The 144,179-nt window shown below is 38.2% G+C and overlaps 4 protein-coding genes, 1 long non-coding RNA gene and 3 pseudogenes across 11 annotated transcripts; 4 read left to right on the top strand and 4 right to left on the bottom strand.

The window, feature by feature from the left end:
- The first annotated feature begins 7,672 nt into the window (after positions 1–7,672).
- On the top strand, positions 7,673–38,142 carry LOC148870768 (ATP-dependent zinc metalloprotease FTSH 9, chloroplastic-like; annotated as a pseudogene). Its single transcript, XR_016107269.1, has 20 exons — positions 7,673–8,749; positions 16,360–16,424; positions 16,511–16,645; positions 16,776–16,841; positions 18,367–18,552; positions 18,635–18,721; positions 18,823–18,936; positions 19,052–19,176; positions 19,264–19,371; positions 24,413–24,583; positions 24,672–24,890; positions 25,032–25,067; positions 26,361–26,548; positions 26,701–26,903; positions 26,994–27,251; positions 27,298–27,573; positions 30,134–30,153; positions 33,033–33,349; positions 33,437–33,560; positions 37,689–38,142. The product of XR_016107269.1 is annotated as an ATP-dependent zinc metalloprotease FTSH 9, chloroplastic-like (transcript).
- Positions 38,143–47,059: 8,917 nt separating this feature from the next.
- On the top strand, positions 47,060–58,391 carry THIC (thiaminC). Of its 3 annotated transcripts, none has more exons than XM_088973639.1 (6): positions 47,060–47,236; positions 48,679–48,992; positions 49,128–49,251; positions 53,507–54,333; positions 55,150–55,835; positions 58,178–58,391. In XM_088973639.1, exons 2-5 carry the CDS (start codon positions 48,681–48,683, stop codon positions 55,828–55,830), a joined length of 1,944 nt encoding a protein of 647 aa, XP_088829765.1. In that variant the 5' UTR covers positions 47,060–47,236; positions 48,679–48,680; the 3' UTR covers positions 55,831–55,835; positions 58,178–58,391. The 3 variants fall into 3 exon arrangements, with proteins under 3 accessions (XP_088829765.1, XP_088829767.1, XP_088829766.1); XM_088973641.1 differs by lacking the exon at positions 58,178–58,391 and adding an exon at positions 56,850–57,205; XM_088973640.1 differs by having other exon boundaries at positions 47,231–47,374.
- A 4,933-nt stretch (positions 58,392–63,324) lies between these two features.
- Positions 63,325–71,613, bottom strand: LOC148870770 (signal peptidase complex subunit 2-like). 2 transcript variants are annotated; one of them, XM_088973642.1, is made up of 5 exons: positions 71,038–71,613; positions 70,741–70,892; positions 70,531–70,612; positions 63,864–64,006; positions 63,325–63,622 (listed from the first exon to the last, which is right to left on the bottom strand). In XM_088973642.1, exons 1-5 carry the CDS (start codon positions 71,134–71,136, stop codon positions 63,526–63,528), a joined length of 573 nt encoding a protein of 190 aa, XP_088829768.1. In that variant the 5' UTR covers positions 71,137–71,613; the 3' UTR covers positions 63,325–63,525. The 2 variants fall into 2 exon arrangements, with proteins under 2 accessions (XP_088829768.1, XP_088829769.1); XM_088973643.1 differs by having other exon boundaries at positions 63,788–64,006; positions 71,038–71,343.
- A 4,775-nt stretch (positions 71,614–76,388) lies between these two features.
- On the top strand, positions 76,389–77,561 carry LOC148870771 (polyubiquitin-like; annotated as a pseudogene).
- A 1,115-nt stretch (positions 77,562–78,676) lies between these two features.
- Positions 78,677–83,552, bottom strand: LOC148870772 (large ribosomal subunit protein uL4c-like). The gene is made up of 2 exons (XM_088968911.1): positions 82,305–83,552; positions 78,677–79,106 (listed from the first exon to the last, which is right to left on the bottom strand). The coding sequence occupies exons 1-2, from the start codon at positions 83,179–83,181 to the stop codon at positions 79,066–79,068; spliced, it is 918 nt and encodes a 305-aa protein (XP_088825037.1). The 5' UTR covers positions 83,182–83,552; the 3' UTR covers positions 78,677–79,065.
- A 2,010-nt stretch (positions 83,553–85,562) lies between these two features.
- Positions 85,563–95,428, bottom strand: LOC148870773 (peroxisomal nicotinamide adenine dinucleotide carrier-like). 2 transcript variants are annotated; one of them, XM_088968910.1, is made up of 12 exons: positions 94,810–95,396; positions 94,607–94,684; positions 94,389–94,463; positions 92,583–92,713; positions 91,218–91,272; positions 90,247–90,357; positions 87,773–87,841; positions 87,598–87,705; positions 87,437–87,505; positions 87,046–87,061; positions 86,691–86,745; positions 85,563–85,995 (listed from the first exon to the last, which is right to left on the bottom strand). In XM_088968910.1, exons 1-11 carry the CDS (start codon positions 94,888–94,890, stop codon positions 86,711–86,713), a joined length of 828 nt encoding a protein of 275 aa, XP_088825036.1. In that variant the 5' UTR covers positions 94,891–95,396; the 3' UTR covers positions 85,563–85,995; positions 86,691–86,710. The 2 variants fall into 2 exon arrangements, with proteins under 2 accessions (XP_088825036.1, XP_088825035.1); XM_088968909.1 differs by lacking the exon at positions 87,046–87,061 and having other exon boundaries at positions 94,810–95,428.
- Positions 95,429–107,000: 11,572 nt separating this feature from the next.
- Positions 107,001–118,693, top strand: LOC148870774 (uncharacterized; annotated as a pseudogene). Its single transcript, XR_016108034.1, has 9 exons — positions 107,001–107,158; positions 110,862–110,952; positions 117,019–117,156; positions 117,247–117,365; positions 117,449–117,581; positions 117,693–117,821; positions 117,914–117,993; positions 118,098–118,232; positions 118,477–118,693. The product of XR_016108034.1 is annotated as an uncharacterized LOC148870774 (transcript).
- Positions 109,034–110,412, bottom strand: LOC148870775 (uncharacterized). The gene is made up of 2 exons (XR_016108035.1): positions 110,353–110,412; positions 109,034–109,269 (listed from the first exon to the last, which is right to left on the bottom strand). It is a non-coding gene; the product is annotated as an uncharacterized LOC148870775 (long non-coding RNA).
- Positions 118,694–144,179: the final 25,486 nt, after the last annotated feature.

Consider the following 144,179-nt stretch of genomic DNA (forward strand, 5'->3'; position numbering starts at 1 on the left):
CTTGAAGACAAGATTATCCGCTCTCCTCTCTCTACATCTCTAACAATTTCTCCATTTCTAATGATCCCTTCTTTTTCCCCACTTGTTAATGGAGAGGTGCAGCTTCTTGGAAGCAACTAGAAGGTCCACAACCTGCAATGGTGTGAGGATACCCATTAGCTCCTTAATTGTGTTCAACCTCCGCCTGTCAACTTCCTCCATGATACTCACCAAAGCTAGCGCATGTTGATCTAGGGTCAAGTTGACACGTGCATTTAACGCACTTATTAGGTTAGTTTCGAGGCATTTCCATCAAATGTTCTATTATCACACTTACTAGTGTTTCTGATACCAGTCCCTTGGATCACTTCACAGTACTAAGCAAGAGCTCTCTAAAGAAACACTAACAAATGGAAGGAGCTACTATGGTCCGATAATCTGAAACAAGTAGAACGAACTTCAGAGTGGAGCTCTACATCCTCTATCTACACCAAATCTCGTTCATCGCTTCATCAACTTATATTACCTTGCAAGGGAGTATTTACTTTTGTACTTTATGCTATCATGAGTATCTTTTCTTGTTACTAGCTCTCTTAGCACTATTTTCTTTTAATCCAACTGTTTGACATTTTTTAGTTGTCTTTTCTACTTTGAAGCCTTTTGCTAGTTTCTTTTGAACGATAACAATCTCTTCTAGTTGCACCAGTACTTTTTCTCGTATTAACTTTATTACTACTAACTTGTTTTATGTTATTTTCTAGTTGTAGTTCAAAAGGTCTTTCTCTCTTTCTTTCTTTTTGATATTGTCTAAGTGTCTTTTTAACTATCACTCCTTATACTTACTAGAACTCACTTTTTTCTGACTGTTATTTTGGATGCCACCTGGTTTTTCTTGTCACAACTTTGGATTTTTTAGATCTTTTAATAATTTCTTCTTCTCCAACCATCTCCTTACTCTTCTTCTTTTTACTGTTATTCAGTTTCCTCTACCCTCCATTTGACCTCTCTTCTCTCCTATGTAACTTTCTCTTTGTCCCTATCGTGTTAGTTATGGATGATTTAGATGCCCTTAATGAAGCATTTCGCAACATGCTCCAATCCAACATCCTTGGTGTTGACTTTGTTGATTTTTGCCCTCATATCCCTGAAAATATAGGTTGGCAATTTTCCTTCATTTGTCGCCTCTTCCCTCGACTTATTGACCAGTTCTCAGAAGTTGAACATGGCCTTTATATAACCTATGGCACTTAGATCCCAATCGTCTTCTCATAGCTCCCTTTGAGAGAGGTCATTTTTGTCTGCGCTTTCAATTTGAAGAAGACTTTATTCGCATTCGAGATAATGGTCCTTGGATTTTAGATGGTCAATTGATAATTCTTAAGCCCTAGGTTCCAGGTAGACCGCAATATGAATGGCATCTAAACCAAATAGAACTTTGGGTTCAACTCCATGATTTTCCTTATGAAATCTTTTTTGTTGACGTTGGATGTCCAATTTTTGAGCGCATAGGTCCCACCTAGCATATTACAGTTCTTCAAAATTACATTAGAGCAAAAGTCTTGGTTATAGTTGATTAACCTCTTAAAATAGGTTCCTTTTTTAGTGACACCCATTGGGTAGTTTATCATTTTTGAATATCTTCCCTCAACCTGTTATCTTTGTGGAAGGGTTGGCCATATGTATCGTCGATGTTCTCAACCTCTCCATTTCATTACAGGCAAAACTAGAATAATATTTTAACCAGCGATCCATGCACCTCCCTGGCCCTTGGCTTCGAGCATAAATTCCTATGAGAAGGAATTGGCACTGCCCTTCACTACGTGATTTTGTCACTCTTCCAACTCTAAGTGATACAGTGATACCCTCTCCAGTGACAAGTTCACCTACCCCTCCTCCCTCCACTCCTACTGATTCTACCCTAGCTAGGGTTACCTCTAACTCATCTTCCTCAAATCCCTCTGGTAATTCTTCTTCATCTGTAAGGATCTCCCCAAAAACCTTCCAACTAGCTCTTCATGCTCAAACCGCCCTCACTAATATTTTCCCTCCAAGTCCAATGGATGCCTCATCCTCTCAAGGGAAACAACCTTGAATCGATCTTCTACAACACCTTGAAGTTGAAGATTCTCTTTCTCTTCCCATATATGATAGACCCGAATCTTCTAACCAAAGCAATCAAACTAAACGAATCTTTGATATAGTTCATCCAAATCAAGACATTGACATTAATCTACCTACTCTAAATCATGGTTCATTGACTAAAAATGTGTCCCATGCGGATATGACAAATTAGGTTAGTACTTTTCTACCTCATTTTTCTCTGGAAAAGGCGGTGGTGGCTGACCTACAACAGCCACAAGATTGCCAATGTTGATTATCAGCTGGAACTACCATGGGGCCGAGCATCCTAAGGCAATTCGAGGACTAGGAATTTTGGTTAAAAAACACAATCTTGACTTTTTTTTCTTAGTGAAACCAAAATTCCTATAGAAAAAAATGCAATTACTAGCTAACTGACTTTGTTATTCTAACTTTATTTTATTCCCCCTAAAGGACGAGCAAGCAGATTAGCCATTTTCTGGAAAAGTAGTACTAATGTCTCTCTCTTTTTTGCTCAGTAAAGGTATGTCTTCCTTAAAATTTTCTGTTCTCCCACTTTGGATAATTGGCTTCTTGGTTTTGCTTATAGACCTTCAATTAAAGCCCGTAGGAATAATTTATCGTTTAAACTTAATCAAGAGTATATTCTTTTAATTTACCTTTCTTACTTATTAGTGATTTTAATGAGGTAGGCCATGCGATAATTCAGGATCCTTCATCATTTGACAGACCCTCCAAAGCTTACTTCTACCAAATACTACAATCTAGTCATTGATCAAAACCTCCGAGAAATTCACATCCAAGGAGGTCGGTTTAGTTGGTCAAATAAAAGAACCATAGGCCTAGTAAATTGTACACTAGATAGAGACTTAGCCACCCCTAACTAGATTTCTATTTTCCCTCATGCCTTGTTATCCTTGGTGGCTTGTTAGGGTTCAAATCACCACCCCTTAATTTTGGACATCTCTCCAAGGAAAACATAATACCCCAAACCTTTTAGATTTTATGAAATGTGACTTCCAAAGGAGTTGTGTAGATATGAAATTCTTAATGGATGGGACTGCCAAATTATTGGTTATGCTGCTTATCGGTTATCCTCCAAAATGGATCATATCAAACAATCTATACCTTGGGATCAAAATTTACTGGCTTCTCTTTACAAATAGTATGATGATTTACAATCTCAACTTGAAAGCTTCTGGAGACAAAGATCTAGACAACTCTAGCTAAACCCATGGATGACTAGGTTTTTGAGAAATAAAGTTGGTCAACTTAGTTTTTCTGAAAAAGCTTGCATGGCGTTATCTGAATGAACAACATAAATGGTGGGCTCAAATCTAGAAATCAAAGTATCTCCCTATTAATGAAAATTTCCCCCATTCCTTTCCTTGAATAAGTTCTTATTTTTGGAAATCCACTGTTCCTAAACTTCAAAATCTATTTCGTGAGGTTGGTTTTCTTGTATTAGTAAATTCAACATATTCCATTTCCTAAGTACCTTGGATCGAGCATAATCACTCTTTTCACATGATCCATCGTCCTATAACTGCTGAACTGTTGAATTATACCTTCAATCCAAAATGGAGATTGGAACTCTCCTTTAATCCATTCTCTCTTTGATACCATTCAAGAATCTTACATCTTACAAACTCCTATTCTTCCGGTTAATACTCCCACCTCTTGGATTTGGACTAAACATTTTTAAGGGAAATTCTCAACTTCAGTTGCCTATAAAATCCTGTATTCAATGGATTTGGCAAGTATCTTGTCCTCCTCGCTATCAACTCTTATTCTGGCGTATTATACATAATTACCTTCTAGTGAAAACAAAAATTTTATGCCAAGATCAAGATAACTTGTGTCTTTTGTCAAGCCCATCCAAAATCTACCAACCACTTATTTCTTTAATGTTCCTTTACTCAATCTATCATTTTTGCTTCTCCTTGGAACATTATATTAGACACCTCTACCCATCACAATTGGATTGACTACATAGTTAGTCTTGCACAAAAAATTCCACACAAACCTAATTTTTACAAAATTCTTAACTGGTATGCTATTGCATTATACTATATTTGGTTTGCGAGAAATGAAAGAATTTTCAAGGATTTTAATCTTTCCAATTTATGGATTATTCACAAAACAAACTCTATTTTCAATCAAATATCGACTAAGTCATTTGACTCGGATCCAATTCAAAATTCCCCTCCCCAACTTTGTCTACATCCTGATCTGAATACTGACTGTATCATCTTTACAGATGCAGGCAAACTTACTCCTTATTTCTCGTTTGGAATTATTATTCTAAGTTTCTAACTATTCAGTTGGAAGTGTCTACAAGTTTACTTGTAGGTGGTAGAAAGGTTATGACATCCGTAGAAGAGGCATAACTTTTTGCAATCTATCAACGAATTATATATGCACCCAATTGAGAAAATCCAACTTGATAATCTGCTCAGACTCAAAGGTGGTGATTAATGCACTTTAATACCAGACTGATTTATCTTGGACTACTTACTTCAACCACCAATTTATTTTCTTGCTTTAATTCTATTAAGTTTGTAAATATTAACCCTAAGTATAATGTTCTTGCACATGAGCTAGCAAAATGGTGTAAAAACGTCACACAGGAACTGATATTGTTACCTCACTATCCCTCCTTTCTCCCCTGTGTACAAAACTTTGCATTTTGTTCCTCAGTTTAATATATTATGCTTTTTATCTTTCAAAAAAAAAAAAAAAGATTAGGTCATACTCGTTGGCCTTGACTACCATGGCCGGTCCGCTCTATCTTCCAACAAACTCGCCATCTAGGAGGATGGCTTCTCTTCCAGCAAACAACACTCTCTAGTCAAAGATATGAGTATAGCCATATAGGCTGTTGCATGTATCATAACTATCGTTTGGAAAGATATCAGTAAGTGCTGTTTTTGTTGTTGGATTGTTTGTTGATCAAGATAATTGAGTTGTATACAGTTTTTTTTTTTTTTTTAAGTTCCAATTCTGGTAGGGAGAATTGGAACTAGGGTTACTTTCCAATTCTGCAACTCCTCTGTTCTCGTCGATAGAGAGGGGAGTTGCAGTAGCTTAATGGTGAAGCGAAAAAAAAAAACCAGGGGGTGGGGGGGAGGGAGAGAGAGAGGGAGGGAATCGGTGAGAGAGGAGAGAGAGGTCAGAGTATGAAGAGGAGGTTGTCGCTGCTAGTTAGGCGTTTAGAGCTATTCAAGAGTTAGAAAACTTAGGTGTCATCGGTTGCGGCTGAGTCAAAGAAGACAAGAGAAGGTTGAAGAGAAGGAACAGAGAAAGTAAAGAGAAGAAGGATGGAGGATAATATTGGGTTTTAAAAAAATATAGTTTATGTGGTGTTGCATGTCTATGGATTCTGAAGGAATATTAATAAACACTTATGGCAGGGGTAGAGCTAGTCAATAGTAAAAAAACTTAGGGGGTATTGTAGTTTAAGAAATTTCCCCCTTTCTAATAAATCAAGAAAAATCAAACCAAACCATAAATTTATATCTATTACAAAGTAGTCACTCATTTAAATATTGAATCTAGCAAAAAATCTATAAGGATGAGCAATCAAGAGGACTTCAATATTATATTAAAAAAAATATTGAAACATAAATTGTTTAAATAAATAAGAAAAGGGTAGTATTGGGATTTGAAAAGTTCTAAGATGGACGTATTTCTTTTCGAAAAGGGCAAATTTCTTAAACTATCCTTATTGTTTAGTTAATTGATAAATTATACTCTTATTATTTAATTATTGTCTTAAACCACCCCTACTCTTCCTAACAATTGACGTCGCCGTTAAATCATAATGGAAAAGATGAAATGCCCTTTTCTCCGTTGCGTTAAAATTGATAACAATCCAAGATTTTCCCATTCTCTCTCTCCAGTCTTCAGTTTGCGATTTTTCATTCTTTTTCAACCTTTTTCCTCGTTTTTATTCCTTTCCCTCAGTTTTTCATCCATCTTTCACTCCCCTTCTTCCCTCCTTCCTCTCTCCGTCATTTGTGCACTCTATTCATCGCCGCCACCATCACTGCTGCATTTTGTCCCTTCTCTCTTTGCTACCTCTCTTTCCCTCTCATCGCCCCATCTCTCATTCTCTCATTCTCATTCTCTCTCTCCTTCTCTCTCTCTCCACTCCTCTTTCACTTCCCCAATTCCGCCACCGCCGCTACAAGTTGCAGCGTGCACTGAGATTTGCTCAAACATTGTATTTGTTTAAGCAACGAATTTGCTCAAGCACTAACTAAAGGAATCGACAACGCTCCAACAACCCAATCTTCTCTCTCTTTCTCTTTTCTTCTTTTTTTTTTTCTTTTTTTTTCCTTCAAATTTTATTCAAAGTTTGCATCAATTTTCTAATGCTGTCGGTGATCTAAACATGTGGAGTGAAGAATTGTGTTCAAGCCTCTACTTTTGGATTGGTATGAGTGCTGATTCTGACTCGCCTTGGAACTCTAGGATGTTGCAGTGATCAATGGAGGGGCTTGCATCTGTGTTTGAAATGGATCGCAGAATTGCTTCTTGAAGCTTTGCTTCGCTTGAATCTTGAATAGCCGCTACTACAACCGTTCGAACCCCCTTTCCCAAGGTTGGTGGTCGAGAGGGAGGATGATGCCGACCAATAGTTTCCAAAACCTCTTGTTCTAGTTCAAACTCCCTTCCATCATTTTTGCTCTCATTCGAACTCCCTTTCCCAAAACCTCCCTTTGTAGAGTCGTTGTTGATGGTCAAGAGGGAGGACAACACCGATTAGCAAATTCCAAAACATCCTATTCTAGTTTGAACTCCCCTTCCGACCAGGGTTGCTCCCTTTTCCAAAACCTCCGTTGATTCTTCTGCCCTTCCTCCTAATCTCCGCATCAACCAATGGCTCAATTCCACTATGGTAGTTTACCTCCCCTCCGACCATATTTTAGGGCACTGTCTTTATTTATTCTATAATTATTATTATTTTCAAAATCAAAATCTTCGACCTGAGAAAATAATCTTTGTTTTTCTTTTGGTAGGGAAGACGATCTTTATCAATGCAAAAAGATGCTCGTAAAACTCCGCACGGACCTCAGATCTCGAACTCTCCACCAGTGCAATTCAAGTTTTCCCATGCTAATCTAGGACTGCAACAAATGGCTTCTTTGAAGTGGTTTTGAAGTTATTCTCACCGCTCACGAAGATTATGGATGAACTCATCTTCATTCTAGTGACTACCAATAGTAGAACTAGTATGTAAGAAAATGCCAATTACTTTTGATAGCTAAGGTTCATCTTCATCCCAAATAGAAAATGGCATTTTTGATCATAAAAGGATATTATAAGAATTTTTAAAAAATATATCAATCATATGGTGTTACGTGTTAACAATGTGTGATAGAGATAATAATAATTGTTAGAAACAATAGGAGTGATTTGAGATAATAATTAAACAATAAAAATATTATTTGTCAATTAACCAAACAGTAGGAATAATTTAAGAAATTTTAAAAATAAGTAATGAAAGTTTAATAGAGGGTTATTTGTCACAAAGCGAAAAGGGGGTCTTTATAAATTACCCAAAATAAAATTAGAGCAGAATGGATAACGGTAACAAAAATAGCAAACCCCGGAAAAGCTTAATCGAACGGTCGTGGTCTGGTCTCAAACATGAACTCCGTCTGTGCTCTCCATCCTGACCTCTTCTCTCTCATCATCCCTCCATGTTCTTCCCTATGCCAACAATCGATGGTTCCAAAATCCACTAAATGAGAGGGAGTAGAGTTTTTCTTTCTCGCTCTTGTTGGTCTACAAAATGCCGGCGGTCGAATCTCTCCGACCAATAACTTATCGGAAGATCTATACAAATTCAAATTATTATTTTAAAGAAGTAGCAATATTGAATTTTTTTAGTGGTCGATCGAGGGTTTTTCCTCTGAAACCGGCTGGATTTGGCGGAAAGCCGTTTTCGTTGTATTCTATTAGTTTGCGTAGGCAATCTAGGGTTCGGAGGAATTTTGATGGATGTGATGTTTGGGGAAGTTTTCTGAAGAGTCAAAGATGGATGGAGAAGGGAATTCGGGCCAATAGCTCTTGCGAGCAAGATAGAGATTCGAAGACTAGTTCAAACGAGAACAACGAAGAGAATTCGAAAGAGACTAATGGGGGTAATAAGCCATCGCCGACTTCGCCTCGTCGAGAGAAGCGCGGGAAAGGGGGGTTTTGGAAAGGAGGAAGCTGGCAATGGCATCCAATAATTCAGGCCCAGGAGATTGGGGTATTGCTTCTGCAATTGGGGATTGTTATTTTCGTGATGAAATTGCTTCGGCCGGGAATTCCTTTGCCGGGGTCGGAGCCGAGGGGCCCAATGACCTTCTTGAGTGTTCCATATAGTGATTTTTTGAGCAAAATCAACAATAACCAGGTGCAAAAAGTGGAGGTTGATGGAGTTCATATCATGTTCAGGTTGAAAACCGAATCCGGGTGCCTGGAAAATGAAGTGGGTGGGACAAGTAAATTACAGGAAACAGAACAATTGCTACGAAGCGTTGCTCCAACAAAGCGAATTGTGTACACAACTACTCGTCCAAGCGACATAAAAACTCCGTACGAGAAAATGCTAGATAATGAGGTTGAATTTGGGGCTCCAGATAAACGGTTAGGTGGATTTTTGAACTCTGCCTTGGTAAGTTGTCGTACTATTATAGCTTCACTTTATATGAAGGAACTCTCATGGCCATGATCCATGGTAAAGTTAGCTATAATAGACATAATCAATAAAGAGAAACAGTTGGGGATCTCATTATTTGATTGAAGTATATTATAAAGTAGTTATGGCATACTCCTTAATCTGTATTCTAATATCTGGTATATGCAATTAACTTAAATTATTTGCTGGTGACAAATTTGTTTTTTATTTAAATTTTCACTAAATGTGATGCATTAATAAAAGGAAAAGAAAAGATCCATTAGGGGGGAAGCAGCTAAGTGCAGCCCCTGTTTCCAGCTTGTAGCAAGATGGAGTAAGTTAAACCTGTTTTTCTAAGATCTTCAAGCAAGGCTTGCACTTACGCAATATCCCAACATCTTCTTTCCAGTAGTTGATCAGAATTATCATCTAGATAAAAATAACCAACAAAAAACACTTTATTTTTCATGTTTTTCTCTATTAAGAAAGTACAATCCCTAATTTTGTTCCCATGTGAAATCAAGAAGGATTCTTAAAACTGGAGTAAGGCTGATCCTCCTCAAGATGATCATAGGCCCAAGTCAAGTGGTCACCATCTTTCTTATAAACCTATAATGAAGAAAGCCTTGGTATTAATCCAAGAATAAAACCCATGTTAGCAGGTCTATTTGGGAAATAATGAGGTTAATATTACAGTACAGTTGGTGATCCTAGAATACGGCACACATAGAGGACTTGTATTTCTTATTTACTTTTTTTTTTTTTTTTTGTTGAAAAGAAGATTCTTCCCTATAAATAGTGTTAGCTCTTCTTTTTGATAGTTGAAAATGAGTTCATTTAATCGGTCAGAGTAAAACTTTACAAGCATCCCTTGGGGAGGCATGAGATGCAGCCTCCCCTAATCATTACTAGTGTTCAAAGAAAAAAGATTACAAAGCTGCCCAAAATAACTGATCTCTAGTAGACCCTTGTTTTGCAAGATAATTAGCCAAGGTATTTGCCTCCCTACTCATCCACTGGTATCTACACAAAATGTGCCTCGTTAAACATTTAACTTTTTTGATGTGATCCCTATAACTCCAAGCAACTGAGTCAGGATTTGACAGCCAACCCACAGTCACCTTAGAATCCTGTTGGGACCCAAATACCTTCCCCTAACCCAACATAGGGAGTGGAGCAGGCCACTACCCATCAGCAGTACTCAAGGAAGCAGAAAGGACAGGCGACAGAGCCTCAGAATTAGTTACACACAGAGAGGGTGATTCTGTCGACAGAAGATATTCCCTCCATGATATTTCCCAGAGTTTGTTATCAGTTAGTTATTCTGCCAATCAGAGGATATTCCCTCTATGATTACACCTGTAGGCCAGATATATAAGGCCCTACTCTTTTAAAGAAGGAATGAATGAGTATCCCGTATTTTTCTCTTTCACTGCATCCCTCTTTTCCTACCTTCCCTTCTCTTCTTCCTCCCCATTTTCTGTTTTAGGAGGTTAAGCCACCCTCGAAGGGGCTTCCGAGGTGAGCGGTTTCTCACCAAGTTGGTATCAGAGCAAGGTTGTAGACCAGCTATGCCGCAGACAAGATCCTCTACCATGAAAGATAGAGTTGACCAACTTGAGATTGGGTTCCACCAAGTACTAAACGAACTCAGGGATCTCAAGGTGGTCATCTCTAACCTCACCTCCCAACAACAGTCTGGCGAGACCAGTCAGCCAATAGGGGCCGACGCCTCTGTTTTCGGAAGCCAGGGAACTGGGGGTTACCCCGCCGGAAAGCTTACTAAAATCAATTTTCCCAACTATTCCAGTGGAGATCCCATTCCTTGGATCTTTAGAGCAGAGAGATTCTTCGAGTACCATGAAACCCCTGAACACCAGTGCGTCGCCATCGCCTCCATTCACCTTGAAGGAGACGTTATTCTCTGGCTTTAGTGGTATCGACAAACCCATCCTCAAGTAGCTTGGGCGGAGTTCACGGAAGCTCTGTGCATCCGTTTTGGGTCGACGACGTTCGTGGATTATGACGAACTCCTCACTCGATTAAAACAGACGGGGACAGTAGCAAACTACCAGCTCGAGTTCGAAAGAATGGCAACCAGAGTACACGGATGGCCGGAGAAGGCCTTGGTTGGGTGTTTTGTGGGAGGTCTCAGAGAAGACATCTGCCTGGAAGTGAGAGCTCTTCGACCAGCGACAGTCATGGCGGCAGTGGGCATGGCTTGCTTGCAAGAAAAGAAGATTGATAGCATGCGCAAGACTAGCAAGCCATCCTATCCGAATGTGAGGGCTCTCCAGCGGGCCGAACAGCAACCCCAAAAACAAGTTGGGGATCCTCGGAAGCCCATTTTGCCCAGGCCCACTGTGCCTTTCAAGCGCCTCTCGTGGGCTGAGATGCAGGCTCGACGTGAGAAGGGCCTCTGTTACAACTGTGGTGATAAGTTTGGGCCGGGCCATAAGTGCTGGGTCCAGCAAGTATTTCTCCTTCAAACAGAGGGAGAACCGGAGGGGACAGAACCAGAGCACCTCGAAGACTGTGAGCTGATATCAGGCGAACTAGAACCGGTTGGAGCTGAGATCTCTCTACACGCTCTCATGGGCCTCAACCCTCTTCAGTCCATGCGAGTAGAAGGAAGATTGGGTGGTGGATCTGTGATGGTTTTGATCGACAGTGGCTCTACTTTGAATTTCATCACTTGCCGTTTGGCAAAGCAACTAGGTATGACTATACACCCCACTCCTCTCTTTTCAATCCATGTGGCTAATGGGAATCAGATGTTATGTGATGGTGTATGTAAGAAGGAAAGGATCCTCGTACATGGCCATAATTTCATGGTAAATCTCCACCCATTGGAATTCTTGGGGGCTGATATCATTTTGGGAATCCATTGGTTACGTGGCCTAGGTCCTGCACTGTGTGATTGGGCCAGAATGACAATGGATTTTTGCCAAAATTGACAGACCTGCCATTTGCAAGGGGTGCGGCCCCCTAGTCTCCGAGGTGATACCTTAGCCTCTATAATACGGGCCTCCAACGATACTGGACAACCCTTGTTTATGCATTTAGGCATTCGGCCCACAGTTCCAATTTTAAGCAATCAGGACTGTGACCAACCTACTGAAGCCCAACACCAGAGCCTATGATCGATCCTCGATCAGTTTGGTGACATATTCAAGGAACCGAACCAGTTACCTCCACCCCGGGCCAATGACCATCAAATACCCCTCTTACCCGAATCCAAACCAGCCAATGTGAGGCCATATAGATACCCTTATTTCCAAAAGCTGGAAATTGAGAAGGCAGTAAAAGAGCTACTGGACAAGGGGCATATACAGACCAACACCAGCCCGTTTTCATCCCTTGTACTCCTAGTGAAGAAGAAAGATGGTAGTTGGCGGTTTTGCGTAGATTACCGGGCCCTGAATCAGATTATAGTGAAGGACAAGTTCCCAATACCTCTCATTGACGAACTGTTGGACGAGTTAGGGGAAGCACAAATGTTCTCCAAACTGGACATGCGGTCCGGGTATCATCAGATCCGGGTTCACCAGGCTGATATCCACAAGACAGCTTTTAGGACCCACGATGGCCACTATGAGTTTCTGGTTATGCCGTTTGGTCTTACCAACGCCCCCTCCACCTTTCAGGCCCTCATGAATGACATCTTCAGGCCTTTCTTAAGGCAATTTATTCTAGTATTTTTCAATGACATCTTGGTTTACAGCAAGGATTGGGGCACCCATATGAAACATCTCAAACTTACCCTCACAATTCTGAGAGAGCACCAGTTGCATGCCAAATTGGCAAAGTGCTCCTTTGGACAAAGACAGATTCGGTACTTAGGCCATGTGGTTGCTGCAAGCCAGGTCATGGCAGACCCAGAAAAGATAGGTGCCATCCAAAATTGGCCCAAGCCCACCACTGTAAAGGCTCTCAGGGGTTTTCTTGGGCTTATCGGTTATTATAGGCGCTTCATTAAGGGGTATGGGCTTATGGCCGCCCCTCTAACACGCCTGTTAAAGAAGGATTCGTTTGGGTGGGCTGATGATGCCCAACGGGCCTTTGAAGACTTGAAGACAGTAGTTTCTAGCCCTCCAGTCCTCACTCTTCCAGATTTCTCTCAACCCTTTGAGATAGAGTGTTATGCATCGGGTGTTGGAGTGGGGGCCGTTCTGATGCAGAAGGGGCAGCCCATTGCTTATTTCAGCAAAGCTCTCTCAGCAGCCCACCAAAATCAGTCCACCTATGTCAAGGAAATGATGGCCGTGGTAATGGTGGTACAGAAATGGCGTGCATACCTATTGGGACGCCAATTTATCATCAGGACAGACCAAAGAAGTTTGAAGTACATAGCAGAACAAAGGGTGCACACCCCGGAGCAGCAAAAGTGGCTTAGTAAACTAATGGGATTCGACTACCACATTGAGTATAAACCTGGGCCTACCTACAAAGTAGTTGATGCCTAATCATGGGTAGAAGAGCTGACCCAACTAACCTGCTCTCAGCCCAGTTTTCCCTTATTTGAAGCTATACGGCAAGAAGCCAGATCTGATCCACAGCTGCAAGACATCAGGGAAAGGTGGAAAAGTGACCCTTCTCAGGTTTCGGGTTACCAAATTATGGGGCTTGATCTTTTCTTCAAGGGTAGGTTTGTGGTTGCTCCAAATTCCACCCACAAAACTGAACTGCTAAGGTTGTTTCATGATTCCGCATTGGGAGGACATTCAGGGGTGCTACGGACCCTAAAAGACTCAGCAACCACTACCATTGGGTAGGAATGCGCAAGGATGTGTTGCACTATGTATCAGAATGCCCAACTTGCTAACAACAGAAATACTCCTCACAGTCACCCGCGGGCCTTCTACAACCCCTCAAGATTCCAGAGCAAGTGTAGGAAGACCTCTCCATGGATTTCATCACAGGACTCCCTCGTTCTGCAGGAAAAGAGGTCATCATGGTAGTGGTTGACCGCCTCACCAAGTATAGCCATTTCTCTGCTTTGCCTCACCCTTACACTGCAGCGATGGTGGCCGACATTTTCATACGGGACGTGGCGAAACTGCATGGAACACCAAGATCCATTGTCTCGGACCGTGACCCTCCCTTCCTAAGTTCATTTTGGAAGGAGTACTTCAGATTGCAAGGAACCCGACTACACCCATCCACCAGCTATCACCCGCAAACTGATGGACAGACTGAAGTCATTAATCGATGCTTAGAAGCCTACCTTAGATGCTTCATAGGGGAGAAGCCTAGACAATGGGTTCACTGGCTTCCATGGGCAGAATACTGGTACAACTCAACTTATCAGTCAACTGCAGGGATGACACCTTTCAAGGCTCTATATGGCAGAGAACCCCCTCCCATATTACCCTATGAATATGGGTCGTCCAAGGTGGCAGAAGTAGAGACTCACCTACTGGAAAGAGACGAGATTCTTAGACTGCTCAAGGCCAATTTGACAAAGGCCCAGCAACGAATGAAGATCAGCTATGACTCTCACCACCGCCCATTAGAGTTTCAGGTGGGTGATTTTGTTTACCTTAATCTCCAACCTTACCACCAGGTCTCAGTGGTAAGACGGGCTTGGCACAAGCTAGCTCCCAGGTATTATGGGCCCTACAAGGTGCTGGAAAGAGTGGGCCTTGTTGCTTACAGATTGGACCTCCCTACTACCTCGAAGCTTCATCCAGTGTTTCACATCTCTCTTCTCAAGAAGGCTGTGGGAAATCATACTCCTACCTCATCTAGCTTACCCCAATTCACCGAAGAAGGGGACATTTACACAGAGCCCATCAAGATTGTGGATTTTCGATGGGTCCGACGAGGTGGGCAGGTTGTACCAGAAGCCAAGGTAGAATGGGCCGGGCGGCCCCCAGAAGACGCCACTTGGGAACCTTATCTAAGGCTGAATGAGAGGTTCCCGAACCTAGACCTTGAGGGCAAGGTCAATGCTAAGGAGGGAGGAATTGTTGGGACCCAAATACCTTCCCCTAACCCAACACAGGGAGTGGAGGAGGCCACCACCCATCAGCAGTACTAAAGGAAGCAGAAAGGACAGGCGACAGGGCCTTAGGGACAGGCGACAGAGCCTCAGAATTAGTTACACACAGAGAGGGTGATTCTGTCGATAGAAGATATTCCCTCCATGATATTTCCCAGAGTTTGTTATCAGTTAGTTATTCTGCCAATCAGAGGATATTCCCTCTATGATTACACCTGTAGGCCAGATATATAAGGCCCTACTCTTTTAAAGAAGGAATGAATGAATATCCCCTGTTTTTCTCTTTCATTGCATCCCTCTTTTCCTACCTTCCCTTCTCTTCTTCCTCCCCATTTTCTGTTTCAGGAGGTTAAGCCACCCTTGAAGGGGCTTCCGAGGTGAGCGGTATCTCACCAAATCCCCTTCAATTAATAGGTTCTCCACTCCTACTGTTTATTCTTCTTTTGCCAAATTAATGAATGGAACAATGAAGTTTCTATTCTCCAGCTTTGTTGTTTCTTGAAAAGTAAGAAATTTCTACTTAAGGTTGTGAATCTCCAGCATCCCCCTCCTTTGGGTAGGCAAGAAAGAATCCATTTTGAAAGAGTTGGTTAGAGAGGTTAAACTTTGCCTGCTTATCCTCTAATCTTGTTACTTATTCCCCTTCTTTCTTCTTCATATTCCTTATCTGTTAAATATCTCTACTAGAGCTTCCTATCTTGGTGCCTAATTCAATGCTTCCAAATTCCATTTTTGATGGACCTGCATCAAATCACTATATAATCTAATCAAAATTTTATTCCTGCATAAAAAAAAAAGAAATAGAATGGCAAAAGGTGGGAGAACTTGTGGAGAAAGATTTGATATACTTTTAAAATACTCAACACAACTGAGAAAAGCTTTTTCCCAACTAATGATCTACTTGTAGAGTCTGGACTAATGGTTCAAGTAAAACTTTATTCTCCTTGTGTTGAGAAAAGGGGGAAACTAGAAAAAATGGGAATAATTGGAGTTCCCATGCTCTTCCACTAAAGATTATAATACAAACTGAAAAAAATAGACATGGCCTATGGGTGCTTAGAAACTTATGGTACCTGCATTTCCGTTTCTCAAAATTATTTTAGGATTCACTTCTCACTTCATCATATCATTGCAAGGATGTTATCCTCCAACTATCCAAAGAAGTTGCAATATCGTAAAGGTTGTACTTTTTTTCACCAGGTATAAGTGCAATTATACGATTAACATTCCATTCTTGCAATAGAGGCAATCAAGGACCTCCTTATAATGATAACATATTGAATCTTCTTAGATTCTTTTTCTTTCTGTTTTTTTTAGTTTTCTTTTCTTTTATTTTCCTTCTTGGCAAGGTCTATGGTTTTGGCTGGTGCCATCTAGTCACTTGTAGGTTGTTGATAGGAAGCTGTCACAATCTTAAACTTTTCTTAAATATATGAATGTGAAAATATGACATTGGTATTTTCATTTATAACTTTTCATTCAGATTTCAATTCTGGTGCTATTTTTTATTCTTTTAGCATTTCTCAATATTTTGAGCAGCATATATCAGTGTTTGTGGAAATTCCTAAAGTCTCATATATCTAATGTTCCTTTTCTTTCACAGATTGCTCTCTTCTATGTTGCTGTACTTGCAGGCTTCTTCATTGATTCCCTGTAAGCTTTTCTCAGGTGTGAATGGACATGCTGGCTTTTTATCATAACCTCAAATGAGCCAATCTTTGATTATTTCTGAAAGCATATATGCATGCTTACAGCATACAACTGGTCAGCTGATGAGCTGCAAGTTGGGGGGTGCTGGTGGAGCAAAGTCGTCTGGACACAATGAAACTGTCACCTTTGCTGATGTTGCAGGGGTTGATGAAGCTAAGGAGGAGCTGGAAGAAATTGTGGTATGTTGGACATTTTACATAGGTTGAAATAGTGCCTTCTGCTTCCTTATTATTGTATCATGTAAGGAAGACCAAAGGATTTTCACTCAAAATACAAGGAAACGTTTATGTGCTGATATTTGCTGGCCAGGAATTTCTAAGAAATCCAGACAGGTACACAAGACTTGGTGCTCGACCTCAGCGGGGAGTTCTCCTGGTGAGAGTTTGTTTTCCTTGTTTTCTCTTTTATATTCTATTATTTTCATTCATTTATTTTGTAAGATTGTTTAAGCCAAGTTTAAGCTTAAGTAGACTGTGATGATGGTTCACCACCAACTTGCTTGTGCTTGTGGTGTAGAGGAAGAGTTCAAACCCAACATTCCATGGGTTTCTGCCAGAGATCTATTTTGAGTTTGATTGTAATGATCTTATCTACGAACCTAATGTATCAAAGTGGTGCCATCTCACTACATGTGCACCATGTCTATCAGTAGGGGTGGCAATTTTTCACCCAATCCGCCCATTTACTTGGCGGGTTGTGTGATCAACCCATCACCCAACCCACCCATTTAAATGGATTGGGTTGTGGATAACCATTGGGTTAACCATTATAGACATAAGTATTAATTCCTTAGCCTTTTTTTAATTTTCTTCATTTAAATTAAATAATTTATAATTAATGCATTAATTTTCTATTAATTATTGACTAAATTTAGCTTTTTCTTGAATCAACACACTTCACCCAACATAAATCCAAATCAATTTGACCCAAGTTCGGACCAGTTCAACGCGGTCTGACCCGATCCAGCATATACCGATATGGGTCGACCCGAATCCGAAATAGACCTCGGGCGGGATGGTTCGGTACCGCTTGCTTTGCCCGGTTTGGGTTGTTCAGCCCAACCAATCTTCATACAGCCCGGCCTAGCACAAGGCGATCCGGGTCGACTCAAATCCGAAACGGATTCGGGCGAGATGGTTCGGTGTCCATGTGCTTTGCCTGGTTTGGACCTTCCGGCCGACCAACATCCACTCAATCTGACCCAAATCCGGACCGACCCGATTTACTTATGTTGGCCCACTTCGGGCCAGTTGTTTTGGTCCCAAACCCATGCACAAACCTGATATGGTCCGGTCCAAGTCAATCAACCATTGACTGAACCGGTCCGGTCCGACCAGACTGATCCAGATCTAAACGGTTCAACCACCCTTGATGTGATTAGCTCGAAGATAATCCAATTAGATAGTTCAAGTTGGTCTGACTGGTTTGAACTTAAGTGTTTTGGTCAAAACCCGAAATCTGAACATAGTCAAATGGCTTTGCCGCTTGTGTAAAAATAACATGCATGCAATGTGATTTGAACCTTTACCACTTGTGTAAATAGTAACTACAATTACCACCAAGCTATGACCAACTTATTTGTTAAGAGAGAATTAGTTTGTTTTTTAAGTCCATAAATATAAGATTAATGGGTTTGGGTGGGTTGGATTGGGTTAGAGCGGGTTTGGGTTGAACCCAACCCATTAAATTTTATATAACTGGGTCATTAATGGGTTGGCAGGTTAGATGGGTTGGGTTGAAGCTCAACCCAAACCAAACCAAACCCAACTCACCCAATTGCCACTGCTATCTATCAGTTCCTGTTGGTAGACTATCCTCATGGTCTACCAGGGATCTCTTAAATCTTGTCTTCATTTAAATGTGCAATATGACGTTTAATTAATTATCTATTTCCTTACAGGTTGGTCTTCCTGGGACAGGTAAGACACTTCTGGCAAAGGCTGTAGCTGGGGAAGCCGAAGTTCCCTTTATAAGTTGTTCTGCCAGTGAGTTTGTAGAACTATATGTTGGTATGGGAGCCTCCTGTGTAAGAGATCTCTTTGCAAGAGGAAAAAAGGAGGCCCCCTCAATAGTATTCATTGATGAGGTTGGAACATCACAAGTTCTTCATTTTTTTTAACCTTTGAAGCTTCTGTTTGGGTCATGGTTGACATTTTCATTTTCTGCAGATAGATGCTGTAGCAAAAAGCCGTGATGGACGATTCTGCATTGTCAGCAATGATGAGCGAGAGCAGACACTGAACCAATTGCTTACTGTAAGATGCCTGGGATGATTGGCCTTTTACTTTCAGAATATCTTTTAGTAATGTAAAAATATTATACTTTTGAGCTTAATTCACTCAAAATTGCATTGCAGGAGATGGATGGGTTTGATAGCAACAGTGCAGTAATTGTCCTTGGAGCTACTAATCGTGCAGATGTCTTGGACCCTGCACTTCGCTGTCCTGGGAGATTTGATCGTGTTGTTATGGTCTGTTTTCTTCTTCTATATGATGTTCAAAATTACTATATTCTTCCAGTTTTATGATTCTCTGTAGATAATCTTCTTCCGTTTCCCCTTCATTTCTCTTTCTTTCTTTCCTTAGGTGGAAACTTCTGATTAGCTTGGCAGAGAAGCCATTTTGAAAGTTCATGTGTCCAACAAGGAACTCCCTTTAGGAGAAGATGTGGATCTCAGTGATATTGCTTCCTTGACAACTGGTTTCACTGGGTTGGGGCCTTCTCCTATTTCTTTTATTTCATTGACTTGTATATCTTCTTGGCATTAACTGACTTGCGAGTTTTGGAAATTATGCAGGGCAGACCTTGCAAATTTGGTAAATGAAGCTGCTTTGTTGGCTGGAAGAGTAAACAAAGTTGTTGTGGAGAAAATTGATTTCACCTGATAGTAGAGCGCTCGATAGCTGTAACTCTCTATCTCTTTGTTCTTTCCATTTGTCTCTTGTGTCTCCTTTTTTCTCTAATCAAATATTACATGTAGCCTGTTTAGCTGTCATTCTCTATCATGGATCCTGTTCTCAATTGTATTTTTATACACATAATTAATTTCAATTACTGTATATTATTAATAATAATTATGTACTTATGAATAATAGAAGATTTCAAGGGTCTTAATTTTTTTTGAGGAATCAAGGGTCTTAATTAAGTCAGCACCTTGGACTAACAGCATTAGAGTGAAGGTTTAGTAGGAACATCCTTTTGACATGAGTTGTTACTATATTCCCTCAAACAGTCATTTCTCTTGCCATAGTTAAGGAGGGATAGATGATGAGATGAACAAACAGAATAGTTGCAAAAGCAGAGATTTTCTTCTGAAATGCAATGTAATTGGTACATGCCAATCGATCAAGATTTAATATCATGCAGTTAAGATTAATTCTGGCAGCATGAAGATGTTGAGATATTTGACTAGTCATTGGAGGTGATAAATGACTTGAGAGGTAGTTTGTATGTTTTGGGTCATGTGAAGCAAGACCTTTGATGGCAGCAGTGAGGAGGTGCAAGTTGAAAAGTTTTAAAAGACGGGGAATCAAATTTAATGATCTTTTACTTATAACAAAAAAAAAAAAAGATGGGCAATCAACATATTGGGAAAATGTTTGAAGAACATGCATTAGCAGTAAATAATTTCTAGTCTAGGTAAATGCAAAGGTTTTTATGTTGCTGATTGAAATATTTCTCCAAGTTATATATGGAAACAGAGAGATCAAAACAACAAATAAATATCAGTGGACACTTTTTTTTTTTTTTGAATTGTAAAGTAAAGAATTTCATTAAGATCAAAGAACCAAAATACGATATAGCCCCTGTACAATGAGGAACTGTACAGAGAGAAACAGTATCCGCAATACAGCCAATTCTCAAAACAAAAAACTATAAACTCCTTACAAGAAGGAAATCAAAATAAAAAAAGGAATGAGTATGTCTATTTTTGAATAATGGTTGGATTGCCAACCAAGAATGCACTGTCCCCAAAATCCTGTTGAGAACTTCTTCTTTTGAGTATTGTCTTCCTTTGAATAATCTACTATTTCTTTCACTCCAAACTGCCCAGAAAACTGCTAAGCTACCTATCCAGCCCTAGTTAAGCCTCCTAGAAACCATGCCCCTATAAATCCCTTCACATCAGCTGAGATGCACTTTTTTTTATCAGAAATGGTAACTTTCATTAGATAATATTTAATATAATACACCATCACCACCCAAGATAAGGGTGTTGACCCTAAGAAGAATGTTTTCAAATTACAGAACAGCCTAAAACAAGTTCTCTCTGAAAGTTCCTTACTTTGCTAGGGTGCCAGCTAATCCATTTGCTGATCTCCTTGTCCACCTGAACCATACCCCAACCTCCCTTGCTAAGCAAATTACTTCCCTCATGAGTTAATGATGTACCCAGACCCCCAAATTGTGTGACTGCATCCACCCAATTAATAATTTAGAGTCCCCAAAGTGAGGACTCCACCCTCTTGATGAACAGTGTATGATCTGACTGGGCCTGTACATAACCGAACTTCCTAAGGGCTAGTCTGAATCTATCAAACCAAGCTCTAGATGACTGCTTCAAACCATAATAGAACCCGAATGGTGGTCATTTTGGTTACCGGGGCAAATGTCTCCAAATAATCTATACCATAAGTCTGAGTGTAGCTTGCTGCAAGAGATAATAGAACCCGAATGGTGGTCATTTTGGTTACCGGGGCAAATGTCTCCAAATAATCTATACCATAAGTCTGAGTGAACCTTTTTGCAACTAGCCGAGTTTTGTACCTCTCAATGGAACAATCCGCATTGTGCTTCACAGTAAATACCCATTTGCATCCAACTGGTTTCTTTCCTTTGGGGAAGTCAACTAGCTCCCAGTTATTATTTTTCAATAGGGCATCCATTTCAACTTGCATTGCACCTCTCCACTCCGGGACTGATAGGGCTTCTTGCACTGTTCTTGGAATAGGGACATTAGCAACGAAAGTGAGATAGGACCTGTAGGAGAGAGATAGGCGATCATAGGACAAAAACTGGGAGATGCAATGGGCTGTAGATGTGGTGCAATGCCGTTTTCCTTTACGGATGGCAATGGGAAGGTCAAGGTCATCTGCAGGGGGTGAGGTAGCAACAATGGAAGGAGTCTCTGTGGGCCCTGGGACTGTAATATCTGGACTTGGAGCTGTAGAAGAGGTTGGAGCTGGTTGGGACTGCTGATGACCGGGATCAACTTGCCTGCATCGCCTGTGATAGACTCTCAACTCCCGATCCCCTTGACCACCTTCGCTACTGCAGCCCTGCCCTGATGGATTTCAGGTTCGAAAATAAGAAGAAAGGTAAAGAGAAAAGAGGAGGAAGAGGGAGGAGAAGCAGTAGAACACAAGAGTTGAAAAAGGAGGAGCAGAAGCTTAATGTTCTGCCGCCGCCACTTTAATTAATATTTATAGGTTATGCTCATTACATGGAAAGGACAGATCTGCCCTTAGTCTTTACATAACAAATAGAGCAAAAATAAGACTGAAATAAATAACAACTGAAACAACTAAATGACCAATAGCTAACCCTAGGAAGACTAGAACACCTACCCTACGAACACAGTGGGACTGTAGCTGTGGGGCCCACATCAGTGTTCTCTACAAATAAAAATAAACTTTATTAGAGAAAAAAGTAAAAGGAGATTACAATAGGTAGTGGTGTCAATGGTATTCGAAAATCTGATTTTGAATTCGATATTCGACATAATCGAATCGAATTCGGATAATTTGAATATATAATCGGTCGAATTCGGTATCCTATTCATACCGAATAGTTAATCGGATTCGAATTCGGATATGACCTGATTCCATTCGATAAATATCTGAGTTTGACCGATTACTTATTCTTATATATAATATATAAAATATTTTATATAATTTATATAATAATTAAGTTATATAAATAATTTATATACTTTATATCAATAAAATATTTGTTTTATATATTTATTAATTATTTAAAATAATTAATTAACTGAATTCGAATCGGATCGGATATTCAAATATTTAATCGGATTCGAATTCGGATATTACCTGATCCGATTCGAATTCGATTCATTTACACCCCTAACAATAGGGTGATAAGGAATCACCCAGCAATAGCAGACCCAAAAAAAAAAAAAAACAACAGACCCGCCCTAACAAAGCCCCTAAAAACAGAAAAAACCTACATACCAAAGCACCTTAAGAAACAGCCCATATATACAAATGTCACAACAAAATCATAGAGGTCCCTACCACTAACCCTTAAAACAACGAAAACATACAATAGACTGAAAATTCTAGAAACCCAATACCAAAGATATATATGAAAAACATCCTGAAACCAAATAATCCAACTGATGAAAGGCTCAAACTTCAGGGCCAAAATCTCTGCTCTCAAAGAGTCTCCAACACCTATTGGACCAGAATACAGTGCAATCAGTCTGCCCTCCCCATCTCTGAAAGCTCCTCCCACTCTAGAGTATCCCAGGTTGCCTAAAGAGCTTCCATCAAAATTCAGCTTTACCCATTGTTGTGCAGGAGGGATCCATTGTTCCTTTATCACAGACTTCAATGAAGAAGAACTTGTGACAATGTTCCATCCTCTAAGAGATAAAGGATTTTTGTGATGGTTAGAGTGATCCATTGGATCAAATCTTTGGACTTGTTTTCTCAAATTTCTCCTGGCGACTTATGGAGGAACTAGGAAGGTGTTGCAAGAAGCTCTTCTATAAAGGAAAGAATAAATGTTGCATGGCAGCCCCCACCTCAGGACCATGTAAAACTGAACTTTGATGGGAGTAGCAGGGGGAATCCAGGACCTGCTGGTATGGGGGGGATTGTGAGAGACATGGTAGGCAAATTAATAGCCTTGTTTTCTGGTCCACCGTCCATTGGGGTATGGGGATTCTCTCAAGGCAGAATTGCTTGCAGCCTTACAAGGTGCACAAATTGCAAATGAACTGAACACAACCAATTTGGTGATTGAAGGGGACTCAAAATTGGTGGTGGGTTGGTTAAAGGATCCATAATTTGTGATATGGTGCTACAGGGATGAATTAAAAAGGTTTTTATGGATCACCAAGAATAAGAAATTGAGGATACAATGGGTGAGGAGATTGGCAAACGGATTAGTTGATACTTAGCCAAGGAAGGGGTGAATAGATAATCTTTGTTTTGGGCTCACTTGTAATTTTTCTATTTTGTTTATAGAGAGGTAGCATCCTGTGCCTCTTTGAGGGATGCTTGTAATGATTATAGTTTCAGAATTAATAAAATCTAACTTCACTTATCAAAAAAGAAAGTTCCATCCTCTAAACAAGTCCTCAACTGAATAGTCTTTAAATAAAGGACAAGATTTGAGCCAATGTACGACCTTGGTAATTATGCAATCAATGACTTTCTCCTTAGATCTTTCAGATTCTTGAAAGATCCTATTGTTTCTTTCTTCCCAAATTGACCACAAAACTACTGCTCTTGTTGCTCTCTACATTGCTCTTCCTTTCTTTTTTAGAAGTCTAAAGAAGTTTGGATCAAAGAGTGTTGCTACATCCGTAGGAGGGGTCCACCTACAACCAAAAAGTGAAGAAAACCAATTCCAAACAAAGGAAACAAAAGGACAAGATATTAGTAAGTGTGTAGTTGTCTCATCACATGCCAAGCAAAGGCTACATACATGGGGTGAAAGGCAATAGTTCGGCCTTCTTTGTTGAAGCATATCTAAGGTGTTGATTTTCTGGAGCACCGCATCCTAGCAAAAGGCCCTTATCTTTGGGGGTACAAGGTTGTACCAAACCTCCTTGGTTGCGAGAGAATTACATTGTAATTGGGTGGTTAGTGAATTCGATGCAACCGCAAATTGGTTAGCATTATTTGTGGATGAATTCTGCTAAGGAAATATGGGATAGTATTGCTGAAACCTATTCACAAAAATTGAATGTGGTCAAGGCTTATAAGTTACGAAGTGATGTGAACAATCTAAGGAAAGGGGAGAAACCTTTAGCAACCTACTTCTCAATGCTGAAATCCTTGTGGCAAGAGATAGATCTCATGGAAATAGTTGTCTGGGAAAGTACAAATGATGCAGAGACAGAGAGAAAAATAGTTGAGAGGAATAGGGTTTTTGAATTCCTGATAGGGTTGAATCCAAAATTTGATATTACCAAACAAAATATCCTTAGCTAAAGACAATGTATCATTGTCTCAGGCTTATGCCGTGGTGAGTAGTGAGGAAAGCAGGAGGATGGTTCAGGTTCATGGGACTATTCTAATTGACCATTTTGCTAATATGGGGTTGAAACCTAAGATGACTATATGTAGTATAGGGAATGAGGTTATATGTGAATACTGTAAGAAACCAAGACATACAAAGGATAAATGTTGGAAGCTAAATCTAGACCTTATTCCACCCTGTTTTCAGAAGAAGGTAAAAAACGAGAAGACTAGGAGTGCCAATGCAACCATAATGTCAGATAATTAGCTAACATTTTGAGAAATATGGGAGGATGATCAGCCATCTCCTCCAACTCTTTAGGCAATCCAACTATGTCAGCATTTGCTCATTCAGATATACGTGCTATTGCCAACCGTGCAACCATCTCAGGTAATCATAAGATCCCTTGGATTATTGATTCAGGTGGTTTTGATCATATGACTAGCATTTCTATTATGTTTAGCTCTTATGACTTACTTTTTGGCTGTGATAACATTACCCTAGCCGATGGCTCCCTTTCCCTTACTTCAATCCTTCATGTCCCTAAACTGCATACTAATTTGATGTCAGTGAGTAACCTAACTAAATCCTTAAACTGCAATGTAACCTTCTTCCTTTATTGTGTTTTTCAGGACTTGAAGTCTCAGAAAGTGATTGGGAGTGGCCATGAGGCGAATGGAATATATCTACTAGATACTCCTGGACAAAGCCAAGGACAGCCTGAAAGAATTGCCTTTGGGTCTACTTCTTCAGAGTCTTTTAGTCGTGTCATGTTATGTCATTTTCGTTTCGGTCATTTATCCTATTCTACTTTGAGTCATTTATTCCCAGAGTTGTTTAAGGGACTTAACTTGTTTAGTCTTCATTGTGAGTCATGTGAGTTATCAAAACATTGTAGAAGCACTTATCATTTAAGTAACAAGATATCCACTTTTCCTTTTCATATTGTGCACTCTGATGTGTGGGGGCCTACCACTTGCCTTCTATGGGTGGTTATTGATATTTTATCTTGTTCATTGACGATTTTTCTCGGTATACTTGGTTATTTTTTATGAGATCTCATGATGAAGTTCCCAAGCTTGTAAGACAATTTCATGAATTTGTTCTTATCTAGTTTAATACAAGAATCAAGATATTTAGGTCTAATAATGCAAAAGAATATTTTGAGAAAAACCTAACCTCTTACCTTATTGACTTTGGGGTCATCCACCAAAGCTCTTGTGTTCGTACTCCGGAACAAAATGGAGTAGTTGCGAGGAAGAATAGTCACATAGTTGAAGTTGCAAGAAGCATTTTGTTTGCAAGAATACTCATTGCAACATACCTAATCAATCATATGCCATCCAGAGTTTTGGGCTTTAAGTCTCCTTTCAATCTTCTTTATCCAGATAAGGACCTTTTTTCTCTTCCCCTTCATGTATTTGGCTGCACTTGTTATGTACACATTTCTAGTATCCAGAGACATAAATTTGAACCAAAGGCCCATAAGTGCATTTTTCTTGGTTATTCCTCCACACAGAAGGGTTATTACTGTTTTGATCCTAGTAGTGGGACTTGTTGTGTCTTAATGGATGTCACTTTTGCTGAGTCCACTCCTTTCTATGGTTCATCTCAAGGGGAGTATTTGTTACAATTGTTTGCACTCCCCTTTCCTGTTCCTGTTGAGTCTTTTGTTGAGTCCAGAAGGAACAATCATCTCCAGATCCCTTCACTATTCCTGTTCCTCCTCCATTGCCTCCTCGTCCTCTTTCTACTCATAGGTGGTACCGGTGGCAAAAGACCAGGAGTGAGCAGTTTATTTCCTCTACACCACATGAGCCTCCTACATTTTTAGTTGTTGAAGAGATAACATGTACTGAGATCACACCTTTGTAGCCTCCCTTTCCAGACCTTGGTGTTCCTATTGCGGTAAGGAAAGGTAAACGGAAGTGTACTACACATTGCATTTCTAAACATCTTTCCTATGGCCTTCTTTCTCTTTCATATTATTCCTTTTTTTTCTCTGTTGCTTCTAACCATATAGCAAGTCTGTATCAGAAGCTTTCTCTATTCTAGAATGGAGGGATGCTATGAGAATCGAGATAGAGGCTTTGCACAAGAATGACACATGGGAAGTGGTTGATTTGCTTGAAGGGAAGGAGTTAGTGGGCTGTAAATTGGTGTACACCATCAAATATCATCCTGATGGCTCTATTGAGAGATACAAAGCTCGATTAGTTGCAAAAGGTTACACATAAACTTATGGGATTGACTACCTAGAGAGTTTTGCCCTTGTTGCGAAGATGACCTCTATAAAGATCCTACTATCTTTGGCAGCTCATTCAGACTGGCCCCTTTATCAGCTAGATGTGAAAAATGCATTCTTGAGTGGAGAATTACATGAGGAAGTTTATATCTCTCTCCCACCAGGGATGTATGGCACAAACATGGAGGGTAAGGTGCGCAAGCTGAAGAAGTCTCTCTATGGGCTCAAACAGTTACCTAGAGCTAGGTTCGAAAGGTTTAGGGCTGCTCTTGTTAAATTTGGTTACACACAGACTCAGTCTGACCATACCCTATTTGTGAAGAGGAGAGGTTCATTGGTGCCTATATCTTATAGTCTATGTGGATGACATTGTAGTGACTGGCACTGATGCGACGGAGATTGATGACCTTAAATCCTTCCTTCATGTAAAGTTTGAGATCAAAGACCTGGGGGAATTGGGGTATTTCATAGGTATTGAAGTGGCTTGGTCTAAAGATGAAATCTTTATTTCTCAACGCAAGTATCTGCTAGACTTGCTTACTGAAACAGGTAAAATGGATGCAAGACTAGTTGTTACACCTATTGATATGAGTCACAAGCTTTCTGCCTCTGAAGGAGAACTGTTGGAGGATAAGGGAGTGTTTTTCAAAGGTTACTAGGGAAACTGCTATATCTTTGTATGGCTCGCCTTGGCATTGTTGTTGACACAAATTTTGTGCTAAATTTAGAGCACACAAAAAATGCGGACAAATTCAAAGAAATTTATTTTTTTTTTACAGAAATGTAAGTGGGATACAAACTCTATTTTTTTTTTCTTTGAAAACCCTCTAATTCTCTTGTCTTTGACAAAATCCAAAGCCGGTGAAGAAAGCAACAACTAACTTTGTGTGAACAAAATACTCCACTCGCGATCAATCAACGATTCGAACATAAACGGCTGAAAGGAATATCCTTGATTGTAGAAATTTTCCTTTTTCTTTTTGATGTAGCAATTTGGTAGAAGTCTTTCTTGGCTGCACCAATTCTTGCAAGAAATTTTTTCCAATTGCAGTAATTTGATAAAGCCCCCTTTTTGCGGCAACACAAACACCAAATATTTTAATTGATGTGGCACGACACCATTGCAACTTCAAAGCTTCTTGTTCTTTCTTCTTGCATAAAAAAGAAACAAAAGGTTGAAGAGCTAATGAAGAGGGCCACGGAAGAGGGGAGAGATCCAAGGAAGAGAGCCGAAGGAGGGTTTCTCCTTCTACTCTTTGATTTATAGTGTTAAGTGAATCCACCCAATAAATTCAAATTAATTTGAATTTCCATGCTTGCCATTTATTTGGCCATAATTTAAGGTTGCTTGACATGGGACCCACCAATCTTGATGATCCAGTGATCAATTTGTGATCCCCATTTAGAGGTAAATTAGGAGAATGGGTTAGATTTGTCTCCCAATTATTTAAAGCCAAGTGCCACTTGGCAAAGGGGTAGGGCCCATGTAGCTTTCAATCCATTAACTAGCCACGATCTCTTCCTTTGTTAGATTAATTAAGCCTCTCAGTTGCCTTTTAAATGGGATCCAATAAATCCAATTTAAAATTTTTCCAATCTGTCATCCGAGGACAGATTTCAACTTGTGATTTCTTTTCCAATTTTATATCTTGTATAGGGTTGGTGTATTTGGAAATCAAGTGATTAAAGGCTTAAGCCTATCACTTCCTTTAATTTGCATTTTTACTGGACCCTACCAGTGTCTCCTTGAGCTTAATGGGCCAATGTATTGGTCCCACCTAAAAAAACATCTCCTCTTAGTGGGCCCAATAGCTTATTTTGATTTTATAATGGGCCCTATTTACTTTACTTCTTCGGCCAAAAAAATTAGATACCAACAATTGCATATGCTATCAGTTGCATTAGCTAGTTCATGCATTCTCCCAGAGCTGCACATATGGCAGCAACAAAGAGGTTTTGTGTTACTTGAAGAGCACTCCGGGGAAGGGTATTCTTTTTGCTAAACATGGTCATATGAAACTGGAGGCCTATATAGATGCTGATTGGGCAGACAACATTGATGATAGGAGGTTAGCTTCAGGATACCGTAGTGGTGGTAGGCGATATTGTTTCTTGGAGAAGCAAGAAACAATCTATGGTTGCTAGATCTTCAACTGAGGCAGAGTACAAAGCTATGGTTCATGGAGTTTCTGAGTTACTTTGGCTTCAATCCCTGATGGAGGAATTAGGTGTTGAGAATGACAGTCCACTGATGCTGTATTGTGACAATCAAGCTACCATTAACATTGCCCATTGTTTTGGAATGGTAGAATACTCATGTATTTCATTCTATTGCCAATCGGCATATTTATACAGTAAGCTGCTGCAATAAATAGAAAGAAAAGAAAATAGAAGGTAGAAAAATAGAAAGAAAAGAAAATAGAAGGTAGAAAAATAGAAAGAAAAGAAAATAGAAAGTACAAGAATAGAAAGAAAGAAATAGAAAGAAAAACTTTCTAAATCAATCCTTCCACAATCCTAGGAAAATATACAATTCTATTTTTACACAACTACCAAATATAGATCTGCACTAGTAACCCCACGTTTTCCAACACTCCCCCTCAAGCTGGTGAATAGAGATCCTCCATTCCCAGCTTGGCTATAATTCTTCGAAAGTCTGTACTATTGAACACTTTAGTAAGTACATCGGCCAGTTGCCCTTTTGTAGACACATAGGGAGTGCAAATCAACTTGCTGTCTAGTTTCTCTTTTATAAAGTGTCGGTCAATTTCGATATGCTTCGTTCTGTCATGTTGAACAAGATTGTGAGCAATATTGATGGCTGACTTGTTATCACAATATAGTTTCATAGGCTCTTCTCGTGGAATCTTCAGGTCTTCTAAAATTATCTTCAACCAGAGTAATTCACACACTCCTTGTGCCATAGCTCTGAATTCTGCCTCTGCACTTGACCGAGCCACTACATTTTGCTTCTTACTCCTCCAAGTGACTAAGTTTCCTCTCAAGAAGGTACAGTAACCGGAAGTGGACCGTCTATCTACTGGAGATCCTGCATAATCGGCATTTGTATATGCTTCAAGAGCCAGTCCCCCATTTCTTCTAAATAAAATTCCTTTTCTTGGATTGGCTTTCAAATAGTGCAGAATTCAATGAGCAGCCTGTAGATGAACTTCTTTAGGATTATGTATAAACTGACTTATTACACTTATAGCGTATGCAATATCTGGCTGTGTATGTGCAGGATAAATGAGTTTTCCAACCAGTCTTTGGAACATCTCCTTGTCTCTACACTTGCATTCTCGCTGGCTTCTCCAAGTTTATGATTGGGATCTATAGGCGTGGGAGTTGGTTTACATGCCATATTTCATGTTTCTCTCAAAAGATCAACAACATATTTTTGTTGAGAGATAAAGATGCCTTGTTTAGAATGTGCAACTTCAATTCCGAGAAAATACTTTAGTCTCCCCAAGTCTTTTATCTCAAATTCTTTGGAAAGGCAGTTTTTCAATGCTTCCTTCTCCTTTTTATCATTCCCAGTAACGATTATATCGTCCACATAGACTAATAATGTAGTAACTCCCCCTGAGGCTGTGTGTTTGATAAACAATGTGTGGTCACCCTGACTTTGCTTGTGACCTATACTAAGCATCACCTTTGTAAACCTTCCAAACCATGCTCTCGGAGATTGTTTGAGGCCATATGGTACTTTCTTCAACCTACAAACTTTGTTCCCCTTAATGCCTTTTCCAAAACCCGGTGGAATGTCCATATATATCTCCTCTTCTAGTTTCTTGGTAGATCCACAACTTCCCATGTGTTGTTCTTTTCTAGTGCCTCCATTTCCACTCTCATGGATTTTCTCCACTCCTTATTAGAAAGTGCCTCGACTAGAGTATTAGGAATTGGAATGGTGTTAAGGCTGGCTAGAAAACTTTTATGGGATTTAGAGAATCTTTGGAATGACACTGATTTGGCTAAAGGGTACAATGGGCGTTTGGTACATTCTCTGGTTCCTTTTCTTAGTGCAATAGGTAGGTCATACTCAGACTATGAAGGTGTAGGTTCAGGTTCTACATATCCCTCAGTTTCAGGATTAGGAGTTGAATCTTGGACTTGCACAAGTTGAGGATTTGGATTTCTTCTCCTAGAGTAAACCTGCATATATCTCACATCATCATGCACATCATTGGTGGGGTTAATAGTGTCTGAATTTGGTTCAATGGTCGGGTTGTTTGACTCTTGTTGAGACTCGGGAATGTGGGGCTCAAAGGATTGTGACTCAGAGGGATGTGATTCTTGACGGTTGGATGACTTTGAGGAGGGTAATACATCTAAGGAGAGTAGATCCGAGGCCTTATCTTCCATTAATGAGGGCTCCCCCTGAAGATAAGGTTGAGCGAAAAAGGATTGTCCCTCCTCAAATGTGACATCGATGGAGGTGTAGAATTTTCTGGTGGCTGGATGATAACATTTATAACCTTTCTGAGTTGGGGAATATCCCAAGAAGACACACCTGATTGCTCGTGGATCCAATTTTCCCTTATTATGGACATGAACAAAGGCAGTGCAACCAAAAATTCTTGGTGTGAGATTATTTGAGGTTCGAATATCAGGGTAGAATTGAGAAAGGACTTGTATTGGGCTTTGGTTGTCAAGAACTTTAGATGGTAGTTTGTTTATGGTGTATGCAACAGTAAGGACAACTTCCCCCCAATATTGTTTTGGCACCCGGTTTTGAAAGAGAAGGGCTCGGGTGGTTTGCAAAAGATGGCCATTTTTCTTCTCAGCTATCCCATTATGTTGGGGAGTGTTAACATAGGAGGATTCATGCATAACGCCTTCTTTCTGAAAAAAAGGGGACAAATTTTGAATAAAATAATCCGTAACATTATCAGATCGAAACCTTTTAATTCTCACACCAAACTGAGTTTGGACCATGTTATGAAAGTTGGGAAGAATGGTACCCACATCAGATTTAGACTTAAGAAGAAAGATCCATGTGACCCTAGTGCAATCGTCAATAAAGGTGACAAACCATCTAGAACCAGTAATGTTGGGAATTTGAGAATGGCCCCTTATATCCAAATGAATCAAATAAAAAGGAGTTGAAGATCTTTTATTGCTGGTTGGGAAAGAAACCCTTTTGTGCTTAGCAAGTTCACAAACATTACAATGAAAGGTTTCAACATTAATTCCTTTAAACAAGGAAGGAAGCATTGTTTTTAAAACATGAAATGAAGGATGACCGAAACGGAAGTGATGACGCCAAATTAAATCTTTATTGGAGGTAGATAAGAATGACTCGTGTGTGACATGCATAACAGTGTGAGATGGTTTGCTGGTTGCTTCAAGGTAGTAGAGTCCATCCCTTTCCTTTGCAAGTCCAATCTTCTTCCCTGAAACCTGGTCCTGAAATAAACAGTAAGAAGGAAAGAACACAACATTGCAGTTCACATCCTGGGTGAGTTTATGTATAGAGATAAGGCTAGTGGATAACTTAGGAACATGAAGCACATTTTTAAGCAATAGGGATGGAGTAATTTGAATATTCCCAATCCCTGCCATTGTGGTGAAAGAACCATCAGCAACATAAATTTTTCTATTACTAGGACAGGGTGTATAGGTGAGAAAATGTAGTGAAGAGGGTGTCATGTGGTCAGTAGCTCCAGAATCAAGAATCCATGGAAAAACACTTGCCGAGGCATGTAATCCTAGAGATAAAGACTCACCTGAGAGAACAAGAGAGGTAGAACCACTTCTTGGTTTCAAGGATTTCAGGAAGCTCCTTAGCCTTTCAATTTCTTCATCATTAAATGGTCCCTAAGTTGAGTGTTCTTGCTGCGGGGTTGTGGAGACATATGTAATATAAATATAGTATAAATAATACAAAAATCAATAAAAAATATAATTTAACAACAAATTTGTCTGGATTTCCAAATTTTGGAAAGTTTCATTATGCACCAAGGTTCTGAAATGACAGAAATTTCTGAAACTTAAAAGCTTAATGAGCTGGACTTCTAGATAAAATATGTACTTAATTTTGTATCCTTCGATAGGTCCTGCATGAGGTTTATCTTTATATATAACTAACTATTTGCAATTGTCATTAGAAACTAAACATATTGCCCAGATCTGGAGGGGCATTGGGCTTCACATATACTCCTCCCACCAATGAGGATAGATACTTGCTCTTCATTGATGAGTTGCGTGGCCGGTTGGTTACTCTTCTTGGAGGACGTGCTGCAGAAGAAGTTATTTATTCAGGTCGTGTATCAAGTGGTGCACTTGATGATATAAGACGAGCTACGGATATGGCATATAAAGCAGTAGCTGAATATGGTCTTAATCAGACAATAGGCCATTAGCAGCACTCTCTAGTGGTGGCCTTGATGAATCAGGAGGGTCTTTTCCTTGGGGAAGAGATCAGGTCTTTCCTTTTACTTATTTTAGAGAGTCATTTTTCTTTTTTTACCTTTATTTATTGCAAGAATTGATTTTAGAGTTTATATAGCAGGGGCATCTTGTGGATCTAGTTCATAGAGAGGTCAAAACACTACTGCAATCTGCACTTGAGGTAGCACTTTCAGTCATCCGTGCTAATCCTACCGTGTTGGATGGACTTGGTGCCCATGTAGAAGGTACATGGTCATGCAGCATCCTCTTCTGTTATATCTAGGAAGTTTTTATGTTAAATTTTATCACATTTATGTGATTGTAACAACAATTTTTAGACCAGTGTAGCATAACAAGTAGTTGGTTGATGCATTTATTTGGAAGTGAGCCGTGGGAAGCTCTGTTTTTATGACGAGACTTGTCCTAAAGTTATAGTCTTCTGTTACATACCTAGCCTCATCTAACATTGATAATTTAATATGGATGCATTGGAAACACTTTGGTGATGAGAGACATATGCAAAAAGTCACCCTAATTGATTTAGAGTAGGGGTGCAACTGGGGCAGGGAGGATTTTGTAAAAATTGGAATGGGCCTTGCCTGGACACCCAGGCCCAATGCAGTGTGATATCTTTAAATTGGGTACCCAACTTGCCCTAAAAACCGAGGGGTGGCTCAGTTGGTATGTTAGCTAGTCCACTCCAGCATAGACGCGGATTCAATTCCCGCAACCACCGACATTGGGGAAGGGGGTTATTAGTGGTGCGTATCACCAAGTACCAAAAAAAAAAAAAACTTGCCCTAAATTTTAGCATACAAGAAGAAGGGCAGAATAGTGAGTAGGTTGATTTTGCATCTATAAAGGACTATCAAGTAACAAAGTAGGTTTGGTTAGTCCTGTATAGGCCTGTTGATAGGTCGGGTTTGGTCCAAGACAGGATAGGATTGGTGCCAAACCAATAAGAAAATACATAGACCAAGAACGAACCACACTCTACAGAGACTAGGACTTGTCTGAGTTGTGATCCTCACTGGTCACTAAGATCACTTCAGGTCTAGCTAAGCAAGGAGTTCAAAGCAATCTATGTTCTGGGCTATGTTATAGCTAGTTGGATATCCTTTGGGTCCTTTGGGGCTTGTCTGAATGAATTTCTGTGTTGGGTTAAGCTTGGGTCTGTATTGTAAGTAGTGGGTTTCTGTGGACTTTTTGTCTACCCACAACTTGTTTTCTTTTTTTTTTTGGATCAATAACAGTGAATTTTATTAAAGATTGAGAAAGTACATATTTAAGGAGCTAAAAAATCTTAACTCCCTAATACATCAATGTACACCCAAATCGTAAATCAATTACAAAACAGCCATCTGCCAATGAGTTTGCACTTCTCTTTTCCCATGTACAACTAACTTCCATGTCCTTACTCAGCCACTTAAATTTTCTCTTTTCATTGCTGTGGTTCTAGAGATTGGAATTGCCTTCTTTTAACCAGTTCACTACAATTTCAGAATCACCTTCTATGATCAATTTTTTAATATGCATGTCTTTGACCCTTTGTACCCCTTCAAGAGCTCCTAGTATCTCAGCCCTCAAGGAGTCTTCGACTCCAATTGGACCAGAATACATAACTAACAGATTCCCTTTTTCATCTCTTATCACTCCCCCTATTCCGGAGGGCCTTGGATTGCCCAAACTACTTCCATCAAAGTTCAGTATGATAAAGCCGCTTGGTGGAGGGGTCCAACAAGAACTCAAAGCTTTCTTAGCTGAAGTTGATTCTGCAATTTCCTTCTAATTCCTTAGCACCTCATCAACTGAGATATCAACAAACAATTCCAAAGTTTTTAACCAATATATCACCCTAATGTGAATAATCTCCAATATTACTTCCAAACTTCTCTCTTTATCTAGAAAAATCCGTGAATTTCTCTCCTCCCAAACAGTCCAACAAACTACAGCCCTTATACATCTCCACATGAACTTTGCCCTTTTTATTGAGCAGTTGGGCATGGAAGTGAATAAGTTTTGCACATTCAAAGGGGGAGTCCACCTACACCCAAACAAAGAAGTAAACCATTCCCAAATGGCTTTAGCAAACTGACAGGAAATTAGTAAATGGTATCCAGACTCACCATCAGATTTACAGAGGACACACCAATGGGGAGACAAACAACTATTGGGTCTTTTTCTTTGAAGTAAATCTTATATATTAACTCTTTCTAGAAAGGCTTTCCAATAGAAACTCCCTACCTTCGGAGGTATAGGTTGACACCACACCTCTTTAACAGGGAAGGACAGTCCAACAGAAGAAGGTTGTATTAGGGCTTTGAAGAAAGAGGCACAGGTGTAGGAACCTGAGGGAGTGAGTGTTCAAATTCTATTGTCTTCCTTTGTTGGCTCTAGGAAAATCCCTTCAATGATGGATAATAAGGCTGAAATACAACCTAATTCTGTGTCCCTGATATCTCTTCTCAAACCCAAGTTCCAACCGAATGCAGAAGGTGAGTTAGAAGGTACAGGGAAGGAGGAAACTGATTCGTTTTTAAGGGTAGAGATAGCAAAAATAGTTGGAAATATCTTTCAAAGGGGAATCCCCAACCCAAACATGTTCCCAAAATTTAATTAGGTTGCCTGAGTGCAAGTCATACCTGATCCAATGAGAGAACACAGACAAAGTAGCTTGAATAGCTTTCTAGGTAGATGCTCCTGTAGTCCTTGCTAGAATCCTAGAGTCTCATCCATTGTCTGCCACCCCATGAATACTTCCCACTATCTTAACCCAAAGTTTTCCTTTCTCCAATGAAAATCTCCATAGCCATTTCCCTACTAATGCTAAGTTCCTATTCCTTATGTTCCCAATTCCCAAACCTCCCTCCTTACTCCTACACACCACCTCCCACCTAACCCTATGTTCCTTCTTCTCCTCCCCTGGCTCCCAGAGAAAATCTCTCATAAGTTTTTCCAACCTGCTATCCATCCTAATCGGAATCTTAAAGACTAATAAAAAATAGACAGGAAGGTTAGCTAATGTTGACCTAATTAAGGTGATTCTCCCTCCAAGAGACAAATAGTTACTCCTACCCACAACTTCTTGTTGTACACATTCTTTTAATTTAATGAATCTTTTCTGTATTGCTGATAAAAAAAAAGATCACTTCAGGAATGAAGAAACATCCGTCTTATCCATGAATACATGCCACAGACCCTATGTATCTAGTATCTATATAGACATATAGTAATTATCATCATCATCATCTAAACCTTGTCCCAACTACATGGGGTTGGCTACATGAATCCTGTTTCACCATTCCATTTTGTTGGATGTGTTATGGCCCTGCGCGTAGGATCTCGTCACGGGTCGGTCCACGGTGAGAAAGCCCTGCTTTCCCTTGCGCCTTCCCTTGCGTGCAGACCCTATTGCGGAAACTGGATGGGTGATTTGTCCAAGAGACCACCCGAACTCTCCAAAGGGGTGATTTGTCCAAGAGACCACCCGAACTCTCCTCACTCTTTTCTTGACTGGACAACTGAATACTTTATTTCAACTCATAGCTCCTTAAATAGGAGATTACAGAAGGGAATTCCTTGTTGGATTCGGCTAGGCCAGGGCAATCCAACTCAAACTCAAACTCCTAATTACCTACTCCTAATAGTAACACAACTCTTACTTAAGATAAGATAAGATAAGGGATAAGGGATAAGGAATGGTGTAGCTGGCGGCGAGTTGGTGGGCAGAGCTGATGTGGTAAGTGTGGGTCCACCCTGATGAGCTGTCATGTGGGCCCCGCCCTACTGCTGCTGCCGGGCGGTGAGGAGCGAGCTGCTGTCGTGCGGTGCGTGCTGCGCGCTGCCGGGCGGTGCGTGCTGCACGCTGCCGGGCGGTGCATGCTGCTGTGCGCGCTGCCGGGTGGTGCATGCTGCATGCTGCCAGGCGGTGCATACTGCTGGGCGGCCCGCTGTGCGTGCTGCTGCCTATGACTGCGCCGCAGTGCGCTGCTGGGCGGTGTGTCCATAACAGGGTGCCATATCCATCATTAATTTATAGGCACTTAAATCATTTTGTACTACTTCCTCCCAAGTCCTTTTTGGTCTGCCCCTAGCATTTCTAGCCCTTTAAACTTGTAATGGATCATTCTAATGGATGTCGTAGATGGTCTTCTATGCACGTGACTGAACCATATCATATTATCTAATTTATTGGCCAAAATAATCGTTTGTCTAGTCACTTCTAACAGATCACTGAACCTAAAGATGTGCCAGGGGACAAGGCTGATCTGTTAGCCAGGTGTTAACTAGGTGCTCTAACTTTTGGTACCCTTGTTCAGTTTCATTGTCTACCTTCTTGCTTGGCTGATAAAGCTATATTTCCCCATTTTCAGAGAAAGAGAAGGTGGAAGGTGAAGAGCTACAAGATTGGTTGAAGTTGGTGGTTGCACCAGCGGAGTTGACTATCTTCATTAGGGGCAAGCAAGAGACTCTTCTCCCCATTGCAGATAAGCTCTGAATAATTAATACCCTCATCGACTCCTCAGTGTCCTTTAATCCCACTAACAGCTAGCTCTCTGTAAATCTTGGTACTGTTACTACTGTATCATACAGGCCCACTTGATTGTCTAGCCTTCCTCCATCTCTCATATTTTATCCTTCATCGTTTCAACGGACTGACTGTAAGTTACATGCAAGAAGGGGGAGAGGAGGAAAGTATCAAGACCAAGTGCCATTTTGCTGAGTCTTGAACTGGTCCTTCTGTTGAATTCATGCATTTGTATATGTGATATATGTTGTAAATCTGAACATTATTTCAGTAATTTGGTATTTATCCCAATGTAAATTTCTTTTATTGTACAAAATTGTTATCTATCAATTGTATAATACACAATCACTTTCTTTTCTCCTAGCACTCCGTATACAATGCAGTGAAAATGTGCGACATGCTTGTGAATTTGTGATAACAAGATGCTAAACCTAGTCAGTTCTTCAGCAAAATGCCGATTTTTTCAAACCATAGATTGTGGATTCTGGAAAGTTGTCAAATTGTAGAAGCATGGAGTCTTGTGGGCTCTAGTCAAATATAAGAAATGAAATTGATGAAACTTGAGTTTAAAGTTGATGGTCCTGTAGCACACAATGTATGCTGATAAAGTGACCAGAGAGTTCTCCCCCTATAAATTGCATCCTGCCCGTTAATTTAGCATCAATTCATGAGCAGGATTCGGTCTATCCCTAAAAATTTTAGCTCCACATTGGCACAGGAAAAGGCATCCCAATATACGGAATAAGGTCACCGTCAAGACTCAAGAAGGTGAAGATGGGCCATAAGCGGCCAACTGGGAGTCACTGGACTGAAGCACGGTGGATCATGTCATATGGGTGATTCGAGTATGGAATTGAGGATGATGGGGCTATTTTTGTCTTTCTTGTATAATTGTAAGTTGATGGATGAACCGATAAAGCTCCCATCTACATCAAATGGATCCCACAATCGCTATCTGATCTAGACCTGATTGCCTCTCCCTCCCACATACTATCGGCTATAGTCTCGAAAAGAGTGATCATAAATTGGGAGAGATCCACTTTATTTTTTAATGCATAGTGAAGGCAAATATGGATATAGTCTTCCGATTTTGACTCGAAATATGCTGATTTTTTGGGGGAAGATGCCAAACATATGACATTGAATGTCGTAAGTTGATTGGTGACTGAATGGGTAAGATGCCAAACACATGTGAAGGGCATGGGATCAACATCTCTCTAACCCCACTCTCCTTGTGTGGGTTGCTGCAAATGAATGCATTTTTTTAGGGAGAATGATGGTTTAGCCTAATGTTAGAATTTTTAGGCCCAAAGTACAATTGAGGTAGGTGCCAGCTCAGAATTGATATCAATTCATGGGTGAATATTAATATATAGAATGGGGGTTTTTGACATTTTAAATGTTTGTAGCTCTGCATTGGAATTCAAAAATCTGCATTGGGCAGTGTTTAACAGATTGAGTTCAAACACCAAAATATGATTCGGTTATTGTTTGGGTTAAATTTGGATAAATCAGATTTTTTCCCAAAACCTTGGTGGCAATGGTCTCTGATCCCAAGTATCCACTACAATTAATAATACAATCTATATGATATCGTTCCTTATTATAAGGTGAAGGTGCTATAAGTATAAAAAACTAATTGAAGACGCCCTCGAACATGGGAACTTTTTGCCTTTTCCTACGGACAAAAATTATTCCAATCCAAGCACAAATGACAAGAAGCTGGTCTTGAGCTTAAAATTACTTAACAAACACATGCCCAAGGACCACCTCTTTTCCATCCTAAAAGAAAGGAAAGAATAAAAGAAAGAGAAAATCTATGGTGCAAAAAAGATATGGGCCACGTTTGGCAAGTCTTTTCATGCGGGTTTTGAGCTGTTTAGAAATCCAAAAGTCTGAATTCTGAGTTTTTCTCGTTTGACAATGAAAAGATCTATTAGGATTTGGGAAAAAGCTCCAATCCATAAAAGACGCCAACAACCCAAATTTGAGCTTTTCAGGAAGCTTTAAATGAAGATTTTATAATCTTTTAGCACCCTGTTTTCTTAGAACGTGTGGCACTATATACAAACTTGGGAGAAAATGGGTTATCTTTACACAAAAAACTATTTGAATGTGTAAGTGAGTCCCACCTTGAAAAATGTATATGGGCCCACATACATGTCCACGCATGGACTCACGTGCATGTCCACTAATGGCATGTGGGGTCCACCTTGTAAAATGTATATGGGCCCTACATACAATTATACAAGTCCACACATGGACCCCACATACATGTCCACACATAGACCCCACATGCATGTCCACCACTAATATGTCAGGCCCACCTTATAAAATGTACATGGGGCCTACATACATGTCCACACATGGACCCCACATGCATGTCTACCAATGGTATGTCGGGTCCACCTAGTAAAATGTACATGGCCCCACGTACATGTCCATACATGGACCCTACATACATGTCCACCGATGATATGTAGGGCCCACATTGAATAATGTACGTGGGCCCCACATACATGTCCACACATGAACCCCACATGCATGTCCACCAATGGTATGTCGGGCCCACTTTGAAAAATGTATGTGCGCCCCACATACATATCCACACATGGACCCCACATGCATGCCCACCAATGGTATGTGGAGCCCACCTTGTAAAATATATGTGGGCCCCACATACATGTCCACCAATGGTATGTGGACTCACCTTAGAAAATTTATGTGGGTCCCACATGTTAAATAAAAGGTTGGCCTATACACAAGGCATTCATATATACATAACACATTTATATCACATTATCAAACGGTCTTCTAGCTTTTATGGTCTTTCCTAAGATCTATGATAAATATTTCAACCAAATAGTCTTTGGTATTTCAAGATCAATTTGCAAAAGCTCACCATGTCTTTTAACTATCAGATCTTGTAATAGATTTTTTAGAAAAGACTTGCCAAAAAGGCACATGGTATTTGAAGAATTTTGACCAATTAAAACTTATTCATAAAATTTGATAAATAACACCTAATTGGCTATCACATTTATGATTCCACTTGATTGGTTTCCCTACCTTTTCCTTCAAACCAAACATAGCCTAAAGAAAAGTAAAAGAATTGTTTGATAATTGGACTATGATACCTTAAAGTTCGCATATCTGAAAAACTTGTAACCAATCAAATGACATCATAAATGTGTTAACCAATTAGATGGTGTTTGTCAAAATTCATGGGTGGGTTTTGAATTTTTTATTGGTCAAAGTTCTTTTGGTACTGTCTTTCCCACATTTTAGATTTTCTTTTTAATACTTTCATGTAATAACTAAGACCTACCCTATAGTTTATGTATTACAGAGAAGGTCCCTCTTCTTAGTTATTACATAGACCTACTCTTTAGTTACAAATAGGGGTGTCAATTGGATCGGATTTGGTCTGATCTGATCCAGTCCAACATGAGTCCATCACAGATGGATCGGGTCCAATGTAATCTGTTGCATACTTTGGAGATCAGTCCAATTCAATGGCTGGGCAGTCCAACCTATTCAAATTAGTTTTAATTTCGATTGATAAAATGTATTCTTTTCTTCTATCAATGGATCAGATATTGATTCAATACGACCCAATCTAATATAAATCCATTATGAATGGACCAAGTCCAATCCAATCTAATAAATATTTTGGACTATTAATCCATCTGATTTTAATTTGAATAGATCCAGACTCAAAGCCAGTCCATTCAATCCGTCTGATTTTAATTTGAATAGATCCAAACTCAAACCCGTCCGTCCATTCAATCCGTCTGATTTTAATTTGAATAGATCCAAACTCAAACCGGTCCATTGACACCCATAGAGGGATGTAAGCAGATTGGGTTCGGTACACACTTACGGAACCCAACCGGACCTGAAAAGTGCAAACCACCGAGCATGACCCAACCTGATCCAATGAACTGGATCTCGAATTATCAGCTCGACTCCAACAAACTCCAACCGACCGATGCTGTCTCAATCCAATCTTTCAAAATATCACGTTATTTGGTAGGAAACAGGACATCACAAAAATATCTTTGTTGTTTTATTGATGGATACAAAATATCTTTATTCATATCCCAACGTCTACGGTTGAATGTGGACAACCAAAGTTTTATGAACTATCCTTAAGCCTGCAAATGATGTCCATTCGACTCAGTTTGGAAGGAGTATAGATATAAAAATGTATAGTGTACTTATTTCAAAATAAGCCTTTTATCTAAATTTCAATTTAAAATTCAGTCTTGTTAAGCGAGTTCAGATTTCCTGCCCACAGTCACTTTGCCCACGTTTACCCACATAACATTACAATCATATAAGGAGAATGTCTCATTTTTCTACATAGTACTATGCAAGGAGAGATGTTCCCAATTCATGGGGGTGGTGTGTGTGGGTAGATGTGGGCAAGAGATCTGGAGTCTTGTTAAGGATCATTTCAATTGATAATTGGATCCTATCATGCATCCACCATTATTTGATCCAATAATTGAATTTAGGAAAAATTTCTTAAACTACCCTTATGATTTAATTAATTGACTAATTCTACTTTTACTATTTACATATTGTCTTAAAGTATCCTTACAATTGACATCATTATTAAAAATAATAAAATGTCACATCTGCCCTCTATTATCCTTCAAATTTTCAAAATAAAACCCATAGGATGAAAATTGACTTCTATGTGATTTCAATGCACAATCTCTACCGCCCTCTATTTTTTCTCCATAATCACTATTGAAACTGAACCAGAGTAACCACCAATCTCCACCGTTACAGTTTCACCATTTTCATGCACGTTGCTAGCCCACAGTCAAACAGATTGGTTGGGCAAGAAGAAAAATGCACTGGTGGTAGTGGTGTCGCTCATAGCAACTGTAGCCTTCCAAGGCGTAATTTCCCCACTAGGTTGCGTTTGGCAGGATGATTTGACAATCGGTTCCAACAGCAATCCTGTAGGGAAGCCTCACTTTGCAGGGGCATCTGATACCAAAGAGGCAGTGTTAGACACGGCCGTGGGGAAATCACAGGTAGGGGTGGATTGGAGCTGAGTCGAGCCGAATAGTACGAGGCTCGTGTTTGGCTCACCAAGGCAGTATAGTTCGAACTCGATTTGAACTAGAACCTTGAGCTTGAGTTCGGCTCGAGTCAAAACTCGTAAGTTCGAGCTCGATTTGAGAAAAAAATATTTTATAAAAATAAAAAAATACATATAAAAATATTTTTTATTTGATATTTCAAAAATTAAGAACTTATAATATTTTTATTAAATATATTATTTTCTATAATTATATATACATTCGAGCTCTGTTTGCGAGCCTCACGAGTTGAGCTCTACTCAAATTCGGCTCGTTTATTAATTAAGCCCGTAAATTGGACTTGAGCTTAGCTCAAAACTCGGTTGAAACCGAGCCGAGCCAAGCTCGAGTAACTACCACCGAAAGGAGAAGAGATCGCTACCTATTCCTTCAGGCAAGCCATAAAAGAACTGGCAGCTGGTTCCGTGATTCGTTGAGGAAGGCAATCCTTGTAGCTTCATAGGCGTCCATGGTGCCCAACCCCCTAAACCTTTTCCCAACAACTGTTCTGAATTCGCCACAGTAGTAGTTAGTTCTCTCCAATTCCACCGTCTAAAAAAAATCCCGCGTCTCTGTCGTCATCCCCTCCTTTTTAGCTCTCTATTTTAATTCCAATGAAATCTCAACCTAATTGTTCTGAATCACCACTTGGTTTCTAAATTAATTTACTCTGTTAGGTAATTCGCAGATGTTTAATGGCTTTGGTGTTCAATTTTTTTTCTATTTTTAATCGTAGTGAGGCATACATTTTATGATTTTCACATTTAAATTGCAATCGTACACATTCCCATTGCCTACGGTCAGTACATAATCTTTAATATGCTCGGCTTCCTTGCATCCTTGAGCATAATCTTGCTGCTGGTTAGTGGGCTCTGTATTATGAAACCAAAGTGGCTGGTAGCAAACAATGGTTTAGAGATGGAGACGAAGATAAAAACAGAGATAAAGATGAAGACGGAGATGGAGACACAGGTGGAGATGGAATTGAAATGGGAGACGAAGATTGAGATGGAGTGAAACCATAAAAGGGTATTTTAAGAATTTTAAAAATATCAGTTACATGATGTCACATATGAATGGAGTGTGACTGAAAGTTAATGGTAAGGGAGGTTTTAAACAATTGTCAAAAAATTTAAGAAAATTTAAGGGTACTTTAAGACAATATGTAAACAGTAACGGCGAGTTGATCAATTTCCTAAATCATTGGGGTACTTTAAGAAATTCGCCATTGAATTTAAATATATGGCAAAATTTGTGATGTATCTATTACGTGTTGTAGCAAAAGAGGTGATTGGTTGAACATAAAGGTAAATATAGATTCTCAAGCATAAAAAATTAGATCAATAAAAAATAAATAGACTTTAATGTGATTGGTTGATATTTAAATAAGATCCATTATTATTATTATTATTTTCCCCTTCATAAATAATCCTTGTGGCTGAAAAGTTTATATTGACTGAAAGACATGATACCTAGAAGGCTTTGTCCAATCAAATAACCACATGATTGGTTACCACTTTCATCACACCAATTGATCAGTTATGAGTTTTTCCAATTTCATATTATTGGGCGGAGATAATGTGATTGGCTGAACCATCATTTGCTCAATCCACTGTCCACATAAATGGAATCTGGATCATCTCTCAACAAAATATGTCCCAACACCCTCCTAGCATGATATGACATTGCACATCTCATATAAGGCAATATCTGATACCAACAACCTAACACTCACAACACTGTCCCAACTAGCCATGACAGTCATTCATCAGGAACATCTCTCCATAAAATGACAAGAGAAATGTTTTCAATGTGTCACTGTAGTCACCTGTTGGGACAGTGTTGGTAGCATTTTATTGATAATATATCCTCATACATGATGGCAATTTCATGTTTTTTTAGGGATTTTATTGTTAAGTCCACCTATAAACTTTACTACAATTTGTACAATTGGAATAGTGAATGGGGAAATGAATCAAAATTCAAGGGGATACTGAGTCATATGTGGAGCTCCCCGGGCATTTCCCATGTTTTTTTGTTGATGACATAATGCTTTTCCTAAGGTTATGTTTGGCTTGAAGGAAAATGTGGGGAAAAGAAGGGAAACCTTTACAAATCTTGTATTGGTTTCCCTGTCTTTTCCTTTCTTTCCCTCCCTTTCCCTTCAAACCAAACATAGCCTAAGAGCTCATAGGGATGAAATTGAGAATCTAAAAGAAACTCTAGATCAGTTTTAGTCTCTAGCGGGTCAGTGCATCAACTTTGAGAAATCTAGAGTTACTTTTAGTAGGAATATACACCTTGGGCACCAAAGAATGCTAAAAAAACAACTCTACATGAAAACGTTGAACAACCATACAGAATACTTGGGAGTTCCTATGTTTTGGTCAAGAAAGAAACAACATGATCTAGGGTTTTTCTAATGGAGTTGAGTTCATTTCTAATGGAGATTGGAATGTAACTCTCTTAGAAGGATTTTTCAATGGGAGGAAATTGCAAAGAATCATCAACACTCCAGTATACCCTGAGGAATGCAATGTCTCATGGCTATGGTTAGGACATTCCACAGGGAAATTTTCTTCCAAAAATGCTTACATCTGTGGAACTCGGTCGTTCACGACTCCCATCTCGAAAGAGAAAAGCAAATGGTTCAAAAAAAATCTGGAAGCTCCCTCTCCCAACTAGATTTCAATTGATCTTTGGAGAGTGGTAAATAACTACATTCCAGTCAAGGACAAGACAATCTATGTACTCTTTGTAACCAGGAAATTGAATCAATGCCCCACCTTTTCTGTCATTGTAACTTTGCAAAAGCAATTTTAACCTTTCCTTAATTCCTTATTTCAACACTCTTGGATTTAATGCCTGGAGGCAACCCAACAAGTAATTCATGATAAAAATGTTCTGAGACTGATAATGTGCTGGATAGCGTTAGCCCTGTATTACATGTGGATAGCCAGGATTGAGAAGTGCTTCAATCATAAACAAATTCCACCTCACTGGATTCTAATGAGGGTCAATAATATTTTTAATTCAATCCAAAACCAGGTTCCCAAGCAATTCCTACACTTTTGGAGCTATATGTGTATCTACTGACTTATTGTGCTCACGTATTGGATTTTACTTTCTTTAATGTAAATAGAAGTTTTAATACCCTGGCCCATTCTATAGCCCAAAAGGCTAAAATTTCAATCTTGGACCTATTTTCTTTGTCTACTTATCCTATTAGGACCCGGACTATGTTAATATTTTGGTGGTTGAATAGATATATTTTAGTTATAAAAAAAAACATAATAAAGGTATCTGAATCTGAGTTGGACTGAATTGTATATTTCTTTTTTTTTTTTTTTTTTGAATCTCATGGAAAACATACAGTATCAGATTAGAATCCGAATTTTCTGTCCACAATTTTACCCACACCAACCCCACAAAACATCGCAGTCACACATTGAGAATATCTTATCCTCTTACCAATGCATGAAGATAGTGTTTCATGGATAAACGTGGATAGAGTTCTTATGGGTAGGGATGATAATTTTTCCCATCCCTGATGGGGATTTAACTTCCTCAACTCGATGGAATCGGGGATGGGGATTGAGATCCCTACCCCACCTCGATCCCGATTATATATATATATATAATTATATTATTTATATTATATATATCAAAATATATTTATAATATTATTTATAATTTATAATTTTATTTATTATAATTAAATTTATTTTAAAAAATACTATTATCTAAAAAAATATTGAAAATTCGCTTTCCACAAAAAATTTATGTCAGGAATCGGGATTGAGAACAAAATTTATTCTGACGGGGTCGGGGACGGGAATGGGATTAATTTCATTATCGGGTCGGGGACGGAGAATATAATCCGCGCCCCTAATCCGCCCCCGTTGCCATTCCAAGTTGGTAGGAGATCCGATTGGAACGTATTTTTGTATCAAAGTTCTCGACATTTGCAAATTGCTCTACGTTTCTATCTAGTTGTAGTATATATGGTTCGTTCATGGAGCGTCATCCACGTCTTGTAAGAAAAATATCTGTCTGCCACGTGGACGTTAAATCGCTTTTCGTGATTTTTTTATTTATCGGTGAAGTTGCTTTTCGTGACATCCCTCACTCGAGTCACACAACAAACGGAACATGACAACATTACTCTCCTTTAAATGCTCACGTATTTGCTGCCTTTCTCCTATCACTGCGCCTCTCTCTCAGTCACAGGTTAACTGGGTGAGAGAAGTCACTCTTTTTATCGGTGAAAGTCATCGTCTCTCTCTCTGATCAGGTTCACGTTCTTTCCGACTCTTCCCCTTATCTATTTCTCTCTGTCAATTTCTTTTATCGAGGTTCTTTGTCTGCAATCTTCTATTTCTTCTGGAATCACCTTTCAACCTTCGAGAAACTTTCATGCATTTCAACTGAAGTAGGTTTTTATTGTTCGTTTCCATTTTTTTTCCTTTTACTTCTTTCCGACCTCATCGAACTTTCTCAAGCTGTTTTGTAGGAGAAAAGAGTTCTTCTGTCTCTTCTTATGTATTTGTGAATCTTTTGCTTCAATCTTACACTTTGGATCTTATGCTTCTGTTTTGATAGGAATATTCTATGTGCTGGTTTAAGAATAGGGATGAGAAATTGAGCTTTTATTTTATTTATTATGGCAGAATACTATACAACGAATTTGGAGGTGTTCGTTTTTTTGTTATACTTTTCTTTTTAAATTGAGTTCTGATCAGTTGGTCGTGAGTAAGCATGGGTTTTGATGAACTTAACATCCAAAAGATAGAACTTTTTTCTTTTAAATCAGTGCCGTCCACTCATTGTCCATATTTCGGAGAGCTCTTTCAAAAAATATAGAAGAAAAGCTTAGTTTTGATGATCTTGAACATACAAAAGATAGAAATTTGTTTCTTTTATTTTCATTACCGGATTCATCTGATTTTCGATGTAGGAAATCTTCTACATGATACCCTTTGATATACAGGTACCATACATGTATCTAGTAGACTATATAAGTGGTATACAAGCTTTCTCATGTCTTGCCCCTTTGATCTGTCTGTCTTAGGATTATTTTATGTATAACCTCTTTTGATCTGTCTGTCCTTTTGTGATTGTTTTGTTATTGTTAATGGTATTTCTTGTGCATGCCTTTTATATGTGCAAATAGAAGAAACAGCGAGAAATCAGAGCCCCTTTGCACCAAGGGATATTTTGGCTGTAATTTCTCAGCTTTATGAAAATGCTAAGGTAGCTTGGAATTGTTTTAGGTGCAGTCCAACAAAACCATAACTTTCTGAATCTAAATGGGAACTTATGCCAATCGGTTTGTGAATCCACCCATGTACTTTTGGGAACTTAAACCACCTACCCTAGCAAGGGGCCAGTACTTGGTGTAATGGTAAAATGTTGGTCTGCCAAGCATGAGAACTGGAGTTTGAATCTGAAGGAGGCCTGTTTTTGCAATAAAAAAGCCAAAGGTTAGAACCCTATCTAGTCTGTCTTGGGATCCCTCCCAAGACCCCAGATGGGACCAACATTGGGTAATGGCCGTTTTTAATCCAACTACCCTACTAAAAGATGATTCTAGCTTGATAAAGCTCTGTGTTGTTAATATACCAAGCCTGTTTTGATCCATGATAAGGTTAATATCTCTTTCGTTTTCTAGTTATAACTCCTGGTAGTATATGTGTTTTGTCGTTCTTGATTTGCTTATATTGTTTCATACTCCAGAGATGGCATCAATACACACTGCATTGACACCTGTTGTGTGCAAGAAAAGCAAAAGCTCTCCTTCAGTTAAGTTGCTGAATACTTCCTTCCTTCCCGGCTGTGATGTTGGTGGGCATGCTTCAAATGCGTGGGAAAAGGAAGTACCTACTTCCATGAGGTACAGCCCTAGAGCTACACTAACGTTTGGTCCCTCAACTTCTAATCCAGAAAAGACCAAACAGAGGAAACACACAGTTAATCCTGCTGCTCCTGATTTTCTTCCTCTTCCATCCTTTGAACAATGCTTTCCAAGGAGTACAAAGGAATACAGGCAAGTTATGAGTGCCCCTTCTTTTTCTTTTCTGGTTTTCCTTTAGCTGAAAATTTAGATTGATATATCCTCCTATCTGGTTGAAAATTTTACAGGTCTTTGAAATGATTTTCATGTTCTTTATCTGTTTTGCAGGGAGGTTGTTCATGAGGAATCTGGTCATTTACTCAAGGTTCCATTTCGGCGGGTTCACCTTTCCGGGGATGACACATACTTTGACACCTATGATACAAGTGGTCCTCAAAATATTAGTCCACATGTTGGTATGAAACTAACTTCTTTCCATTCTCATCACCCTTTTTCTATTGGTCTACTTGTTTCAATAATCTATTATGTTCTTCTATAGACATGCTTTTATAGTGAATGTTGCCTATACTCTTCAGTTTCATTTTTTTATTTGTTTTGTTGTACTCTATTTGAGTCTATTCATTGTGGGGGCTTACAATTAATGACTTGATCATTAGTTTTTTTCTTCTCAACTTTTCTTTTATATTTGGAGAAATGCTTCTGTTTGATCTCGTAACTTGTTGGAATGATAAGTATCCCGACAATAATTTAATCCTTATTCTCTGAGTGCTTAAGTTATTTAGAATACCAACTTGTTAAACAGAAGATTTCTTTTTGTATTTTTTAAATTAGTTTAATTGGTTTTTCCATCTTTACCATCTTACCTTGGACTATATTTTTCATCAAATGGGATATTTAATGCTTAAAACAATATTTGTACCGCTTCCAATAAAAAAATGCTTAAAACAATATTTATGCTGTAGTCCAATAAATGTTGTTAGACTTGGACTGGACAGAGAACCGTTTTGGTGACTGGATTATGGGTTGAACGGTTCAACTGCCTGCTTCAACCATTCAACTGAAGAAAATAAAGAAGTGAAAATATAGAAATAAAAGTAAAAATAAGAATGGTCCTAGAATACCTTTTAGAGCTATTTTGTATCACAATAAGCTTAAAAAAGTAAACATTAGTGTATAACACATATTTCTACATGTAAATGGGTTAGTTCGACCAAGTCAACACTTCCAAAAACTGGGCAACCCTTTCGCTGCAAGTTCCCAGTTCTGGAGGTCCAATTGTCTGATCCTGTTTTGAGTCTGGCAATATTGTTCCAGACAATGCAAAGAAATAAGTGTTTGCTAGATTTTACACAAAATCTAGCAAACAAAATATTCATGGAATATCAAAGAAATAGGTGTTTGCTAGACAAGTGGTCCTCTTCCATTCCACTTGAAACAAAATCTTCATGAATATCAAAGAAATAGGTATTTGCTAGATTTTGTTCCAGACAATGCAAAGAAATAGGTGTTTGCTGGACAAGTGGTCCTCTTCCATTCCACTTGAAAGAAAATCTTCATGGAATTTTTTTTCCCAGTATTATTACACATTATAGGGGGACTAAGGGGTAGGGACAGAGCAAGGTGCATTTGACATCCACTGACCTTAACACGGAAAGCCTGCAGAGGGATGTTGAGTTACCATCTCAGCTACTGGGTCATTGTCCCATCTTCATGGAATATCAAGAGAAGAGGTCTTAAAAAGGATTTCAGGAATGATACATTCATGGCTGGCAGACTATTCATTATTCAAAAGTAGACAATCTTGTTCTTTTTATGATCAGAATTTCCTTTTTGTTAGGAGTTCATAATTCTGGGTGGGGCTGATGGTTGGGTATACTGGTTTTCTTTTTTTCCCCTCTTGTGCAGATTCTCTTTGTACAGGGGTTGGCATAGTTGTATGGTTTCTATGATTATTAATGGAATACTTTACCTTACAGTTTTCAAAAAAAAGAAAACATTATAAGGTTTTGGACGGACTTTGATCTCTGAATTGTTTCATTTGAAATACAACTCTTACTACATAAAATATGCAAAATGTCAGTTAAAGATATGGAAACATTTTGATAAAGGTCTAAAATAATTAAAGAAACATAAGATTGGGAGGTTCTTTCTGTAAAAATAAATAAAAGTAGAAAAGGATAAGCTATCCATAAAACTTAAAGAAAATGGATTTATCAAAAAAAAAACTTAAAGAAAATGGCGAAGTATGATAATTTATTAAGTCCCTAAAATAGGGTGCTATTTGGAGTACATCATATTGCAAAGACAAAAGATATCCCTATTTATAGAGATAAGAGTTTATATATTGTATACAAGGGTCCTTTTTTTCTCCTTTGGAAAAAATACTATTGCAGTATTAATAGTTGTTTTCCCAGCTCATCAAGAAGGGAAGTCCCTAAAACATCCCATTTTTAAAACTGAATGGTTGTAAAACTAAAAACTAAAGTTCGGGCGTAGGGTTTGGTTCTGGCAACACTTGTAAATGGGGTACTTGCCACATTGTAAATGCAGATTCTTTTATTAATTTCAATAAAAATTTCAAGTTATCCATAAAAAATCCCATTTTAAATATATAATTAAAGTATTAAAACACGTAAAAAATCATAAATAAGTATAACCTATCTATATTACGAGGGCCGACTGTTTTAGATGTCTTTTGTGGCGTAATTTACACTAGGGTTTCCATACAGTGTTATTCTTAGAACAGTTGGGTTGCTCCATTGTGACATGGGTGACCAGGGTTCAAATCTTGGAAACAGTCTCTCTCTATGTGTAGGTGTAAGGTTGTGTACATCCGGCCTTGGCACAATGGTTGGGTTTCTCCATTGTGACTTGGGTGACCTGGGTTCAAATCCTGGAAACAGCTTCTCTGTATGTGCAGGGGTAAGACTGTGTACATCTGTCCCTCCCCAGACCCCACATTGCTGGGAGCGTCATTGACTGGGCTACCCTTAATATTATGAATAAAAATATATGATGTTTTCTTAATTTTATTTCTACAGAACAAAAGGGCCACTGGTTTACATGTGGTCATATATTTATTAATCAACCCTTTGGTTTGAATATATTTTCTTTTTCTGAAGACTGAAACATGTAAATGAATGTGTTTTAGCTATACTTCAACAAGCTAAATGATAGTCTATATTTTGGATTAGTAAGAAAGGTGGTATTACTATATCAAAAGTGGGGTGGGGTGGGATTATATACAAAAGTGGGGTGGGGTGGGATTATATACAAAAGTGAGGTGGGATTGCAAAGAAAGATATATTTCAATTGAAAAGCCTGAAAGAGAATATTCCTTTTCCACAAAAATGCTTTGAAGAAATTTTGTGTTTTTCTATTTTGTTCTTATTTTATTAGGATTGCTTGGGTAGCACATTAGGATTTCAACTTCTTTATAAATAGAGCCTTGTTTCTCCATAAATATCTATTTTCTGCAACTCTTGTTTTTCTGTGTTTGATTCCTCTCTCGCTGGAGACACCTTTGACCACTGGACTCTCTCTCTCTCTCTCTCTCTCTCTCTCTCTTTCTGTGTGTGTGTGTGTGTATGTAAAAATGCTCTTGTGCTCTTCTTCCTTATCCTCTGTTCTTTATTATTCTTTTCAGAATTAAAAGGAATGTGATTCTGAGTTAAAGAAAATAACTCCTCCCTTATGAACTATGCTGCATCACATTGTGGGACAAGTTAATTGTATTTACCAAATTGAAAAATTGTATATATCATATAGTTAGGACAGAAGACTTAATGCAGAGGATGGGTTGTCCTTGTCAGCTATTGTTTTAGCTGACTATCCACCATGCCTGGGTTTACAACAACAAAGCTAAAGAAAGCTGTTAAGTGTTGCGTATTCTTCTTGTCAGTCAGGTGCTGTTTGTGTTAACTTTTTTTTTGTACTTGTATCTATTCCTTGCTATTAGCTTTTAGCAGAACTGCAGACAGGGTTCTAGAAAATGTTTTTGCTACCTTGTGTCTATATCATCTTTTCATTAAAAATACAAGTTTTAATTTCTTTTTCTTCGTTTTCTTCTCCATGAAGGTATCAGCTTCTCCTCTTCTACTTGGGCTTTTTAGAAAGTTGAAAATGATCCTATTGAATAAACATTTAAGTTAAAAACTCTTTGTACTCGTGGGAATATTAAAAATTTGTGATTTCTTTTTTTGCACTTCTTCATTTTCATGTTCATTAAGCTTTGAGATGATGTCTCTTCATTCACCATGGATGGCATTCTTAGAAATTGGGGTAGATATCCATGAAGCAGAGTTATGGGCTATGCTGCATAAGGTTGGCCAAATTTCTCAACTTCAAAGAAGTACTGGTAGAAGGAGACTCAAAGGTATTTATTGCATGGATCAAGAACAACTAAGCAGGATCTTAGAATTGGTTGAAAAAAAAGAAACAGGATCTTAGAGGTACAGACGTTTGTTAAAGGAAATTACAAAATTTTCATTGGAAATTGGAACACAATATGAACCAACTTTGAGGTTGGCGAACTCCTTAGCTGATGGATTTGCAAGATCTGGGTTCAACAGGAATAAAATGTTTTGGGGCACCATACCAAATGGGTGGATTGTGTAATCAATTGGGGGTTAGCTGAGGCTAATGATGTGAAACACTTAATCAACCATTGCAATTACTTTTCTTACTTGTTCTTACAACTTTGTGAAACAGGTCTTCCAAAAATACGCAAAGAGTGGGTGGACAGGCGTGAAAGGTTAGGTGGGCCTAGATATACTCAAATGTTCTATGCTAAAAAGGGAATTGTCACTGAAGAGATGTTATTCTGTGCTGCTCGTGAGAAGCTTGATCCAGAATTTGTTAGGTCAGAGGTTGCACGTGGAAGGGCAATCATTCCTTCCAACAAGAAGCACTTGGAGTTGGAGCCAATGCTAGTTGGAAGGAATTTCTTGGTTAAAGTTAATGCAAATATTGGAAACTCAGCTGTAGTTAGCTCCATTGAAGAAGAGGTACACAAACTTCAATGGGCAACAATGTGGGGTGCAGACACTGTCATGGATCTCTCTACTGGTCGCCACATCCATGAGACCCGTGAGTGGATCCTACGTAACTCTGCTGTACCAGTAGGGACTGTCCCCATATATCAAGCCCTTGAGAAAGTAAATGGAATTGCAGAAAATCTCAGTTGGGATGTTTTCAGAGATACCCTGATAGAACAAGCAGAGCAGGGTGTGGATTACTTCACCATCCATGCAGGGGTTCTTCTCCGTTACATCCCATTAACTGCGAAGCGCATGACAGGAATTGTTTCCCGTGGAGGATCTATTCATGCAAAGTGGTGCTTGGCATATCACAAGGAGAACTTCGCTTATGAGCACTGGGATGATATCCTTGACATATGTAATCAATATGATGTCGCACTATCTATTGGTGATGGACTGAGGCCTGGGTCAATTTATGATGCCAATGACACTGCTCAATTTGCTGAGCTCTTGACTCAAGGGGAGCTGACACGCAGAGCATGGGAAAAGGATGTTCAGGTAATGAAATTATAGACTTTCATAAGTTTTCCTTAAAAGGTTTACATGATATAGATGGTCCTCTTGATAAAGGCAAACTAATTTGAAGAGCCCCCACTGAGGCTACACATCCTCAGAAATCCCTTCTGCATTCATGATCCCAAGTTCAAACAAAATGCTCATATGCATTTAGGATTTTTAGGGATCCATAGTATAGTGCAATTGTGAAAATGCATACTAGTACCTAAAAATGAAAATGAAAGACTGTTTTTGATATCGGGAAATGCTCCTCATGCCACATATTTCAGATTTCAGTTACATGGTATCCTTGTTTTCATCATTGTTTTCTGGTATTGTGTAAGTGGTTTTTTGACTGATGTTGTTGCTATTATTGTTGAACTTGCGTGAATTCTTGATCTAAAGAATCACTGAAATTTGAGACTATTAGAAATTCTTGACAGAAGTCATCTCCGCTAATGGCCTAAATTTCAATTGCAAGGGATATAGTTCAATAAAATGGCATGTTATATCTTCAAATAAAAAGAGAAACAAATTCTAATAGGTAATCCAATGAGATGAACTACTCACTCTATTGGGGGGGGGGCTATATACATTCTACCGGTTATGTGCTCTTTGTTCTACATTTCACCTTCCACTTCACTATTTAGTTTGAAAAATTTTCCAAATTTAATGTGCTTGTGAATTATGTAGACTTTTTCTCTCTCTTAACAATAAACAATGTATATTTTTCTCTGAATTGTTAATGGACAAAAAATTTTCAAATCTAATTTTAACATAGTAAACCTTACTATTGTTAATACTATTTGGCTATTTTAGGTTATGAATGAAGGACCAGGACATATTCCAATGCACAAAATTCCTGAAAACATGGAAAAGCAGCTGGAGTGGTGCAATGAGGCACCATTCTACACACTTGGTCCATTAACAACTGATATTGCACCTGGGTATGATCATATCACATCAGCCATTGGTGCTGCTAATATTGGGGCTCTAGGAACTGCACTCCTCTGTTATGTAACACCAAAGGAGCACCTTGGATTACCAAACCGGGATGATGTGAAAGCTGGGGTTATAGCATATAAGATAGCTGCTCATGCGGCTGATTTAGCTAAAGGTCATCCACATGCTCAAGCCTGGGATGATGCACTGAGCAAGGCAAGATTTGAGTTTAGATGGATGGACCAGTTTGCTCTCTCTCTGGATCCCATGACTGCGATGGCCTTCCATGATGAGACCCTGCCATCAGATGGTGCCAAAGTGGCACATTTCTGTTCTATGTGTGGACCCAAGTTCTGTTCTATGAAGATAACTGAGGATGTCAGAAAGTATGCTGAAGAACATGGATACGGTAGTGCTGAAGAGGCTATGCAACATGGAATGGAAGCAATGAGTGCAGAATTTTTAGCAGCTAAGAAAACTGTTAGTGGGGAGCAGCATGGTGAAGTTGGTGGAGAAATCTATTTGCCTGCAAACTATGTTACAGGTTCAGTGGAATGATGAAGGTCAGTGTTACTGGGATTCTTATTTTTGAAGCTCGTTTACTTTTGCCTGACATATCTGTTTTGCTTTCTTTCTCCAATAACTTGCTTATTATAAGGTCATAACCACAACAAAGACACTTTGAGAAGTCTGGATCTGCTATTAACATTGGCTACTAACATTACCACAGTGTGCTACCTATCCTCAAAATGTGTTACTGCACTTGTCTGAGAACTCCAAATCATGCCTTCCAAAACCACACTGGTTTCCCCCCACCTTCACGATCTGTGTGTGTGTTTGTCTCTTTCTATGTATGCATTTTCGTTCAGACCGTCAGTGAAACTCACACAATGGTAAGTTAGTAGCCAAAATTAGCAGCTAATTTTAGTTGCTGATCTGGACACCACTTGAGATGATTATTACACTTATTCTTTATCAGCAACAGTTACTAGTCATTTTTATTCAAGTCTGAAGAAAAATCCAACCTTCTAAAGCCCTTGAAAGGAGACTAGTACAAATAGCCACATGCTGACGTACTCAACATAGCTCAACTAAGCCACAGCTTGACATGCAACTAAAATGTTACATTAATGAAATACAACCAAGGTTCAAAGTATCGATACGATACGAGTTTCGGTCGTATCGTATCGGTACTTAGAAACGGCGAAACTTTATTTATTTTTTCACATTTTGGTTTTTTGGGAAGCTTTTAGCATGCTTTTTATTATTAAAAAAATTGGGGGTCCGAAACACCTGGAAACAGGCGTTTTGGACTGTATCTTTTTCAAAAGATACGATACGATACACCCTGTATCGGGCGTATCGTATTGATACTTTGAACCATGAATACAACATTGTTCCCTTGAAAGAAGGGGACTAGTACAAGTAGCCACAGGTTGACATACTCAACATTGCTTGACTAAGCTATAGCTTGACATGCAACTAAAATGTTACATTAACGATATACAGCATTCTTCCCTGGATGAAACATTATTAACCCCTTCCCTATCTAGAGTGTCTGACTTCTTTATTTGCAGGTATTGGTACTTGTCCTGGTCAAGCAGTTCATACGAGCTCAATTCAACTCAACTAAGCCTTGTCCCAACTATACGGAGTTAGCCACATGAATCCTATTCCACCATTTCGCTCTGGTGCCATATGGAAAGCAATTAACATACAGTAAATAAAATTGGCTGAATCATCTTTGCATGCTTGTGTACCGCATCACTTAGTCTATGTTCATCTGTTTCTTACTCAATATTCAGATGGTCCATAACTATGGGTTCTTCCCAAAACTTTTAAATACTCAATCACTTCAGCCTTCACAACAAGGGAAACTTGGTGGGAAAGTCTGGTTCACGAGAAATGCAAATTTCAGTTTTGATCGCCTGCATTTTTTATTTCTCCACTCTTCGTCATTAGCTCTCAGTCCATATAATGGGAGGGCTGTTTTTTCCCTCCATATCATGAGAGTTCAGTTACTGATACAGAAAAACTCATGGTATTTGCACTGTAGTTAACAAAACCGAGTTTACAATAATGGAAACTAGGATGGTGGAAAAATATTCAACTCCTTGCTCAAGCTTAAGACTTTTATTGTTTGAAAAGAAGAAAGTCTACTGAGTGCATATCAACATGCCTTCCCTCGTTGGTAAGGAAATACAAGACTACAACAACAAAATAAGTGGAGTTCAATACTCAACTCGACTAGGCTTGTCCCATCTATATGGGGTAGGCCAGATGTGTCCTGTTCCACTATTCTGCTTTATTCAGTGCCATATCTGTTGTTAAATCATGGCCCCTGAAGTCATTTCTCAATTCTTACTACTTTAACAACCCGTGTCCTTTTTGGTCTGCCATTAGCTTTCTAGACCTTTCAATAAGTGGAGTTCAATTAGAGAGAGATTTATGCTGGAGCTACACCTATTGCCTTTCTCTGACTATTTACTATGCAAGTTGAAGTGCTTGATACGGGCATGGTATCCATTTTGAAGTGTCCATGCAAAATTTGTCTTATTAGACGAGGTAAAACCTGATGTGGCAAATGGAAAGTAGAAAGGGGTGTTTTTATAGCTACTTATCAACTGACTGCATGTCATGAAGTACATTTCATGTAGAGGTTCATTGATATGTCAGTACTTCACGGACAATGAATGTACATTCTCTACCAAACCAATAAAAACGACTCATTTCCCTTGAAGGATCTCTCTAAACTCAACCCATTGTTTTCTTGTTCTAATTTTTTATCAGTGTGTAAATTCTGTCACATCGTACAACTATACAGAATTCTCTGTGATACAAGTTTCTCAAGCATCATCCAATATTTGACTTCTTTTAGACTTTAATTACCACACCATTCCTACAGGGATATTTTCAAAAGTTTCGTTTGAGCTTCTTGGAGCCCTGTCTGGTGGATGGTTGGCGTTCAATAGTGGTTTATGGTCTTCATTCCAGGCTTTAGGTGAGAAAGTAGATTTGTTTTTTTTTTTTCTTTTTTTTTTAATAGCTTCAGGCATATCATTCTTGTTCTACTTGTTTTAGAGTACTTTATTAATAAAATGGGTTATATGTATTATCTACTTTTGTTTTCTCTTTATTTTCTGGACTCTCCAATTAACTTAAAAAATGCACCGGGGGTGCCTGTGCCTGCTTCAGTCCCGGCCTTTTTTTGCTGGGAAAAGGGCAGGGCTGGCTGAGAAAGTCCCTTCGAACCTTAACAGGATAATGCCTGCGTAGGGAGTGTGCATTTCCGTTTCTCCATTTTTTTCTGTGTTTTCACAGGGATCAGGCTTTCCATCCATGGTTCTGGCTAGCTGATCCATGTAGGGCAGCTTTATCTTCATGGTCAAGCTTATTTATCCTTGATCTGCGGAGTATCTAAAATTGCTTCAATTTTCAATTCTTTCATGCTTTGATCTTAATTTTTAAACATCGCTGGATGCTTGGCCAATCAGCCACGTTAGTTGCAACTTTTGGGAAATTTAGAGGATGCATGCTGCTGGTCCTGCATGTGAATTAGTGTCATCTTTAGTTTTACATTCTTTCACCTCAAAACTTACTATCTATATTCCTGGATCGATTTCCATTTCTTCACACACTTATTCTATTTTCCACATACATGTTATCTTGGAATTCTGCATTGCTATTTAACTATGATTTTTTTAATAGGCAATAACCATAATTTATGTACATATGGATATTTGTTAATCTGAGGCAACTTTACTGTCTTTCAAACCAACTTATCATTGTTCAAAATATTTTATATTTTTTTTCAATGGGTCTGTTTTTTCAACTTTTTTTCTTGTATCATGCTTCTGAAATCTGAATATCATGGTTCCTCAAAATCTCACGAAAAGCGACTGTTTTGATATCAAACGCACTTTTTTGTTTAACATTTATGTAAGAGCTGCAGTCATACAGATTTTTAAGTACTGGGTTATTGGTAGTTCCATAATTCCAAAAGATACAATTAACATGGCTGATGTCTCTTTGTTTCGGATGATAGTTTAAACCATCATCATGGTCAAAACATCAACAAACAACGAATCAGACTGGCATTACTGTGATTATGAGTTGTAGATATTGATTAAAATAGCTGATTTCTATGTGTGCATTTCCATCCTTGAAATTCACAAGGTTTCGTCATTGTCAGATGCTGATGGGAAATTCCCACTTCCCAGACCTTCCATATGATAATAGGAAAGTAATATATGATTCTCAATGCCGTATTTCTACTGTATGAACTCTGCATGGTAGTATGTTCATAACATTTTGTTACTCTTGATAGATAAAGGTAACATGATGCATGCTTAGGGACAATGCAGTAAGGTAATATTGGTAGTTTTATTCTGGTAAGGTTAGGATCTTGGAAAGTTTGAAGTGTTAGTGTTGCCTCCATTCATGTTTTAAAATATATTAAGAATCGCCAACATGAGACCCAGAAACAAGAACGAGGTTAGTTCATATAGGCTAGGCTACAAATTGCCCTCAGACCAATGACGCCTAAGTTGGCATGATTCCCGTTGGTTAGCACACACCTTGTCATGCTCATAATTGACAGGTTCATAGTTTGGTTTGGTTGAACTGACATTTGGTGATTCATTAATTGTCTAATGAAGCCAAGTACCATGATATGAACGTTTTTTTTTTTTTTTGAATCGTTGCCTCAACAAAAAAAAAATGGAAACATCCTTGAACAATTTATTTGTTTTGAGAAATGAAAACAAGTCGGTTTTGTAAACAATCCCTGTTTTTGAATCTATCAAAATAATGGTTTCTTAAAAAAGAAAATTTTGGAGTACAGATATTATATGATCTGTGAAACATCATATCAATCTTCGCACAAATGCATGTTTTTTAAACTAGAAAATTTCAACTACACGCTTTTGAATTCAACGTAGAAATTAAAAACACATAATAGCCCAATAGGGAACATGTTTTCGTGCGTGTGTGTGTTTTTTTTTAATTTATTTTGTTTTCAAACTTGATGCTTTTGATTTGTTTTTGAAACTCAAAACAATTCACACCGGATTAGCACCGCTTAAGCAAAGTAGATGGCCCAGAAATGTCTTTCGCCAGCCTTATACTGAGAGTGATTCTCTGAGAGATTACTATTAGCTAGGGCTGTTAAATGTTAACAGTGCCCGGTTGTCTGAAAATCCTCGAGGACTGATCCTTATCTGATTCATTTGTAATTGGACCATATTAGTCTACTTATATCCAATCTAATATTGATTTATCAATGAATGTTGTGTTTTTTTTTGACACTTTATTTTGTCTGATGTCTCCAAAGAGGCAAATTGTCGTAGGTTTAAGTTTTAGCTGCATTTGGCACTCCTTATTTTAAGGGCTTATCTCCTTTTTGCAGTTAATGCTCTTATTAACACTGAGTTTTTAATTAAAAAAAAGAAGATATAAGTCCTTAAAATAAGAATTTTCAAATGCAACCTTGAACAAGTAATTTTCAATTCACTTTGTTTGTGAAATACACTATTGAAGTCTTTTTTTTTTTCATTTTATTAATAATATAATATTTTTATCATTTTTAGTTTAATTTATTATACTATTCAACTTCCCATTGCCATCCGAATTTGATTCGGCAACCCTATTATTGGCACATTTTCAGTAGAAATCCACTATTGAATAAATAAAAGGGTCATTTATTAAAATACCCATATCCTATATAGCCAATTTACTTAAATCGATTCGACCTTGCCTTAACAGGCTTTGGAAAAAAAAAAAAATTACTTGAATCGACCTGTTAAGATCTGTTTGTATTGCCGGTTTGCAAATGGTCAGTTAACTATCCAAATTGAGAGAAAATGTTTAAGGGCATGCATGGTTGTTCGTACCCCTAGGCCCTAGCACCTCATGTCAAGCTTCTATAGAAAGAAAACCAATCCCCGTAACAAAACTTGGAGAAGATATTGAATGTGTATGATTGGGGTTTCATGTTTTATGGGTTGCAATTGGTTTGCATTAATTAGAATTGTAACCCCATTGTGACGTCTTCATCTTTTTGCTGATATGGTAAAGAGAGTGCAAAGTTTGAGGGCTTTGGTACTCGAGTTAAGAAGTGGCCAAGCCTTTGAAGTAGACCTTTAATGTGGGCATAACCCACTTTTTTCGAGTCGCCTTCATTGAACCAGGCCGTGCCTGGTTGGGCCATTGGCTGGCACGATTTTACTGTTTTTAAGAAAAATTAAAAAAGAATAATGAAAATTTGAAAAAATGAACAAGATAAACAATAAATTGAAAATTCTCAAAATTTTATTTTTAATATTATACAGTTTTCATATATGAAATAATATAATGAAATTGGAATAAAGTCGTATAATAAAATTAAAAATAAAAATTTATATACATATATGCATGTATCATATGTGCACACACTGTATTGGGCCATACTAGGTCATTTCCCCTGCCGTTCCATGGGCTTGGACCCTCTAAGCCTGGGTTGTTTTTTAGTTCTACCTTGAAAACTGCTGACTATGTACCCTCTGGAGCGAGATTAAGCCGTGGTAAATATGAGGGTTTGAGTGAGTTGAGGAAGATGGAAAGGGAGAGGTGGGACCCTAATGTAGGGGTTAAGCCTTTTTGTCTCTATGACCTAATGCTTTGGGACTATTTTCTTATAAAGAGTTTAGCTAAATTTTACAAGGGGCAAGATATTTTCATTTTTATTTTCTTTTGATTGAATTTGTGTAAACAGTTGTTAGGGTTAAAATTATCACAAGGTCGAGGCCGATTAAATAAATCAGTTGCAAAGTATAAGGAGTGTTTTTATAAGTGGCTTTAAAGTCATTTAGTTAGTGGCACTTATAAAAAAAAAGGGGACTGTTTATCTGGAAATGTAATATTAGCTTGACTTTCTGTATCCATTCTAATTCTATTCCTATACAAGTAGAATGGTTGTTCCTCCTTAGGTCGTTAGCCTTTATTTGTGCTTGTGATTCTGGGGACTTGTTAACTCGGTCTTGTGTAGCCCAAATGCTTATTTGATATTTGAAAAGTTCAACGAACTGGAAATCACTTTGAATTGATGCCCTTGAATCCTAGGTCAGAGATAGCAACTTAAGCCTTTGCATTAGTCATAAATCATAATTAATTTGCATTGAGTTATAATGATCAATTAAGTATACGGTATAAAAGTAGCTCTTTTTAAAATTGGGTCCTAATTTGCACGTCGGCAAGACGTAAGCTTATCGTGGACTCTTATGAAGAGAATTCAAACATGGGAGCGGCCGAAGAGTAGCAGGACTAAAGAATCTACGAAGTTTGGTGAGCGCTCGGGTGTTTACCAGTCCATTAAGATGCTATTGGCATAGAAGTATAAAATTAAATGGGAAAAAATGTCTTGTATGAAAATGGAGCTTCTACCCAACGTACAAAAAGAAACTCATCTTATTGCGGTCTAATGCCACCTGTGTTGGAAATTTTAATGCTTAATTAAATAACTGAATTGCCCTACGAGCTACGATGCACGTCTAAAATTACAATACAGAACAGGGGACTGTTGATGCGAGAGGCGACTGAGTCTCAGAAACTATTCGGTTTAATGCAGCATCATAAGCCAGTTCAATATTCGGGTCAATTACGGACCGAGCGCTTCCCAAGCATATTACTTGAATTGCAATGAAGTTTAACTTGCATTGTCATTTGTCAACAGCAGGGGCAAGGGGCAAGGGCAACCTCTATTTCCTTCTTCAGAATAGAAGATATTATTAGAAATACGGTAACAGTTTCTCCCAGAGAGGGGAAAGTGGTAAGCATTGTTAACCAAATTGCTTTTGGGAGGTTGATTTTCCTTGTTTGTTAATTGGGTTAGAGGTTTTATATATATAGAGGAGAATGTGAGTGTGACATCTCTGAGATTGAGTCTAATCCACAACTGTGGTAAGGAATAATTTTTGGAATGTGTTTCATTTCATCTAGTCATTTATCAGAATAATAGAGCACTAATCAGTAATCACTAATCTCTAACCGTACCTCAGATATAATGCAATGAATCGATACCCAATAAGCTCATAAAGAGGATGGATTAAATGATTAAGCTACGCTTAATGGCGAGTGCATGTTAGTGAACTGTTTATCAAGTAAGTAAAATTTGGATGGTTTCAGGATTTCTAATTCCTAAGACTGGGAGTAGCACCCTAGGAATGGTGCTGCTGAACCCTGCCTCTGTACTATTGCACAAAGGTTAATAGCGTCAATTCATTTGCTCTTCCTGGACTCTCCGGCATACTGGTTGATTAGTTCATCAACATCTTTCCAGAACAGACCTTCCACGAGAACGCCATCCTTGGTAAACCTGCATCATTGTGCATTTTGTTCATGAAACTGACATCAAAGCTAAAAACACGGGTACTTGTCAAAAAAAAAAAAACAAAAAACTATAAACGCAGGTAGAAAAAAAAATTAAAATTGTAATGATCAGAATTGAAATAATTGCAATACGAATATGCTACCAGCCTACCACACTCGGAAAGAAAGTTTCTCACTTCGCATGCACAAACACAAACGCATACACAGAGAGAGAGAGAGAGAGAGACCATTGAGTGACGCTCTTGGTAAATTCTACTGGTTTCTTAGCCGAGATTGATGTCGGATCTGCACTTGCCACTGTCAGTGTGTACATGTCAGAAAATCTAGGCAATTTAGAAGAAACTACCAGACCCGTACTGTTGAAGGATCCCTGTACCAAATAAATAAATGGAAGTAATTACATAAGGGTTAAGGAACATAGGATAGTTTGATAGCAACTGAAGTGGCAGAATTTGAGCTTTGCCTCTTAGTGTTCACGAGGCACTAACTCCTTATGGCCGAAGCTGATGTTGGTTGATTTCATCACCAAATATTTTATTATTTAATTATTTTATACACTTAAAGACAAAGCAGTAGGTAATTCAGTTCAACCACTTCATCAAGTAATTCGTGTGTAAGAATGTATGTTGAAGATTAATTAGTTTTATGATGTTTTTTCTGAGTAGATATTTTATGTTAGTTGTTAGATAGGAGGTGGGAACCACCACAGTAGTTATGTGAGTCCAAATTTTATTATACTTTTGAGTGTTATATATGCTGTTTTATGTTTTACCGCCCTATAAGGGCATAGTTGTCTTTATACTGTTCTATTATTTTAGTATAAATAATAAGTGAAGGGGGCGACCAGATTATTACTCTATTTTCTTTTCAATTTCTCTTATTCTCCTCTCTTCAAGATACTATTTTCTTTCATGTTTTTTAATTCAACAGATTTCTACTTGGTATCAGAGCATCGGCTAGGGTTTCTTGAAGCATACTCATGCAGTCCTAGATCAGCCGACTACATGAAGTAGTAAAGGGCTGATTGATCTGGCTATAGATTGCCTAGTTCTTAAGAGTTTTTGGTGGGATCTAGACATCAGGAAGGTGATCTACTGTTCGACATCAAAATCAGAAAAAACTGAAGTACGGGGAAGAGTCCCCAAAAAGTTGGATTCTTTGTTTTTGATCTGATCTTGGGCACCCAGATATTGTTAGTTTTCTTTTGATTTTCTAAAGATGACGGTTTGGTTTCTAGAATTTTCTAGGCCTCTCGGAGCGACCGATTAACTTTTCTCTCTGTTGGGAGGAGAGAGATTTCCCTCCAACTAGGGTTTTCTTCTTCCGGAAGGGTTGGTTTCTGTGTGTGTGATATTAAATTATTTTTTGAAAGTCTCCAATCTATTTTTTTCTTACTGTTGAACTGTTTGAAGTAAAATGGAGAGTTGGAATACCGAGATGAAATCTATCGGTACTGTGGGACTGAGTGTTGGAGGTAGTAGTGATATTTTTTGGTCTGAGATCATTACTACAGTAAAACTTGATGGTACAAATTATTTGGAGTGGGCACAATTAGCTAAGATGGCTATTGGTGCCCGTGGAAAATTTGGGTATCTCACTAGGGAGGAGAAGAAACCTGATACAAACTCTTCCCCATGGGTGCAAGAGATTACATGGTAATGTCTTGGCTGTGTAATTCCATGTTACCTCATATTGCAAAAAAAATCCTATGAGCTAATATTGCTAAGGAGATTCGGGATGGAGTGACTGAAACCTAATCTCAGAAGCAAAATGAAGCTAGAGCCTATCAGTTAAGAAATCAGGTGATAAGTATGAAACAGGGAGAAAAACCTCTTGCTATGTATTTCTCTATGATAAAAACCCTATGGCAGGAAATAAATCACTTAGAAACTGTGGTATGGGAAAGTGTAAATGATGCAGCAACTTATCACAAACTGGTAGAGAGGAATAGGGTTTTTGAGTTCTTGGGAATGCTGTTATGACCTAGTGTAGAGGAGCAAATTTGTCACTATGGATGTTACCTTTTTTGAATCCACATTCTTCTTCTTGAGTGTCTCTCCTCAGGGGGAGAGTTTTGGGGAGAACTCACAATCTGTTCCTCTCCCTGTTTCTGTGGTGCCTCTATCAGTTCAGCCAGCATCTACATCAGTTCAGCCACCACCTGCACTACCAGTTCAGCCAGCACCTGCACCTCCAATTTCATTACCTGAGCCACTACGAGCAGCCTCACAGCAATATCAGCGCTGACAGGTGATGGTTGACTCCACGCATCCTCAACACACACCATTCTCTGTCAGCCCTTCTAAAACTCTAGATTCGGCAGATACAGTTCCAGGTATTCCTCTTGAGCCTGAGCCTAAGCCTGTTATGTTTTCTGATGATAATGTTTTTGTCCCTAACACCATTGTTGCAGCTGATCCCACTAACCTTGATCTTCCCATTGCACTTCGTAAGGGGAAGAGAAAGTATACAGCCCATTGCATTTCACACCATCTTTCCTACAGTGCCTTATCACCCTCCTACCATGCTTTTTTTCCCTGGATTTTGTGTCTATACCTAGGAATGTTACTGAGGCTCTCTCCAAACCTGAGTGAAAAACAGCCATGCAAGATGAGATGGATGCTTTGGTCAAAAACCAAACTTGAAAAATAGTTGATCTCCCCCTAGACAAGGAGATAGTCGGATGTCGATGGGTATTCACAGAGAAGTATAAGGCAGATGGCAAGATAGAGAGGTACAAGGCAAGGTTGGTAGAAAAAGGGTATACTCAGACCTATGGTGTTGATTATCTGGAAGTCTTTGCACCAGTAACTAAGATGAGTTCAGTTCATATCCTTTTATCTCTAGCAGCCACCTATTCATGGCCCTTGTTCCAACTTGATGTCAAAAATGCTTTCCTCAATGGTGACTTACAGGAGGAGGTATATATAGACATTCTAGTAGGCTTTTATGAAAATGTTGGTAAAGGAAAGGTGTGCAGACTCAGAAAATCTCTATATGGACTAAAACAGTCACCTAGGGCTTGATTTGACAAGTTTAGAGGGGCACTCATCCGTTTTGGATACACAGACACAATCTGATCACACCCTCTTTGTGAAGATGAGAGATGCCTTGGTGTCAATTCTGATTGTGTATGTGGATGATAATAGTGGTGATAGGAAATGATCTGAAGGAGATTGATGATCTCAAAAAATCATTGCAGCAAGAATTTGAGACCAAAGATCTTGGTGAGCTCAAATACTTCTTAAGGATTGAAGTTGCAAGATCCAAGCATAGGATCTTCATTTCACAGAAAAAGTATGTACTTGACCTACTGCGAGAGACTGGGAAACTTGGGACCAAACCAACAGACACTCCTATTAATCCAAATCACAGAATTAATGGTGTGGATGGTGAATTGGTAAAGGATGTGGGGAGATATCAAAGAATGGTGGGCCGACTATTGTATTTGTGTATGATACAACCAAATATTTCTTATGCTGTCAGTTTTGTGAGTCGGTACATGTTTGCACCTCTGGTTAAGCACTGGGAAGCTATTGAGAGAACACTTGCATATCTGAAAAAGCACCCTAGCAAAGACATTCTTTTTTCAAATCATGAGAATCTAAAGCTAGAATCCTATACAGATGAAGACTGGGCAGGATGCTTAGATGACAAGAGGTCTACATCAGGAGTGTGTACCTTTGTAGGTGGAAACTTGATCTCCTGGAAGAGTAAGAAGCATGCGATTGTGGCAATGTTAAGTGTAGAGGCTGAATATAGATCCATGGCTCATGGTGTCTCAGATCTTCTTCGGGTTAGATCTCTTTTGAGTGAAATTGGGGTGAAAGCAGAGGAACCTATGATGTTATACTGTGACAATCAGGCTGCAATCAATATTGCCCATAATCCAATTCAGCATGATAAGAAAAACACATTGAAATTGATAGACACTTTATAAGATAAAGGGTAACAACCGAAGAAGTTTGTTTGTCTTATGTCTCTTTAGAGTTGCAGCTGGCTGATGTTCTCACTAAAGGGGTGGCAAAGAACAAGCTTGAACATGATTTACGCAAGTTGGGAATGTGTGACATTTACTCCCAACTTGAGGGGGAGTGTTGAAGATTAATTAGTTTTATAATGTTTTTCTGAGTAGATGTTTTATGTTAGTTGTTAGATAGGAGGTGGGGACCACAGTAGTTATGTGAGTCTAAATTTTATTATGTTTTTGAGTGTTATATATGTTGTTTTATGTTTTGCCACCCTATAAGGGCATAGTTGTCTTTGTACTATTCTATTATTTTAGTAATAAGTGAAGGGGGCAACCAGATTATTGCTCCCTTTTCTTTTCAACTTCTCTTCTTCTCCTTCTCTCTTCCTTCTCTCTTCAAGAAACTACTTTCTTTCATATTTTTTAATTCAGAAAATTCCTATTATGTATAAATGTGTTTGTATCTGTGGGGGTTATGGAATCAGAATGCGGATACATCCTGAGTTACACCTGTAAGGGAAAATACAGAATAAATCATATCCCCCAATCAATCCAGAGTTGGGCAATGAATGGCTTGGATTCATATTGGACATAAATTCAACTGAAGTGGGTAAACTATAGTAGTTACTACTTAACTAGAGCTACACTTAATGTGGAAATGGAGCAAAAGAATCTATAGATCCCAATTCCAGATTTTGATAAGATAGGCAATTTTTGCCTTTTCAAGTGGAAGATCATGGGGTGCATGCTCATTGGTGGTACATAAGAAAGAACCACTTGAAAACCCCAGAGCTTGATGCATTTTAGGAAGAACACCGCAACCAAATTCCTAGCAAAAATCTTGAAAGGAGCAAAAAAGTAGTTCAGGATATTCCAGGTTGATGGTCGGAATCCAATATAAAGAAAAGATAATTTCCATATCTCCCTTCACAGCAGTTTTACTTAAAAGTAGTCTTTCTTCTCTTTTTTTTTTTTGTCATGGTAATATTTGTATCAATATGGAAAAAGAGGAACAGAAGTGTGCAAGGATTTACAAAAAGTAACACCCTCATCCCCACCACAAAGAAAAAAAATTAAGAAGGTACAGAGCTGTCACAATAAAAAGAGCCTACCCCGGTCGGATGATCATCAATTGTAACATCCATCTTCTCATTAATATAATGGAGTAAACTTTCTTTCCTTAAGGCTGTGTTTGGTTTGAAGAAAATGGTAGGGAAGCCCATACAAGGTTTATACAGGTTTCCCTACTTTTTCCTTCAAACCAAACACAGGCTAAATAAAAGGGCTATCCGATGATGTAGGACTAAAAACAGCATCCATTTATCCAAATTCATAATGCGAATATGATCTGGTTAAGGGTGGTCTGAATTTGATCTGTTTTTAATTGGATAAAATACAGATCCACCCCTATCCTTCTGATAATATATATACTACATAAAATTTATATTGTATCTATTAGTAAAAGTAGTTTGCATTTTGTATGTAAGTTTACTAATGAGTCATAGGGTATTAGGGTTAAGTCTCAAAAAAGTTCCTTTTTTTTTTCATCAGTGTCTCCTACAAGTTATAACCACAATTTATTTTACTTATGATAATATAAAGTCATTTTTTGTTCAATTTATTAATTATATATAGTATTTTAATGATTTCTAGTTCATATTTTTAAAGGTATTAAATATCTAAATTTGATCCAATAGATAAGATTTGATTTGTATCTGAATAATGGGGACCCACTTACACACGCACACGTATATAGGATGTATTAACCAATGTTTTGAAAATTGTGCATAATGTTGAATCAAACCAAACGGAACAATGAAACAAATCATATATCATAATATCATTGCTATTTTTAGAAATTTGTAAAAGATTAGAAACATATTCATTAAAATCCTAATATATGTAAAAATGAGTTTACCACATTTTTACCAACATCCACCATACGTAACGCGTAAAAAACAACAAAGTTTACTACTTGCATAGCATAAGCATAAAATTATATAGTTAAGTCTTACTACAAAGTCAATTTACCCATAGAGAGTGGCCTAATGATGAAAAATAAACTAAAAACAAGTTCTTAACTAGGTTTTTAACAACCCAACCCAAGCAAATCCTATTCTAGTAAAGAGATATAAAACAAAAGCCTCTTGAAGAAAATGACAATGCACAGAACCAAGTTCCAACCAATTTATAAGAATCTCATTTATTAGATAAATCATCAGATTTATGAATGGAAGGTATGCCTTTTTAGAAAAGGATTTGATCATAAGATTCTCATCAGAAAACTTAATATTCATGATTTCAGTCATGGAATGTATTGTTAACAGTAAGATCTTTACAGCACTGGTATCAACAATATGCTAATAAGAAACACCGACAGTAATTAATTTTGTTTCCTAGGTCAACCTGTAACTTCAAATTAACAGTTAGCATGGGAGCATCTCTTTCGTGGACATAAAAAACGACCAAGAGAGATACTTGACACAATAACAAAAGTTGAAACAAAAATTTCTACTATTACAAATTCATCTTCAGGGCTTCCAAAAAAATAGTTTTTTCGGTAATATCCAAAAAATTAGTTTGGCACTGATCAGAACATCTTCATAATTCATTTTTGCTACCAGTCGTTCAAGCACTTACAGAGATTTGAACATACGGAAGAAGTTCAAATGCATTACACATCCAGAGATATAATCTTCCATGCCACATATTAAAACCACTCTAAGGGATACACTCAGTTAAATAACCTCCAAAGCATAGGACAACAGAAATATCAACATTTAAAATGCGACATGACCAACCAAATCCTAACTTGTAACACTAGGAAGAATGCTTACTGATCCCCAAAAAGGAAGCTAGGAAGAAAGCAGCTAGCACATGATTCCATCTTTGATGTGAATTCTTCTGGAATTAGGAAAACTTACAAGGAGAGGATTAGTAAACAGGACCGCATTCTTTTCCTTCGTGAAGATGATTAGCTGCAACAACCCATTGAAGACAATATACGTGCCAGAGTCAAGGCACAAACATAACTCTCTCAAGTTGGACTTCCACAGAAAGACTAAATTGTTTTCGATGCAACGATACAGAAAAACAAAATCATAGGAAAGTGGGTTAGAAGAAGAAAAGGATATAATATAATGCACCCGATGAGAATATCTTTGTTCTGGGGGAATTTCTTCGGGTAGAACTGAGCAACAAGAGCGATGATGATGATGGTGATTCCCATGAACAATTTGATATTGCTCATCCTCACGTCTTCAACATATCCGCGAGTGGTGACTATCTACAAGAAGAAAACCTCTAGACACTCAAAACTTCATGAATCCAAGACATTCAGGGGGGACGGACAGACTAATCTATTCATAGAAAGAAAGAAGAATAGAGAGATTAAGGGGTTTAGATGATCTAATCGAAATAGAAGAATTTACCTCAGTAACGGATTCATCGAGAAGATGTTTAATGGAATTTGGATCCATCAGGTTCGCCTTTTTAGGATTTTTGGGAGAAGAGCTACCGTTGCTCGCCATCAGGTTCGCCGGAGATCCGGCAATTTTACAAACCGCGCGCACGATAGATAATAGAATTGGGAATCTCGCTGGCTAGTGGCCGGTTCAAACTAAAACCCCAATTTCTATCGAGCATTGACGAATGACGATTTTGTTCACCGGCCCAAATCCAAAGGGAAATTTACTAGGAGCTACCTGATTTCGAAGTTTCCTCCTGTCTGCTGCCTCAAAGTTTAGAAATTTCTTCAAACATCCTATTTATTTATTTATTTTTACTTCTATCATCCTTCTTTTCAAATTAATAGATCGTGTAAAATAGAAAAACCTCCCCTCAATTTCTGACAATTATATAATCCTCATGATGTTTTGACTTTAACCGCAACAACCAACAAAGCCTTCTTTCTTGGCTTTTAATAATGTTCAAGAGATTTAACCGCAACAATCAAATGTGTTGAAAGTTGAAACAAATAGCAAAACCAGTGAACCCTATAATAAGTTCATATTGGCTTACCAAACAGCCCCGGATTGCTATTTAAGGAGTGTTTTTTTGGATTTTAAGAGGGGGAAATTGTTCAATAGGATTTTGGTTTCCATTTATCAATAATTTTATATTCATTTTTCAGATTTATATGGGGATCAGAGAAAGTATATTTATCAGGTAAGTGATACATATCTCCTAAGTGGATAAATAACTTTTCCGCCTAAGAAAAAAATTATTAACACTTGAATGGAACAAAAATGACTCATTTAATAATGAATTTTTATGATTAAAATGATTATTACCTTATTTACTAATAAAATAAAAGAACATGTATAAATACACTTACCCAAATAAATAACTGAAAAATGAACTAAACCTTAAAACCCCACACATTACTATAATAATCAAACCAAATTCCTCTTTTTCCTTTTCTCTCCTTTCCCTTCTTCCCCTTTACTTCAGTGATGCAGTCTCCTCATCTCATTGTTCAGCCATGGCTGTATAAGCCTATTTTTCTTGTAAGGAAAGGAAGGACAAAAGAAACTGTGCAGTGAAAGCAGTTCCATGTAAAACTCTTGCTCTGTTCCAGCCTCCAGGTGTGTGAAATTGATGATAGTTAACTCCGTTGCCGTTGAGAAGTCTTCTCCGTTTAGAACAAGGTAACCGCTAACCACACAGGAAGTATCGTCACCCCTTTACTAACGACAGTTAACTCCATCGAGTAGTTTCTCCAGCCGAATCGTGTTTTACAAAGTCATCGACATTAATTTTACTCATTCAGAATTCGAAGCCTTCCTGAATTTTGGAATTGATTTCTGCATTCTTAGGGTTTGTTTATCTCATTAAAGAGAACATCGTAACTCAAGGCCCTTTGCCCTATTGCCTTATCGGTGGTTTCTCTTTTTATAAGAGATTTTTTCTAAAGAAAACCAATGAAAGAAATAAATTACAATTCTTGCCTTCTTAAACCTAATGGACTGTTTTTTTATCCGTATTAACACTAGGTTATAGAAGTGAGCTCCAAAATTGTACTTGCAATCAAAGATACCAGATCACCTATTGTCACCATTAACATTAAGAATAAACGAAAAGAAACGATTATCTTCACCTTTGAATAAAATGTACTTGAAGGTTTCAATCCCATAGACTTAATAATTTGATCAACTTTACACTTTTGAATCAAGGTTTTTAAAATCGGACCGAATAAGGAACAATTTTTTATCCGGTTTTGGGGTCAAATAATTTGGCTGTCTGGTCTAAACAGATGACTCATTCTGACAAAAAAAATTATAAAAAATATAAAACAAAAAAACCGCCAAAGACCGTTGTCCGAGTTGATGGTTCAATAGTTTGATCGCCTGGGTTAATAGTTCATTGACTAAATCAACATTTTTTTACCAATAAACAATTTTGGTGTGAAACAGAATTGGTGACCGGTTCTTATTTTTTCCAGTCCAATCCGGTTTTGAAAGCATTGCTTTGAACAGTTCTGTATTGTTGGACCAAAATTTAGACCAGCATCCTTTTATTCACTTTTTATTTTTCAAAATACAAAAAACATTTATATTTAAAATGTCAATGGATCACCAATACTCGGCTAATACAAACTGATACATGATGAAATTTTGAACCTTGTGATATGATTGAAACCACCATGCTCTCAACTATAATTCCAACCAATATCCTTATTAGTGGGGCCTAATGGATTCAAAATTTCAAACACGTTATACAAGATAAATACCATGGTACCAAACACCCTCTTAATTATTTTGTAAGCTAAAACGTTTCCTTTCCCATCCTTGGGAGGCAACAATGTTTTTTATTGCAGGGCTGAGCATTCGCATTCTCAATCCTACTTTCACATCCAATTTCCAATTTACAAATAACATCTATACTACTTTAAAAAGCACGAATAGTCTTAAGAATATTTCTGGAATTTTCTAAGAACAAAATTTACCCCTCTATATTTAAATTTCTTGATAAAAAATGAGGGCAAATAGGATAATCGATATTAATATTAAATGAGTTGAAAATAGGTAATTTTAAGATAATCACTTCATTCAATTTGCTCTCATTAAATCTCAACATTTAAGGTATTAACTTGCATTCATCTTCATTGAATCATATATTTAAGGTATTTTTATTTCTTTCCATCATTAAATTCTATTAATTAAATCCACACATAATAAATTAATCATTCTAATAATATAAAAACTTATACTTTTAAAATCTACCTAGAAAAAATAGTGTTTTCATCTAAGCGGTGGTAAGAAATTAAACCATTTTGGGTCAAATGGACCAATCCATGCTGTCACAATTAAATAATAAAATTCAAAAATAGATAAAATGCAAAAAATATAGAAATTAAAAAGAGAACATTATTAACATCATATATTCGACATATTAAATAATAATAACTATGATAAATAATAAATGTTTTTATTAATGATGAAAATAGAATGTAAAATTCAAGGCCAATTGAAAATAAAACTATTTTCCTATTCTCTTATTAAATATCATATCTAAGGTATATTCTCATTAAATCATATACTTAAGATATACTTTTCTCATCATTAAATTCTATTAATTAAATCTTCAACATTAATTTTAATAGTATAAATATAAATATTTTGAAAATTAGTTTGAAAATAAAATCATTTTCTTCCTTCTCGATGGTGGGTAAGCAATTTAACCATTTATGGTCAAATTGGTTAATAAATAATGCCATAATTAAATAATAAAAAATAAAATATGTGATACAAAAATAATTAATTATTTCAAACAAAAATTAAGTGTAATAAGCAAAAATTATTTATATAATGTAATGAAAATATATAATTTAAAAATAATTTCAAAGCAAATTAATTTATTTTCTTATCTAGATGGAGGGTTAATGATACAACTTTTCAAATAAACTCATGATATCATAATTGAAATAAAACATTTTGGAGCATTTCTAATATTACATCATATTAAATAAAAACACTTGTTAAAATAAAAATTATTTTTTATGATAGCAATGAAAAATAAAATTTAATAATAATAATAAAAAAAAATAGTAAGGGTAAATTGAAAATTCTATTCTTTGTGCTTTTTTTCCTTTCTCTTTTTCTTGATCTAAAATTCTATTCTAAATTTATTGCTTTTCTTTATGTTTTTTGTTTAATTGTTTTCCTTTATTTCTTTCTCTTTGGGTTATGTGATTTTCATCTGCTTGGATGTTCCTTTTATTTCCATTCGAGCTGTGTTTGAATACCTAGGGTTTCCATTTTCTTCTATCGTATATGTGATTCTTTATGGTTTATCGTTTCTATTTATTTTGTCGGGTTTTTTTGTGCAGGACTTATTTCTCTTTGGGTTTCGTGCAGATAAGGGCAACTTTTCGCCCTGAATTTCAATAAAAAGTAATAAATTTTTATAAAATAATCAAAATAATATATTTTTTTTGCAAAAATATCAAGAAAGGGCAGTATACTGTTCATCGTCTTCCTCGGCCTCTATTCAAGCGAAAAATATCAAGAGATGTGCGCGATGGTTCCACTCTACTTTGCTATGTTGGTGGCGTATGGTTCGGTGAAGTGGTGGAAGATATTTACGCCGGAGTAATGCTCCGGCATCAATCGATTCGTTGCTGTATTTGCTATTCTGGTGCTGTCATTCCACTTCATATCTCAGAACAACCCATACCAGATGGACACCAAGTTCATACTAGTTGATACTGTTTCTAAGATCTTGGTGCCTGTTTTTCTCTCCCTCTGGTCATTATCTTCAATCGAGTTGGTTGGCATTACGTTGACTTGAGAGTGTGCCGGATTGCAGAAGACTCCCCAGTGAGACTGAACAAAGGAATACAGAACACTGGCGTGTGCTTGCAACATGCTCAAACTCGAACCATATTCCTTGCAATTGACGGAAACGGCCGCATTTAGTAAACACTCCAGCCCCACCTCGCGAGTTCAACCACGGCAACACTGATATAGCTTTCTGCAATGTCGATTTGGCATTCGGCTACCAATTGGCAGCCAGCCCCCGGCTATCCGGGTATGCATCTGACGCCTACTCCCTCCAGCCAACGCCACGTGCATCGACTGATGTGAGATCTCCGACAGGTGGGAGGGTTTTCCAGCAGACGTCACCAGCATTCTCCGGCATGAAGATGGTGTGGGAGTCACCAGGGAAGGGAGCTGGGGGGGACAAACAAGCGTGCAAAGATGTTGGACTCGGAGGTACGTGGTAGAGTAGGCAGCTCTGCTCTGTAACTCTGTTGTATGGCTCGCTGTCTAGCTTCCAGAGTCGTGTTTTTGTCAAGAGAGAGCATAAGTTAAAGAAGAAAGAGAATATAAACAATACAGACCAGGAACCTGCTAAGCTTTTCAGATTTGTATTCGCATGAAGGCAGAGGAAGACGATGAACAGTATTACTGTCGTTTCTTGATATTTTTTCAAAAAAATTATCCTATTTTAGTTATTTTATAAAAATATTACCTTTTATTAATATTCAGGGCAAAAAGTTGCCCAAGAAGCTTTTGCAACTTTCCTATGTCAACTACTGCCTAAATTTATGAAGATGTTGCAAAGAGAAGATTGATCGTTTCGTTGCCTTTTTAGTTTTTACACTGAAAATTTCCTCCTTTGTGGTTTAGGGCTTTTGGTTTTCCTGATTGCACAGCCTTGTTTGTCATAGTGGATCTAAATAATAGTCTCTATTTTATGTTCTTCTATATGCTTGCGCTTAGTTCTATTCTTTGATTTGCCAGTTTTGCTGAAATCTCTTTGTTTCCTGTGGTTACAGATGCAGATCTTTGTTAAGACTCTTAACAGGCAAGACCATCACCCTTGAGGTTGAAAACTCCGACACTATAGATAATGTCAAGGCCAAAATTGGCAGATTACAACATCCAGAAGGAGTCCACCCTCCATCTGGTTCTTCGATTGAGGGGTGGAATGCAAATCTTTGTCAAGACTCTAACCGGGAAAATCATTACTCTGGAGGTTGAGAGTTTTGATACAATCGACAATGTCAAGGCCAAGATCCAAGACAAGGAAGGAATCCCTCCTGATCAGCAGAGACTTATCCTTGCTGGAAAGCAACTTGAAGATGGTAGGACACTGGCTGACAGCTGACTACAGCATTCAGAAGGAATCCACTCTCCACCTTGTTCTCCGAGAGGTGGGATGCAGATATTTGTTAAGACCCTTACTGGGAAAACCATCACACTTGAAGTAGAAAGCTCGGACACCATTGACAATGTTAAGGCTAAATTCAGGATAAGGAGGGCATCCCACCTGACCAACAGAGGCTCATTTTTGCTGGAAAACAGCTTGAGGATGGTCGTACCTTGGCCGATTACAACATTCAGAAGGAATCCACCCTCCACCTTGTGGGGGCATGCAAATCTTTGTCAAGACACTAACTGGGAAAGACGATTACTTTGGAAGTGGGGAGCTCTGATACTATCGACAATGTGAAGGCCAAGATCCAAGACAAGGAGGGAATACCACCAGATCAATAGAGGCTTATCTTTGCAGGGAAGCAGCTAGAGGATGGAAGGACCCTAGCTGATTACAATATCCAGGAGTCTACTCTTCACTTGGTCCTCCGTCTGCGTGGTGGTATGCAGATCTTTGTGAAGACTCTTACAGGGAAAACCATAACATAACACTGGAGGTGGAGAGCTCTGACACCATAGACAATGTGAAAGCCAAGATCCAGGACAAAGAGGGCATCCCTCCGGATCAGCAGAGGCTCATCTTTGCTGGAAAGCAACTTGAGGGCGAACGTTGACAGATTATAATATTCAGAAGGAAACGCTAACAGCTACCGCTGCCGCTGTTAGTGTATCATGAAGTCGGGGAAGAAGAGAGAGAGGGGGAGGACTTCGGAAGTCCGCCGCTGCTGTTTGTGTATCGTGAGGTCGGGGAAGATGAATAGTGTTTTTATCTGAATAGTTATGATAAGGGTAGTATGGGGATTAAAAAATATTGGAATGGTGGATTTCAACTAGGGGTGCAAGTCAGGCGGGTTGGTCAAGTTTATGGTCAACCTAAGCTCGGCCCTAAAATTTGGGCCTAAGGCCTGAACCAGGCCCGAGCCTGAGGTCAAGCCCAATTTTCCCAACCTGAGCCCAGCCCATCCTATAATTTGATGCACTCGGGTTGGTCAATGAACTCACTCTAAAATTATACATATATAAATGCATTTATGCATATATATATATATATATGCAAAATATCTATACAAATGTTATATATACAAATATGTATGTATATGTAAATATGTATGCAACATTTACATATATATGTATAAATGTATATAATTGGGCCGAGCTTGGGCTGGGTTTGGGTTACCTAAGGGATAGGCTCGAGCCCAGCCCGAAAAATAAAAAAAGTCCAACTTCTTGGGCCCAAGCTTAACTTGAGGATCGAAAATCCAAGCCTAGCTCGTGTAAAATTCCGAGTTGGGCCGATTCGGGCTCGGACTGGGCCTGCCCAAGTTGCACTCCTAATTTCAACGGAAGGGGGTCTTTGTCTCACGGTCATAGTAAAGGGGGAGTCTTTGTCGCAAAACAAATTATAGGGGGGTCTTTGTCACAGACCCCATAGTACGGGAGGTCTTTGTAATTTACTCAAATATAATAATAATAATAATAATAATAATTGTTTGTAATATAAAATTTTCACATGCAATGTATGTACACATTTACTACAAGCATTTAAGTTTATTTTTAATCATATTGTTAGAATGTTAGTTTTATCAATTTTCAATTTCTATCTTAGCTATGATATATCTAAAACTCAAGTAATTAATATGAAAAAAAATTTCTCGGTTCCACATGCCAAATATAGTTTTGTCTGTAGCATCAATTTTAAGGTTCAATCTGACACATCCACCCATTTCAATTTTCAAACCACACCTCGAATCGTAGATGGATCTTCTATTCCTCTTCCTCTTCAATGTCGTCTATCATCCATCTCTAGCAAGCAATAGACTAGAAAAGGATTTTAACTTTGAATTTTGATTCCAACACTTCTCTATGGTCATATCTTATTAGATTAGAACATAATCCAGAACCAACCAGATAACAAATAGTTGGGCTCCATTGAAAAGTTAAAATAATCAAATCCAAATTGATTTCACATTGACCCACTTTCGTAATTTACTGCCAAATTTCATGCTAAACAATACTACCATACTAGGAAACAGAAACCAGTAGAGAAAAAAAAAGCATTACAAAAATCATTAACTAGTACAAGAAAATGCAATTTTCTACCACATCAGAACTAATGATTTAAATGGCACAAAGAAAATACACAGAAACATTACAAAAACCAACATCCAATGTAGTACACTTGCAGCATGAAACATAAAATGGCCGTTGTCTTGGCAAAGCAAGCACTCCTTTGAGTATCAATACGGACCTTATGAATCTACAACAGTTGGGGCCAAAAGGTCTTCAGAAGACTATACATCATTGCTCTACCACATCAGAACTCTCATCTGCCTCATAAGCTTCATCAAAAGAAACAGAAATCTCTGATGTGAGGCATGGGAAAGTAAAATTGTTCAGGTAATTTCAGGAGAAAATTGAACATTATGCCACCTTTACACCCACAAGAACAGCTATGGGGAAAACAAATAAACAAGCAAACTTTTTATCTATCATAAAGAATCACTAAAACAATTAACAAGTTTACTGGACAAGATAGAAATAAAGAAACTCCAATCCTTGGGACCGAAAGGAAATTTCATGATTAAGTAACATATTTCAGCTTATAGCCGAACTTGAATCAACTTAGCCTTAATCCCAACTACTTGGGGTTGGCTACAATAATCCTGTTCTGTCATTTTTCTCTATCAAGAGCCATGTTTCAGGACTTGTATTTATATTGGAAAGGAAAACGGTTTTGTCTTGATAACCAACCTGACACAATACTCCTCCTTTGTTTGGGCTTGGGACCAGCATTCTAGGACAAGCTAAAACTGGTGGAGATGATGTAGAACAAGTGGCTGAAAGGTTTTTGGAGGCCCAAGATCACAAACAAGAAAAGAGGCCCAAACAAGCACTGAAACTCCAAAGGGCAATTTTCTATAAACCTTCCTTTTATGGTTAGTTTTGTATCTGTCATTTTAGCATATTTTGAGTCTGAGTTTGATTAGGAGCCTTATTTCAGTAATGTTTTAGAGAGTTTGAGTCCAATTAGGAGTTTTACTACTTTGAGTAGTCTCATTAGGAATTTTACTAATTTAATGACCTTACTATTTCGAGAAAGCTGGGAATTGCCAATAAATAGGTCCTTGTACAAGATCAATTTCAATGAATTTAATACAATTATCTTTGAGTTTTCTCTCTTACGATCTTCTCCTTGTGGATTCAAGTTTTTTTTTTCTTTTCATTTCTTCTCTTTTCTTTTGAAGAAGATGGTGCTCTTCTTCTTTCACACTTCCCACTATGTCAGGAGATAAAAGAATTTCAAGGACAATGGGTTTACCAAGGGTCAGCACTTGGCCTGTATCTTTTCTTCATTAGTTAAGACAAGTTAACCAAACATTTATAGGAGGAGGTCCTGTAGTGTATGTTGTTTGCAAATGATATAGCATTGATTGATAATCAAAGATGGGCTAAATGCAAAGCTAGAACAATTGAGAGATGCTTTAGAATAAAAAAAAAAGTTTCAAGATAAGTTGGACTAGGACAAAATAATACCTGTTTTGCAATTTTAGTAAAAACAATAATAATAATGGTGGTGCAAGTAATGTTGATAAAAAATGGTGGTGCAAGTAAGACTTATTATCAGGAGATAACCCAAACTAATCATTCCCGGTACCTTAGATCAATCATCCATAATGAAGGAGAAATTAAAGAGGATGTTGGCCATAGAGTTACAGCAAGGTGGCTGAAGCAGAGAGTTGCATCCAATGTGTTGACCGACACATACCAAGAGACAAAGGGAAACTCTATAAAACAGCTAAGACCAACATTACTATATGAGACAAAGTGCTAGGCAATTAAGAAGCAAATGAGTTTGTGAAACAATCCAAAGGTTAGGTTCATATCCGGTCTACCCCTCCAAAAACCATAAGTAGCTGGGATTGATATTAAGTAATAGCCTTTTTTTTTACCTTGAAAAAAAAAGACTACAAAGGACGGGATCAGAAGTCAGTGTATTAAAGAGGACTTCGGAATAACTCCAATTAGTGACAAGATAAAGACAAATGATTAAGATGATTTGGTCATGTGCATAGATGGCAGATGACTGTACTAGTGAGGAGAGTCTCAGTACAAGGCTCCTTTTTTTAACCTTTTTTTATCAATAACCTGAAATTTTCATTACAAAAACCTCACCGAAGTGGGCAGTAGGCTGAATAGTACAAGGCTGACTCCAAAAGACATGAGGCACGAAAACAAAGGAAAACAAAAGAAAACAGTCTGTTACAAATTACAGCCCAGCCCTGGACATCCCCATTCTAGTTGCTCCCTTGCCACCCAGCCCTTGCCAAAGAGTTTCCAATATGTTAGCACTTTTTTTTTTTTGCTGGAAAGATGTTAGCACTTCTAGGTAAGCAATTAAATGAGCCATTGAGGTTGGAACCTAGAATTTGCAGAAAACAATCAAAACATGGCTCTTGATAGAGCAAAATGGCAGGACAGGATTTGTTAAACAACCCTCAAAAAATTGAGATCAATGCTGAGTTTATTTTATTTAACTAGGCCAGGTATGTGGCTCAGAAAAACATTCTTGGAACCTGGTCTTTTACATGAAAGCTGATTGGCAACTCAAGATAGTCCAAGCCTCTTTTGCCACGTTTCATTCTTTTGATGTAGGATTTGCTTAAAACTTGTTTAGTTGAAAATTTATGGGCAATACATTAAGGCCTTTACCCCCTAAGAGAAAATATTGCAATATATGATGGGGACTAGGAGTCAACATGGACAACACCCCATATGTGGCTAATTCAGATGGTGAACTATCAAATGAATGATTTGGATTATCCATGCGTGTCTAACATGTATGTGGCTACACTAAGTATTCAGGTGCTTCCCTATGTATGTGATTTGTCATTTCATTGCATATACTTCTAATGAATAGTGCCTGTAAGGACATATCACTTTTGTAAAATTCTCATGATGTACATTTTTGTTTCTCACTGCAAAAGACAGCCGAGCTCAAAAAAAGACTGGCACTATCCCACTGGGGTGCACATTAACAATCTTCCATCTGTCTATGAGTTTTCCTCCTTTCCTGAAAATATTCCACCTTTATGTGAATGTGTGCATGAAAGCAGATAAGTTTAGATGCCTTTACGTATGTTTATCTAAGAAAAGAATAAGGAAATGCTTTTTCTGTAATGAGGAACTTTCCCTATAAAATTCCAGAGACATGTATCGATATAAATCTGTTATGTAGCAACATGGTGTGTTTGCTACGCATATACATATATGCCGCTAACATTTCAAAGTCAACGTAATGGATCCAAAGATTATAATTCATTGAAAGCCTTGATTTTAGGTAATGATATTGCGTATAATTTCAAAGAGAAGAGCTCTAAAGAAACATGAAAGTTCAGTCAGTTCAAGCCCAAGTAACCAAAACAAATAAACTGAACAATTCCAACAGATACTTAACCTACAAAAACTAAAACGAGTAAAACTATGGGCTCAGAAAGAAATATAATTACAAAAAAGCTACACAAAGACAATGAACTAACCTTCAGCCTCTTCGTCATAATCTTCTTCATTCTCATCTACAGTTTCTCCTCCTTCGTAGTCAAGTCCATACATCCTGTTCAGGTAATCCACAGCCTCCCGAGTAAATACCAGCTTATCCGAATTCAATACATCGAACAGGTTCAATGTCCTCGGTGTGAGCAATTTCAACGTCCCGATATTCCGGCTCGACAACCTCACATTGTCCGACACCTCTGTAAACAAGAACATGGATTTCTCCTTGGGATCGATTCCCCACCTCTTCATCGCTGCAATGAAATCTTTGGTCTTGGGCTTGTCAAATTTATCGGAGAAATCCTCCACAACAATCGCATTCACCGTTGCGCTCGACAGCGCCGTGGATATAGCTAACCGCTTCTCCTTACGGTTGATCTTGATGCTCCAATCTCTCGGTTTCGGACCAAAAATAACACCTCCGCCAGGCCTGAGAGGAGTCCGCTGAGACCCACGCCTAGCCCGGCCGGTCTTCTTCTGTGGGTATGGTTTCTTACCACCTCCTCGAACTTCTCCTCTTGTCAGGGTCGAAGCTGTTCCCCTTCGCTTGTTCTGTAGATCAGTGACGACTCCGCGGTGAACGACGGCCCGTGCCGTCTCCGGTTGTGCTGTTTTCAGGTCGAGATAGGTTTCTCCAATCTTCTCGCCATCGAAGGAGAGAATGGGAAGTGTTGCAACCTCCGAGTGGATTACCAGCGTTCCGGGCGCATGACGATTTAATGTTTGTGAGTGAGAGAGGGGCCTAAGTGTTTTCTGAGAATTGGGTATCAGGACTGAGAAGAATTTAGGGTTCTGCTGGGGAGAAGTGAGGAAAATCGAGGAGGAGAAGAAAGAAATGGCATTGGAAGTTGAAGACGACGCCATTTTTCGGTGTTTCTGAGGTAAACTTTTCCACCGACGAGAGTGTTTGTAGTTGTAATTGTAGAGTAGAAAAAGAGCCTGGTAGCCTTATCCGCTATCTGTTGCCGCCTTGCCGGAGTGACAGGTTTGGAGTAATATGGGAATTGACTACAATAGACAGAAGCTAGGCCGATGGCCCGGCCCAGGATACTTTGAGGCCCATGAACTTACAAAGAAGGCAAAGCAACAGCCAGCAGCCCACGTATAGCACCCAACCCAACTCAGAAAAAAGTTGAGAAACCTTCAGCCGTTCAGCATCAGCCCTGCTATCTTGTGACTTGGCTCGTAGCATATAGTTTGGCTGCGGGTGCGGGTTAGGTGTGAGAATGACTAACATGAATTCAACTAGGGGTCCATTTGGTTTGCGGAAATAGGGATCCAGAATTCCAACTGTTTGGTTTGGGCGGAATCAGAATCCCATTCCCATTCCTGGTGAGATGGCATTCCCCCATCTGAGGAAATCATGGTTTTTAAAACTGACCCAGAGAATGAACCGGTCAGGGGCCCAGTTCCCAGGTAGAACAGTTGGCCCGTTCTAACAAAAAAATAAAAAACGGTCAAAACCGTTTGAACGGTTAACCACCCGGGTCAGCAGTTTGCTGACCAAAATCAACAGTTTTTGAGAAAAATTCGGTTTTGGGGAAAAATGGAACCCATCACCTGACCGGTTCTCAATTTTTCCGGTCTGGTCCGGTTTTGAAAACCATGGAGGAAATGGCTATTCCCTCCCCTCCCCTAGGAATGAGAATCCATTTAATAAGTGAAATCTGATTCCAGTTCCAGTCTGAATCAAACAGGTGAGGGGAATAGACTATTCCAATTCCGACTGTGAGCCAAACCGACCCTAATTCTTTTAAGGACTGGTTTAAACTTTAAAGAGTAGATTAATATTTGCAATAGTGGTGGTGATTTGAAATCCGTTATGTTAATGCAATCTGCTATTGTGATGTGGAATATTTGGTTGGCAAGAAACAACTGTAATTTGTAATTTTCATAATGAAAAGCCTGATCCTCTTTCTGTGTTTGATGAACAAGTTAGTGAAGGAACAGAAGGAGATAATGATGATGGAGCAACCAACAACGCTCCCTCAGAATGACTCAGAGAAGCACCCATCTTTTTGTAAGCCACCAAAGTCAAACTACATCAATTAGTGCAGATGGAGCTTTTAGTAGTAAAAGGCAGACAGATTTTGGTGTGGTAGCTCGTGATGATCAAGGCACTTGCATAGTTGCATTGCAGTCCATTGTGGCTCATGTCAAACTTGTTCTGTTGACCATTGGGAAGCCATAGCAGTGCTGGTAGTGGTCAAGCTAGCTCGACAATTGAACTGTACTCAAGTGGAGTTTGAGAGCGACTGCAAACAGTTAATTTCCTGCCTATCAAATTCAAAGCATGGTGAAGGTTGTTCGAAAGAAATCTTCTTTTTTCTAAAGGATATTGAAGTCCTTAGTTGAGATATGGACGCTTCTTTCATCTGGGTCCGTAGGGATGCTAATATGGTAGCCCATAGAACATCAAAACAGGATCTCAGTGGTTCAGCTACTTTCATTGGTTGTACTCCAGATTGGCTTTCTCCCCTTTTGTTTGCTGACTTTCAGAACTCTCAGCTGGGTAGTAGAATTGTTAGAGTTCCTTGTTGTAGTTAGTGGTAGTTGTAGTGTCTGTTAATAGTGGTAGTTTGCTTTCCTGGTCTTTAGCTTTGGTGGCTCAAATCATTGGCCATTATTAAATTATGAGCGCTCAAATCATTTCTTATTACTTCAACCCAATGTCCTCTTTGGTCTGTCCTTAGTCCTTCAACTTGTAACAGATTGCATATTCTTTACTGGGGTGCTGTAAATGATTCTATGCACATGACCAAACCATCTTAGTCTACATTCTCTTATTTTATCACACCTATTGGAACAACTCCGAAGACATGTCAATGAAAAAAATAAGAACATCTAAATGGGTAAGAGATATATAATGTTTGGAATTATTTTGAGTCAACAGTCATCTTATTCCTTTTATTCAGAAAATGAGTAGTAGAAATGCGAATGCTAAGATGGATGAGTGGAAAAACTAGAAAGTATAGGATCAGGAATGAAGCCATCCATAGAAACCTAAGAGTAGCTCCAGTAAACCATAAAATGAGATAGAGTAGGCCAAGATGGTTTGGTCGCATGCATAGAAGACCACCAACAACTCCAGTTAGAAGTTGTGATTTATTACAAGTGGAAGGGGCTAAGAGCTAGGTGTAGATCAAAAAAGACATGGGTAGAAATGGTAAGAAATGATTTAAGCACTAATAATTTAATAGTGGATATGGCTTTAAATTGAATGGATTGGTGAAACAGGATTCATGTAGCCAACCCCATATAGTTGGGATAAGGGATGTATGATGATGATGCATCATCTTATTCCTTTTCTCCTTCTATTTCAAGTTACAAGACATGTTTACCAAGAAAAAGTTACAATGCTGTGCCACAATGGCATTTCATTTCCAATGTACAAATTAGGTCAAGCAATTGCTACCAAGATTCTTAAAGAAAACCAAAACTTAATACAAGAAAGAAAAAGATAAGAACAACACAAAAATCATGGGGGTTTAGATCTTGCCACTTTAATCAAGCTGGCATTCCTTGTCACCAACATACGAGCCCCTTTAACAAGTTCTTCCTTAACCATAAATAGAATGGCAGCAGCAAACACACTTTGTACAATTTTTGTGCTCATCCCTTTGTAAAAGCCAGAAAAGCCTTCATGGTTGATCATCTTCATAATCGCATCAAGAGTACCTGCATTAAAGGAACATTCCATCAGAATATTAGCAGAATGACTATGGAGAACAGTTGATCTGTTCGGTTCCATGTCTGCACAATGCATAGTTTGACCATCTCATAAATTCTTGTAAATTGAAATTCTCTGTAAAATGATCTCAGTAACAGGTCTACTTGTTCGATATTTGAGATAATCCAATCAAGTAGACCTTTGGTTGCAAAAGGCCAGGGCTATTCTTTGCCATCTGGAAGGTAAACCACTTCCTCATATAACAGCTACTCTCGAATTTATCAGTAACCTAGTATAATGGGACACATTTTGTAGAAATGAAATACATTTTACACTTATGTTGAAGGTTGTTGAAGGAATGTAAGATCCACATTTTGAAGATGAGATTCTCCTGTGAGGCAGTTACAGGAAAATTGAAAAAAAAAAATCCTATCTGGTCCTTAAGTTAGAAGAGTGCAAGTGGTTCAAGACTTCAAGTAGGATTACTTTTGTCAGGATTTAACAATAGTCATTTTCCACTCTTCTATTGATTTGTGATTTGGTACATTTATTTACATGAATTTCTGTATGGTGTCCATATAATTTTCTGTATATGGGGAATAGATCCTTTTACTTCTTAATTATTTACATGATAACTATTTCCTACTTATCAAAGGAAAAACAAAAATAAATCAAAAGAAAATAGTAATATGAAGTTCCAAACCTTTATAATGAAGCATTTTGTCACCACCAGTAACTTGCTTTGCTTGAAGCCTCGCCTGCAGATGTGGTAGAATGATTCAAAAATGAAAAACAGTGCACGAACAAATTACAAGAAATTTGAAATTAAAACATACAAATCAATTGGAAGCATCCATCCTAAAATAGATATACAAGCATATGCCAACCAGATAAGGAGTAATTGGTTGACCTACTGCACTTCAACCATAGGTAAATTGGTTTGCATACTGCACCTCAACCATGGTACTTAACTCTAGCTAATGCAGAAATATAAAACAAACAAACAAAAAAAAAAGAAAAATGATTTACTAAATCAAATTCAAGGCAATATTTCAAACCTCGGAACAGGAATTGCTGCAATGAAGATGTTGATCACTTGCATTTTCAGAAATCAGTAAAACAGAGAATAATTAGAAGAGGAATATTCAAAATTATTAGAAATATATGTTCACTAAGAGACTGCTACTTTGTAAAGCAAAAATCCCCTTATCAGTATAATTTTTTTCCTAATAAATTCTAAAACAGAAAAATCCGATCAATTCACTACAGTGGAGTCCATTAGATTCCTTAATTAATTCATTGAATCACAAGGTATTAGTTGTGTCTTAATCATAAATGAGCTTCAGTATGATTTGACTTGCAAGGTTGAAATTTGATCTAGAGAAGTTAACAAGCAACTTTGGCAATATTCTAAATCATACTACTACTCCTAGAGATTATGTCAGTTACCTTCACAACAAGAACGGGATATGTCACCACAGTTGCTCCAAGTTTAGCGACAGCTCCAAGAAGAAAAATCTAGAAAAAGCCCATGCAATGTAAGAGCAGGAAATTATGCAAAACCTAACTAGAAAGGAAGTAACTTTAATAACTTGGACTTAAAAGCACACCTCCAAAGCAGTTACCCCATCATTTCCCTTCTTACTTGTGGTGCGTCTCCCCTTCAACTTTTTCAACAGGGTCTCATACAGCATGAACTGTATGGATGGATTGCTCACCTGCAATGGTAGCAGACAAATTTTAACTCCTCTCACTTGTTTGGTACCTAGAAGACTTAGTGCTTACCATTATAAGTGTTGGAAATACGCCTTTCCAAAAACCCCAAACTCCAGCTTCATCATAGACTTCCTGGACCTGTGCACATTAATGCATCCTCCTTCACCCACATGAGAAAATTGGGACAAATATAGAAAGAAATATGAAACAAATTACATATATCTTTCAAATGAAAGATAGTAAATATTTTTGTAAGAAGCATCCAGATATGCTTCTTATTATCATTAACCACGAATTACAAATAATTGAACCATCTTTGTTCATGCCCATTTACTTTAAACTCTAAAACTACAGAATAAGAGATATAGAGTAGACCCTCCAATAACCAAAAATCATTGTGGAAAGAGATTTAATTATCTATTAGAAATTATTAGTTGTGTTGAAATTACATTCTCATTAGGCATCATGTCTTTGTCTAACTTAAAGAGAAAAGGTTAAGAATGGTAGAAAAAACACCATAAGCCCAGGTTCTTTTGAATGGGAAACAAGTTTTAGGAGAGACAGGCTGTCTCAATTTCGTATCCTTTTATGATGTTCATTTTTTAAAATAAAAAGTATATGCTAAAATTGTCTTTGAACAAACACCAAAATGATCTTTACTGAAGGAATTCCTTTCTACATATTTTAGTTATTTAAGTACCATATGGTACACTAATAATGTTCAGAGAGAAACAAAGAAGACATTCTAAAAACTAATGATACAGGAAATGTTCCTAAAAATTTTATTAGATAAGTAGATATTGGAGAATATCAGTTATAAACTATGGAATAAAGTTTCATTTTTAAAATTTTTATTATAGGAATTATTTATTTATAAAATATAAAATTACAAGGGGGGCTTCTGTATAATCATCAGTTTCCAGTTTCATGATATTATAATAAATTAGAAAAGCAATTAAACACATCGAGTTATTTCAACTCTTCTTTTTCAACATCCGTACGGGATTGTCTAAAATGTAAATAGTTAGTCAAGTTTCTAGTTGTTACTGTATTTAACATGTCATGTTCATCACATAATGCATGATATGAGGCCATGTTTTACCCCCAAACAGATCTGCAATGAAATCCAATTTATCTTGTTGATTCAGCTAAATAGGAACTCATCAGTGACTAAATCACATCACAAAGAAAAAAAAAAGAGAAAATCAGTTTACACCAACTATATGCCAGAAGAATATGGAGACTATTCTTCAGCTAGGAATCGTGTTCAAGTCACTACCAAATTAATTGTTGTCTTCATCATCATCCATGCCTTATCCCAACTATATGGAGTCAGCTACAAATTAATTGTTGTGTCTGTGATTAAAAATATAGGTTCTCTGCTACAAATTCCATCTAAAGCTACACTTATCTTTCTTGAAATATAGGGCTCATTGCTTGGTGCAATGGTAAAATCTCAGGATGACAAGCATGACAATATAGGTTTGAGTCTTAGAGCGACCACTTCATGCAAGAAAATGCCAAAGGTTAGCTTCATAACCAATCCACGCTCCCAAGACCTCAGATAGCAAGGACCAACATTGGGTAATGGCCCTTTTTCATTACATCCACAAACTCAATTTTTTGTTTTTATTTTGATCAGCAACACAAAAAAAAAAAAAGATTTATTAATTATAAAAAGAAGGAGCACAACAAGGAGTTGTGGGCAAAGATTAAGCCCAAAACCACTATCAATATTTACAAAACAGCCCAAAACATGGACCGTCTCTGAATTCCACATTTAGCTAACCCATCTGCCACACTGTTTGCAGATCTTCTAATCCACTTTATTTGGATTATCATCTCTTTAGAAACCTGCTTGAAACGTCTGAATTCATTCTTTAACTACCATATTACTCCTTCCCCCCTTTTCAGCCAGTCCACAACAATTTTGGAATCACCTTCAATAATCAATCTGTCGATCCCCAATTCTTTAGCTTTCTCCACCCCATACACAGCTGCCAACAGTTCTGATCTCACCACATCTCCATGCTGAATAGGTCCTGAAAACATGGCTAGAATATTTCCATTTTTCTCCCTGATTATCCCACCAATACCCAAAGGTCCAGGATTTCCCATGCAGCTGCCATCAAAATTTAATTTCTTCCATCCAGCACATGGAGGTGACCAAACCTCAATTATTTTTTGTCTTCTAGATGATGAGTGAGCAATTGATCCCCATGAGCTAAAAAATTCTTCAACTTTAAAGACTGCAAAAAGCTTTAAGGTTTCCACAAACTCAATGTAAAACATGAAGAGTACATGAATTAGCAATTAAGCTCATCCAATTGTCAGGCACAATTCATCGTGAAAATCACCATGTTGACACTGCCAACTTAGCTTTAAGGTAGCTGTTAAGTCAGGTTATACTTAATCATTCCACTAGCATGATTATTGTATATTTACAGTATAAAAATGATTTATTAAAGTAAACACTTGACTCAGACATAAAGCACATTAGAATAACAGAAGCTCAAGAAGGGCGGGAGGAACCTATGACATACAGCATGGCTAGTTCCATAAGGTGGAGTCTCCACAACAGCGAGAATTGCTTCATCTGGAACAGTTGATAGATTATGACTGGGTCTAGGTTTGGTTGTCATCTTTGTGTGTGTCTGCAAGATGATGGCACATATCAAGCATGCCAAACAGTTGGATAAACTTTTATTGTGATAAATAAAACAGTTGGATAAACTAAACACAATAAAATAAATTAATACTTTTTTCCATTCTATTCCTAGTTGTTTAGATTGGAGTCCAGATCTGCTCCCAGTAAAAAACCATTCCAACACGTTGCAACATGATCTGTGTCTGCACATCTCAGACATGGTGGATCCCAGTCTCATGGTGAGATGTGTCGACACAGATCTTGGAGTTGTGTTGAGAACAGATCCCAACTCTTTAGATTGATTAGAGAAAAAGATTATTTTGTACAATAACTGAACCTTTCACTAATTCAGTGAATAACTGGGGAATGAAAACATGAGTAGTTGAAAAATATGGGCAATCCACTAATCAGAGATCAATCTACAGTGATAATTGAAAAAAAAAAAGTTCATAATTTTATAGAAGAATCAATGCTGGTGCAACAGGAAACTATTGAGTCATTCAAGAATTCCATAAGACCAGAAATTCCCAAGAAAAGGTAAAAAGTTATTTATAGAAGGCAACTCCAATCTTGTGCACACTACCTTGGTACCATTATTAAATGCTTTTCCATGCTTAAAAATCATTATTTGAGAAGAAATGTAGATAAGATAGCTCAAAATGAGTTGCAATTTCATTAGATAATTCAAATCCAATTTTAAGAAAATCAGTGAATGAAAGATTCACAAGGCCTAATTTTCAAAATTGAAAGGACCTGAGCCACCTGGCTGAATAAAACAGATAAACAAAATTTTGATGACATCTGAATTTAGAGAGTTAAAAGAAATAATGTTAAAAGGAAAATGGCAGTGAAATCAACAAGTTTTACCTGCATACGAGTAACAACTACCCATATTGGGTTAGTCAACAGCACATTTACACACCTACAAAAACAATTGTGCAAGGAAAACTTCAGGCAGCAATAGGTTATAAGCTAAAAGTGACCACAAATTGATAACTTTTTTTTTGTTATTTGGTAGCAGTGCTACCGATAACTTCGTTAGACTAAAACCATGCTAATATAATAGGCAAAATATGGACCACATGATATCGTGTAGATTGTGTAGATGTCTTGTATAGGGAGACATGCAGGTTGGGAGGTATGTGAACTGGTAGGCAAGATTTTATTCTCACTGGGGTTGAATTGGGGCATATGAGAGGAGAAACTCTACTCTTTGGGAACTGGAAAGAGGAAGTTGTGATTTTTAATAGCACTATAGCAGTTGAGAATATGGTAGAACTTTGCAGGGTTCATCTGTGGACATAGGCAAGCGTTTCCAAACCACATAAATCTTGTATTTTCAGTTTGTTTCTTTGCTTTGATTTTATGACTTTTCTCTGGTTTTGGTTTTCCAACTTGTATAATGTATACTGAAGGGCAATATGCCTACCCCGCAAGCAGAATTACAGGAAAAGATGCTTTCAGAGGTTGCAGTGGTTAAGGGAAATTTATGGCTTGGTTATTGCAATAAATTTTTATTTTATTTTTATATGCTTACCTATTTGGTAAATGTGGATAGGTGGTAATAAAACATATAGTCTAGCTCTATAGTCATGTATATACAGTCATACATGAATCTCATATGTGAGGTTCACTAATCATCATTTGATTGGTTGTGACAACAAAATGTCCAAGGAATAACAATCTAAATGGATAATTGTCACCTCTGATCTACACAAACTCTTTGAAAGTTTGAGAACAAATTTCTAAATGGTGAAAAAAGTGGCCAGAGACTGGGTGGATCCAATCATCCAATTGCACCCATTTTGAGACATAAGTTGTTTAGGTGGAATGGTGAGTGCAGCCTGTAAATTTCCACATACAGAAATGCTTTGATCTCTTTTAGGTATAACCTATAACATGGGTCATAGCTCAGTGCAAAGGTAAAATCTCAAACTGACAATCATGAGAAAATCAGTTCAAGTCTGAGAGAAGCCACCTAACGAAAAAAAAAATGTCAAAGGTAGGTCCATATCCAATCCACCCTCCCAAGACTCCAGATAACCAGGGACAACAGTGGGTAATGACTCTTTTTGACCTATAAAAAGGAAACATAACCACATCGCTTAATTATTACCATTGAGACCATTGAGTTTACAGACAGGTTGAAAAGTAATATCCTTTTACAAGGAGTAAAATTAGGATTGCAAAGATAAACTATCATCATGAAAATTTTTCATAAGAATAAATCACCCTGCTAATGCAGCCACGACAAGTGATGATAACATCCCTACTGATCCATCACCAACTCCCTTCCTCCAACGATCAAGTGCAGCAGCTTCTGCCCTGCTCCTAAATATTTGATAGAAGTAGTAATAAACACCCTATACCAAAATAACATTGAATAAATGAGCAAAGAGCTGAAAACCCAACACAAAAATTGCCTAAATATGCTGATTCATTTATTATCCCCTTTAGGACAGTCACCATGACTGAGTTTTTTTTTTTTATGATAATTAGTCACCATGACTAAGTTGACCACGCAAGTCAATTTTCATCAAGAGGAGAAAGAGAGCAACAGAAGCAGCAGCAACAAAAGCAAACATGCCTAAACATCTTTCAGATGAGGGATCCTATATGACTTCTTGATCTTGCATCTCAGAAATGTAAAATGAACATCTTATCATACATTAAAATTTAGCTTCTTATTAAGATCTAGTGAAGCCTCCAAGAGCTACTGAGGATAATTGCATAAACAATATTTGTCCACTTTTAGAATAACATGGAAAACTATTTAAATGCTAATTTAGGAACAGTATTTCTTCAACATCAAACTTTCATGTGGAAATATAAAATGGATATCTTGCATTAAAGCCTAACTTCTTATTAAGATCCACTGAAGCCACATAGTGCTACTTTAGATAATTGTACAAGCAATTTTAATCCACTTGTTCCAATAGCATGGAGCATAATTAAATGCAAATTTAAGGATAGTATCATCCAAAAAAAAGAAGAGCAACACAAGGTCAAACTACGGTCAGGATCAAGGATTGAATTTTAAATTATTTTCATAATTATGTACATATAATATGATACAAGAATGCAGTGTAATACTTGAGTTTGTTACTCAACAGCGGAACCACCTAGAGCTGAATATGATTGGTGACATGATATATATTCTGTGCTATTTGAGATAGAGATTTATGTAATAGAACATAGTGCATGTAAAGCCTTATAAGAACCCTAGAACTCACTTTACAGGGGAAATGTAAACTACCATGTACAGTTGATAAGCAGAGAATGGAGAATGATGCTTCGTCCATCATAGAAAAGACCATGTAGTCTCATTTTGATAATAATGCCTTTGCTAACATTGATGAATTTGTCCATAGGTACTCCTTTCTGAACATAGATTTTCATATTTCACCAATTTATAATTGTAACTGTCCAAGTTATAAACTTGGAGGAAAAAGGATACCATTAAAAAACTAGAATGATCTCATAGAAAAGCTAGACTCTGAAAAGCCACCAAAGCATGACTTTTACGCATCGATTACTAATGGTGGAGTCTTGAATCATGATCCCCCTTAATTTAAGGAGAAATATGATACTGAACAGAGCAGAATGGAGGAACAGGATTCATGTAGCTGACCCCATATAGTTGGGAGAAGGCTTTGTTGAGTTGAGTAGCTGAGTCTTGAATCATGATCCAAGCAATGCCATGTTTAAATTCTGCTAAGCTATTCTTTCTTTACTAAACCTATGAAAGCATGAGATCTCCATGGGCTTCAACTGAATTAGAAGAAATGAATTACTTATGGTAATCTTGCCTCATGATCTAAGCAATGCAAAGCAGGAAAACTTCCCAATTAATCTCTTCTTTAAAATGCCAGGGTACAGACTAAAACACGCCAAAGGGGCACAAAAAAAGATAAGCAGGAAAAACCATCGTCCAAATAACCAGTGCACCAACAGGTAGGCACGTAGAAATACGAAACCAGGGGTATGTGCAGTTCATGTCAAGCAGAACTTTGAAGACCAGGAAAATGCGCTTATTACCTGCGATGCAGCAGTACCCACTAAGGACGGCGTCAAGCCTCCATACAAACGCTCCCATCCTTCTTGCTTAACCACCTGTATCCCATTAAACCAACCACACGGAGAAAAATGATCCTCAACAATCTTATACAGGATATTTAAAACCAAGCTTTATTTTATTACTTAAATAAGCAAATGAAAAAAAAAAAAAAAAGGACGAAGAAAGAAAGAAAGGAAACCTGACACATTTGTTCTAAGGCTCCAATTTTCCTCCTCGTCTTCTTCGGATCACGTTCTGTCTGTTGACGAGTATTGACCTACACGATTCCATAACCCACAAATAACTCAAAATACCGTCCAGAAAAGGGAAAGAGGTGGACAAGTTTAAAAATCCAGCTCCACTCCGAGATGGAAGAAGGAATCGAAACAAATTGGAAATTACAGTTTGCAGGGGATATGTGATGAGTTGAGCAATAATCCCTCCTCCAGCACCAGCCAACCCATTGATCAACGCGTCTGACATGTTTTCTTAATTAACAGAAAAAATAAAATTCAAAGGTATAGATCTAGAAAAAAGGAAGAACTTCTGCTGGAAATCGCAGAAGAGGGAAATAAAAAGCAGGGAAAGAGAGACAGAATACGAATATAGATATCGGAATATCTCAGAATTTGGGCGTAAGCGGGTTTATTTCTAAGATATTATGGATGTCGTTCGCTGTCAGATGAGATTCAGAGACACAGAGTCCCATGGTTCGAGGAGGCTTCGAGGTCGAGCCACGAGCCTTTTTCTTTGGTTGTTCCGTTCAAGAAAACAAAAGACGGTGGTGAATTGCTCTCTCGAGTCACAGTGACACTCTGACGGTCTGACCAACCCCACAAGACAATTTACCCTTTCTCACGGTTGAAATTTCGTTCTACTTCAATGACAGTTTTGTTAGGTAATTGGTCGTGCAAGAGCAAGCGCTGCTGCGCTTTTACAGCGCTGTGAGTTGGTGTTCGTCCATTGTGGCGCAACCGTGCGTCCGTGCCAAGTGCCAACGGCGGCTTCTCGCGTTCAAAAAGGGTTGGGATCACCGAGCTCACTCCAGTTTAAGGCGCCGTTTGTGATTGTGAGTGCTTCTGCCGTTGTGTTGTCGTTGACTTAATTAATTAAAACGATGTTTCCGGGTTTGGCATCGATGCCGTTTTCACAAAATTAGTATCACATTAGAAAAAGCAGTGCTTCAAAAAATGATCATTTATTTGGCATTGTTTGTTTAGAAAAAGCGGTGCTTCCGATTATATTTTAGAAATTGAGAAAGTGTAGTATAAAGAAATATCAAATTCAATATTTTTTAAAAAAATAATCTATTGCTGCCATTGGTACAATGACATAGCATCATCTTGAGCATTGAATAATGTAGATTAATATTGAAAACGGTTATATTATTGATACCAAACTAAACCGATGCTATTTGTCCAGAAAACAGTCTATGTAACAGCATTGATGTCAAATAAATCATAAAAAAAAGTCATTTTCTGAAAAATGATGCAATAAACCCTCGTACATACAGCACCATTTTATTAAAAAATTTCTGTCATCAATGTCAAATACCTACTAAGCCACTCGGGAGAATACATATTTGTTGACTTTCAGATTTTTTTATCAAGGGCTGTTTTGAAGGGTTTTCGGCAGTCGGGCACGCATCTTAAGATCTGGGCCCAGACATGAACGCCATAAATTGTATTTGGTAAAAATCCAAGTCCAGACCAAAAAAAACAGCTGAAAAAGGAAGTTGGTTCAGCTGAATATGCACCTCACCTCCAACGTGGAAATCCTCCCAAACATGATACAGCTTTGGGGGTTCCTCAGATCATGTAATGGTAGAAGCTGTTGTGTGAAAGTCATCCCAAACCGATACTAAAGTCTAGCCGACTCCTAATCATCTGCCAATAAAGACACCCTCTCAACAGTATCATCTCATGTATGGTGGTGGGTCCTAGTCTCATAATACGATGCGATGTATCCTATCAGATCATATTGAAAAGGTGTTGGAATATGTTTTATTGGCAGGATTTCCCAGCTCTGCACAATGCCTATTCATCAATTGACAATTTAACACACACCATGAGTTCAGATCTGGGAGCGATGTGATCTCACACATCATTTAAATGTTTGGATTCATGGTCACTTATAACGATTCATCAGACAGGATGGGATCCGCACACAGCACGCCCATCTCCCTGCTAATTATGGGAAATGTTCCTAATTCACGGGAGGGATGGGCTGTAATGCACTTGTAGGCTTGTAGCTGTAGGGCGAGCTCTGTGGGGAAGCCCATCTTTATAACTCCGGAATGTTCCTCACACATGGGGCGCCTCACAGGCACATCCACGGTGCATTGAGAATATCTCCCATAAATAATAACTTATGAAGTGAAGTCGGTGTGAAGAGTAGATCTGTCTCCCTATTCCCACGAGACTGGGATCCGCCATGCATGTGACGTCGAGACACATATCATCTTGAAATGTATTGGTTGGGATTTATGTTGGAAGGAGATCTCGACTCGTTTCAATTTCTGTCATTGGATTCTGAGATGATGCCTCAAGCTTTAGGAAATAGCTTTGCGTTTGCAACTGAGGTGATGCCTCATTCTGAGGTCATGAAATCCTTTTGTCTCATTCTAAAATGTATATTTTGTTTTTTTTTTTTTTGAAATTAATGATTCCTTAACCCCACCATCATTAATATTCTTAAGGCTGCATTTGGTTGCCGTGCAAATCTTGATTGAGCTCAGAGTTTGCATTATTATCTAATACAAAATTTGTACTTTTTTATTTCTTTCTAACTCATTAGTGGTGCATGTTTTACATCTCAAAAACTGAAGCAAAACTTGCACCACTTTCTTCTTACTTCAAATCTATCTCATACAAAGTGGAACTACATCATCTTGCATCCTACTTTGCAAGTGCTCCGCAAAGAATATTAGACTTCCTAATGGCTTTTGCTTTTTTTTTTTAATAGTTGTATGTTTGATTCTTTTTTAAGCTTTATATGGGTTTGGATTGAGATGGTGATTAAAGGCATGCTACATCCTCTCTTGTAATTTTGTATCTTCTTTTGGATAATGGTTGTCATCAAAAAGTCAAATCTAAATCAAAAGTAAACTAAAATTTACCCTCAACTTATGGATGGCAAATTTCTCTTGGGCACCTGGCCTCCTTGACCTGATGGGGTTGGGGATGGAGACTACTTTGATGGGGCAAGAACATGGAAGGGGACCAGTTAAGATACTTGATGGGGGATGGGAAGTGAAGTCCCTACCTTAACCCAACCCTAAGTGTAATTGTACATGCATACATACACACATAACACACACTTTAAACTTTGAAAGTAAATCTGTATAATTACAGTAATACCATAATACGAATTTCAATTCTTTATGTTGTCTTAGAGATTAATGATGAATGGTGTTAATTAAGTGCTAAACCAAATTAGATTAGTGTTTTTTCTTTTTCTTTTTAAGTGAATCTTTTTTCTCAAAACAAGTTTTTAATTGAAAAAATTCGGCGATTTGGGTGCTCGATGTGAAATGGGGTTGGGTATTTTGGCTCCCATTCCTAACTCAACCCTTTGCACTCCCATGCATGCATTTACACTGGTGCAAATGAAATTTGTATTGCAACCCCAAGGAAATTACTTCCACAAATTAAATCCTCTAACCAAACATCTACTATGCGGCTATAAATTATCTACCAATTAAAGGTAATGATGGGTATTTTGGCTCAATTAATATAAGAAAAGTGAATTAGGGGCACTATTAAGTTTTAAAATGTTGCTTATTATGATCAAATGCAAATGGCAACCAATGGAAGGACTATAGGGTAGTTTTACTTTTTACCTTGCCATGTCAGTCAAGAGAAGAAATTAGAATAAGGTGAGGGGACGTATTAGTATTTATTCACGCATTTTTGCCAAAAATTAAGTAACTTTTCCTGAAATAAATTTCTTATAGTGACATTATTAGGGTGCGTGATTTTGTTTTTCTTTTTCTTATCAAATCAAAAGCGAGTGCCACATCATACATATCCATTAATCAAACATGGCGTTGCATTTTAGGGAAGGGAATTCTTAATTGGAGACTCCTATTAAGGAGGGGCATTGGTTAGATTGTTGGAAATGACAATAAAATAAATTTTTGGGGAGATAGATGGATGATTCAGTTCCTTTAAATGAAACTTTAAATAAAGGCCCTATGGAGACCGGACCACAAAGTAAAATTCTCTATTAAATCGACCTATAAGGATTGAAAGAGGTTCTGGCGAACATAACTTGCTCTTTGTGGAGACAAAGAGGACATTCATATAATATTTTTAAGAATTGCTCCTTAGCAAAGCAAGTTTGGCTTACAATTAACTCTAGTATTGCAGCAGGCCCGGAGGAAAGTGGGTCTTCAATCTTAGATTGGTGGACCGGTTTGAATAAAGACAGCGGAGATGATAAACTATGGCTCGAGAAAAGAGAGATGTCTCATTTTATGGTTTTTATGGAAAATAGAATGAAAAAAAAATTCAGAACTGAGGCTCTCCACCATCCGTCATCATCGAAAGGGCTTGGACTTGGAATTAAAATCTTACGATGCTAGGGACCCAAGTCTGGATAAAAGCAAGCTATGGAGACAAATTAGGTGGAAATATATCCCAAAGAGGGATCATTAAAATCAACTTTGATGCCTCAAGAAATTATAATAGGGTGTGCTCAATTGCTTGTATAGTTATTGATGGTGCGTAATCCGGTCACCCCTAATTAGCACTTGTGTGGTTCCTGAAAGGTACCTGAGATGGAGAAAGAGAAGAATTCCCGGGGGTTTGCTCGACGAGAACACTCCAATGGTTAAGTTAGTATTTTGTGGAAGAAGCAAGGAGAGGATCAAGGCTAAGAGTGTAGATAGCGCGAGTGATAGAAGTTACCTCTATCCTTTGAGAGTAGGCTCCTTATAATAGAATTCCGTTGCATCAGGCCCACTGGCCTTTGACAGGGCATGTATAACCGCCACTGTCAGCTTGTCACAGCCATTACAAGCAGGGCTGAGGTGGAACGCGCGGGGCCGTCATTGCAAGGTACGTGCCTGTCAGGTGTAAATCACCCTTTAAAGGTGATAGGCATGACACTGTCTGATGAGGGTCGTGGTTGCTGTCCCCGGATTTGTCGATACGGTGGTCGAGCAGGAGATCTTCCTACGATATGTCGAACTGCTCCTTCGCGAGTTACCCTGCACTGGGCTATCCCGCAAGCGGTGAACTGCCTGTGGCAAGCTATGCCGAGCTGTCTGGCCCAAGGTGTCTTCACCCCGGGGTACCTAGAGGCAAATCGGGGTGTTCCTGTCTGGGAGTGGCCAGAGATTCATTGGGAGGAGCTCGGGTATTAAGAAAGTTCAGGGGGCCCCGAGCTCGGAGGCAGCTTGGGGTGCCTTAGCCTCGGGGAGGAGGTGCAGGCTAGGCAGCTCCCGGCGAGTAGCCTATCACGTTGAGTTGTCGGGCTGAGCTCGGTGGGACCTTCCCTCTGAGTTGCAGCTACACTTGCTATGCTGTCACGCTGAGTCATCGCTTGAGCAAGGTCACGCAAACGTGTACCCGTACTACGAGGTCGGGCCAAATCATCCTCCATCAATTGCCCCCCACTCCCTGTGTTGGCGGTGTTGACCCAACGCGGGGATTTCAAGTTGTGCCGGGTGGATTTGGCTTCAGTACTCATGCCGCTTTGTCACGCGTTTCGCCCAGCTGGACCAGTCTAGTTCCCGACTCAGTCAAAGGAAACCCGGGTCACGTTCAGTTTACGCGTGGATATCACGCGATTCGGACTTCGTAGACGCCAAAAAATGCGCTAAACTGATTTCACGTCGAGAAACTCGTAGCCGATTTTTTTGAGAGCCGTTGGATCATCTCCATCTTGATCGTTAACACCCAGGTGCAGTGGCTATAAACAGTGGGGGACCCTTGGTCATTTCTTCACCACAAGTCTCCAGCGTCAGTGTTGAGCTTGCGTCTAGGTTCCCAGCTCGGTCTGTTCCCCTAGTTCAGTTCGCGTTTCCCGTGGTGAGTCTCCGAGCTTCCTTTTCTTTTCCGAACATTCTTTCCTTTTCACCTTGTAATGGCATCTAGCGTAGATGTAGATAGCCTCATCGACGAGCCCGAGGTGGGTACCTCGGCTCAGGGTGGCTCTTCTACTGCCCAGCCATCCGACGTACGGGCGGCTTTGGGTCATCTGGCCTCCACCTCCCACCGAGGTCGTGCGCCAGATCAGTTCGACCCCTCCATCATGACTTTGGAGAGACTCCAGGACCTCATACAGAAGTTCAAACTTCCCGGGGAGTACTTTTACAGTCTTCCTACCGGCAGCTTTCCATGGGAACACAGTCCCGATGAGATCGTGGTCTTCAAGGAGCAAATGGTTGCCAGGCTCCGAATTCCTCTTCATCCCCTGATTGTTAAGGTGCTGGTGCACTTTAACATCACTTTGGACCAACTTAACCCGAATTCCATACGGAATGTGGTTGGGACCATTTTTCTTTGCTTTGACCGTTCTCTCCCTATCGACCTAGATATCCTCAACACCATCCTGGCCATAAAGAAGAGTGCTTCGGGCACTCTCCCCGGGCATAGACGGGCTTATTACTTGTCTCCCCGCCCGGGTTTTAAACTCATGCACATGCTCCCGAGTAAAGTCTCGGCTTGGAAGCGGGACTACTTCGTAGTTCGGAGCAGCACGGGGTGGCCCTTCCCTATTGACTGGAGGGTGGCTGTTCAAGACCCCAGTGTCATCCTCGATGGGAAGACCAAGAAGTCACTCCAGTCGTGGGCTCAGCTCGGGTTAAATTACAAGGACTTCACAGCCAAGCAGAAGCTCATCTACGCCGGCTTGAGCCCAGGTAGGTTTTTCTTCACTTCGGCTCTTTTGTCCATATATTTACTTCGGGATTACTAACGTCGAGCTTCACTGCAGGGCCCATGGAGGCTGAAAAGATTGACGGTCAGAAGCTCTTCTGCCAAATGAAGAGAAAGAAGCGCGTAGCCAAGAAGGCATGCGTTGAGTCTCCTGCAGGCCTCCGCTGAGGCTCAGCCCCCGCAAGCTCCGGCTCCGGAGCTCGAGCTCCCCTGTACTCAACCCGTCATCAACCTGGAGGAGGACACAACGCCTCAGGGTCTTGAGATAGCGGCAGAGCTCACCACTGAGCTTGCTGAGGCCATTGCTGGGGGTGATACAGAAGCCACCCCTGAGGCACGCCCTGCAGAGGCTATAGTCGGGGCCTGCCCTGCTGATATCGCTACCGAGGCTTTCGATGAGTCCACCCATGTGGCGGAGGTGACCATGTGTAGCTCGGAGAGCCAGGGGGTGAAAGTATTATGAACCCCCAGTATAGTCTTCAGAAGAGCAAGGAGGCCGCGTACGTGGAGGAAGTCACAAAATGGGCTTATCTCACTCCTGGTTAGCTCGGTGCCCGGGTTGCTTCTCATACCATGGTGGTGAGTTCCCTGTGAAAGACTCCCCCTTTTTTTTCTTCTCTCTTTTTTTTTTTGACTGGTCTCCTTCTTGTAGGTGAACTCAGCCGTGCGTGCTCTGACCTTTCAATCTGATCGGCATTTGAAACGGGCCTTGGAAGTTGAGAAGTCATCACGCGCAGCCCATACCGAGCTGAGGGCAGCTCGCAGTCAGATCCACCACTTGCAGAATGATGCCTCAACTCATAAGAGCTTTATTGAAGTGATATTGGCGGAGAAGAGCGAGCTGGCCCAAGACAAGGACAGACTGAGGGCCAAAGTGAACAGGTTTAAGGTCGGCCAAGAAGCCTTGAGGCTTGAGGTTGACAGTCTCAAGGCGGACCGAGACAGTCTCAAGGAAAATCGGGACAGTCTCAAGGCAGACCTAGACTCCCTGAAGCTCATGGTGCAGGGCCTAAGGTAGCAAAAGGGAAGCTGGAGTGTGAGGTGGAGTCCCTCCGTGTCGACCTCAAAGAGAAGACCGAGATCTTCGAGGATGCCCTCAAGGAGACTAAGGTTCAAGCAGTTTTGACGACCATGTCGTCTACATAACATTCAACTTTTTTGCCAATTAATGGCTCAAACAATTTATTTACAAGCCTTTGAAAGGTTGCCCCAATGTTTTTCAACCCGAAGGGCATAACCTTGTAACAGTATAGACCGAACTTTTGTGATGAAGGTAGTCTTTTCTTCGTCCATCGGGTTCATCTTGATTTGGTTATAGCTCGAATAGGCATCTAAGAAACTCAGCAACTCGTGCCTTGAGGTCGCGTCCACCAAGCGGTCGATTCTGGGGAGCGGGAAGCAGTCTTTTGGGCAGGCTCGGTTTAGTTCGGTGTAGTCGACGCACATGCACCACTTGTCGTTAGCCTTCTTTACCAGAATGGGGTTGGCTACCCAGCTTGGGTAATGGACTTCTCTTATGAAATCAGCTGCAAGGAGCTTCGCGACCTCCTCGTCGATCGCTTTCCACCGCTCTGGGGCTAGGTTGCGTTTCTTCTGTCTAACGGGCCTAACTACAGGATCGGTATTGAGCTTGTGAGTTATAAGGTCAAGGTCTATACCGGGCATCTCTGCCGCGGACCATGCAAAAATATCTAAGTTTTGAAGTAAGAAACTTACCAGTTCGGATCTTAGAGGTTCTTGGACGGAAGCACTGATCTGAAGTGTCCGAGTTGGGTCTGCTGCTGAAGTCGGAACAATAATTGTTTCTTCCGTGGGTGCAGCTTGTTCCTCTCCCTGCTCTGTAGGCCGCTCCAGTTCAAGGTCGTCGGCCACCTTGTTCTTTTCCTTTAGAGCGGCGACATAGCACTTGCGGGACTCGAGCTGGTCACCCCGCACTACCCCCACACCGAAGTCTGTAGGGAACTTCATTGCCAAATGATAAGTGGAGACCACCGCTTGTAGGACATGGGTGATCGGCCGACCTATTATGGCATTGTATGGGGAGGGGGTCACGACCACCAGGAAGTCGTGGTTGAGTCTGACTACGCAGGGCCATGTGCCGACTTCCATAGGTACTGTTACTTTCCCAAGGGGCCTGACCTCTTCTTCGCTGAAGCCCACCAAAGGAGCGTTCGCGGGCCACAAGTCACTTCCCTACAACTGAAGCTGGTCGAACGCGACTTTGAAGAGAATATTTGCCGAGCTACCTGAGTCAACGAGGACGCGCCTGACCTCGAAGTCGTTGATCCTTAACTTTATGACAAGCGCATCATCGTGAGGGTAGTGGACCCCTCGCGCATCGTCTTCCGTGAAGAAGATTGTTTCTTCTGTCTTCGGCCGCTTTGGAGGATTTTGTTCTTCCCTGGCAGCTTCGCGAACTGACGTCCGAGCTACTGCTGAGGTACAACCTGCAACGATCGAGCCTCCCACTATCACGTGGATGGTGCCCCGAACCGGCCTCTCTTCTGGAGGCTACCTCTGCGACTGTTCGGCCAACCTGTTGCTGGACTTGGGAGCATCCTTACCGTGCTCCCCTTGCTGACCTGCCTTATTATTATTATTGTTATTATTTTGTACAAAATTCCTTAAATATCCACGACGGATGAGCTCCTCTACCTCGTCGCGGAGGTTCTTACAATTTTCGGTACTGTGACCGTGATCTCTGTGAAAACTACAATACAATTTCTTATTTCTCTCATTGGGATTCCCCCACAAGCGGGGTGGCCACTTCACGTACAGGGCATCCTTGATTGCCATCAGGATTTTGGCCCGCTTCGCATTTAGTGGGGTGTAATAAGTTCGGTCCGCTATAGGAGCTCGGAACGACTAACCCACCTTTGCCCCCTGAGCTACATCCTTCTTCTTTCGGTTGTCTCCTTAGTTGGAAGGTTCTCCTTCCCTCTTTCTTTTCTCAGGCGCGCTCTCGCCCTTCTGGTTGATCTCTTCTTCCGCGGCTATGAACCTATCCGTAAGCTTGAGAAATTCAGTTATGGTCGCCGGCTGGTTGACTACCATGTGCCACTTGAATTCTTTGTACGTCACGCCCTTCTTGGCTGTTGCAAGGTGCACTGCGGGGTCCAAGCGTGGTATCTGCATACATGCATCGTTGAACTGCTTGATATAGCCACGGATGGACTCTCCCTTTCTCTGTACTATGTTGAGGAGGCTTTCTTCAGTTCGCGGGCACTGCTTACTGGTGACGAAGTGGGACGTAAAGGCTTGTGCGAACTGCACCCAACTTCTTATCGATCCAGGTGCTAGGTTCCGATACCATGTGTGGGCCGCTCCTCTGAAAGTGGTGGAGAAAGCCACACACATGCAAGACTCATTGGCCCAAGCCAGGTCATCTGCGACTGGAAGGCGTCTACATGATCATTTGGGTCGAACGACCCATCATACTTGTCGAGAGGGGGGAGCTTGAAGTCCTTAGGCATTGGAACAGCCAGGAGCTCGAAAGACAGGGGGGAAGGAATAGAAAGAAAGGGAGCTTTAACTTCACAAGAGCTTACCTCTTCCCTGCCTTCGAGCTCGGGGAGGTTGTGGGTGGTAGATCGACAAGCTCGGCAATAGTGTCTCTGCTTCTTGGCGGGCTCCGCATTGGTGCTGTTCACCTCCGTACTGTCAGGAATGGTTTGTGTAGGAAGTAGCTCCGGCTATTGGTGATGGTTGCGGATAGAGGGATCCTTCTTAGAGTCTATAGCCAGGATCTCGAACCGGTTCTCCAGAAGTGGGGTTTCAAACTTTGATTGCCGAGGTGATGTAGACCTGGCGAGCTGGGGTCCTCCCGACCTGACTACCCATGGCGAGACCGGAGTGGCCGGTCTTTCTTGTCTGTCGCGGGAGGAGGCTTGGCTCTTAGGGGGGTTTTGGGAAGCTTCTCCTTGGCGAGAAGGGCGTTCATCCTGGTGGCGAGACCTAGCTTGCTATGAGGCTGGGTGCCGAGGAGGGAGTTGAGGCTGAGGCATCTGAGGGAATTGCTGCTGATAGTGGTACTGGGAGACGTGGTGCAACACTTGCTGCTGGTAAAGCTGGTGTTGCTGGAGCTACTGCACTTGGGCTTGCATGGCCCGCATGCACTACATCAAATCGTCGAGCTAGTTCCGGCTGGTCGCTAGAGGGACAACAGTCGGTTCAGCAAAGGTCGTTTCAACAAAGGGGGGAAGGGAAACACCCACAGGTGCCACTGCTCGTGGCATGTTCAGGCTAGGGACTCCATCCACCGAGAGGGGAATGATGAACTTCCCAATGCAGACCGTGGGAACTTGGGGTTGTTCCCTGATGTTATCCATCTCCATACTACATCCAGCATTGCTTGAAGAAGCCATGAACGCTGGGTTTTCAGAGAAAGAAGAACTGTGAAAGTTTAGGGGAAGGCTTTTAGAAGCGGTTCCCACAGATGATGCCAAATGATGGTGCGCAATCCGGTCACTCCTAGTTGGCACTTGCATGGCTCCTGAAAGGTACCTGAGATGGAAAAGGAGAAGAATCCCCGGGGGTTCGCCCGACGGGAACACTCCGATGGTTAAGTTAGTATTCTGTCGAAGAAGCAAGGAGAGGATCAAGGCTAAGAGTGTAGATAGCGTGAGTGATAGAAGTTACCTCTGTCCTTTGATAGTAAGCTCCTTATAATAGAATTCCGTTGCATCAGGCCCACTGGCCTCTGATAGGGCAAGTATAATCGCCATTGTCAGCCTGCCGCAGCCATTACAGGCAGGGCTGAAGTGGAACGCGCAGGGCCGTCATTGCAGGGTAAGTGCTTGTTAGGTGTAAGACACCCTCTAAAGGTGATAGGCATGACACTGTCTAACGAGGAACGTGGTTGCTATCCTTGGATTTGTCGATATAGTGGTCGGGTAGGAGATCTTCCTGTGATATGCCGAACTGCTCTTTTGCGAGTTACCCTACGCCGGGCTATCCCGCAAGCAGTGAACTGCTTGTGGCAAGCTATGCCGAGTTGTTTGGCCTGAGCTATCTTCACCCCGGGGTACCTAGAGGTAGATTGGGGTGTTTCTATTTGCGAGTGGCCTGAGATTCACTAGGAGGAGCTCGGGTATTAAGAAAGGTCAGGGGGCCCCGAGCTCGGAGGCAGCTTGGGGTGCCTTAGCCTCAGGGAGGAGGTGCAGGCTAGGCAGCTCCCGGTGAGTAGCCTATCCCGCCGAGTTGCCAGGCTGAGCTCGGTAGGACCTTCCCTCTGAGTTGCGGTTACGCTTGCTGTACTGTCACGCTGAATCATCGCTTGAACAAGGTCACGCCCACGTATACCCGTACTACGAGGTCGGGCCAAATCACCCTCCATCAATTACTATTTTATTTTAATTCAACAGCTGGTCAAACAGTTTGAATATTGTAATTTTCAATATATATCGTGTACTTTAAAATTAGCCCATGTAATGGCTCATGAAGGATGTAAAAGAAGGGAGCTTTTTGAATTTCTTGGCACTCCTCCTACGTGGCTATCAGAACATTTTGCGCCCATAGCTAGAGGAGATAGTCAGCACATGTGCATTCTCAAATAGTACTGAATGAATTCTGTGTTTTTGAAAAAAAATTGCTTGTATAGCTAAGAACAACGTAGGGAATGTCCTTGATACCAAAGCATATTCTATTGGTTCGACCACGATAAATGTATAACTATTCGCCGTGAATTGGAGTCATGCATCTCTATTATTTATTGAGAGATGTATAACTCCAATTCACGGCCGATAAAGAGTCCGTAGGAAAAGTAAATAGGAAATCTGGACTCTTGCTGGAGGATGGCTGAGTGGCTGCAGTATGGTGTTGTCTACGCTCACTCTTATCCCGAAGCAAATCAAGCAGTGGATTGGCTGGTGCGTCAAGCTCTCATTTCCTCTTCTAATTCCCTCCCCGTCAATGTTTCATCACTCTCTAGTAATCTATAGTGTATTTATTTGAGTGATATTTGGGGTCGATCTACTTAGGCTTGTGTAACTCCTCCTTTTATCCACCAAAAAATCATGGTGTTGCTTTTCCCATTGTTTTCTTATTCTTTTTTTCCTTTTGAAGCCCAACAGGCAAATAGGCAATCCATATATCAATTTTACTCAGTACACGGGTTTCTTTTGAAGACTTTACAAGGAATTGAGGCTGTCTTTAATTGGCTGCAATGCAAATAAATTTACATTGATGCAAAATTATGGCAGTGTAAATGATTTTAGTGTAAATTTGACATTTTTCTGTTTCAAATTTTAGCTTATTTTGTTTGATTGCAATAGAAATAAAGTAAATTAAGACATAAATCAGAATAAAATAAAACCCAAAACAAAATTAAATAAGAAATTGCATTTTTTTTCATTTGCGCTCTTATGCATTTGTATTAATGCAAATAAAATTGCACTGCAACCAAATACATCATAAGGTACAATAAGACTATGTTTGGTTTTAAAGAAAACGTAGGGAAAGCAAGGGTTAGAGATCAAAAGAGCATGTTTATCCAGTCTTGATTAGCCAAACAACTTAGCCAAACGGGGCAATTACCAGAAAAAGAGCCAGATTCTTCTAGACCCCGTTGGGCCAACACATATGAGCAACAGAATTCCCTAAACTATTTAATCTAGCCCTGCTAGCTAAGCTTGCATGGAGATTTGTTGAGAATAAATCTAGTTTGTGGAGCAGATTGGTAGAAGGTAAGTATCTTAGAGGTAAATGCTTTTGGTCTGTCAAATCTCCCATCAACTGTTCTTGGGGTTTTAGGAGTATGATTGTAGGAAGGAAGCTATTGGAAAATTACTAATGGCCTTAATGTAGACCTAGTGGAAGACCCTTGGATCCCTGACATCCCCTATTTTAAACATTTTGGCCCTTACAACTCTGAGAGGTCAGGATTGAAAGTTAAGGACTTGATTGACTCAGACTCTAAAGCCTAGAAGAATCGGGTAATCTCGGCTCTATTTACATCCCATCATTTCTCAGTGCAATTTTCTCAGCAATAGGGCGGGAGGGAAAAATGCCTCTAAGTCAATTACGACAGTTTTGCTGAACTTATCTAGAGGCATCTACATAAAGCCTCTTGTACTTCATGCTACTAAGGGTAGTTTAGGTATTAAATACAATTTACGACACTTAATTTTTTTCTTTCATTCTTATATGCGATTATGCCCAAAATGCAAATGACGATACACACTTCTCCTTTTCCTCCTCCATTCAGTAGCGAAGCAGTGAGACTTAACATCTCCACCTCCATTCTTTAAAGATTTGAGTGGATAAGAAGAACGAATCACCTCAAAAACGACAACGGCGAAACAGGTTAGGGCTTGGAAATTTTAGTTTTTTCTTAGTTCGCTTGAGGTCTGTTTTTGAAAGCAGATTGATTCTAATCTCTTTTTCCTCTTCTAAATAATCAATCTTCACCTCCTCCCACTCCATTCCAAAGGATTTAGCTGATAGGAAGTTGTAACGCAGAATGAGGCAAAAGCAATATCAGTAACAGATTTGAAGAAAGACACTGGACTAAAAGAATGGACGTTGGTGCTAGTTTAGGATTCCAAATCTTGGATCCACAGACTTAACATCTCTTTCTACGTACAGCTCCGAGAATCTGCAATTTATGCTTGCTATTTCTGATGATATCATATATGAATTTCTATTTTTCAAATTCTAATTCCAGATTTAGTATTTTGGAATATTGATTTTATTGATTTAAATATTTTTGATGGAACATGATTTACTACTTCTGTACCAAAATCTAATTCAGGAATATTGGTGTTATTTGTATCATAGATGAATGATTCATTAGAGTTGATTTTAAGATGACAATAATCAAGAAAATCTAATACTAACAAAATTCTGTACCAAAATCCATAAACATCTACAGTGTTGTCAAACAGAACCTTGACATTGAAGGCCTCCATCTGAGCACGCCACATCAAGACAAAGCCTTTAGTTTCTGTGCAGTTTCAAGACATATCAGGGATTGCATAAGCTGCAGAAAATATGAGACCATTAGAAAGAGACGTGATTGATTGTTTGATAGTCATCCAGCTTAGTTAATATACAAATACATTGTCAATTGATGGTGTTGAGCATTTTGAATGACGACAGCTTATAACTATCTTCTGATGTCATTTCTGAACTAAGCCAAATGAATTCAACTTGACTAGATTTCTGGTGGGCTCTAGGCTATAATTTGTCTAATTTAGCCACTTAGAACTGAATTTTATTGGGAGGACTAGACTCCACATGTTTCAGCAAAAGTAATACACAAGTTTTTTTCTTGGTTAAGTTGGTCCAAATTGGCTGCTATTGACTTACACCTTCAATGGCCAACCAGTGGTTGGTTTCCATCCTGTCGGTGTCATCTGGCGACAAAAGTTCCAAAGAATCCACTTGCAAAAGAGCTACAGGCAAGGGCCAAGTAGTCACTATCATGTTTTTCTAGAGAGGAGATGATGATAAAAAGGAGGGGGGACCATGATAGAAATTTAATGTTCTTGATCTCACACAATAGCCTATCTGATTGCACAACTCAGACATAATTTTGAAATGTATGTTCATGTAAAGCTTGTCTGATCACAGTACTGGATAATAAGGCAAGACTTCTCTCCCATTATAGCTGAAATGTGGAACACATGAATGCAAGTAGAGCTATTCATTCAGTGGGTCTCATTCATGGAAATTATTGGTGCCAAAATCAATCCAATTGAGTGATTGAAAGCCCCATAAACTCAGAAATCTCGTGGATGATAAGTCTTTTGTTTGTCTGTCTTGTATCTTACTATGAGCAAACCTTGTTAGATATGACTAGCAAATTTGTGCCATTCATACAAAAAAATCTACAATTAAAAATATCTAACAAGTTAAATAAAATAGCAATCTAATGGATTAAAAGAGATTAATTTTTTGTAGAATGTGGTCATGGTTTTCTGCAGCTTGTCCTGTGCATGGACCAGATATGGCAAATGATGAAGCATTGTGTACGGAAAGCAGAGTAGGTAAAGAATAAAACAGGGTAATTTTCAACATTAATGGCTACATAGAAATTATACATGGATGGAGAGTTAAATACCCAAGTGGGCTTTTGACAGTACTGAGGCCAGCTTTCATTTCTTCATCCACTCATAACCTTTCTTTCTCTAGACAACTCTGGCAAAAATACCCAAATGGAGAGCAAGATGAGACTCACATTTCTCATAAAGATAAGATGGTAATCACAGTTACAGAGATGGGATAAAGTGTAGAGAGAAAACCAGAAAATTTGGAGGTCTATGCCAAGTAAAATATATGTGATAAGGGATGTCCAAGATTATTGTTCAAAAGCAGGGGTAACTTTTAGCTGGTTTCATAAAGCATTGGAAAGGTTTGAGTAGTTTCTGCTTTCAAAAATGCTTAATCAATTTTTGCATCAGAATTTTCTGAACAGAACACAGTTTCTTGTCTAATGCATTGCAATGATTTTTGCTCTTGACTTCCATGATTTATTGGATCAATATCTTAAGTCCAACATGCACTGATTTGGTAATACATGTTGTGTTTGTTCAATGATCCATAATCTCATCATTCTGTCATTGTCCACAGGATGAAGCTGATATCTTCCCCTTATTATTTGATATTGGTAGAAAATCATGGGAACTTCGTGGTCAGCTTTATAAAGGAGGTCATTCAAGAGGTTGTTAGCATTCCTCTCTCAATTTTACTCTTAAGCTTCATTTCTGGCGTCAGATGTTGCATATTATCACCTAACTTTTGGAACTTATTTTCAATTGTCATGAATAAATAAAAAAGAGTCAATTCCTAGCTTGATCAATGAGAATAGCAGTTTTTGGAAGATTGAAACTATTTTCACCACTCACCAGAAGCTAATCAAACCTGTCTCAAATAGTCAAATACCATCTCAAGGCAGCACCACGAATGGGGTTGCATGGATTACTGGTTGATCTTTGGCTCTGGTTTTGTTATTAATATGGGGTATACAACTATCTGGAGGTGGCTATGATGCTTTTAGGGAGCATTTCCCCTCTTGGAAGCCACTCTGAAAGCAGGAACTAACTTGTTGAAACCTATGACTCCCTCTGACATGACCACAGTGCTCCTCCACCCTCTCCAGAGAAGAAAAGGAAACCCACTAATAATACATGAATCTGTTCTCCAGGCTAAATGCGTACAACTTTTGTCCTTTCTCTGGTTGTCAGGTGAATGAACAGTCTGGATTACTTGTGTAATCAACTGGCTAGTATTGGTATTTTAAACCGTCAATAATTCAGTATTTTTCTATCATACAAGTAAAAGCAGTGCATTTTTCACTCATTTGTTCACATAGTGATTGGGTACTAGCATCTGAAAATAGATATTCTAAACAATTAGATGATTGGAAATTTTCACTCATTTTGGATGAGTATATATAATAGACATCTTTTTTGCATAACTTTTTGTGCAGATATAACTTGCAATTTACTAGATTTCAATTATTCAAGATGTGATACATTATGACATCCACTATGGCTCGGAAGGAAATGTGGAAGTTTTAGAAGAATCCTTATATATATATATTCCCTTACTGGTTTGTTGCCTTCTTGGGGTTGTCTTTCTTTATACAAAAATGTAATGTCTCAAAATAGGTTCCTTTGTGAAGCTTAGAGTTACTGCTATATTTTCTCTTTTCCTTGCATTCATTTTCCCCCATTTCTTTATTAGAGTTTTCCTTATTGTCTTATTACTAAACTGCCTCTGCTTTCTCCACATCAAACTCAAAATGCTAATTGCATCAACTTTCCTTTTCTCTTGCTTCAGATGGAGCCTTCCTGTGAAGGAGAATTGTGTTTTGATAGTGCAAATGTAGCTGCATTGTTGGTGTTAGCCATCTCAGTACCTCTTTCACATGAACATAGTCCCTGCAACATTCCACCAAGAATATTTTCCTATGCACTTCCTTTTCTTGGAAGGATCTCTCGCTCATTGAATGTTTCTACAAATTGAGATGCCATTTTAGCTTACTTGTTTCACTACAGTGGATCCATTCTACCTCTTGCCACAGAGTTGAACTTTTAGGGGAAATGAGCTTGTCTTACCCGTTGCTGAAGGTGGTGGCCCAAGTCACAGTGATCATGAGGGAGCTAATCCTCTAGAAGTTCTCTTGCAACAAATCAGTAACTGTGGTAATAGCTCTGATGCTCAATCTATGTATGTCCCAAGTCATACATCAACCGAATTTGAAGAATGGGTCACAATCTCTGTGAAACGTATTTTTAAAGTAGTTGCAGAAACTTGGCCATACATACAGTCAGGATACACCACTGAAGTACTAAGGACATTAAGGTTCTAATCTTTGTCATTTGCTTTTTTACAGACTAAATAGCTCAATCATTACTTCATTTTGTAGTCCTTCTCCTCCTGGTCCCTGGTGGAAGCATGTAACCCTTGTCATAGTGTAGGTTGTAACATAAGCTTTCATTTGGTCTGTGGGAATGTTCTCTTTTGTGGAAGCTTGATACACAAATATCTCCAGGAGAAGCTATATGCATTTTGGACGTGATGGAGACAGCAATCACTTAGATTTGAAGGGGCCATAAGGAGGATATGGCTACCCACTTTTTCCTTTTTTTTCTTCTTTCTGTCTTGCATTTTTCCATGTAGGTTTGGGAAGAGACCTTAACTGACATAAAGATCACCTTGGTAAAAAACCAGCCCAACTTGACCATCTTAAGAGTCAATTTTTGGATTTGTATCTTACTTTTTGTTTGGCTGGTTTGATCATTTCTATTGGTTATGTAGTCAATGTAGTCAGTGTAGTGTGCAACTTGGGCCTCCTTGCCTAACCTAAAGTAATAAAACCTCAATCTTAACCCAAGGGGCTATACCTAAGGGGCCATTTGAGAATGGGTGAAGTGGCTGAACTGAATGACTTATTGCTTTGTCTTTTGGGGATACAATTATTAAATAATAACATAGTTGAGGGTACAGTAAACAACCCATTTAGATTCAGTCATTAAGAAGCTCACAAAGACAAAGCAATAAATCATTCAATTCATCCATGAGCTCATGTGCCATAGAAATTGTGATATCTATCAATTGAACTAACCCTAAATTGCAAAAAGAAAAAAAAAAGAGAAATTAGGAAAAAACAAAAGAGCTACTTTTGTTAGTCAAGGCAAGGAAAGCAGAGTGGAAGGTGGAGATGCAGACAGAACAATAGGGATTTCTGCTTTTTGAGTGGATACTTATGGATCATGATTACTAATTAGACTTGTTCAAGGGCTGGGCTTAGGGTTGGCTTTTGCCGAATTTTGAATGGGCCCGTCCCGAAGCTCGAGCCCAACATAGTGTAAAGTCAGGCCGAAGCCCAACCCGTGAACAGGTCTAATTGTGATGTTGGATAAGAAATGCATGGGTTAGAATTTGATGGTCTTTAGGTAGTTTTTATCTGCTGTGAAAAACTTTTACTAATTTATGTTTTACCATGGATATTAACTATTCAAAACAATATCAGAGGTAACATTTAAATAAGCACATAATATACATATGTTTGTATTGATGTTACTAGTATAATCTGAGATCAGCTTTGGGTTGTTTGTTTTTTTAGTTCTTTTTTGCACTGCTCAAGGGGCACAACCTTAATCCAACTAGGTTTAAATCAGTTGGCATTTTTCCTATGCCTAATCCAGTTTATCCAACCTAACTCTTTCCGGGGGGGCTGACCCAATTTGTACCCCTAGTTAGTATTGCTCCATCAACTACCATTGGAATGTCATGAACCCCTTGGCTGTGCATCACATCTTCAAGCTAATACTTGAATATAATTGTATCTGTATGTAAGGTTAGTTCTCTCCTTTTAGAGTAATGGTAAATTTGCTGATTGTTGACTGCCTTCTGTTATGATATACAGGAGCTGCAAGGAAGAGTTGGCTACAATTACCACTAATTCACTTGGATCTTTTGATGTTTTAGCCTCTACATCCCAATATCTTCGAGTAATCCAACTGCTAGCAAAGATACGGGAGCATTTTCTGCGAAAGAAAATGTTCCAATTTTATGGAGTTGGAAGGTTGGATCTTTTATTGGAGAAACTAGAATCTGGTCTCAGCGGATTGAGGCACAAGTTCTCAAGTTAGAGCATAGAAGAAGAATTTCATGTCTTAGAATTGATACTTTTGACTTGTGTGTTGAGATTGTGCAAGGTTGAAATATGCTGTCACCTTATCACACTCAATAGATTGTATACTACAATTTCCTTTATAGAACTTCTTTGTGGGAAAGGAACTATTGAACCCTCCAATTTTGTTAAAGAACTACAGAAATTGCTCCTTCAGTTGGGTCCCTAGGATGATGGAGCTTCATATGATCCTTTGAGTTTTAAGAGGTTACTTGAATTCTTCTCCCTCAAGCAGGTTGTATACAATGGAAGATTCAAGCATATGAGAGTAGAACCAGATATCCCTAGTAATGACTCTGAAATCCCTTTTCATTTTGTATCAGGATTGCCTGTGGGCATTCCATTCCAGATTTCTCTATATGATATTTCATTAGAGGACAAATTGTGGATAATGATGGCTGTAGAGAATTCAACTCAACATGCCTTTATAGATTTGGAACAATTTGGAGGTTGTGATGAGGTCAGGACAGTCACACTTAGTGTGCCCTTTTACAGGACTCCAAATGTGGTCTCTTTCTCCTTGAGAGCAACTGTAGGTAGAGAATACACCTCTCATGATGTTCACTTGGTGAAAGGTGGGGCAGGGCCAAAACATGAACTTGCATTTCTTTGTGAGGAAAAAGTGATTTATCTGGTTAATACTTCTATAGATTGATTGTATAAGATTGATACTTCTTGGATAGGATGAAGTTGAAGAGATGATTCCCTCTGCATGTGCTATGCATTACACTCATGCAAATAGATTGTGGACCACTGAGCTCTGTTACGCACACCTAGAGGTAAAATGTTGATTCATTTGTTTGATCATATATTGAAGTGAGATCCGGTCTTCTGTTGAGGTGTTGCAGTTCCCATGAAGTTGCTGAAATGACCAGCTGTGTTCTGTTTGCCCCAAGTCAACAACACAAAATAGAGGTCTGTCTATTGTCTTTTCACCATGTATTCAAGAATCCGCTCTAGCTAATTATGTCTATTGATGTGCATGTGGAATCATCAGTAGTGTGCCATCTTATTGCCAAATGCTACATCAGCATTCAGGTCACATGGGAAAAATAAATGGAGATCCGTGATTTCAAGGAATAAGAGACAACATTTTGGAGCTGATGTGGTTAATCTTCAAGCAAATATTTCTCATGGGAATCCTGTCATCCAGCAATAAGATGACCATAAATGTTGAACAAGTGTAAGGCAATTGGGATGAACTATTTAGGGGGTGTTCTACAACATGAATGTTTTTATTTTCATTTGTTTCTGAAATTGCTACATCAGTGAAAAAACAAGAACTCACTCTTGATCTGTGCTTTTGTTTTGAAAAGCAAAAACAATTTGGGTTTGTTTTAAAAGACAATTCATGTTTTTAAAGCCATCAAAATGATGGTTTTCAAAACAAAAAATAAAATATTGTTAGTATAGAAATCATATGATTTATTTTAACCAGAGATTCAATAATATGTTTTTTTTTTTTTTTTTTTTTTTGTTTCAGTTTTGAAAATGAACATGTACAACCAAGAGCATGTTTACTGTATTTTGACCTTTTGTCTTGGGAACAAATTTATTTCCAAACCAGGTGGTTTTAATTAATTTTGGAGCTCACGACATGAAAACAATTTGCATTGGAAAACTAAGTGGAACTGCTTGGACAAGGTGTGGCCACTGAGTGCAATCTTCTCGCTGTTGCTTTTTAGAAAAATGGCATGCTTGTAAGATCAATCTTGGTGTAATTTGAGGGAGTACTTGCATATTGTCTTATGTTCCTAGAGTAATAGACATAAAATACTTCACTTTAAAAAAAAATAAAAATAAAATAAAAATTAGACATTATATGCTTCTGTTTTTTAAATTTTCCTAGTAAGTGGAACCTGTTTTCCTTTTTTGTTTCCTATGACAACTTAATGAAAGTTTGGTATTTTGTAAAAGGAAAGTGATTGCTATGATTATGTTTGTTACTAATCTTGTAAGATCAATCTTCAACTTAAAAAGCCCAAGTTGAAGACTGACCTGTCATCATTGTTCGTTACTAATCTACTGTACTATCAACCTTGGAGGAAGTAAAGCAACATAAATCTAGCACTGTATTGTTAGTGACTAAATCACCCCTAAATGAGTATGAAAGAACCTGTTCAGTGATTTTGTTGCATTTGGGCAAAGGAAATGATCAAAATAAAGAATCTGAAGAACGTTGGTTTCTTGGATCTAAAATTAAAGAAACTACAGCTTTGTCTTCCAATCTGAATTGCTTGTTCGGTTGGATGATCTCCAAGTCTGCTAACAATTTAGCAGATAGTCTAGCTAGGATGGGAGTTAACAAGGGAGAGCTATAATGGGGAATGCCAGGTCTAGGGAAAAACTTGTTTTATTTTTGTACTGTATGGAGGCTACGGAGCTGTTAGCTAATGGCTGTTGTATTGCTACTATCCTACTCCTATAAGTATGTTCGAGAGTAGTGAAGTATATATTTTCTTTCTCAATAATTTTATTGTAACTTGTCCCAGAAAAGATTGTTGTGAATGGACATGTGTAATGTAATTGCTATTCCCTGGCTATCTTTACTTGCATCCAGTAATTGATATCTATCTTGAGTTGCAGGTCGCTATATTTGTAGTTTTAGCATTGGTTCTGCGACGTAAACCTGATATCTTAATCAGTATATTGCCAGTACTGAGGGAGAGTGTCAAGTTTCAAGGGCAAGATAAACTTCTACTTCTTGTATGGATGATTGCTCAAGTAAGAATTGATCATTTATCATATGGATTTTCTACAAATAAATTGTGTTTATATTCTCTTTATACCTAATATTGAAATCAATTTATTTAGGCCTGTCAAGGAGACTTGGTTGTAGGAATGTTTGCATAGCTACATAACCTCCTGGCTATAGTCAATTGGAAAAACTGTAATCCACAATCCAGAGACTTGGTCTTGCAGTTAGTTGAAAGGTGTGAATGTTTGATTGAAATATAATCTTCCCATTAGTATATTGTGTTGTGGATCTGAAAGTTCCTTGTATTCTTTGATGCAGAATTTTGTCTGCCCCCAAAGCTCGATCTATTTTATTGTATGGTTCTGTCAGAAAAGGGGAGCGGTTGGTGCCACCTTCAGCTTTTGAGATGTTGATGCGAAGCACTTTCCCTGCTCCTTCAGTTCGAGTTAAGGTGGGTTTTGTTAGGAAGTATTTGTAGGATTAGATCATTGAAATGCAATCTGATTGGTCCTGTTATACTGGTAGGAGTTGTAGGCAGTCTTCTGAACTTGTTTCTGTGCAGGCTACTGAAAGGTTTGAGGCGATATATCCCTCCTTGAAGGAGCTGGCACTTTCTGGTGCCCCTGAAGTAAAGCAATGAAGCAAGTTTCTCAGCAAATACTCAGGATTGCAGTTCAAGCAACAGAGGAAAGTATGTTCATTATTCATGGACGCCCTTTATTTCCTTTTTCTTATCAGGTCAGATAATACCTCAGAGCTTGACACAAAAACTCCCTTTTGCAGGCACTTTTGAACCATCCAAAGAAGCAGCTGCTGTTTTTATCTGGTGTTTGACTCAAAACCCTGATTGCTACAAAATTTGGGTAAGCAAGTTGAATCATTAGTATTGCACTTTACATTTAGAGGATGGCTCATAGCTACTATATCATGACTTTTGGTCTTTTTCTTGCTAACATGGTGAAAACAGGACAAGATTTACCTGGATAACAAAGAGGTGAGTGTTGTCATTCTACAAAAGCTGTCCGATGAATGGAAGGAGCATTCTATGAAACATTCTTCTCTTGACCCATTGAAGGAGACTCTCAAGAGTTTCAGACTGAAGGTAACCTTCCAAAGGTTTTGATGCAAGGGTATGGGTTTAAGGTTACTTTGACATATACTAGGTTATGGGTTTAAGGTTTTGATACAAGACTAGGAATAGGCTACATTCCACAGGTTGTTTTTAAGGTAAGAATCATGCAATATATATGTAATTAGATGGTTAAAGATCTTGTGCTTTTGAAAAATTATAGTTACTAATTTGACTAATTCTTTTTGCTTTTTGTTGTTTTATTTTTTTCTTGCAGATTGTAGAAGAAAGAGAATGTAGATGGCGTCGAAATGAAATATATTTTTTCTTTTCTTAGAGTAGGAAGTGAATTGTTTTTTGTATTTTTTATTCCATATTTTTTGTAGATGGATTGTTATTTACTCTTTGAATTTGTATCAATTAATATGAAACGATATTCAGAAACAATGGTTATCTTTTAATAAATATGTGAATGAATTGTTTTAGATAGCAAATTAAATGTTTGTATATAGGTTTACATAAGCTTTGCATATGATAAAACAACTTTTCAAAACACAAATAAATGATCTTTAGAGGCAGTCACAAGTGCTTCTAAATAAGACCAAATAATACTTTAGTGGCAGTTTTAAGTGTTGCATAAAGTTTAAATAGGATTCTTAAAATTACTTTCGGAGGCATTCATACATGCCTCTGTAAAATGCTTTTAGCATCAGTGTTTTAGAGGCAAGATTATGTGCCTCAATATCTCATTTTTGGAGGCACTTATCAGATGTGTCTCTAATTATAAGTCAGGTGCCTCTATAACATTTAGAGGCAATCACCTGAGTTTTTCTATCTTTAGAGGCATTATTTGTTGCCTCTGTAGGTGATTTTTCTAGTAGTGAGGGCTCCCCATGGCTGATGATAATGACAGGCTTGTGTGGCTCCCAGACCCCAAAGGCCAGTTCTCAGTGAAGTCAGCATATTACTTAGTGATGCAGAAGGCAGAGGCAATTGTTAGGGAATCCAGTCAGAATGTGATGCAACTTAGTATGTGGAACAAAACCTGGACTCCGAAAGTCCCACCCAAACTGAAATACTTTTTGTGGAGGTGTTAATTGCTTAAATAGTTTGGCAACGAACCAAGTTTTGTCAGAAGAAAAATACAACAAAACAATCACTGTCCTATTTGCTTAGAGGGACCTGAAACTAACATGCATGCCTTTTTTTTCTGTAACCACGCGAGAGCATCTTGGTTTGGATCTCCTTTGGCTTTCATTGTTGATAAATTTTCACTTATCTACCTTCTCACAGTGGTGGGAGTGGTGGCTTGGCCAAGACAAACCTCTAGAAGCGGTGGACTCTCTTTTGTTCCCTTTTGTTGTTTATCTGTTATGGTGCATATGAAAAGCTAGAAATGCCTTTGTTTTTAATGATGTAACTCCTAGTCTAGGGCTGTCAATTCTTATTGCAAGCAGGTGGATGGAGGAAGTGATGAAAGCTTCCCCTCTCAGATCAATCGACTCTTCCACTAAGTTGGTTCAGAATGATGCGGTTGATAGGTGGGCTCCCCCTACTGGGGTCTGCTCTTAAAGCTAATACAGATTATAGCTTTTTTACCAGTAAAAGTGGCTTTGTTTTGTTCAGATATGAGACTGGGTCTTTTCTTTTTGGAAGTTGTGGTCTGCGCAAAGTAGTCTCCTCTTTATGCTGAGGTCTTTGCCATTAAGCAGTGGTGTTTGGAAACTGCCAGGTTGAGTTTCCAAAACTTAATTGTGGAAAGTGATAATCAGACTGATTAAAGTGTTGCAATCAAGATCATTTAGATTTCAACCTCAAGTTTGAAGTTTGTTAACTGATATCTACAGTATTCTTTCAGATGTTTTGTCCTTTAGTTTTGTGCGCAGGGATGCTAATACCCCAGCGCATTTGCTGGCTTCCAAAGGTGCTTCCGGCTTAGAGGATAGTTGGCACTGTCCTCCCGATTGGTTGCTACCTTCTCCGCCCATCTTCCCCCTTAGACTGGTTGGTTTTCTGTTTGTTTTCTTAGCTTTGTATCTCCTTCGTTTGATTATGAAACTATGATAAAATATTCTACAGTGTTTCATGCCCAAACATCTTTTTTTTTTTCGCACTTGCCGCACCAATCAATCAGTGTATGCGATAACAACTATTACACACCCATGTAATAGTTATCTTCTTCACTCCCAGTATTTCTCTCTCTTCATCCCATTTCCTTTTTGTCGACCACTTTCTTTAAAAGAAAAATAAAAAAGGAAGATATATTAAATCAAGAAGAGCCAGAGGCTATTAAATCATTGTTTCGAATCAAACTATCCATTCCCCTCTAAAACAGTTTTGGTTTGGCCTCCTAGAAAATGAGCAATTCTATTGGATTGTCTATTGCCACGAATAAAGGCTGCTGCTGCCTTAAATCATTGCTTCTTCTCTTTGTGAACCACTCTACCATCTCTTTTCTTGCTCTACAGGAAAGAAAAAAAAAAAAAAAAAGAAAAGAAAAGAAAAGAAAAGAAGCATTCCGCTCGATAGAACAAGCATTCATCTCTTACGGCATATACAAACTCCAAAGATAATTAAGAAAGCAAAAATCACTCTATATGGGTCCAATCTAGAAACCCAAATTCATACCAGAAAAAAAGAGTTTAATCACTCTACATTCTAATGCATAAAAATAAAATTCTATATCCTATGATGAATTATGAATATCAATCAAGATATGTTATATCCCATAATTCAAGCTACCTGTAACTTTCGAAGGAATCTTTTCTCTTCTTTTTCAATGACATCCTCAATTCAATCTGTCCTTGAAATTTGCAGCCAGACTCTTCGAACTTCACGAGCTCCACTACATGTCGTACCGAGGATGAGGGCCACGAATGCAGGAGAATTCGAGCTCTGCCCACTACTATCTCACCCGTGGAGGTACCAATTTCGCTGAAGAAGCCGACTCTAATGACCTCTAATTTCAATGAAGCACAATGAATGGGTTGATCACCACTTTGTATCTTAAACACCATTCTCCAACAGGAGTTTGGTGTGCCGACGGTGACCGGAGTTATATATCTCTCATTGGGTTGAACCCATGTAACCACATAATAGATACTCTTGTGCGAGGGGGAAGATTCAATACTTGTGACAGATCCGATTCCGAGTTCAAGAAAAGATTCAAAATCATCTTCCTCTTCTTGTTCTTCGTCTACTATCACATTTTTGGCTTTTTCAGTCTTCTCCAACGAGAAATCACTAGGATAAAAGCTAGAAACAGGAAAAGGATGGGAGGAAAAACCTTCTATCTGCACTACCATGGCTTCCTTTACAAAAACAGAACTTAGCTCTAGTGTAGAGGAGTTTAAGAAGAAGGTTACTAGTCGTTATTTGTAAAGCATGAAATAAGGACTTAGGCATGTATAAGAAGGTTCCTACTTCCTAGTTGGAGATGGAATCGGTTTTAATAGGGATTTGTGCCTTGTTCAAATAGACTCCTATTCTCTGTATGAAGTGGCTGACGTATGGTTTTTAAAATCGTAGTTTCCTAGGATTCTTTTGTCTTCCTTCCCTCTCACTTCCACCCTCCATGAAAGTTCCGTTTGAGCTTTGATTTTTACTTCTTGGAAACTTTGGAACAGAGACAGACCGGAAGATTAAGAAGTGAAGAAATTCATCTCATACCATTGTAATTGTAGTATATGTTGATCATATATATAGTGTTTGTGTTGGAGGGAGAGGGAAGGTGCTTTCAGCTAGTAGTGTGCAATGTGCAAAATAGTTCTGGAATGAACAAAGTAGTGGACTGAGAAGGGGTGTCAATGGTATTCGAAAATCTGATTTTGAATTCGATATTCGATATAATTGAAACGAATTCGGATAATTCGAATATTTAATCGGTCAAATTCGGATATTCTATTCTTACTGAATAGTTAATCGGATTCGAATCCGGATATGACCTGATTCGATTCGATAAATATCTGAATTCGATCGATTATTTTATTCTTATATATAATATATAAAATATTTTATATAATTTATATATAATATTTAAGTTATATAAATAATTTATATATTTATGTACTTTATATCAATAAAATATTTATTTATTATCTAAAATAATTAATTAATCGAATTTGAATCGAATCGAATATTCAAATATTTAATCGGAGTCGAATTCAGATATTAATTTTAAATATCCGTCGGATATCAAATCGAATTTTTTTAATCGGATTCAAATTCGGATATTATCTAATTCAATTCAAATTCGATCCGTTTACACCCGTAGACCAGCGAGAACTGAACAGCAGATAATGTGAGATTGACCTATTAACTGTCTCAGCCTCAAATTCAACCTAAATCTAAATCATTTAAAATCTCCGTAAAACAAAACCTGGCAATGTACTAAATAACTGTTCCAGTCAAACATTGCTTTCAATCTTGTAACCTGACTGTCCCTCCATGATGAGATGGATAAAATATCATTGGCCTCTGAGGAGTTCAAAAACAATGGTGAAATGGGAAGATTGGCTGAAGGCAATCAAGTTGTCCAACAGATAGTTGGAAGGTTCAGTAAGTCCAGCGATGGTTGGGGCTTGGGAGGTTTAAAAATCACATGGTGAATGGTTGAGATGAGAACATATTTGCATGATGCAAATGCATAAGAAAGACTAATTCTCCACAACTCAGAATGGGCTTGGGCAGCTTTTATTGGGCCTGGGCAGATTGCTCAAGTTATTTAGACTTCTAATTCATGTTTTGCACTTTTATCTTTTATTATTTTGATATCATTGTAAATCGGATACTACTTAAATTCATATAGCTTTTTCCTATCTAAGTGGAAGGATCTTTCTATATATATATATATATATATATATTTCCATTGGCATTAGGGGTGTCCACGAAAAACTGAAAAACCAAACTGAACCGAGAAAATCGAATCGAAAAATGCAGTTAACCTATAAAAAAATGATGGTTAACCGAACTGACTGATATATATATTTATATGTATATTTTATATATATTTTTAATATATGTCACATATTTTCTATGTATTTTATACAAATATATATTCATTATATATAAATATATACTTATATTATATTTGTAATGATCTATTTACAAATATATTATATATTTTTAAAATATTTATAATATATTATATATCATTTATTATTTATAATATAATATTATATAAATATTTATATAATATATTATAAATATAAAAAATTGAAGAACCGAACCGGTCAAAAATTGAAACCGACGAACCAGTTAACTGATGGTACCAATTCGGTTTCGGTTTGACGAAACGAAATAACCGATACCACTGATTCGGTTTACAAAAAGGGGCCATGGTTCGGTTAACCGAACCGTGGACACCCCTAATTGGCATATTGTTTTATACTCCAAATATTTATAGTAAATCAGGTCAACTTGGACTTTAGTGATAATATCACAAGGGATGCCGTTTTATATAGTTTAATAATTTTTCATGTAACACTTTTACATTTATATATATTTATGTGTTGCTGTTATTTACCGGCAATGCTCATTTCACATTTCTGGTGGACGTTTACTTTCTAATGCCTATTAGGGCTATAGTTTTTTTTTTTTTTTTTGCTAACAATTTAGTACTTAGGCTGTCTTTGGTTGTGGTACAAATTTTATTTCCACTGGTGTAAATGCATGAGGGTGCAAAAGGGATGATTGTAAATTCTGCTTTACTTTTACTTCAGATTTGACTTTGTCTTATTTATTTTTAAGAAGTAAAACGATAGGAGGAGGATTATATGTTAGGTGTAAAGTAGGATGGAAGATGATGTGATCCCCACTTTATATAAGAACCGAACGTAGTTTTACATCAGTTTTTGGGATATAAAATCTGCACCGCCAGCGAGTGCAAAGGAAACAAAAAAAATACAAATCTTGTATCAGGAAGGAATGCAAAATAATAATTGCAAATAAACACAGCAAAATTGAACCGGATAGGAATTTTGCACCTGGTGAAGATTTACACTGCAACCAAAAACTTCATAGTGTCTACGTGATGTCTTGCCCAGACAACTTAGAGGGTGTTTGTCAACATGGTTGGTTTGTTTTTGAAAACAAAAACAATTGCCATGTCAGCACAAAACAATACAACTTTGCTGATGTATCAGTTTTTTGTTTTCAGAAAACAAACCAACCATATTGACAAACACTCCCTTAATTTGTCAAACAAAACCAACATTGTAGTTGCTCTAACTAGAGAAATCTTAGCAAAATATACAAGTATAGTCACAATGTTTTGATATTATTAGGGACACTTGGGCGGTGGAAGGATTCCTCAACATGAATGATGGGGCATCAACTGGCGAAACTATTCATCAATCTAGGCATCTATTTAGAGATCTTCCCAGAATGGTCATGGAAAGGATAGGAAATTAATTTGATAAATCCGAAAATACTGTACCATTATTTTCTTTAGTTTGAGTCAAGAAATTATTAGTCGGAGGGGCATGGTAGTTCCCTAGTCCGTATGCTACTTTTGCTCCTACAGATAAGGTGGCCCATCACTATTCTAAAATGAATAAGGCCTGGTTCTATATGGTAAGTGGATATTTAAATTTTGTTAGGCCCAGCCCAAACCTAACTTGCCCCCCTTAGTAAATTAAACTAAAGTAAGCCAAGCACTAAAAAATTTAGCTCAGAACTCAGGAGCGGGCCTGGCCTAATTTGAAGGCCTGACGTTGAACCCATGCTGGATTTTGCGAGTAACTGGACCAGCATGAAGTCAGGTAATGTGTCTGTGTTAGATTATGTATGTTACATATAGTTAAATGAGGGCCCGTTTGGTTTGTAGTTGGAATTAGAATTAGAATTGGAATTGGAATGGTCTATTCCTATAATCTGTTTGTTCAAATAGGAATCGGAGTCAAAATTGAAATAATCTGGAATGGAATTTTATTCTCAAAGAGGGAATGCCATTCCAGTAGGAATGAGAATGGAATTCCAATTCTGCCTAACCAAACAGTTGGACCTATTCTGATTTGGATTCTAGACCCTTATTCCTGCAAACCAAACAGGCCCTGAATTCCAGCAGAAATGAAGAGAATGCATGGCACACCCATAAATTTAAAGCTTAAAAAGATATGAAAAGGGGAAGCGCACCTAATTCTTAGCTTTGATTCAACCCCCAAAAAAAAAAATCAATAAATCTAGAAGAAAACCATGTATATGAGCTCTTTTTTTTTCATGGGCCTAATATAACCGAGTTAAAGCCCAAGGTAAATCCATTTTTGTCAAAACTCAATGAATGGCTCAAGCCCAAAAAAACAGTCCTCGATCTGATCCAAGTGGATAGTCGTCCATAAACAGCGATTAATGGAGTGGATGGGAGTCTTGATATAAGCAATACTTGGTGGAGTGAGGAAATAAAAAGGAAAAATTACAGGGAGATACCATGTACTTTGAGGGTAGTGATACCGTGTACTTTTTCTTTCAACTTTTACTTGCAAAAACATAAAATCATAAATGTTTTAAGGTGTACAGGAGGATATAACGTGTTGCAAATAACTGATGAAATGCTAACAACTGGACTCAAGTATTGATTTCTAAAAGTGGAGAGTACATGTTGCAAGTAAAAGTTCAAAGTTGAGCCCTTAAGGCTGTGTTTGGTTCCAAGGGAACCACCCAGTATTTTTCCAATTAATAAAGAAAAGAAGTAAAATTACATAAGATGCCTCATCTTAATTTCCACCTATCCATTATATTGAACATCGTGGGCCCATGTTTGTGTGGTGACGAATGCCACACATCTTCCATGGAGGAAAACGTGAATCATCCATACGTGGATGAAGGAGGGTAAGGAAAAGGTATTCCATTACAATGGGGTGGGCTGTGAGAGGGTGGGCCGTGGAGACTCAGTATTTAGTAATTTCGGTGAGTGGGCCCAATGTCCAACATTGTGTGTGCCCTGTTCTTCACAACCACTAAGTTTGGATTTTTGTGAAAAAGGACCTGTATTGAAGCCCAACTTTATAATCATGCAGTTCATGTACTTTTCTTCCCTTGAAACGGCTTGAATTGCTTCATAAATCCTCCTCCTTTGTGGGTTCATGATGTCTGTTTTGTCTTGATTCCTTGTCTAATGAGATGAGATCCCACCAGATATAGATACACTGCACTTTTGGTGAATCTTTCCACACTGCACTTTTCCTTTTTTTCAAGAACATGAACACATGGAAGTTGGAACAGAGCACTAGGGAGAAAATTGTGGTGTGATGTGACATCCCCTGGTTCTGCCTCGTACCAACAACAATTAGACCACAAGTTCTGGGTTGGGTATAGAAGATCCATTATGTGCCACGTACAAACTTTTGGTGAGTAGTAAGACGTGTAGGCATCCCATTGGCAGATACGGTCAACGGAGGAATAGATCATAGATGGGACGCGTGCCATTTATCTGGTCCTTCTAGTGAATATATTGGAGATTGAACCACGAACTGACGACGTGGATGATCCTATAACCAATTGTTGTCGCGAGGGAAATAGAAGCTTTAGATCTATCATTTGATGGAGAAAAGCAATAAATGCAGTAGGATTTGGAGTTTGGACGAAATGTAAAACAGTTTGTTAGGGTTAGGGGGTGATAGATAGGTAGGTAGTTGGGGACGCACGTGAAGTGGGGGCTTTATATCCGTTATGATTCATTCAGGTTCCGCCACGTGGGAAATGGCACGGGAGCACACGTGAAGTGGAGATTGACATTGACATTTGACAGGGCAGCCGATTTTGTTCGTGGGTATTACAGAATGTTATATTGACACGTGGACATGACGTAACAGGACTAATGAATTTAGGTGGGCGTACATGTACACTACTTAACTTCACCTGAATAAAAAAAAGATGATAAAGTGAGTGAGAGAGAGAGAGAGAGGGGGGGAGATGAGAGCTTTGGTAGTGGCATTTTGTGGGTGGACGGTGGACGTCGACAACTCGACACCTTCTCGTCCAGTATTTGAAATATCTCCAATTCCCTTCAGGGGCGATGACAAAGATGGAGGGATCATGTGATGAATAGATGACATGGTCAAAACTCAAAACCATTCACAACACAACAGGAGGAATTTGTCAAGATCAAAGACTAATAACAGTAGCAGGGCTAGCAGCCATGAATGACTTCTTTTATATTTTATGTTTTGTTGGTTCTGTCTCTCATCAATAGAGCTGCTTACATCAAGTGGTCATGACCAACAGATTTTGTCACTGCGCTTAATAATACACTGACACGCAGGTTGGCTTCTACATTCAAAATATTGAGTTAATCACGTTATCAAATTTTAATTGGGTTAATAGCCCCTATAAATCCCATAGTCTACTAGTAGCCCCATATAAATCGAATCTGACCGTGAATTGAATATGTTAAAAGTGGGTGGGAGGCTTTTCAATTTCCTACTCGCGTTATTTTCCTCAGCTCCTATGCTTTATGTTTGATTCATGGGGGGAATGTTTCTAATCATGGTTTTTGAATCGTCGTTTATTCAGACGGTTGTACTGTTTGGCCCAGTAACTGTTTAGACAATTTGTTCCGTTTTACCCTAAACTTGATCCTTGGCGAAAAATCATTGAATCAGTTAACGACTTGTGACCTGGGCAGTTGAATCATCGACTTGCTTAATGGTTTTTGGTCGTTTTAAAATTTTAATTGTGTTTTTTTTTTTAATTTATTTTGTTAGAATGGGTTATCTATTTGGATTGGACAGTTGAACCATTGACCTAGAACCAGTGACTAGAACGGTTTCGATTCCAGGTCATTTTTTTAAACATTATTTCTAATTATTTGACCCAGCTCCATTGGGTTTTCATCTACCTCACCTGGAATGGTTTGGTTTTTTAATCACAGATCAGGTTTTGGGATGTATTTTGGGGAAACCTGGAACTTTGGCAGAGATGATATTTATACAATCCACCCTGATCTGGGCCCTTAACTCACTCCAAATAAAGTATTTTCTATAATACTAGTAAGTCTGTATGTGTTTTATATATATATATATATTGTTTGTTTGTTTATTTGTTTTTATTATTAATTGGATGCAAATTGTAAAAATCCAAATCTAATTACATAAACACCTCATCCCAAGATGTTATATTTTGGGGAAACCTGGAACTTTGGTGGAGATGATATTTATACAATCCACCCTAATCTGGGCCCTTAACTCACTCCAAATAAAGTGTTTTCAATATATATTATTTGTTTGTCTGTTTGTTTTATTATTAATTTGATGCAAATCGCAAAAATCCAAATCTGATTACATAAACACCTCATCCGAAGATGTTATAATTGGATTGAGTTATGAAGTTCCAAGTATCATTGATAGGCCTACTTACTTGGCTAGATTATTCTTTTTGTAGTGTTTTATCTTTTTATTGTATCTTTTTTTATTCATTTATCAAAGAAATATAAGATTGAAATAGAGAGAATTTAATGAGATGAAAAGTAGTAGTTCAATTTATAATTTAAACCTCACAATTAAATAGAAACAAAATTTAAAAATGAGTATTTTAGTTAAAATAAAGTTTCACAATCCTATTCATATTTTTAATAGTAGTGTAAATATAGAATTATAGATGTGCTCAATTTGTTTTATGATTTTGTTTTGTATTTCTATGTGTAAAAATAATTCTGACATGTCACACTTACTTTTTGTTTAATATGATAATTATGTGATCTATATGTGCTTGATATTTTTTTTTTTTGCAAAATTGATGTATTCTTTTCATTCTTGTACTTTTCATATTTTATTAATTTTATTATTTATTTATGGCATTAAACGTCAAAACATTTGACCCAAAATTTGAACTATTGATCTTTGCTAAACAATAAAATAATTTATTTTTTTTGTCATTTCTAAATTATGTATTTCATTTTCATTATAAAAAAAACTAATTCTTGTTTATTACACTCATTTTTTAATTTGATTAATACAAATATCATAAATGTGTCTAATTTTTCTACAATTTTGTAGTTTTCTACACTTATTTCTTTTTAAAAAAAAATTATTACCTAACTATGACTTCATAGGTTGATTAATCGGATAAAAAATGGTTTTGTTTTTGAGTCAATTTTAGAATATATGGGTTTATATTATTAAAAATAGTAACATAGATATAATTAGTAGCATTTATTAACAAAACGTAACTTAAAATATAAGATTTAATAAGAGAAAATGGGAGTTAATACATCAAGTACAATACTTAATGAGAGGGGATTAAATGAGGTGAAAAGTAATAATTGATGTTATATTTTCAATCCTTACAATTAGAGATGAACTTAATAGACAAATATGGGTAGTTTAATGGTCATTAAGGTTGTAAGAAAATAACTTTTATACCCTTTCTCAAACAAGGAAATAAAGGGTAATTTTATTCTAAAAAAATTTCCGCTCTTCATCCGCACTTTTATATATAGTATAGATATTATATTATATTATATTAATTTAAGGTTATAACAATGAATCTGACTTAACATTCAATGAGCTCACAACCTACTTGACTTATATATGTATTAAAAGACGAATAAATAAACCATACTTTAGGCACCTCAATTGTTAGACAGCCTCTAATTTACCAGCACTTGTTCTTCAAATAGATCCTAGCCAAATCAAGATATCCTCATCACACCCACCTCTCACAGTATTTGTAGCCATGTATTGGGATAGCAATGGCAACAAGGCAAGACAAAGCCGGGTTTTGCATCCCGGTCCCCAACTGCAAACTCAAAAGACCTTTCCTGTTTATGCACCATATTCCAACAAGGCTAGAAATTCCAGCCCCATCTTTGTCCCTAAGGGGATTAGGGATCTCCAAATTTTTCCCACCCCATTCTTGTCCTAATTGTAAATTGCTTTTTTTTTTTAAATTATGTAATATAATAGAATATAATATGATATGATATAATATAATATAATATAATATAATATAATATAATATAACATAATATAATATAATATAATATATTAAGAGTTATGTTAATATATATTACATTATATTATCCATATATATACTAAAGTAGAACATGGCATGTCAAACTGCCTCTCCTTACTCCATTACCCCAATGGAGCAATTCTAGAGGGGTTCAAAATTGTCTTTAGAAGCCCATGGAGTTGCCACCTTGGCATGATTTATCTCCCTATTTCCTCTCCTTTTTATTAGAGAAACTAACTATCCCCCACTTTCTCATAAATTATCTCTAACTATCTCTAATTCCTATTTATCCTTTCCCCCACTTTTCATTTATATTTATCTAAATAAAGTTTCAATTAAAAAAACTAACAATTATTTAAATAATTAAATAATGTTATAAATAACTAAGTTTCAAATACATTAAATATAAAAATAATATTAACTAAATCATATTTTATATATTATTTAAAAATGAGATATAGATTATATAATGAAATCATGTTATAACTTAAAAAAAATTATCAAGAACACACAAATAATTATAATAGATTTATTAATATTTGATCAAAAGAATATAAAATATAAATATTTAAAAAATAAATAATATTATAAATAACTATTTTGAAAATAAAAAATATATTAAATAATGAAATTATGTAATAACTTCAAAATTATATCAAAGACACAAAACTCATTATAATAGATTTAATAATATTCGATAATAAGAATCCAAAATATAAATAATTGAAAAAAATTAAATATTATTGAAATAGTGAAAGTAGATTAAATCAAGGTTCAAAATTTCGATACAGCTTGATACGCCAATAGGGACATATCGGATTGTATCGGGGGCTTGGTCCCTTATTTTTTTAGTGTTTCTAAACTTGGTTCAAAGGGATCAGTTTAAGGCTTGTCTACCCCTTGAATTGGGTTAAACCCTGAAACACCCCTTGTAGGGGCAGATCGAGAAGCCCCTGATACGATATGTATCAATCGATACGGTCCATTACGTATCAAAATTTTGAACCTTGGATTAAATAACTGAGTTATTAAAACCTTATTAGTTATTTATTGTATTTTCTCTATAAATTTTCAATAATTATTGGAGATTAAACTATTGTTATTTGTTAGAGATTAAACTATCAATTTAGCTCAAATTAGGAGCATTTCACTAAGGCGGTTATGTTCAGTTGCAAATTGTTTGGCCAACCAAACTGATCTGATCGGGTTGGGGAGTTGGTCACAAAAAACTAACCAATAATTATTGAAAACCAACCAACTCGAGTTGTATCAGACAATGTTTTAGAAAACAACCCAGAGACCAACCCGCTTTTGCATATGGGTCATGATCACTGGTTCAACCATCATGGTTAAATGAGTTAGATCATTCCACATCAGTACTCTCTCTCTCTCCCTCTCCCTCTCTCTTATACATGTATAAATGTGTATATATGTATATCTGTGTGCAAATACATATTTTATCAACAAATAGTGTATAATTATGTTTTACATATAGAATATGTATTATTTTATATTTTATTTATATTTATATTTTTTTGTTTATAAAAAATTATTAAAATTGTGATTTGAGGACAAAAAATGGTTTTTTTTCACAAAAATAGCAAGACAAGGCACCAGCGACACCTTAGGATGCATAGATCTTGAAAAGCTACCCAAAATAAGAAAAGATCACCTCAATCAGACATCGAAGTACAAAGTTGTGGCCTTTGAAAGTTTGCACATGCATTAAATATGCAACATGTCACCTAGTGACTAGGTTGAATGGGTTAATAGTTCAACCTTCCAAATCGGGTGGTTTTTTTTTACCAAGTCAACGGTTTTTGACCAAAAGGTGGATTTTAGTAGAACTAGACCCGAAATCAAGGTTCGGTAACGGTTCGAACAGTTCAACCGATCAAGTCAATGGTGGGTTGAAAACATTGGTATCGGTTTGGGCCAATTTTTAGTTTGGTTGGTGGGTTCAAAAGATTAAACTTAAAAATTTAAATTACATTTAAGAAACACAATGATATTACTAAAAGAATAAATTAAAAAATTTAAGTTTACAATATAAAATATTTTAGACTAAGAAAAATGGGAAATTTTCCATTTTCTTGAATTAAAAATTATATTTGAAAAATATATATATATATATATATATATATATATATATATAAATGGGTTGGTTCAATTTTGGTCGATTTGCAAATGGCGAAACCAAAACTAAGCTGATTTGGTTGAGTTGAGAAATTATTGAACCAAAGCCAACCAGAAATACTAGAAAGTGACCAATTTGGGTCAATTTTGTCGTTAGTTTGATGAACATCCATAAATAAAATTACTTGCTATTATTTTATATTGAAAAAAATATATAAAATATAAATAATTATTAATTATTAAAATAATATCTCCATATTATAGTATATATGTCTCTTTCGTTTCCACTAGCAAAGGAGAAGCAATAATTCATTTCAGTTAGTCATCACATACCTTTCTTTTCATGTAAACCCTCGGTTTGACTTCATGCTTTATTAACCCTATAACGAAAAAAAAAGAAGCCATCCAATTTTGTTTAGGAAAAGGAGGCATTATTGAATGTTGGCTCTAATTATTTGGCCGCCTCATGGGAGAAGTGGAATGGATTAAGACTTTCACAAAAGTGACTTGAGCCTTTTACTATTACACCAAGCAATGGCCCTTTAATTATTATACTTATTATTGTTTAATATGTATGTTAAAAATTTTTCAATTCTTTTATTTTTTTTTCATTTTATCTATTTTTTAATTTTATTATTTAATCATGGCAGTATGGATTAACCCATTTGACCCAAAATGATTTAATTTCTTACAACCACTTAGAAGAAAACACTATTTTTGCTAGGTAAATTTTAAAGGTATAAACTTTTATGTTATTGGAATTATTAATTTATTAAGTATGGATTTAATTAATAGAACTTAATGATGAGAAGAAATAAAAAAGACTTAAATATATGATTCAATGAATATGAATGCAAGTTAATAACTTAAATGTTGGATTAAATGAGAGATGATTGAATGCATTGAAATCTTTAAATTACCTCTTTTCAACCTATTTAATATCAAGAACCAATTACCCTATTTGCCCTCATTTTTTTATCATTAAATTTAAATATAAAAGGGTAAATATTGTCTTTAAAAAATTGCAGAAATATTCTTGAAACCGTTCGTACTTTTTATAGTAGTATAGATTTACCATAAAAAGATAGGTGGGATTGGATGGGCTGAAGGAAAAATCATGCAAATTAGGTTGGACAGCCTATCACAAATGAACATTAGGAACACTAGCATGTTTGTTCATGATAGGTTATTCAGTCCGTTGTGCATGATTTTGTTTCCAACCAATTTGAAAGGAATATATATATACAAAAGATAAAATTTAATTAATAGACTAAACCATGAATTTAAAAATGAAATTCTAATAATGGCTTCACTTGGATAAGTTTTAGCTTTTCTGGTTTGGGCTGTGGAAAACAAAATCAAGTCAAAAGTGTTTTGAGCATTTTGTAGCTAGGAATTAATTTTAAAAACACTATAATGTAAGGTCAATAGTTCTAAGCCCCAAATCACAAAGCCTAAAATTAAGGCTGCTTTTGGGTTTAAAAATCACGTGTTGAAACTTATCTAAACAACCAATAACTTCATAAGCTGTCTCAGGAATTACAGCCAAAATGGAGATAAGGAATTACAATCAAATTTGGTTGTGTTTGATACTATTACTGTTTTAACCTGAAACATTTTGGATTGATTAATATAAATTGGAGAGAATAATGAAATACGTGTTTGATACTATTACCGTTCTAACCTGAAACATTTTGGATCGGTTAAAGTAAATTGGTGAGAGATAATGAAATATCACCATACATGTGAAAATCACTTCAACTAGAATGATTATACTTCACCCCTTAGAGCAAGAAATGTAGGTCCCATTTCGCGTGTCTTTTTGTATGGTTTGCCGGCTATTTACAATCATGGAAGACCATTATTTGGTCTTTTCTCGCTTAGTTTACAGCAGATTTAGCCACCAAAAGTTGATGCGCCAAAAAGACACGAAAAGCTCAAATCGGATGATTTTTAAGAAGCTCCAAATGGAGCTTTTGCGGTTTTTGTGTATTCATCTGTACAATAAAAGACACACGGAAAGACATGCCTAATCAAAATAGGCTTCAGACTTAAATATTAATACAAAACCTCAATACATTTTTTGACTGTCAAAACTATGAAAAGATCTTACTTTTCAAATAACCCAGTAATTAGTACTAAATTCTCTACGCAATGGATCAAATCATTTGAATTTGTTGCAATCGGGGTATGTAAGTCAAATTGCTGGGCAAAGCATCTTCAAGTATATTTTGATAAGTCCAACTACAGTGCATTTTGAAATTTATGCTACACCAAAATTTCAATCAATCAAGTTAAAAATGTCATATAATCTATTTAGCTTTCTGTATTTTTCATATTTTACAAAGCTTATATTAAAGAGGCCACTAATGTGTTGGCTTAGCTTTATCACTATTCCATTCACATGTGAGTCATGTTGGAAGAATTTTCCATAGAATGCGCTTTAGATTTTTTTTTTTTTTTTTTATTTTAATTCTCCATTCCTCTCATAACAGTAGACAGGTCCTGTTAGGAGGGATGTACAAATACCCCATAGATAATTTTCCAAACAGAAGACCATCCAATTCAATGGGTTTGTTGTAACATTTCGATAAATATCAGGCGTGCTAATTAATATCATCTTCATTCCATTCAGAGAGAGATCAGAGAGACGAATTTAGATTAATTTAATTTGTAATGACACATTGAGTTGAGGGGACAGGAAACGACTACATTCAGACCATATCCAAACCCTCCATTTCTTTTTTATTCCTTGGAACCTGATGATATTTGAGTGAGTACTAAATAATAATGGAGGCAACGCATTTAATATATCTAAAATAATCTCAAGAAACAACTTGAAGAAGAAGAAGAGGAAGAATAGCTCCGAGAAAGACTCTCCATCACCTGTTGCACTTGACAATGCCGTCTTTAATATTTAATACTATCTTTTCTTTTTCCTGAACGACGCAATTTATAATCACTGTTTTTTTTTTTTGCTTAATAAGTTAAAATTTGTTTCTACATACTTGATCAACTTGCTTACATCTTTTATTTTCCTTCCATTTACAGGTAATAAGGCTAGTGCTTAGTACTATAGTACTACAGTGTGGATGAGAAGGACTGAGTTCAATAACATAAAAGAATCCCTGCTTTTATTTGAAACATCTTCTCAATCTCTCCTTAGGGAAACTGAAGAATAGCGCTTGAAACCAGAAATAGGGTCGTTGAAGCTCTGGTTTTTATCTTTTTTCTCTTCTGTTAGCAAGCTGATCCGATCAGTTGAATGACGTCTCCGACGAAATTTAGCAGAGGGCCAGGATGGCTTACGTCGTCAACGAGAGTAATGGCGTAGCACAGGAAAGATGCATGGATGCATGCATCAACGAGCAGCTAGAAACGGGCACTACCTTTTTGACTTGTGAAGGATGCAACCCAGAGAGAAGGTTCTGTCCCTTTCCCTGTTTCATATCCTCGTTAATCATGGCCTCCATCCAAGTGGCGAATCTGTAACTTTGGAAGGAAAGAGAAGGATAGTGTTTGGCCCTTTACGTTAACTAGAGAAAAAACAAGCTATAATATCTTGACTAGTAATTTGGATGGACTTTCCATAAGCACTGCACTGTTTTAGATGATGTTCCCCTCTTCATCTTCACTCTATTATTGATTGATCTACTCGCGCTAATTCAGAAGAATAAGAATGCTACTACTACTACTACAGATTCCCTTTGTATTTGTTTCTATTAGTACGGACCCGGATCGGTGGTTCGGGTTTTATCTCAATCCAGACCCAACCATAAAATTTCTCAGGTTGGAATAAGGTCGGATTGGGGGGTTCAAGCTACCTAAGGCCTCTGAAAATCCAAATTAACCTAACCCATGTAAAACTGCTGAATGACTTGGTTCAGGTTCAGATTGGATCCATCCAAGTTGAATCCCTAAGTAAAGTATACGTCCTATCCTGTCTAACTCATATTTTAATTTATAACAAAGAAACAAATTAAAAACAAAGAAACTTTATTATTGACTCTATTAGGGTGAAACTTGCCACATGATGAAGAAGATTTAAAATTTCAAGAATCTCCTTTTTTCTTCCTTTGTTTGGTTTTATATTTTATCTTTTTTCCTCCTATTCTATATACACGTAGAAGATTCTTGTCTCATATTGTTGGGAAAAGAATTGACTTTGAGTTATATTATTAGTATTGCTCTCCTTATGGATAAGGACGATCATATGAGGAGAGCAATAAAGTAAAATAAGTCCTACACACCTAACCTATATACAATGATAACAGTGAGATTAATTTCGTATATAGTTAAACAACATTACTTGGATGTGCAGAGGTGCATCCCCCTGCGACCCATATAATTCCCTTAATTATCTGATATCATTTGGCGCATTATGCAGGAGTTGGTAAGGATTGATCTATGTTCTTGGTTGAGCTTGAGCCACTTATCCCAGGCATTTAATTAGTTCACCATCAGGTCTCTCCTGATTACAGATAGAGCCAAAAAAGAAAACAGGAAGGTGTCTTGCTCTTGGGAAACCGGTCATAGTTTTAAGTGGCATTTTGCATATCTCGCTTTTCCTGAATATCCTCAGCAGTGTTGCATGGATTTTCTTATGGATGAAGTGTCCATATATATATATATATATATTGAACATGTGTTAGATTTCAATATGTCTATTGATCCTTTGGAGATATTTTTATGCTAGTAAGGAAACCCATGTAATATATATATATATATTGAACATGTGTTAGATTTCAATATGTCTATTGACCCTTTAGAGATATTTTTATGCTAGTAAGGAAACCCATGTAATACATGCATGGTTTTCTTTTGGGTAAAAGACTTAAGTCTCCCTTCAACTTTCTCCTAAATATTTAGGGGAGTATTATTTGGTTAAAATTGAAAAATTGAATTGAAAATTTCGATTTCAATTTATTTGGTTCGTCCTTTTAGTTTTTGGTTAAATTGGTTTTTGACAAATTCAATTTTCAGTTTCAGTTTTTAGAATTACATATTTGGTTAACCAAATTAATGGAACTTTCTATTATTATATATAATATAGAAGATATAGTATACAATATGTAACATATAATATATAATATAATAAAATTTGGTTTCATAATATATTTTATGATATATATTATATGTTATAATATATAATAAAGTATATATTACTAAAATTCGGTTTTTAACCGAATAAACTGAATGCTCATCCCTATAAATACTGAAGCCTCTCCTTACTTTTTAAAATGGATTAATACTTCCCCTATCTTAATTATATCAAATAGAATGATTAAAAAGCCTATGTTATCCTTGTTAAATCGTTAAATTTTCAAAGAATGAAATTGTTATAAAAAACAGAAAGTGTCCCTTCATCAAATTTCCGTTCTATTACAAGCAGCAATAATTGAAACCAAGCAACTCTATACCCCCTTAAAAATTTTGATGAAATCTTTGAATTTTGAAATAAAGAATGGTCTTTCTGAAAATTAATTATCCGATGAGGGGGCAGAGGGAGTGGAGGCCCTAATCGTCTACTTAGGAGTGTCTTAGCTTTCGTTCATCAATCCTTGTTGTTTAGGGAAAAGGGCTTTGGAGATGGATCAACCAAAAGGGTTGAAGGGATAATTTTCTAATTTTGCTGGAGGATTCGTAGCTCATGATTCTTTGCTGTTCGATTTGCAGCGTTTGGTTGTTTTGAGAGATTTAGGGTTTCCATATAATAAGCTGGTTTCGTTTTTGTAAATTATAATCACTATTTAGATACTGAATATCAAGATCAAGAATTCATTTGTTGCACTTTTTCAACATTTACATTTCCTTGAGAAGATAAAAGATAGTAATTAATGCTCGTTGTTGTTGCCAAGGATGGGCCGAGGATAACAAAACAAATCCGTTTCTTGTAGCCGAGGCTAACATGCCCAACGTGAGAGTAAGAGAGAAAGTCGGAGGCCCCAAGTGTTATCTTAGGGGTGGAGTCTCCGACGGTCAAGTTAGTCAAGTGTATATAAAGGGTTGGATGAGATCCGAGGTGAGAGCTCAGATAAAGCTACTCGAGAGCAAAAAAGATAAAACGCGAGTGAGCAAGATGATCTTACCAAGAGAGAGGCATTCCTATTTATACTTGACCTTCCCTTGAGAATGGTTGAATGGTTGAAGGTGGTTGGTGATGGGCGGCCGGGATTGCATCCGACCCATGCCACGTGATGCATCCCAGGCCTTGCCACATGCACTTACATCACGGCGGTGTAGACTTAATTGGCTCTAAACCAGTGAGTTCAAATTGTCAAATATGCTACTTCATTTGATTTTCATAATGATAGATGACGGGTTTGGCGTTAACAATCTAATCTAAAATTGTGCAAGTGGATATTTACAAGTTGATATGAAACGTTATACTTTGAATCTTATTTGTTTATCTGATACGTTATAATCTTAGACCGTACAAGTTGATCTTTACAAGTTTAAATATCCATTTGTAAAACACCCAAATTCCAGTTTTGCAAGGTTCTACCGATTGAATCTTATTTGCATCATCAAATTTTGCAGCGATTCCAACATCTATCGGAAATACTAGAAAATAAGGATATCAGATTTGTTTTTCTTTTTCTTGTTTCTCCATGAAAAGGGCAAAAATGGGTTTTTGAAAAAAAAAATTAACATCACATGTAAACAAATCTTAAGAGATTACTAACATAGGGGAGGTCTTTGTCCAATGATATCACCTAATAGGGGAGGTCTTGGTCCAATGATATCACCTAATAGGGGAGGTTATAATCCATTTTGTAATGAAAGGGGAGGTTTCAATATTTATTTGAAAATTCAAGGGAGGTTTAAGTCTTTTACCCTTTTTTTTCATGGGGTTTCACAATGGGTAGCATATCCCCCAAGAACCCTTAACCCTGCAACCCCGACTGAGCCCATCCATCCAAAGAGTCAAAGACCCACTGATTGATACATGCGATTGAATAGAAATTCGGTTAGGTTTGATTTCACAAATTTGGATTTTGACATTTGTTTAATTGGTCCAAGACTCCATGTCAAGGTTTATGTCTACAGTTGGTCTTTAACCCAATCCATCATCATCATCTGAGCCTTGTCTCAACTATATGAGATCAATTATATGAATCTTGTTATCTCTTCCACCCTAATCTTTTTTCGTCTTCCCCTAGCTCTAAAGAGGCATTCTTTTTTCGGATTTTTAGAGAGGGGAAAGTTGGTCAATGGGATTTTGGTTCCCATTGACCAAGAATCCCATGTTCTTTTTTCAGTTTTATGTGGGGAGGAAAGTTAATTTTCCTGGGTATCACTTACCCAAGTAAATGATACCCATCTCATAGGAGGGTAAATAACTTTCCCACCTAAGGGGAAAATTGCCAACACTTGAATGGGACAAAAATGTCATTTTCAATAATGGATTTTTAGGGCTAAAATGGTCATTGCCTTATTTACATGAGAAATAAAAGAATATGGGTAAATGCACTTACCCGGGTAAGTGTTTTTCAAGAAAAACTTACGTAGGTAACTGCGTTTACCTGGATAAATAAATTACCAAGAAGCGAATAGGGCCTAAGAGGAAAGGAGAGATTGAAGGGATATTATAAACAATGAGAGAGAGAGAGAGAGAGATGGGACTCCCAAGAGTAATAGCTTAGGTTAGGCACGTCCTCCATAAAGCCATAACCCCCTTGGTGACAGTGGGATTTGATCCCAAGCCTCTGATGCAACCAGCTAGAGAATTTGGCCCGAACACAATCAGTTGGTGCAACATCTCTATTCTTTCATTAAAACTAAAATAAATAAAAAACTAGAAGAAATGGCAAGTAAACTAACGCTACAACAGAGACTTAAGTGGCATTTCGTTTGTTTGATGGAGTACCGTTTAAATGAATTTCATCATTTTATACCAGTTCCCGTTCCACATTTCCAGATTCACACATTTCTGGAGCCTGGATCTCTTGAAAGCATCCAGCCACAAATGAAGAATATCTTCTAATACTTAGTATGTTAAATTCATGAGAAGATATTGTCAACGTGCAATCAAAAACGTGTTCGATCAAAAGGAAATCCCATTCATGTGAAGATACTAAGTACAGTCAATGAGTACTTAGAAAATTTTTTGACAGTTCTCAAAATATTTACCAAATACTCATTTAACGTATTTATTTTATTGTAACTACTAGATCAAGTCCCGGCTGGCACAGGGTTCATGCCCAGCTATTTTCACAAGATTAATTAATTAAACATATTGATAGCAATTATTTTACTATCTTAACCATTCTTAGACCATAGTTATATTGAAATTCTTCCAAGTCAAACATGAGAATGTGGTGATTAGAAGTTGGGCGGCCTTCCACAGATACTTAGATGACCCAGCTTTGCACTTCACACTCCAAGAAACAATAAAAAATAGAATTATCTTAATCATAATTTTCATTAGTCCGCCCTAACTAATTTTCTCACGAGGTTGTTTAGACTTGAGAGTTTGGTTTTAAATGCACAGATTCCCAGCATGGATTAATTGAATTCCAAGGTTACTTGACCTCACATGGTACCTGACTAACCGGTAACACCTTGGCTAAAAAGGAAAGGGATCCGACTGATACAGATTTAGAGTCTGTTTGGTTTGTAGGAATAGAGGTCTGGAATTGGAATCGGAATGGGCTATTCCGATTCCCCATTTGAAGGAATGGCCATTCCTTACCTCTTTCTTGGGAATAAAATCTCATTCCCATTTTTTTTGAATCCCATTTCTATTCCTGTTTAAACCAAACAGACTATAAAAATGGACTATTCTGATTCCGATTTTGGAGGATTTTGATTTCGATTTTAATTCTGATTCCAACTACAAACTAAATGAACCCTTACTAAGTCCGATTTCAGTCCTTTTAAGTTTTAACCATTAATAAAATAAAGTTGATACCAACGCCCTGGCTACGGATATCTGTCATTCCTTCATCAGAGTACACACGAATGCTTCTTACCCACTTACCTTAAAATCCAATCAGATCAAACCATAATAAAACGATTTGGATCATTGGATTTAACCCAATTGAAAAATCCAGATAATATATAGGGATTGTAGCTGATAAAGGCAACTTTTGAGCCCTGAGATCAATAAAAATCATCTTTTTAATTATTAAAATAGGTTAATATTTTTTTAAGAAAATATCAAATAGGGGCAAAAACATTGTTCATCTCCTTCCTTCTTCAAACTATCTAATGAATCAATTTTTTGTGATGGCCAATTTTTTGTGGCTAAGTACTTTATCATTTGGTCTACTTCCAAGTGGCCGATGACTCAGGCTGAATTGGAGCTGCCTTGTGGCAAGCTACCTGGTGGTGAGCTACCTAGTGCCGAGCTGCTTGGTGGCGAGCTGTCTATGAGGTGCCGAGCTGACCTAGTGGCGAGTTGCTTGGGAGGTGCCGAGTTGACCAGGAGTCGAGCTGCCTGGTGGTGAGCTGGATTGATGAGGTTCGTTGCTCTTTAGAGACCTGCAAATAACCAAATGTCAGAAGACCCGGGGTGGCTAACCCGACAAGGTCGCTCCGATGCTTAAGTCAGTACTCTCATAGTAGATTGCGAACTAAAAATCATAGAGTATGAGAGCTAGAATTTGCTTACTTGCTCCCCTTGAGTCATTGGTTGGTGCCTTTATATAGGCCTTGCTTATGTAACGCCTCCGAGATCTCCGGGAGGTCGTGTCTAACTGATGCGAGATCCTTGGAGGTAACCGCCATGCATGTTGACCATTTTTCGAAACGTGGGCCGACCTCCAAGGATCGTGGGGTACGCACGCCGAGTTTGTCAGCAAGCATGTCTCATAGGTTGCCAGGTTGGCACATGTCAAGCCGCCAGGCCGTGCTACGTCAGCGCATGCCGCATCGGGCCGCCAGGTTGCGCACAAGTCGTCGGGCAAGACACCATCAACTTGGCAAGTTGTTGCCCAGGTGTCACCTAGTTGTCATGAGGTGCCATGTGTCACAATATCGTTGGATGGCCCAATCCGCCCTCATCATTTGCCCTCCACTCCCAAGCCGAAAGTAACTCGACGAAGGGAGTAGATTTCTCATTTTGGCCCAGAATGAATAATTTGATGAGCTCATAAGCGTTGATTCAATTCCTTAGTCTCTGGGAGCGACTTGCAGTCCACTCCTTGATTTTGCCCATGCTGAAGAGGCAACTGGGTCTTATGTGGTGAGGAGGTCTTCGCTAGTTTGGTATTTTGGCCCTTAGGCTCTAGGAGCGACTCGTGGTCCATTCTCCTTGATCTTGCCCATGCCGAAGAGGCTACTAGGTCTTATGTGGTATTTTATCCCCTAGGCTCTAGGAGCGACTTGTAGTCCACTCTCCATGATTTTGCCCATACTGAAGAAGCAACAGGGTCTTATGTGATGAGGAAGTCTTTTATCAGTTCATCAGTTCGCGCCTGGGCCAGGCCACTAAGTCGGAGCCCGTGCCAGGTCACGCCAAGTCGGCACATGTGCTAGGCTGCCATGCTGCCAGGCCGCGCCAGGTCGTGCCAAGCCGCCAGATGGCGCCTTAGAGATATGGTTGCGCTGCATCAGCCTTATAACTCTGGTCGCCCACCCCTACATGAAGCTACTAGGAGTTCGACCTTCGGGGGTAGCACTACTAACTTTAGGTCGCCAACTCACACGGGAGCCTTGGAAGGCTCGACCAACAAGGGAGCTCATGTAGTCTGTTGGCCGCCAACTCCCACGGAAGCCACAGAGAGCTCATATTTGTAGAGGGGACCTCACGAAGAGGATTGATGAGATTTTATCTGGATTGAAAGTAAAGTTGGTAGAGCTGCTTAGTCTGTTAGCTCCCTGCATAGACTTTGAGTTCATAAAAAATGGAAAGTATAAAGCGAGAGCTTTAGTTTCTAAAACATGAGGACTTAGCTTTCTAGAAGAAGATGACTTAGCTTTTTTGAGGAGGATAACTTAGCTTTTTGTAGCGTTTCCCACAAACGGCGTCAATTGATGAATCAATTTTTTGTGATGGCAAACTTTTTGTGGCTAAGTACTTTGTCATTTGGTCTGCTTCCAAGTGGCCGTTGACTCAAGCCAAAGTGAAGCTGCCTGGTGGCGAACTACCTAGTGCCGAGCTGCCTATGAGGTGCCAAGCTGACCCGGTGGCGAGCTGCCTGGTAGTGAGCTGGACTGATGAGCTTTGTTGCTCTTTAGAGACCTGCAAAGAACCAAATGTTAGAGGACCCGGGGTGGTTAACCCGGCGAGGTCGCTCCGATGCTTAAGTCAGTACTCTCATAATAGACTGCGAACTAAAAATCACAGAGTATGAGAGCTAGAATTTTCTTACTTGCTCCCCTTGAGTCATTGGGGTTGGTGCCTTTATATAGGCCTTGCTCATGTAACGCCTCCGAGATCTCTGGGAGGTCGTGTCTAACTAATGCGAGATCCTTGGAGGTAACCGCCATACACGTTGACCATCTTCTGGAACGTGGGCTGACCTCCAAGGATCATGGGGTACGCATGCCAAGTTTGTCTGTGAGCATGTCTAATAGGTTGTCAGGTTGGCGGATGTTAGGCCACCAGGCCGCGCGCAGGTCGTCGAGTGGAACAGCATCAACTTGGCAAGTTGTTGCCTGTGTGTCACCTATTTGTCATGAGGTGCCATGTGTCACAATATCATTAGAGGGCCAAATCCACCCTCATCACTATCGATTTTCAGGCTTTAATTAATAGCATTCAAAACTGCTTGAGATACCTCTAAAAGGCTGAGTAGCTGAAAGCAAACTTCCTATTCATGTACTTGGTATGATGTTTTATGTATTCTTCTAAGTGCTTCAGATGAATAACTCATAAAAGTTATGCTCTAAGTTTGGAACAACTAGAAGAAGAAGAAAAAAGGGGGAGAGAGAGAGAAAGATCGGAAG

This window comes from Nelumbo lutea, chromosome 2 (genome assembly GCF_056320005.1).
Source record: "Nelumbo lutea isolate HS-2025 chromosome 2, American lotus-T2T, whole genome shotgun sequence".
NCBI lineage: Eukaryota > Viridiplantae > Streptophyta > Magnoliopsida > Proteales > Nelumbonaceae > Nelumbo > Nelumbo lutea.

Bases quoted from the DNA above. Each gene is read 5' to 3' on its own strand.
- THIC (XM_088973639.1), top strand. From the start codon at position 48,681: ATGGCATCAATACACACTGCATTGACACCTGTTGTGTGCAAGAAAAGC. The intron at 48,993-49,127 runs GTTATGAGTGCC...TTTTGCAGGGAG, and splicing joins GTACAAAGGAATACAGGCAA to GTTGTTCATGAGGAATCTGG. The intron at 49,252-53,506 runs GTATGAAACTAA...TTTGTGAAACAG, and splicing joins AAATATTAGTCCACATGTTG to GTCTTCCAAAAATACGCAAA.
- LOC148870770 (XM_088973642.1), bottom strand. From the start codon at position 71,136: ATGGCGAGCAACGGTAGCTCTTCTCCCAAAAATCCTAAAAAGGCGAAC. The intron at 70,613-70,740 runs ATATCCTTTTCT...TGACTCTGGCAC, and splicing joins CTCATCGGGTGCATTATATT to GTATATTGTCTTCAATGGGT. The intron at 64,007-70,530 runs GTAAGTTTTCCT...TATTTGGTACAG, and splicing joins TGTTTACTAATCCTCTCCTT to GGATCCTTCAACAGTACGGG.
- LOC148870772 (XM_088968911.1), bottom strand. From the start codon at position 83,181: ATGGCGTCGTCTTCAACTTCCAATGCCATTTCTTTCTTCTCCTCCTCG. The intron at 79,107-82,304 runs GTTAGTTCATTG...CTTTTGATGAAG, and splicing joins TTATGACGAAGAGGCTGAAG to CTTATGAGGCAGATGAGAGT.
- LOC148870773 (XM_088968909.1), bottom strand. From the start codon at position 94,890: ATGTCAGACGCGTTGATCAATGGGTTGGCTGGTGCTGGAGGAGGGATT. The intron at 87,506-87,597 runs GTGTGCTTTTAA...GGCTTTTTCTAG, and splicing joins ATGGGGTAACTGCTTTGGAG to ATTTTTCTTCTTGGAGCTGT. The intron at 85,996-86,690 runs GTTTGGAACTTC...CCTTTAATGCAG, and splicing joins CAAAATGCTTCATTATAAAG to GTACTCTTGATGCGATTATG.